Here is a 121,798-nt window from a genome sequence, read left to right on the forward strand (position 1 = left end):
GGAGAGGCTGAACAGGCTGGGGCTGTTTCCCCTGAGCATCGGAAGCTGAGGGGTGACCTTATACAGGTTTACAAAATTATGAGGGGCACGAATAAGATAAATAGACAAAGACTTTTCCCTGGGGTCGGGGAGCCCAGAACTAGAGGGCATAGATTTAGGATGAGAGGGGAAAGATATAAGAGGGACCTAAGGGGCAATTTTTTCACGCAGAGGGTGGTACATGTATGGAATGAGCTACCAGAGGACATGGTGGAGACTGGTACAATTGCAACATTTAAGAGGCAGTTGGATGGGTATATAAATAGGAAAGGTTTGGAGGAATATGGGCCGGAAGCTGGCAGGTGGAACTAGATTGGGTTGGGATATCTGGTCGGCATGGACGGGTTGGACCGAAGAGTCTGTTTCCATGCTGTACATCTCTATGACTCTATTTACTACTGATATATCACAATGATTTACTGCTCATCATTAGTAATATAGAGTACAAATGAAATCACATATTACTCTGATTCTTCCTGTTGTCATAATTCTAAATAATTCTCAAAAAACAAATGAAAAAAAGTAAACTGCTAAACTTCTAAGCAAGATGCCACCAGGATCCTGACGTTCATGTTGTAATCCAAGAACAACCAGAATGAATATAATTTGGAGTTGTTTGCATCCAATTCAGATCTGCACTTGTATTTAAAATCTGAAATTTACTTTTCTCAATGCTCTTTATGATTTACCCATCTCAATCTGGTGGACAAGACAAACAAAATCTATCATAGGCCAGATTTAGAAAAGTGCATTTGCAAAGTTCAACAATGCATCACATTCAACAATTCAAGAACTTACTCAGAAAACAATGTCTTAAAATCAATCCACTGCACTATTTGGATTTTATAGAAGTTTAACAAAATCCCAAGTTTATTACACTTGACATCATTACAATTTACAAATATTTATTGTTCTGTATTAGGATGCCAGTTTAGTCAAGACTTCAATGTTAATTCAAATATTAGTATCATTCCCTCTATTCACAGAGATAGAGAGAGAGCGCACGTGAGAGAGAGCGCGCAAGAGAGAGCTTCTACACTTCAACAGCATAGAGGAAACTACCATTAAGATCAAAGAGTTTATTTTTGATCATGATACAAAAAAAGTGCAAATTTACAAAACCAAAAATGCAGAAGTTTGCAATCAATGTGAAAATCCAAGTAGAACATAGAGGCACTCATCCCTTCATGTTAAAATTGGTTATTTACATTTTACTACTCGATGATAGATTCTACAGGTTGTAGAATGATTCAGAATTTTATCACATCACTTTATTACTCAATTATTCAGCATCTGTTGACCTGAAATGATCCTCATCCACTGTAGAATAGATGTGCCCTTCATTGCTCAGAAATTCTACTGCTTGCCTATATGGAAACAAAATTGTAATCGTAAGACTTTGAATATTTAATTTAACACACAATAGCCAGCTAAAAGTAACACTAACTTGATTGCAACGATGTTCATATTCTTCAATGTTTTCCTCATGTAGTCAATGCTCATGCCTTCCTGTTCTCGACAGTTGCGAATCAAATTCAATACCTGAAAGTAAGGCTTTGTTTTAGCTATCATAAACGAAAGTTAGTTATACTGACAAAGACAAGACATTTTGTTAAGTTTCAGCTAGCAATTCAAGAGGAAAACTACACTTTATAATGCATGATAAGAGAGGGCTGATTGTTTGGCAAATGAACTTGGAAACAATGCCATGTGGAACACACTGGTTAACAATGATTAGTGATTATCTGCCAGACTTAGTTTAAACTTCATAAAAGGGACTCCACACATTTGAAAGGATAGTCAAATTATCTCTCTTTTCTCAATGTCCTGGTTGAGAAATTAGCTACTGGGCTCTCTACCACTGTGTCACAAACTTAGCTTTGCCGGTTAGTATATACTTTGAGATTCCCAAGGTTCACCAACTTCGTAAATAGGAGGGCACAATATTTGTTCATTACATAAGCATTAAGTCGGGCACATCAAGGCCATGTTTCAGGATAGCACGAATGCCCTATTCAGAGAATGTCTTATTACATGACCACACAAACTCAAACAGCTCCAAGACAATCTCACATTTAGTCATGAAACATGCCCAGATTACTTGAGATTATTTTAGAAGCGGAAGGTATGTCACCCATGTGGACTACAGGTGAAACTAGCTGTTTCATTTAGTTGCTCAGTATCAACACAAATTATGCACACAACAAATGGAATGTTCAAGTAAAAATATATCCTGCTTATCATCCAGATGAGTAATCTGGTGTATGAATTTTAGTGCAGATGTGATGCCAGGTTTATCGAAGCCCCAAAGAGTGGTAGATCTTAAGAGACAACATGTGTCCTTGGTTACTGCAATAGGCAATGTACTGACTGTGTGCACCCAACCAGACTATACTAGTAGAACTTGAAACAATATCCATTATCAATTGGATAGTTATTTGCTTGATAATTTGTGTGTGTAAAGAATAATGCTGATAATTTAGCATCATTAGTTGGGTTCAGTGTCACTGGCTGAAAATGGTGTTGCTGGAAAAGCACAGCAGGTCAGGCAGCATCCAAGGAGCAGGAGAATCGACGTTTCAGGCACGAGCTCTTCTTCAGGAATCTCAGTGTCACGGAGTCAAGAATTTGGAACTCCTTCCATAACAGCATTGTGAGGATACCAACACAAATTAATCTCAGCAGTTACAAGGTGGCAGCTGACCACCACTTTGTCAAGGGTGGACAGGATGGGAAATACAGTTGGTCAGCTGGCAACTACCACAAACCGTTAAACCTTTTCTGAATGGACTTCAGTTTACCAGGATGCTGTCAGGAATGGAGGGCTTGAAATATAGAAATAGACTGTAAAGAATGGGACATTTTTTCACTGCAACATAGGAATTTAGCAATGACCTTATTGAGATTTATAAAATGAGGGACATAGATAAGGTGAATGTCAATGATCTTTTCCCTAGGGTGGGGGAGTTCAAAAATAGGGGGCTTTTAAAAATAAAATAAGGGGAGAAAAATTTAAAAAGAGATGAGGGGCAACCTTTTTGTTTTAGAAATGGTAGCTTGTGTGGACTGAATTGCCATTGAAAGTGGTGAATGCAGATATAGTTACAATGTTTAAAAGACATTTTAATAACTTCACGAATAGGAAAGGTTTGACATAATATGGGTAAAGTACAGGCAGGTGGGACTAGTTTAGTTTGGGAACATGGTTAGCATGGACTGGTTGGACCAAAGTGTCCGTCTGCATGATGTAGGACTATGATTCTAATAGCAAACAAAGAAATGCTGGCTTTTACATTTAAGAATACCAGTTTATGATTTGTCCTAAGTATAGGTGAATTATTTTCTTAAAATGTCTTCTCCCAACATTCCCATCCCCCACAATACTCATGTTCTGTATTACCAGACAATAAGTCGGCAGTTTCAATTTTCAAATGATAAAGTTTGCTTCTACCTTTTACAAAGCTTCCCATAAAACAAACTATTGCCCTTTTTTGCCCCCACAATATCGGGCACTTTTGTTTAAGATTTGATGCAATACAAGCTTTTCCATGTCACCTCCAATTGGGTCTTTGGGATTTAACAGCATTAAAAAATATAGTCAAGCTATGAAAGGAGGTTTAAGATTTGAATCATTTCAAAATAAGGAAGAGGGGCTTATGTGAAATCCCGGACTACACTGAAGATAAATGGTAAAGCACCCTCTCGTGACCATAATCACTACAACAATCACATTGACTGATCACACTGGATATTATTGTGACAATAGGTTCCTGCAGTAATGAGAATTCCCTTCCAACAATGGGGTCCACCACGAACTGGGTTGACATTGTCCACGGCTATCTGAATTAACATTTTTAATTCACTTAATCATAGACGTACACAGCACGAAAATAAGACCCTTCAGCCCAACTTGTCTGTGACAAATAAATTTTCTTAACTTCACTGGTCCCTTTTGCCAGCATTTGGCCCATATCCCTTTAAATCTTTCCTATCCATTTACCTGTTCAAATGTCTTTTAAGTGTCTTTTAAAATGTTCTAATTGTACCCACCTCTACCACTTCCTCCAGTAGCTCGTTACCATATACCCACCACACTGTACAGAAGTTGCCACTCAGTTATCTTTTGAATCTTTCCGCTCTCACCTTAAATCTATATCGTTTAGTTCTGCACTCTCCTACCCTGGGAAAAAGACCACAGCTATTTACCATATCCATACCCCTCAATTTTATAAACATCCATTATGATCACCCCTCAGCCGCATATGCTTCAGTGAGGAAAGTCCCAAGCCTCTGCTTATAACTCAAACCTTTCAGTTTCAGCAAAATCCTTGGAAATCTTTTTTACACCCTTCCAAATTTATTAATATCCCTCCTACAGCAGAGTGACTAGGATTGCATGCAGTACTCCAAATGTGACCGTACCAATGTTTTGTACAGCTGTAGCATGACATTCCAACTCCTATACGCAATGCTCTGATCAAATGAAGGCAAGCATGCCAAAAACTATCTTCTTTACCCTGGCTACCCAGAACACCACTTTCCGAACCTGCACTCTTACATCTCTATTTGAGAGCATTCCCAAGGTCCTTCCAATAACTCCAAGTTATGTCCTAGTTCACTTACCAAAATGTAATACCTCACATTTATCTGAATTAAATTCCACCTGCCATTCCTCGGCAGTGACAGAGCTGATCAAGATCCCATTGTACTCTTAGATAACCTCCTTCACTGTCCACTATACCACCAATTTTGGATTTGTTCACAAACTTACTAATCATACCTGATATTCTCAACCAAAATCATACGAATATGATCAGTAGTAAACCCCGCACCAATCCTTACAGCACACTGCTGGTTCCAGCTCTCCAATCTGAAAAATAAACCTCTTCCACCATCCTCTCTGACCATCAAGCCAATTTTGTATCCAGTTGGTTACCTCTTCTTAGATTCCATGTGACCTAACTTTATCCACTTGCAGAATGTAGGCATCATTGGCTGGGCTAGCATTTATTGCTCATCCTGTCTTGCCCTTGAGAAGGTGGTGAGCTGACCTCAAACTGCTGCAGATCGTGTGTTGTAGGTAGACCACAATGTCCTTAGGAAGGGAATTCAAGATTTTGACCCAGTGATTTAATTTTCAAAAGGTTCATAAGTGACTACCATTAATGACCATGTAGCACATTTGATCAAAGTCACAGATCTGAAACAATAACTCTTTCTCCATCTGTGGTTGCTGCCAAATCTGTTGAATATTCATGATATTTCAGCATTTTCAGTTTTATTTCAGATTTCCAGCATCTGCAGTACTTTATTTTTGTACAGTTGCTCTTTTTAATATCTGCTAATGGCCTGGATGAATTTTGGCAATAAATTTTAATGTTTGCAATTAACATGACGCAGAAATTTAGAAGACTGTGTAGGATGGTGACAAACTACATTTATCAAAGACCAGTGCGTGGAGATTCATTTTGATGAAATAAGGGTAGCAATATAAATAAGGATAGGGAAGCAGTTGTTTTGTATGCTTTCCTTTATTGGTCAAGCATTGAGTAAAGGAGTTGGGAGGTCATGTTGCAGTACAGGTCATTGGTAACACCACTTTTAGAATATTGCACACAATTGTGGTCCCCCTCCTACTGGAAGGATATTGTGAAACTTGAAAGAGTTCAGAAAAGATTCTCAAGGATGTTGCCAGGGTTGGAGGATGAGTTACAGGGAGAGGCTGAATAGACTGGGGCTGTTTTCCCTGGAAAGTCAGAGGCTGAGGGGTGACCTTGTAGAGGTTTATAAAATCATGGGGAGCACGGATAGGATAAATAGAGGTCTTTTTCCCTGGGTTTGGTGGGGGTGGGAGAAAAAAAAAGTCCAGAATTGGAAGCATAGAGGGGAAAAGATATAAAAAGGGACTTAAAGGGCAACTTGTTGACAGAGCATGGTGCATGTATGGAATGAGCTGCCAGAGGAAGAAGTGGTGGTGACTGGTACAATTACAGCATTTAAAAGGCATCTGGATGGGTATATGAATAGGAAGGGTTTAGATGGATATGGGCCGAGTGCTGGCAAATGGGATGAGATTAGTTAAGGATCTCTGTTCGGTATGGACATGTTAGACCAAAGTGTCCGTTTTTGTGCTATACATCTCTATGACTCAATGATTGAAAGAATGGGGATATATTTCCAAGTCTGGGTGGTGTGTGGCTTGGGTGGAACTTAAAGATGGTATCCTCATGTACCTGGTACTCCCATCTAGCCAGATGGTAGCAGTCTTGGAAAAAGTGCTAAGGATCTTTGGAGAAGGTTTGCAGTGCATCTTGCAGATAGCACACATGCTACTGAATGTCAGTGGTAGAGGAGTGGACGTTTGAAGGAGTGGTGCTAATCAAGTGGGCTGCTTTACCCTGGCAAATGAGACCAATGAAGTAGAGGAAACCTGGTTGGCATGGACAGGTTGGGCTGCAGGGCCTGATATCTGTGCTGTGTACCTCTATGACCTGGATGGTGTCAAGTTTCAAGTGTTGTTGGAGCTGCACTCACCAAGACAAGTGGGGAGTATTCCATTACACTCCTGACTTCTACTTTGTCAATGGTGTAAAAGCGGAGGATTCAGAGGAATTACTTGTAGCAACATTCTAGCCCCTGACTAGCTCTTGTAGCCTGGCAGTGCAGATTCTGGTCAATGGTATCCCCAAGTATTACTAGTGGTCAATTCAATGATGGTCACACCATTAAAAATCAAGGGTAGTTGTCAGATCTTCTCACTGGAATGATAATTGCCTAGTACTGGGTGGCACAAGTGTTACTTACCACTTTTCAGTCCAACCTATATATATTGCCCAAGTCCTGTTGCATTTCGACATGGACTGCCTCAGTATATGAGCAGTAGAATCACTAAACATCTCCACTTCTGACCTCATGATGGAAGGGAGTTCCTTGATAAAGCAGCTGATGGTTGGGTCAAGGACATTAGCTGGAGGAATTCCTACAGAGATGTCTTGGAGCTGAAATGACTGACCTCCAACAACCTCCATCTTCCCATATGCCAGATATGACTCCAACTATCAGAGAGCTCCCTCTCACCCCTAGGTCCACATTTATTCCAGTTTTGTTAAAGGTCTTGTTGTCACACTGTCATACGTAGCTTTGATAGCAAGGATTGTGACTCACTTTATTTTTTGAATTCAGCTCTTTTGCACCAAGGCAATAGTGAGGTCCTGGCAGAAACCAAATTTGGCATTATTTAACAGGTGTTGCTTGACAGCACTGCTGATGACACTTTCCATTACTGATGATCTCCAGTAAACTGATGGTTGGTGGTTGCCCAGGTTGGATTTACGCTACTTTGTGCATACAGGACATAGCTGGGTAATTTTCCATGTTGTTGGGTCAATTGTCGGTGTAGGTGTGTTGGAACAATTTGGTTCGAGGTGAACCAAGTTCTGAAGAAAAACTGTTGCGGGAAGAATGTAATCTTGGTCCAAAGCCTTTGCAGTATCCAGTGTCCTCAACCATTTCTTGATATCATGTGGAAAAAATCCAATTGGCTCAAGACTGACATCAATAATACGGAGGACCTTTGCTATAAGGATCATTAGCAAAATTTAAATTCAATTTGTATCAATTAACATATCATATTCCATCTCTCAAATCAAACCAGCACACTAAATAGAATTAGGTTCGAATGAAAAAGTGTCAAAAGTAGAATGCATTCTACTAACTTAACATTGCAATTAGAGAGAGATAAACTATTGCTTTTCTTTTAACCCCAATATAATAAACTTCAGATGAGACAATTGCACAATTCTTTCCCAGTGTGTTTTACCTGACTTTGTTGACTTGTTAGTCCATTCATCAATGCATCATTACCACCACCATATAATCCCATTGTACCTTCATTTCGCATTGGGGTGTGCAAAGCTAGAGATCCTCCAGGTACAAGCTGAGGAAGAAATTATAGAAGTGAAACTCCAGAATACAGAGGAACCTCAATTATCCGAACGAGATGGGTGGGCACTATTTCGTTCGGATAACTCATTATTCGATTAGATCGATTCAATGCCTCTCCTCTGGGACTCAGGGTTTTCTGTTAAGTCTGCTCCCCATTCAGGAGAGGAGACTGCATCACAACACGCAAGAGCCCCTGCCCAACAGTGGCCCCCACCTGCTCCCCAACCCCATCCAGCATGGCCCCCCCACCACACCCAAACCCATCCAGCACCGCCCTCGCGCCCAACCTCCAACCCATCCAGCACCCCCAGCCCTGGCAGCCACCTCCCCCTGTGGGGCAGCCGGTGTGGACACTAACAGTAAGACTGCTGCTGCCTTTGTGGGTTAAGTCTCCAAATAGCACGTGCACACACAGACAGACAACCTTTTGACAAGTTCCACCACTGCCCTGTTCAGGACAATGTTAGAGAATATCTGGGGAAGGGGATGTTAGGGCTCACCCCTATGTAGAACTCCTGGGAAAGTACGGGGAAGGAGTGGGCAGGAGGTCAGTCATTTGGAGATGGTGCCTGGACTCCCATCAATGTAGAGGACTGTTCTCGGCAGAATTTCACTGAGCCGAGATCATTTTTAATCATTGGAACCAAAAGATTCGATGAGGGTTGAAATATCTCTGATGTAATGTTTCTATCATGACCTCAAGATCTCCTTTGGACAATTGATATTCGGATAACCGAAGTTCCTCTGTACTGCTTCATTAGATTAATAACGACTTTTCCTAGGTAAGCGGTGTAAAGTTTTAATCTTGGTTGACATGAAAATTCCTTTAATTTTAACGATTGTGAAAATTATTCAGAAACAATGAAGCTCAGAGTGAGCAACTTATGACCAATTAGCTTTTGCTAATGTCCATGCCGCAGCTCTTCCATAGATTTCCACTTCACCCGCAGATACGGATTTTATTTGTCATTCACAGTTATTGGATGCTGCTAGCAAAGTGAGCACTTGTTGTCCATCCTAAATGGCCTTGGAGGGTTGTGAGCCATCTTCTTGAACTGCTGGGGGATGGGAAGGGGAAAAGAACAGAATGCAGAGTAGAAACAGGCCCTTTCGGCCCAACTAGTCCTCACCGACCCTCCAAAAGGAGTAACCCATCCAGTCCTATTCCCTTACCCAATATTTACCCCTGACTAATGCACTTAAGCTATACATCCCTGAACACTACGTGCAAATTAATACGGCCAATTCACCTAACCTGCACGGCTTTGGATTGTGGGAGGAAACCGGAGCAGCAGAGAAAACCCATACAGACACTGGGAGAATGTGCAAACTCCACACAGACAGTTACCAGAGGCTGGAATCAAACCCGGGTACCTGGTGCTATGAGGCAGCAGTGCTAACCATTCAGCCACTGTTGCACCCTAGGATAGATACATGCAGTGTTGTTCAGAAGGGTTTTGCAGCACTTTTGGACTAGCAACTTTGAAGGAATGGCAATATAGTCTCAAGTCAGGACAGTGAGAGACTTGGAAGGGAATCTTGCATATTGCAACACTTCCATGCTCCTACTGCCTTTGCCCTTCTATCTAGATGATGTTGTGCGTTTGGAAGGTGCTTTCATGGGAGCCTTGACAAGTTGCTAGTGCATCATTTAGATAGAGCACACTGCCACCACTGAGTGCCAGCATGGGAAGGAGTGAATGTTTACAACAATGAATTTAGTGCTAACCAAGGGGGCAGCTGTGACCTGGATGGTGCAGAGCTTGAATGCTCTTACAGCTGCACTCATCCAGGCAAGTGGTGAACATTCTATCACACTAATGATCCACTTTTGTCAGGAGCCCTGAGTCCACCACCCCTCCAGCATGACGACAAATATTCTCCCCTTTCAACATTCTTAACCGGCTGCTACATCGATGGCATTCTGCTTCTATCTCCAATTACTAATGAGCTGCCAGAGGAAGTGGTGAAGGCTGATACAATTGCAATATTTTAAAGGCATCTGGATGGATATATGAATAGGAAGGGTTTGGAGGGATATGGGACGGGTGCTGGCAAGTGGGACTAGATTAGATTTGGATATCTGGTCGGCATGGACGAGGTGGACCGAAAGATCTGTTTCCATGCTGTACATCTCTACCACTCGAATATTTTTAACAGTTGCTGTCCTTTTCTAGCTGGACTCTTGTACAGTTACGGGGCTGAAAATGTGTTGCTGGAAAAGCGCAGGTCAGGCAGCATCCAGGGAACAGGAGAATTGACGTTTCGGGCATAAGCCCTTCTTCAGCCATTCCTGAAGAAGGGCTTATGCCCGAAACGTCGATTCTCCTGTTCCCTGGATGCTGCCTGACCTGCTGCGCTTTTCCAGCAACACATTTTCAGCTCTTGTACAGTTATGCAATGCAGCACAATTTCTAATCTTGAAACACACATTAGCTGAATCCTATCAGAACATTGTTCCAAGTATTTAGCTTTATACTCACCTGTGGTTTGTTTAGCAGCAAGTGAGCCTGCACCACCTCCAACATGTGAGATGTTAACTCATTCATGTCTTCCAAAACCATGATTTTAAAAGCTACCAAACTCTTCTTGTTCTAACAATTTAAAGTAACAGTCAAGTTCAAGATTAGAATTGACTTTCATGCAGAATCAAAAATTACAAGTGAATCAGTAAATAAATTATTAGTGTAACAAAAAGCTGAAGAGTTACAGATAACATGTAATTGTTCTATTTTAATAGATACAAAAGACCGACAAGATTTGTTTTGCTTAAAACTTCAAAAGCAGAATCTGCCAAAAATCTATAAATGACTATTCCATTAATTTTTTAATTATCTACATACATTAGTTGTTCCCTCATCAGCTTAGTTCTTTTCTCTGGACATAGTGAATGCCCAATGTTCAGAAATAAGAAAATCAGGGACACGTTCAACTTAACAGTTCTATAAACTGCCACACTGGATAGTTCCTGATGGCATGGTATACACAAAGCAACTTAAAAAAAAAATAATTGATTAGCACTTATTTAAAAAAAGCACTAAATTGTTAATCAGGGAAAATATTTCAGATAGCATATTTTCCCTGCCAATTAGTTATATAAATAAACATGGCTTTATATTTTAACAGAATACCACTCCATTTAATTTGTGCATTAAACAAAAAACACTGGGGGAAATATAGCTTTTTATAAATAATACTAAATATGAAAATGCTAATTTGGTAAAATATAAGAAGCAATCAATAATGTGTATACCTGGAATGATCGGAGATGGCCAGCCACCTTTACATAGCTACCAGGGGGAACAACAATATTCTCACTTCCAGCTTCCTGTATTTAAAAAGGTTAACACTGGTCAGAAAATTAAAAGCAGAGTAAAGTGCTCAAACAGTCAAAGTAAAGTGCAAATCTGAAAGAAGTTAAAACAGACGTATGAAGTTAAAATTATGTCATAATATCTGGATAGAGAAAAATATTGACACTTAATCTTGAATGATTGGCACACTTAAAACAGATTTGTCCAGAACCAAATTCAGTTTATGCTGAATAAGTTATAAACACAGAAACAGGAAATAGTCAAGAACAGTCAGAACTGAAAAGGAGAGAGTTATCAAAAGCATACTCTCACCAGAGATACAACTTGTTCACTAAAGCAGACCCTAAAGTGCTTTGGCAGTGGTAGGACAAACAACAGTATCTGTTTGATAAATCTTTTAAATGTTTTTAAAAGAAAATACATTGAATTTGGTTTTTATTTACTAATGCTCCAGTGGTTTTATAACATTAAAAATTCCACATAAATCCAAATTTTCCTAGAGGTATTATGAAGATGTGGGTATACCTTTAAGAGAGTGAAGGACTTGGCAAGTACACCAAGTGCTGGAGAATTTACAAAGCAACATTTGATTCAGAACAAACAGTACTTGCTGAGTTGCTGTGAGACAAAAACACAAATTCAAATTTGGTCAGTTTAAATCATACCCCAAAAAATATCAAACTCCAATCCAATTTGAATTGAGTATATTGACAATCTTAAAAGCCAATGACACAACCCGATGCTTTGGGGGTATAAGACTGGAGAAAATTGAACAGTTGAGAGGAGAACTACCAAGCCCAGCATGTGAACCGACTGCTTTAAAAATCTCTCTCAAAAGTACCTTTTCGATCAGTAACCTGTGAAGTAGAAATTCCTAAGAACAAAAGCAGCACAGGAAGATCCAAATAGAAGCACAAAAGCTGCCTCGTTTTGAGATAAGAAGTGTGGTTTTGTAAATCTTAATTGGGAGTTGTAATCAGACTAGGATTATAGAAGGGGAGGTAAAAGCTAGGTTAGAGGAAGAAATTGTAAATAGTGGTTAGTTAATTATTCTCGTAATACTTTAAGAAACAAAGTTGTTAAATTTTTTACTTTAAATAGTTCTTGGCCACTCGGATTTTTACAGATTAATCTCCAGCATTGCAGGTAAGACTTACCAAGCAAAGCATTACTAAATACAAAAAAGTCAACTGAAAATCAAACTACATAAATAACAAATTGAAAGATTACGAACACAAGAACTAAATCAAAGTCATGCTGACAGATTTGTATTGGGAACAACGGAAGAGACTCAAGCATAAACAATAACATGGACTAGTTGAGTCAAATGGAAAGTGTGGAAATCAGCAGAAAAGTGTATTTTATGTTAAACGGCATTAAGCAGCACAGATAGTTTCAACGTTGAAGTCATTTTAAAAATGCTTAATCTTCTTATATTAGTTTTTGCAGCTCTAGACGTGGTGTTACAGAAGTCTTCAGGATTCAGAATTAAGGTATTTAGCAATAGGTGTTCGTTGAACTGAGTTTCATAAACTCAAATTTATGTTCATCACAAGAGACTCACAGGGTAATTTAGAAGGTAGTGGATATAATGTGGAGCTCTGTAGTGATCTACTAAAAAGTTACCTAATCATTTTAGAACAGAATTTAAAAATGTTATAGATGCAAGTGAAAATAATCAACATACTAAAGCAAAAACATAATTTTATGACTACAAATCAGATAAATCACACTGGGTTTTGCAAATTAAATGCAAGGCCTTTTCATTTGTCAAAATAAGAAAATGGCGGTCTTGATTAGAATGGCAAAAGAGTTGAAATTTGTAAAGTACAACTAATTAGATTCTCAATTTCAGACGAGTGAACACAGTCACTTGACAGGGTTGAATTAACTGTAGAAATAGATATAAATAAGTAATATCAATTGCACCAAACTAAATTATTCCCATTTACAAACATCAAATGCTCTTTCCAACAATGAATTTGATCTACACAAACTAACAAGCAGATTGAAACACATTTACATTCTGTCCAGAACTAGATATCTGCAAAACAATATTATAATTGAAAGGACAGACAGAACACAACATATGTTTACACAGAACATATACACTTACTAAATCCAAAATATAGCTAATTTTGGGTTCCAATGAGGGCTTCATTTCCTAATAGCTCCTGCAAGTCTTAATGTCCGCTTTGAATGGCAAAAGAAAACAGACAACACATGCTATTTTAAATATCTGGAAGACCCAGCCATCAGAAACATGCTGTGGGGTTGTGGAAGTCATGGACTGGCATGAAGACTAGACAACAAGACAGTATGAAAGATACAGGATATTAGCAAATCCTCTCTGGTTGCCCAGTAACAGGAAGGATGTTATTAAGCTGGAGAGATTTCAGAAGAGATTACCCAGGATGCTGCTGGATATGGAAGGCTTGAATTATAACAAAAGTCTGGATAGGCTACAGCCTTTTTCACTGGCGCACTGCAGGTGGAAAGGCCATCTTATAAAAGTTCCTAAAAGAATGAGGGATACAGATAGGGAAAATACATCTTCCATTAATTCTAGGATGGGAGATTTCAACATCTGGGGGACATTTTTAAGGTGAGAGGACAGATTTTAAAAATCTCTTTTTAAAAGAGGGTAGCTCGCAGTTGGAATGAAGTTCCTGATGAAGTGGTGGATGTGGATACAATTACAATGTTTAAAATACATTTGAATAAGTGAATGAATAGAAAAAGGTTTGAAGGGATATGGGACAGGAACAGGCAGGTGGGACTAGTTTAGTTTGGATGATGTTCAAAATGGACTGGTTGAACCAAAGGGTCTGTTTCTGTGCTGTATGACTTCGATTCTATAAGCCACTTTAATGAATCTAGTGGTCAGCTGCAGGGGAAAAAATAGTTTCATCCCAAAAAGGGTTCTGCTGCAACAGACCTCGAGCAGTCAGGGATCAGAAAATTCTGGGAGCCAGTAGGTACAGCTACTTATTGGAGTTACAGCTCAGAGCATTTTAGTAGCTGTTTAGAGTCCTGGGGGCTGGGGACTGGTGGTAATAATCACAGGGCTAGTAATTCAGAAGCCTAGACTAATGTTCTGAACATGAGTTTGATTGCCACCACAGATCTCAAAAGCTGAATGCAATTAAGAAGGCAATCCAGAACTAAAAACTAGCCTAATGGTTATAAAGTAACCACTGCTAATGGTCATGAAAAACCAATCGAATTCAACAGGAATAAAAATTTAACAACTTAACACTTGACCCCATACCTACATTGTGTATTTTGAAGTGCCTTTTGAAATACAAAGTCACACAACACCAGGTTACAGTCTAACTGGATCATTTGAAATCAGAAACTTTCAGAGCTCCATCAGGTGAAGTTCACTTGACAAAGGAGCAGTTCTCCACAAGTCTGCGAATTCAAATAAACCAGTTGGGACTGTAACCTGGTGTTGTGACTTCTCACTTTTGCCACCACAGTCCAATACTAGCAATTCCACATGGTCTTCTGAAATGGCCTAACAAGCCACTCAGTTATAGAACAATTAGGGATCAACAATAAATGCTGCATTAGCCAGCAATGTCCATATTCTACAAATAAGGAAAAAAAGCTAAAAAGCCAATAATAATTCAGTGCAGCATTGGATGCAGGTGAACGATATTTGCTGGTATAGCTGAAAAATATTGGGAGCTTGCAGGAACCTTTAGAGAATCTGTTGTAAAGCTAGAATTGTGCTCATGAGTGAGAATGTGCTAGTGTGTGGTCTAAGGTATCAAGGAGGGCAGTCCCAAGGAAAGGAGAGTGAACTGCCAGGACATGTGTTGAAATTGAGATAGGACAATGTTGCAATTTGAGGGAGCTCAAAAGCTAGATTTGTGCAATTTGAATGATTTGTTGAGTTTTAAATTAAATTTGGCAATTTTGTGTCACTAATGTCTGGGGTAGGTTGTTAAGAAATCTGCAGGATACTCACACATGCTATTTGATATACTGAAATGAGCTTAACTAATGTTTGCCTGTTATCCATATTTACCTCATCAATTCCGAAAACCAGAATGCACATTCTATACCTTGAAGGTTGTGTTACCATTCTAACTTTATATAGTAGAATGGATTTTTGTTTGTTCAAAATCAAGGAAACTCATGGCTTTATTCTTGAAGTATCTGAGATTTCAAACATTATCTACACTTAAAAAGTGTTCCTGGTTAATGATGAAATAAAAATTTGATGGCATCATCAGGGATGACAAGATACATGAAAAATTCATTTACTTACATCAGTATCTACCCACTGTCTTACATCCATAGGGGGTGCAGTCATGTCATCCAATTTGTACAAAATGTTTGTTGGTGCTTTTTCTGCATCTTTGATCATGCCAACCACAGTTACCTAAGAAAACGAAACATCTGTAAAGCTCAATGTTAGAAGAAATCTACTACAGAGGTAACAAAACAAAAGCTATATGTTGTTATTTATAATCAAGGCATGTTTTATATACTAAAATCTCAATCATGTTCTAAGCTCCCATACCACATGTCACAGAAATTTGAGGGTGCATATATGAGGATCAATGGTCAGCACAACATCGTGGGCTGAAGGGCCTGTTCTGTGCTGTACTGTTCTATATTCTAATAGGGGCATTAGGTTAACCACAAGCAAAAACAGAAGCTTCTGGGAAAGCTCAGCAGGTCTGGCAGCATCTGAAAAAAATCAGAGCTAATGTTTCAGGTCCATTGACCCTTCTTCAGAGCGAATGGCAGCTCGGAAAACTTTTTTTAAAGCTTGGATTTAGTCCCATTAACTAAAGAGATTCTAAATTGGTTTATATTTTATTTTGTCTTTTTCTCTTACAAGAAAAGAGCCCCAGAAACACAGCAACAAAGAAGAAAAATATAAGGCAATGTCTTCTACTCCGGAGAACTGATTTCTTCCACACAGTACACTGGCAATGGCCGGGCAGCTCGGAGTCAGTCCCCTGAACTGAGGAGATTCTAATCTCCTGGAGAAAATATACATTGTTTTTATTCCCCAGCAGCCATGTCGTGTGTGTGTGTAGGTGGAGGGCACAGTAAAGAATAATAAGTGCATAAATCTTTATTCATATTCCACCACCAGGAAGGAAACACCCAAGTGGCCAGTGACAAGCCGTGCCCTTCTCAACAAAAGGAAAGGCTGAGTGACCAAAAAAGTGAAAGGATGGGCAGGGATTCAATCAAAATACAAAGGGGGAAATTTTTAAAAAAAGGTGTTGGCTTATATGAAGATAGGTTTTGGGATGAGGTAAGGAGTAAACAATAGGTGGAAACAGAGCCCAAAGAAAGAGAGAGGCTGTTGACTAGACAGTTATTTACTGTCTGAACCAGATCATTATCTACTCCTTTGTCTATCCAATTGCTCTTCTTTTATTGGGCTCTATCCCCATCTATTGTTTACTCCTTACCTCATCTCCAACCCTACCTTCTGCATAAATACCAACATTTTCCTAGCTACCATCAGTTCTGAGGAAGGGTCACCAGACCAGAAATGTTAACAGATTTTTCCATCTTTTACTTATAAATGGTGTCCAACATATCCTCCCTCATTAACACCTGAAGGAGCTGATCTCCAAAAGCTTGTGTTTTCAAATAAACCTGTTGGGACTATAACCCAGTGTTGCCTGATTTTTGACTTTGTCCACTCCAGTCCAACACCAGCACCTCCACTTCACAGATGCTACCAGACCTGCTGAGATTTTCCAGCAACTTCTGTTTTTGGTTTCAGATTTACAGCATCTGCAATTCTTTCAATTTTTATAAAGTTAACTACAATCCCATTTCTCCTGCAATACACTTAATAAGTGTATTTTTAAAATACTTAACTACTTCACATTTAACAGCCATTAATGGTTCAGAGATAATCTTATTTTGGGCATTTCATATCCAAATTACCGCATACAAACCTTTCTAACCTCTCCCTTGCAACTGTACAATAAGAGCACTGCTGAGGAATAATAGTCAAAGCTTTTCATCTTGCACTCATCAGAACAGTTTGCAAAAGTACCAATATAAATGAAAAACATTTTATACTACAGCAAGCATTTTATGAACCAGCATCTATGGTACCAAGAGTGTTTTGGTTGATCAAAAAGGTCCACATAGTAAATGCGAAAGCACTCAAGTGTTAGAAGCCTAATGCTGGGGGTACACACCTATACTTCATTTACAGCATAAATCGAATAATACCACACCCTTGTCTTAAATGATACTGGCAGCGATCGTTTTCACCTTGCACTCAACTGACTGCTCAGACATCATGATAATAATCAAGGTATTTCAGGCATATAATGTTTGCCAGTTTATCAAGAGTGCCACTTCAAACAAAGTTTGCTGTTTATTAGCAGAGTACAGAGTACTTGGAGAATGGACTCTGATTGATAGAGGCATCGTTATGGAGATTATAGCAGTTAGACGAGTTTGGGCGGCACGGTGGCACAGTGGTTAGCACTGCTGCCTCACAGCACCAGATTCCCGCCTTAGGTGACTGACTGTGTGGAGTTTACACGTTCTCCCCCTGTCTGCGTGGGTTTCCTCCGGGTGCTCCGGTTTCCTCCCACAGTTCAAAGATGTGCAGGTCAGGTTATTTAGCCATGCTAAATTGCCCGTAGTGTTAGGTAAGGGGTAAATGTAGGGGTATGGGTGGGTTGCACTTCGGCGGGTGGGTGTGGACTTGTTGGGCCTGTTTCCACACAGTAATGTAATGTAATCTAATCTAATCTTTGTTTAAACTGTTCGAATGATGAAAACACTGCCCTAAGAAATGACTCAAAGAATGCCTCTCACTTGTTGAGTTGAAACAGATACAATGTGTGCACGTGTTCTTTTTGTCTGCAAAGAACCGGGTCTTGTGTATGAATAAATGGCTACCAGCATACACAAGTCTGCCACACTGCAAGATCAACTAAACTTTAAAATGCTTGTCAATGCAATCCTTCAAACACATGTTAATTTAGCAAATATTGTTCTCATGTTTTCAGGTTACACAAGCTTGTTGGTTGGGTACAGCAAGTACTTTGTTGCAAACAGTTCAAAGTGATATGCTGTTTGACAATTCACCAGTCTTTCAGACACATGGCCTATATAACTCACATCACACTAACAGGATGTGGATTTACTGTTGCCAAATTTGCATATAATACAAACATGGAAAAACAAGTTGAGAGAGGGATACAATTAGTTAGAGATATTCACAAGATAAGTAAATGAGCAAAAAGTTGGCAAATGGAGGAAAAAATGTGGAAAAATGTGAAATTGTTTATTTTGCAAAAGGGAACAAAATAACAGAATATTACTTAAATGGCAAAAAATTGCAAAACAAAAAGGGAGCACTGGTGAATTAAACAAAGCTAGCACACAGGTGCAGTAGGTAACCAGGAAGGCCAGTAGAATGTTGGCCCTTATTTCAAGGAAACTGAAGTATCAGAGTAGACAAAAAATACTGCAAGCATACAAGGTGCTAGTGAGACCACATCTGGAGTATGGTGAGCAGTTTGGTCCCCTTATTTATAGTCATACAGCACAGAAACAGACTCTTCAATCCAACCAGTCCATGCCAAATGTAATCCCAAACCAAACTAGTCCCACCTGCCTGCTCCTGCCCCATATTCCTTCAAACCTTTCCTATTTATATACAGTTCCAAATGTCTTTTAAATCATTGTAATTGTACCTGCATCCACCACTTCGTCAGGCAACTCTGTCGTTACGACCTCTCTTGGGAGACAAAAAAACCCAAGAACAAAATAACCTTTTTAAAAAGTGACCGCATTGTCGCACTGCTCTCATGTTAAAAATGTGCCCCCAAATTTTGAAATTCCCAATCTTAGAGAAAAGCCAACGACCAACAACTCTATCTGTATCTTTTATTATTTTATAAACTTCTATCAGGTCACCGTTCAATCTCCTACCCTCCTGTGAAAGATATCCCAGCCTTTCCTTATAACAAACCTTCCATACCTGACATGATGTCATTTCATTGAAGGTAGTTCAGAGGAGGCTCGCTAGGATGATACACTGAAGGTTGGTCTGAAGGTACAAGCTCTTAGGAAGGCAAATGGAATTTTGTCCTTCATTGCTGAAGGGGTTGAGTTTAAAAGCAGAGAGGTTACGCTGCAGTTGAACAAGGTGCTGGGGAGGCCAATCCTGGAATACTGTGCGCAATTTTGGTCTCCTTACTTGGGATAAGGATGCACTGGCACTGGAGGGGGTGAAGAAGAGGTTCACTGGATTGATTCCGGAGTTGAGGGGGTTGACTTGAGAGACTGAGAAGACTGGGATTAAATTCATTGGAATTCAGGAGATTTATATAAAAGTATGAAGGGAGTCAATAAGATAGAAGTGGAGAATATGTTCCCACTAGGCAGAAGTGGGTACTGGAGATGCTGGAGATTAGAGTCAAGATTAGAGTGGTGCTGGAAAAGCACAGCAGGTCAGGCAACATCCAAGGAGCAGGAATGAAGCCTGACCTGATGACGAACTTTTGCCTGAAACGTCAATTTTCCTGCTCCACAGATGCTGTCTGACCTACTGTGCTTTACGAGCATCACTCTAGTACGTTCCCACTGGCAGGAGAAGCTAGGACAAGACAGCAGAACATCAAGATTAGAGGTAGCAGACCTAGGACTGAATTGAGAATGAACTTCTTCACTCAGAGGATTGTTGATCTATGAAATTCTTTGCCCTGTGAAGTAGCTGACACTACTTCATAAATGTTTTTACAGCTAAGGTAGATTTTTTTTTTAACAATAAAGGAATTAAGGGATACGGTGAGAGCGCGGACAAGTGGATCTGAGTCCATGAAAAGATCAGCTATGATCTTATTGAATGGGGGAGCAGGCTCAAAGGGCTGGACTGCCTACTCCTGCTCCTCGTTTTTATGTTCTTAGGATCCCTGGTATGGACAGATTGTCGTGAGCAAAAGGTTAAACAGATGGAGTCTCTACTTATTGGAATTCAGAACGATGAGGTGATTTCATTGATACATACAGAATTCTTAAGGCATTTGATAAGGGAAATGCTGAAAGAATACTTCCCCTCATGGGAGGGTCTAGGATCAGAGGACATGGACTTTCAGAATGAAGGTTCATGTGGAGGGTTAGTAAGGTAAGATTTTTTTTATTTTTTTCAATCTCTCTTGGCAGGAGTTATAGGGCTTTTGCCCGAAACGTCGATTATACTGCTCCTCAGATGCTGGCTGAACTGCTGTGCTTTTCCAGCACTACTCTAATTTAGACACAGGAATTATAGGGAGGCCATCACACCGAAGTTACAGGATAAAGGTAGCTGTGTGACCATCAGGAAAGGGAAAGGGAATAGGCAGACAGTGCAGGGATCCCTTGTGATCATTCCCTTAGATATGGGGTGGTAATGGTGGAACCTACCAGGGGAAAGCCACAGCGGCCAGGTTTCTGAGCCAGGCTCAGTAGTGGGGGTGGGGGGATGAATAGGAGAGTGATAGTGATAGGAGATTAAATTGTGAGGGGAACAGACAGGAGACTCTGTAGTCATCAGCGAGACTCCCAAATGCTACATTGCCTCCCGTATGCCACGATGAGGAATGTCTCAGATAGAGAGTCTACAGGATTCTTAAGGGGGAGGGGGGGAAAAGAGAGAGCAGCCAGAAGTCATGGTACACATCAGTACCAATGACACAGGAAAAGGGATGAAGACCTGAAGAGAGAATATAGTGAGTTAGGTTGGAAACTATAAGTCAGGACAAGCACAGTAGTACTCTCAGGATTGCTACTGATGTCACAGGTTAATGAGGCTATGAACAGACCACGTGTAGATGAACATGTGGTTTCAGATATGGATCTTTGGGATACATTCTGGGGGAGGTGAGACCTGTACTCGGACAGGTTTCACCTGAACGGGAGGGGCACCAATATCCTGGGCAGGAGATTTGCTAGAGCTCTTCGGAAGGGTTTAAACTTGTTTGGCATGGGTGTAGGAACTGGAGCTACAGGTCTGAGGATGGAGTAGCAAGCTTGCAGAGAGTGAGAGAGGTGGGATAGACAGTTGATATGGCAAAGATGCAGTCAGTGTAATGGGTTGAAGTGTGTCTGTTTTAACACAAGTAGTATCAGGAATAAGGGTGACGAACTTAAGAGTCTGGATCAGTACTTGGAACTGTGATGTTGTAGCTATTACGGAGACATGGATATCACAGGAGCAGGAATGGTTGTTGAATGTTCTGGGGTTCAGACGTTTCAAAAGGAACGGGGGGCTTGGGTAAAGAGGTGGGGGAGTGGCATTGCTCATCAGGAATGGTATCACAGCTGCACGAAGGGAGGTTGTCAAGGAGGGTTTGACATATGGGTCATATGGGTGGAAGTCAGAAACAGGAAAGGAACAGTCACTTCATTGGGAGTTTTCTCCAGATCCCCCAATAGCAAAAGAGATACAGAGAAGCAGATTAGGAGACAGATTCTGGAAAGGTGCAGAAGTAACAGGGTTGTTGCCATGGGCGATTTCAACTTCCCTAAAATTGATTGGATTCTCCTTAGTTCAAGGAGTTTGGATGGAGCAGTTTTTGTCAGGTGCATCCAGAAAGGGTTCCTGATGCAATATGTAGATAGGCCGACTACAGGGGAGGCCATATTGGATTTGTCGCTTGGCAACAAACAAGATCAGGTGTCAGACCTATCTGTGGGAGAGCATTTCAGTAATAACGATCACAATTCTTATAGTCATGGAGAGGGGGATAGGAGCAGATGTAGAGAAAGTATTAACTGGGGGAGGAGGAATTACGCTGCTATTCGGCAGTTATGGGGTGCCTAAATTGAAACAGATGGTGTCAGGCAAATGCACGACAAACATTTCTCGTTGATTTTTGTGCTCCTGTCCATACAGGAGAAACAAAAAGTGACAGTGGCTCAGTGGTTAGCACTGTTGCCTCACAGCACTAGCCTTAGGTGACTGTCTGTGTGGAGTTTGCACATGCTCCCCGCGCCTGCGTGGGTTTCCTCCAATATTCCAAAAGATATGCAGGTCAGGTGAATTGGCCATGCTAAATTGCCCAGTGTTAGGAGCATTAGTCAGAGTAAATGGAGGGAAGTGAGTCTGGGTGGGTTAGTCTTCAGAGGGTCAGTGTGGACTTGTTGGGCCAAAGGACTGTTTCCACACTGTAGGGAATCTAAACAAAACGTGGAGACTACTTAGGGAGCACCTGCTGATAGTGCTCAATAGATCTGTCACACTGAGACAAGGAAGGGATGGTAGGGTGAAGGAACCCTGGGTGACAAAGGATGTGGAACACTGGTGAAGAGGAAGAAGGAAACTTACTGAAGGTTGAGGAGGCAAGGATCAGACAGGGCTCTAGAAGATTAAAGGTATCCAGAAAGGAACTGAAGCATACACTTAGGAGAGCTAGGAGGAATGATAAAGCTTTAGCTTATAAGATTAAGGAAAACCCAAGGCATTCTATGCTTGTAAGGAAAAAGACGATGGCTAGAATGAGGGGAGGCCTGATCAAGGGTAGTGGAGGGAACTTGTGCCTGGAATCAGAGAAGGTGGGGAGGTCCTTAATGAATAGTTTACTTCAATACTCACTACTGAGACAGACCTTGATGTTTCTGCTGAAGACAGCATGAAATAGGCTGATATGCATGAACAGATTGATGTTAAGAAGGAGGATGTGAAAATTTTAGGCCAGACAGGATATACCCAAGGTTACTACAGGAAGCAAGGGAAGAGATTGCTGCCCTTTGGCAATGATCTTTGCATCCTCACCTGTCCATTGGAGTAGTGCCAGGTGATTTGAGGGTGGCAAATGTTATTCCCTAGTTCAAGAAAGGGAACAAAGAGAATACTGGGACCTGCCATGATGAAGGCCTCCAAGCCCTCCATTTCTTCCTCTCATGCCATCCCAACCAGTACCCTTCCACTGACCCCCTCATCTGCCTGGTCGAACTGGTCCTCACCTTAACTTCTCATTCTAATCCTCCCACTTCCTCCAAACCAAAGGGGCACCCGCATGGGCTTCAGCTCTGCTTGCCTCCTTGTTGGGTACATGGAATAATTCGCAGCTACAAAGAAATCATCCCCCACCTTTTCCTCCGCTACATCGATGAGGAGGTTGAACAGTTTATCAACATCACCCTCACCCAGACCTCAAATTCACCTGGATCATCTTGGATACCTCCTTCCCACTCCTGGACCTCTCCATCTTCATCTTCATCTCCATCTCTGGCAATCAACTAACCACGTATATGTACTAAAAACCCCCGGATTCCCACAGCTAACTGGACTACACATCCTCCTACCGTGCTTCCTGTAAAAATGCCTTATTCCCAATTCCTCCACCTCACATATTCCAGGATGACCAATTCCATCATAGAAAATCCCAAATAGCCTCCTTCGTCAATTTCCCCTCCCAAGTGGTCGACAATGCACTTCAGTGCATCCCCTCCACTTCCTGCACCTCTGTCATTGAACCCCATCCCTCCCAACACAACAAGGACGGAACCCCTCTGGTTCTCAGCTTCCACCCCACCAACCTCTGTATATATTGCATCAACCTCCACCACCTACAAACAGACCCCACCACTAGGGATATATTTGTCTCCCCACCCCTATCAGCATTTCAGATAAACCATTCCCTCCGTAACTCTCGTCAGATCCATGCCCCCCACCAGCCCTCACCCCGCCCTGCAAAACCTGTACTCACACCTTCCCTCTCTCTTCCATCCAAGGCCCCAAGGGAGCCTTCCACATCAGACAGAAATTTACCTGTACCTCCACTGATATTATCTAATGTATCCGTTGCACCTGATGTGGTCTCCTCTACATCGAGAGACAGGGCCAACTTGCGGATCGTTTCAGAGAACATCTCCAAGAGACACGCACCAACCAACTCCACCGCCCATGGCTGAACACTTCAACTCCCCCTCCCACTCCCCAAAGGACATGCAGATCCTGGGCCTCCTCCATCGCCAAACTCTTACCACCTGAGGCTTGGAAGAAGAAAGCCTCATCTTCCACCTTGGGACTCTGCAACCAAACGAGATTAATGTGGATTTCACCAGTTTCCTCATTTTCCCTTCACCCCACGTTATCCCAGTCCCAAGCTTCCAACTTGGCACCGCCCTCATGACCTGTCTATCTGCGCCACCATCCTCTCCGACCTATCACCTTCCCACCCACTTTTTTTTTTTAAGATTAGATTACCTAGTGTGGAAACAGGCCCTTTGGCCCAACAAGTCCACACCGACCCTCCGAAGAGAAACCCACATCCCTATGTTTACCCCTGACTAATCCACCTAACACTACAGGCAATTTAGCATGGCCAATTCAGCTAACCTGCATATCTTTGGACTGTGGGAGGAAACTGGAGCACCCGGAGGAAACCCATGCAGACACAGGGAAAATGTGCAAACTCCCCGCAGACAGTTGCCCGAGGGAATTGAACCCAGGTTCCTGGCGCTGTTAGGCAGCAGGGCTAACCACTGAGCTGCCACTCATCTACTTATAGCATTCTCAGCTACCTTCCCCCTCACCCCACCCCCAATTTCGCTCAGTCCCCCGGTCCACAAGCCTCATTCTTGATGAAGGGCTTATGCCATAAAAATCGATTTGTCTGCTCCTTGGATGCCACCTGACCTGCTGTGCATTTCCAGAGCACAGTCACAACTCTGATCCTGGGAATTACAGACCGGTCAATCTTACGTCAGTGGTGGACAAAGTACTGAACAGAATTCCGAGACAGGATTTATGATTACTTGGAAAACCATAGTTTAATTAGAAATAATCAGCATGGCTTTGAGTGGGGCAGTTCATGCCTCACCAATCTTATTGGATTCTTTGAGGATGTGACAAAATACTGAAGATATAGCAGTGGATTTGGTACATATGGATTTTAGCAAGTTGTTTAATAGGCTTCCCTATGGTAGGCTAATTCAGAAAGTAAGGAGGCAGAGGATACAGGGAAATCTGGCTGTTTGGATACAGAATTGGCTGGTCCATAGAAGACAGAGGATTGTGGGAGATTAAATGTATTCAGCCTGGAGCTTGGTGACCAGTGGTGTTCCGCAGGGATCGGTTCTGGGATCTCTGCGCTTTATGATTTTTATAAATGACTGGGATGAGGAAGTAGAAAGGGGAGTTAAAAGTTTGCCAATAACACAAAGGTTGGAGGAGTTGTGAATAGTATGGAGGGCTGTTGTAGATTGACAAGAGGCATAGATAGACAGAAACCTTTTCCCCATGGCAGAAACATTTATCATGGGAGGGCATATTTTAAGGCAACTGGAGGACCGTTTAGGGAAGATGTTAGAGGTAGGTCCTTTACAGAGTGGTGGACACATGCCAGAAGTGGTAGTAGAGTCAGATACATTAGGGTCATTTAAGCAACTCTTGGATAGGCAGATTGAAGTTAGTACAATGAAGGGTATGTAGTTTTGTCTGACCTTACAGAAGGATAGAAGACCAGCACAACATCGAGGGCCGAAGGGCCTGTACTGTTGTATGTTCTACAGTTCTAGACAGATATTCCAAATTATTAAGCTCCCAAGTGCAGAGATGAACTGACCCCCCTACTTTATTCACCTGCCCCTTCTTTGGTTGCAACATTAATTTAGAAAACCACCCACGAGGATAGCAACCCCTCTTCCAGACTAAATGATTTCAAGTTTTAAAAAGGTCCAATTTAGCCAAGCAAACAAACTTATGAGTTTATTACTTATTAAATGAAATAAGTCAGCCTGAAAAATATATGGATCAATCTTTGTGGTTCAAAAGTCACAGCTTATAGCCACTGAAGGAAAAATAAACTGGTTTTATTTAGGATTAAAAATTGTTTTGTTTTTTGCAGAGAAAATAGCCCCTGAACTTGCACTGGTCTGATAGCTCCTGACTAGTTTGCTTACAGGACCAATCTGTACAGGTACCTAGGAATCAATCACAATTGCTCGCATGCAGATGGCTTTTGTCGATAATTGGTCACTAGTCCATGCCAGCTAATCTCCATTTGCACATAGTCCTTTGCTTCAGCTCACCGGCAAACTACACAACTACTGCCTCAACAGTCAGCTATATAAAACAGCACTTACAATGAATGTCAAGTTACTTGCTTTCCAAAATATGCAGCAATCCTTCAACAATCCCATTTCACTCCACAATCAAAACTACAGGAAAGACAAGTCAGAATTCTTGGCTTTTGCAGGTTGGTAGAAATCTTTGATGTACTTCATTGGCAGTATTCAAATTAAAAGCGCCTTTCCTATTCTGTTTCCTTCTGGCCAGCTTGCTAGCTATTTTACTTCAAGCAACGTTCTATTCATTTTACTAACAATGCAGGTGCAACTAATTATGGTTTATTGATTGCCAATTTTACAGCACCTCAAGCCAGACTGGTACCCATGATCACCTCTGCTCACGACCACTACCGCACCCAGACCAAGGGTTCAACTAGTTTATAATTCTTTTGTTCATTACTGGAAGGACATAAAATGTCTGGAAGAGATGGCTTTCCACTGAAGGGGTTGACTAAAGCTCCCCCTTTTTTACCGTTTTATGTTAGGTATCTCTATTCGAAGTGCCCATTTGTCTACAATTGCCGAAGTCAAGAGTGTAATAAAAATGCTTCCCACTTGCCTGAATGCATGCAGCTCCACCACTACTTCAGAAGCTTAACACCATCCAGGAGAAACAGCCTGATCGATTGGCCAAATATCCACTCCCTCCAGCACCAATGCTCTGCAGAAGCAATGTGTACTATCTACAAGATGCACTGCAAGAATTCATGAGATTCTTAGACAGCAACCGCCAAACACATGGCCACTTCTATCTAAAAGAGGAAAGGCATTACCTGCTAGTTCCTCTCCAAGCCACACTCCACCCTGAATTGGAAATATATCACTATTCCTTCACTGTTGCTGTGTAAAATTCCTGGAATTGCCTCCTTGAGAGCACTGTGTCTACCTTCAGCATAGGAACAATTGCAATTCAAAAATGGAAACTCACCACCACCTTCTCAAGGGCAACTTGGAAAGGCAATAAATGCAGGCCAGCCAGCAGTACCCACATCCCACAAATGATTAAAAAAAAACACCCTGTTCTCAATACAGTATAAGTGCTTTCTCTTGTACATTTCAGGACAATTTACAAGATGAAAAGTTTTGACAAAGTGTCATTTATCAGCAATACTAGAAATATTTATCAGATTAAACCTCAAGAATCATGAATACAGTCTTTCAAAATGGATTAGCAAGCAAAAAGCAGAGCAAATTTGGCAATTACACATTATAATGTTATATTCTCACTGAAGTAAAAATAAAACTAATTCACACTCAGCTAATGACTGCTTATCACGCCCGCCCCCGACACCAAACCCTTTAAAAAGGGAAGCAGGAAAGTGAGACTGTTTCAGGATTTCAAAAAATCTTTATGTCCCTAAATATATCTAAAATAGACATTTAGATATGTATCCCTTAATTTAAGTCATGAAAATAAATGGTATTCACTGATAAATCTGAAATCATTTAAAAATCATATTGCTGAATTTGGAATATTCATTAGTTAGAAGCTTTGCACACACCTGAGATAATTCCACCTCTCCAATCCTGAAAATCTCTTCTGTTTGAATAGCAGACATTAGCTGTGACACTGTACATGGAACTATTTGCTGGGCCCGTGACCTCTGATAGAAGAATGAACAACAATGTTAATTCAGCAGATCTCAAATATGTTTACAGAAACAGAGAACTGGTTCAATTACAAAAGTATAAAATTTATAGACTGTCTCTGCCCACAAAGTAATTATTCTAATGTTTTAAGATATTAAAACTGTATTTTAATTACTGTTTCATCTCTTGTTACAATAATGGATTGATCAGAAGGTGGTTCTAAGCTTTTAATTACAATATTACAGGGCTCAACAATAAATGGCAATGCAAAATGGAAACAGGAATGTGGCCATATCTTGTCCAAATTGCATTCATTTGCCACTTAATCATGTTTAAAGTTAAAATGTGTGATGCTGGAAAAGCACAGCTTGTCAGGCAACATAAGAGGATAGTTCACATTTTGAGCACAAGCTCTTCATCAGGATTTTCGATTCTGATCTCTAACATCTGCGGTCCTCATTTTCTCCTACTTAAATCATGATTAGCGAGCATTTTGATTGTGGAGTTGTATTACAGAATAATGTGTACTCTGAGGGCATGATAACTCTGATATTGCAACAGGTCAGAGTAGCCAAATGGTGCAAAATAAATTAACATTTTTACTGATTGGCTTCAGAAAATCCAATAAACAAACTTAAACTGTGACAATAATGCTGGTGTCACCCTATTTAGCTTTCAGAATGTTTCCATTTAAATAATTTTAAAGTTTAAATTTCAAAGTGTAAAAGTATATTGCACTTATCACTTTCACAAAGCCTCCTACACTTTCTGGACACAGCAGTTACTGTTCTTCAACAAAATCAAGGAAGCATTTACAAACTGGTAGAGATTTATAAATTTCTAGCATTTTTTGATCAGATGAACCAGCTCAAAACAGATTGTAAATATAGATATAAAAATACAGCGCACTGCAAATTTACCACTGGTAATTTAAACAAGACCAATACCAATTTTTATGTTCTAGGTAAAAGAATATGCACTTGACACCCAATTTTATATTGCATCCCACAAGCAGAACTATAGTGCTAAGTGGCACAGAAAATGAAGTTGTCCAATCTGAAACTCAGATCCTAAATAGAAACAAGGGAAACTACAAAGGTATGAGGGGTGAAGTAGCTACAACAGATTGAGTAGTTTTGAGTAAAAAGGCACAATTGTAATAGGCAATTGCTAATATGCAAGGAAAAATGTGTAAGTTATGTCAATCCTTTAGTGTAAAAGGACATAATAGGAAAGTCAGGCCAACCACAACCAACAAAATAAATTAAAGATAGCATTCGATTCAAAGAGGAGTCATAAAAAGTTGTTTGAGAAAGTAGCAAGCCTGAGGACTGAGAGCAGGCTAGAATTCAGCAAAGGAAAATCAAGAGGATAATCAAGTGGGGACAAATAGAGTACAAGAGTAAATGTTCAACTAACAAAAAAGCAGACTATGTTTTTATAAAGTAGGTTCTTTCAAAAAGATACATAGGCACCATACAGACAGAATAAAAAAGAAAATGGCAGAAAAAAAGAAAATGGCAAAACAAAAACAGAATTAATGTCGGTTGGATCTTCACAGAAGACAAGAAAAAAAAACTTTCCAGAGATGTTAGGGCTAGTGGGGAGGAAGAATTGTAAGAAACTACTATTGGCATAAAAAAAATTGGAATTAATTGAATTCAAAATTGATATCAGAGGGCCTGATAATGTACATCCCAGGGTACCAAATGAGGTGGCCATGGAAATAGCAGGTCTTCCAAAATTCAATAGATTCTGGAACAGTCCTAACAGATTGAAGAGTGGCAGATGTAGCCTCATTATTTTAAAAAGGAAGAAGGGCAAAACCAGGAATAACAGACAGGTTAGCCTATCAGTACTAGGGAAAATGCTGGCATCCATCATAAAGAATGAAGAATGAAAAATACCAACAAGATTACACTAAGTAATCTAATCTAATCTAAAAGGAGGGAGATCCAGTTGATGAGGTGGATTTGATTTTCAGATAACTTTTGAGAATGTCATGTGAGAAGTGATTCAGTCAACTGTTTCATTGGAGTTTTAAAATAAAAAAAAAGGGGCAGGGACATGGAAAGGAGCAGGAGTTAGTAGAGTCAAAGATGTACAGCATGGACACAGTCCCTTTGGTCCAACTCATCCATGCTTACCAGATATCTTAACTTAATCAAGTCCCATCTGGCAGCACTTGGCCCATACCCCTCTAAACCCTTCCTATTCACAGACCCATCCAGATGCCTTTTAAATGTTATAACTGTACCAACCTCCACCACTTCCTCTGGAAGGTCATTCCATAGACACACTACCCACTGCGTGAAAATGTTGCCCCTTAGGTCCTTTTTAAACTTTTCCCCCCTACCCTGAAACTGATGCCCTCTAGACCTGGACTCCCCCACCCCAGGGAAAAGATCTTGTCTATTTCCCCTACCCATGTCCCTGAGGATTTTATAAATCTCTATAATATCACCCTTCAGCTTCCAACATTCCAGAGAAAACAGTCGCAGTCTATTCAGCCTCTCTCTATAGCTCAAGTCCTCAATCCTGGAAACAAAATTCTGACTGGTCCAGACAGACTGAATGCAGAGATGTTGGTTCCCTAGATGGGGGTTTCGTAACAGGATATTACAGTCTCAGGATACAGGGTGACCATTTCCAACTGATATCAGGAGACATTTCTTCACCCAAGTGGCAGTGCCCTGCAGAATTCTCTCAGAAAGCTGTGGAGATTTGGTCACTGGAAGTATTTAAGAAATAAACAGATTTCTAGAGACTAAAAGGTGTTAAGGGGTATACAAAGAAAGCAAGAGTACTGGACTAAGGGTTTAGTCATGATCATTGAATGATAGACAGTACTCAACAGGTCAAATGGTCTACTCCTGCTCTCATTTTCTATCTTTTAAATACTGTACTTACCGTTTTTCTGTCACTTTGGCTGCCTCCAGCTGGTGAGCCAAACCCACCAGGTGACTGCAAATAGCCCCCACCTCCGGCACCAGTATCTCCAAAACCTCCATAACCTCCACTAAAAGTACCTAGAAAATAGTATTGGAGGTCAGTTCCAGCATCAAAACAAAGCTACATTTACAACTTCATAAACTACAGTTTTCATCCATTTCTAATGAGTATTTCAGAGAAAATGACGACTGTAGACGCTGGAGAGTCAGCGTTAATAACATAACACCAGGTTATAATCCAACAGGTTTAATTGGAAGCACTAGCTTTCAGAGCACCACTCCATCACAACCATCTGATGAAGGAGCAGCGCTCCGAAAGCCAGTGCTTCCAATTAAACCTGTTGGACTATAACCTGGTGTTGAGAGATTTTTAACTTTGTACACCCCAGTCCAACACCGGCATTTCCAAATCTTGATGACACATGGCATCAAAGAAGGGGTATGTCTGAAACGTCAACTCTCTTGCTTATCAGATGCTGTCTGACCTGATGTACTTTTTCCAGTGCCACATTTTAACAATTTTAAATAGTATTTCCCATTCTGCTCAGATGGTCCAAACACTCCCTGGCCTCCTCACACCATCTAATATCTCTGCTACCCTCAGATATCTGAACTCACCTAATTCTTGCCTCTTAAGTATTTGAATTACTCCCTCACTGATGGCTGACCTTTCAGCCACTGACTCTTAAGTGTTGAAATTTCCTCCCTTAAACTCTTGACCTCCTCCTTCTACCTTAAAGGTGTGGCCAATCTGGCAGCACTAGTGGAGCGAGAAAAGTTAACATTTCAGTGCCTTAGTCATTCATGAGAAGTCCATTCCCCAAACGCTGACATGAGACAGAAAATACCACAGGCAAAAAAATTCCGAACACACATTCAGTTACATAATATTTTACAATGTATTACATTTAAAATTACATCTTTATTTTTCCTAACAAAAGCACACGTCAGTTAAGGAATGAATATTACAGCTAGAGTATTTATAAACATAGCGAGGCCTCAAAACCCTATTCTACTCTCCCTGCCCATCTGTACACCCTGACACACTTGCTCCCCTCCGGCTTCATAAACTTTCTTCCTCCCCTCCCCAAAATGCACTTTCGGTTTATTTTAATCCGTTAAAACCGCGGAATAGAGTGGGGATTGGAAACGCGTGAGAACTGGAGAGCCAGAAGCTGCAGGCAAGCCTCCGCTCCATTCGTGGCGCATCCATCTTCCAAGAGCCCGATCTGCAGAACCGTTCTTGCAAGCCTCGGCTTTTCCCCGGCCACCTTCTGCACGGAAAAGTGAAGCCACCCTCTCACCCGGATTATTCCACATCGTCCCTTCCCGCGACCGTTTAACGGATGAAAGCACGCTCAGACCGGACAAAGCGCGCCAAACAGGTCGCGTGCAGCAGCCGACCACTCACAGGCCTCGATATTCAAATTCCTCGCCCAACCGTTGCCAGGGAGTCCGGCTCGTGTCGAGGGTTGTCCCACCCGGTTCTTCACCTGGCCCGTGATTGGTGTGTAATGGTGAAGCTCTGTTGGCCGCTGCCATTTTTGTTACTGGCACAGCTCTTGCTCAGTTCCTGCTTCTTTTCCATGAGTGTCGTCTGAAGTGTAAGTTCATACTTTATGGCACATATGGCGAAAGTGAGCACTGCAGATCAGAGTCGAGAGTGTGGCGCTGGAAAAGCACAGCATGTCAGGCAGCATCCGAGGAGCAGGGGAGCCAGCGCTTCAGGCCAAAGCCCTTCATCAGGATGCGCAGTGTGCTGAACAATTTAAAAATATAGCATTTGGTTGACACAAACAGCTGGTGCCCTGATGCAATGGTACAAAAACAAATTCGAATTCGGCCAATCAGTTTGAACTATGTCCCAGAGACAACTCCATTCCAATTTTAATTTTACTGTGTGGGAAGACATCAAACCAATGAAATGATCTGATGTTTTGGGGTATAAAACCAGACGTTTTGAACAGTTAGGGGGAGAACAGCAAAAAGCACCTACAAGTAAAGACTGCCAGCAGAATAGCTCTCTGAAAGGAACCTGTCCATAAGAAATTTGTGCAGCAGAAGACCAAAACTGAGCTAGAGAAACCTGCAGAGAAAGTATGACATCCGAAAATGATAACTAGGTTTGAAAGTGATTTGCTGTAAATTTAAGAGGGAATTTATCGGACCAGTATTGTACAGTAGAAGGTAAAAGATAGATTTAGGAGAAAGGAGTTGAAAATAATGGTTCAAATGTTCTCTGTTGGACTTAAAAAGTTGTTAGTTTCTTTAGTGAAATCTGAGATAGTTCTTTGCCTCTCGAAATTTAACAGATTACGGCGCTAGGTGAGATTCTCTGTGTGTCGGATTTAAATTAGCTGAAGGGTTTACCCTGTGTTGTAACACAGAGTACTGACAAAGTAATCATTAAAATTTTTTGTATACACAAACCAAAATCAAATACTGCTAGTTGAAAATCCAAATTTCAAAATAAATGACATTAAAAGATGTATTTTACACACTGTACATCACAACACGTGCACTGGGAGGCCAAGCTTCAAGCTAGCATTAATACATTAATAAAGGCGTATGAAAAATTGACCTTATTTGAAAGGGAAAAGATCCACTATCAATCTGCTCCCAATCCACAATATCACCTTTATTGACTATCACAATCCAAAGCAGTACTTGAAAGGTTAGGGCCTCTCAAATTGCCACAACTTCAATTTGGGTGGTCTTAGCCTCGGGATTCCCTTCAATCGGTGAGGATATTGTATTTCTCCAGGGAGGTTTGAGGTCGACCTTAAAGCATTTCCTCCTGGTATCATTTTCATGATAATGCTTGGAGTAGAGAGCTTGTTTTGGAACAGGTACCCAGATAATGTGGCAAAACAGACCTGTGGATGCTGGAGATCTGAATCAAAATCAGAAATTGCTAACAAATCTCAGCAGATCTGCCTTCATCTATGGGAAGAGAACAACGTTAACATCTAGGGCAGCAAGATAGCTCAGTGGTTGGAACTGCTGCCTCACAGTGCCAGAGACCCGGGTTCTATTCCTCCCTCAGATGAATGTCTGTGTACAGTTTGCAGATTCTCCCCAAGTCTGTGTGGGTGTGCTCCAGTTTCCTCCCACAGTCGAAAGATTGGTGGTTAGGTGGATTGGCCATGCTATTTGCTCATAGTGGCCAGGAATATGTAGGCTGTTTAGGTTGGCCATGGGAAATGCAGGGTTATAGGGTAGGAAGGTGGGTCTGGGTGGGCTGCCCTTCGCAGAGTCAGTGTGAACTTGATAGGCAAAATGGCCTGCTTTCACATTGTAGGGATTCTATGATTTGAGTCTGATGACTTTTCATCATAACTATAGCAGCTAAGGAAAAACTAGTAATCATGCAGAAAATGAGATTGAAGGTAGAGATGAAGGGAGATGTGAGCGGTTAGGTGGAGATGGAAGCCAGTGAGAGAGGGAGAAATACAAAGGGGTTGTAAATGAGGAGATTGTGGATGGCAGACCAGGACAGAAGAGAAGCTGAATGAGTGATGATGAGGTTTACGGGTAGCAGAAAATGGGTAGTCTGTGCTGAAAGCAAATTATGTAATGTGATAATAGACCTGCCAGTGTGTTGCCTGTGCTAAAAGCAACCCATGCAATAATAGGACTGGGTTTGGGAGTATGTCAACAACATAGATGGATGGAATCAGACTGTAAATTTATTGAGGAAGTGAGGACTGCAGATGCTGGAGATCAGAGCTGAAAAATGTGTTGCTGGAAAAGCGCAGCAGGTCAGGCAGCATCCAAGGAGCAGGAGAATCGACGTTTCGGGCATAAGCCCTTCTTCAGAAATGAGGAAGGTGTGCCAAGCTGGCTAAGATAAAGGGTAAGGAGGAGGGACTTGGGGGAGGGGCATTGTGAATGCGATAGGTGCAAGGAGGTTAAGGTGAGGGTGATAGGCCGGAGAGGGGGTGGGGGCGGAGAGGTCGGGAAGAAGATTGCAGGTCAAGAAGGCGGTGCTGAGTCCGAGGGTTGGGACTGAGATAAGATGGGGGAGGGGAAATGAGGAAACTGGAGAAATCTGCATTCATCCCTTGTGGTTGGAGGGTTCCTAGGCGGAAGATGAGGCGCTCTTCCTCCAGGCGTCATGTTGCCGTGGTCTGGCGATGGAGGAGGCCAAGGACCTGCATGTCCTTGGCGGAGTGGGAGGGGGAGTGAAAGTGTTCAGCCACAGGCGGTTTGGGTTGGTTGGTGCGGGTGTCCCAGAGGGGCGGTTGGGTTATGACATTGTGCGTCAGAGGCTGTAGGGTCCCCATACAGAAAATGCGATGCTCACTTTGAGCTTGTGCTAAGGCTCATCCACTCTCTTCCCTCCACAGCAGGGGTCCCCAGTCCTCAATTATCACCCCATCAGTCTCTGCATCCAAAAGCTTGTAATCCACCATTTCCATCAGCTCCAACAGGACGCCACAACCAGACACATCTTCCTCTTCCCTCCCCTTCTTTGTCAGCAATATGCAGGGGCCTTCCCTCCAGGTCACCTTGGTCCATTTCTTTTCCATTCCCAGCAACCCCCCCCATATCAACACAGCAATAGTAAAAGGTGAAACACCTCCCCTTCACTTGTCCATCCTCACCATCCAAGGCCTCAGATATACCTCCCAAGTGAAGCTGCGATTTACTTGTACTTAATTCAATCCAGTCTACTATATTCACTGTTCACAGTGTGGTTTCCTCTGTACTGTGTGACCGCTTTGCAGAACACCTGCATTCTGTCGGTAAAAATGACTCCAGTCACCTGCCACTTCACCACACTACCGTGTTCCCATACATCATTGCTGTACAGGCTTGTTTCACGTCTGTTTGTGACAGCCCTTTGGTTTTCCCCATCAATACCAGCTGTTTCAGTTTTGCCAGGAATGGATCTTTCTGTGTCCAAAGTCTGATATTGTCAACTGAAATTGGAAGTGTGTCCAGAAAATTCAAAGCATTATGGACTTTTCCAGGGGCAGTATCTCCAATGGTGCCAGTAGGAGGTGGCTAAATGCACTTGCATTCGCTATTTGGCCTCCCGGATGGTGTTCCAATTTGTAATTATACACAATTAGTTTTAGAGCCCATGACTAAATGTGGCCTGAAGCTATGGATGGCACTGCCTTGTCCTCTTTAAGTTGACATCGTAGTGATCTGTTATTATTGCAAATTTAGATCCATAAAGGTATTGATGGAACTTCCTGACTCCAAATATGACCGCCAAACCTTCCTTCTCCATCTGGGCGTATTTATGTTCTACGTTGGCCAAAGTCCTTAATACATACACTACCAGGCATTCCTCTTGATCTGGGCCATCTATGAAATAGTATGGGGAGGCATCGCATTTCACTACCGATCTCACTTGGGACCATAGTATGCCAACACCGGAGAGGATGATAGTTGTTTCTTCACTTTCCTGAAAGCTATGGCTTGCACTTCCCATAATAATGCACCAAGCCTAAGGAAAGACCTAAGTTCCGGTACAGACGTGGGAATCAGGACACATTTGCTTGCCCTCACTTTATTTCCAATCGGTGCAACTCAGTCTTGTTGACTTTGTAGCCCAAGTAGGTCACTTGAGGTGCCTTGAACATACTTTTTTCCCTTCTTAGGTGTATGTCCGCCTGGGAGAAACTCGAAGGACTATGTCTAAGTTTTCTAAGTACTCCTATTGGTCGTCTCTGTTATTAGCATGTCATCTAGATAAATGGCAACGTTGGATAGAGTTTGCAAAATGTTCTCCATCATCTGCTGAAAAATTGCACAGACTGATGATACCCCAAATGACAATTTCATATACAAACCTTTATGGGAATTAAATTTCCAGGGAGAGCTAACCATTTGATTACAAAATTGGCCTGAAGATAGGAGACAGAGTATGGTTATGGAAGGTGCCACAAGGATTGGTGCTGAGTCCACTGCTTTTTGTCATTTATATAAATGATTTGGATGTGAATACAGGAGGTATGGTTAATAAGTTTGCAGACGACACCAAAATTGATGGTGTATTGGACAGTGAAGAGGCTTATCCTAGAGTATGCAGGACCCATCAGATGGTCCAATGTGCTAAGCATTGCCAGATGGAGTTTAATTTAGATAAAAGAAGGGTGTTGCATTTTGGTAAGGCAAATCAGGGCACAACTTATACACTTAATGGTAGAGTTGTGGGGAGTATCGCTGAACAAAGAGACCTTGGGGTACAGGTTCATATTACCTTGAGAGTGCAGTTGTAGGTAGACAGGGTAGTGAAGAAAGTGTTTGGTATGCTTGCTTTTCTTTGTCAGTGCATTGAGTGTAGGCGTTGAGAGGTCATGTTGCAGCTATTCAGGACATTGGTTCTGCCACTTTTGGAATATTGTTTTCAATTCTGGTCTGCCTGTTATAGGAAAGATGTTGTTAAAATTGAAAGGATTCAGAAAAGATTTACATGGGTATTTATGGGGTTGGAGGATTTGAGCCATAGGGAGAGGCTGAATAGGCTGGGGCTCTTTTCCCTGGAGCACCAGAGGCTGAGGGGTTATAAAATCATGAGGTGCCTGGATAGTGTGAATAGCCCAAGGTCTTTTTACCAGGGTAAGGGAGTCGAAAACTGGAGGGCATAGGTTTAAGGTGAGAGGAGCAAGATTTAAATGGGACCTCAGGAGCAACTTTTTCACATAGGTGGTGGTGCATGTGCAAGATGAGCTACCAGAAGAAGTTGTAGAGGTGGATAAAATTGCAACATTTATAAGTCATCTGGATGGGTATATGGATAGGAAGGGCTCAGAGAGATATGGGCCAAATCTTGGCAAATGGCGCTAGATTAATTTAGGATATCCAGTCAGTATCGGCTGGTTGAACTGAAGGGTCTGTTTCTGTGCTGTACATCTCACTGACTGTATGAAAATGGATAAGAGTTTCAATCCATAATTTGAATTTTTGGAATAACTCAGTAATTTAACAAAGAATCTGCTGTGAATAAGATCTTTGAGAAAGAGAGATTGTGAAGGAAGGTTACTTTGACCTCTGCATCCAATGGGACAAAATGCATTGCCACTAAAGTACCTTTGTAAGAAATGCCGACTGTCTCTGTGCGTATTATATGCTGCAGTGCCCTGATGTATTGTTCCATGGAGCCTTATGGATTATGGGTACACATTCATGATTCCTTACATACAACAGATCTACATCTTAGTCTTAACATCAAGGGGAATTTTCAAAAGGAACTACATTAATTTAGGGTTTCTGGTCAGTATGGATGAGTTGAACTGAATCATCTGTTTCCATGCTGTACAACTCTATGACTCAAATTGATGCATACTTCTGGAAATCGTTATTTAATCGCAATTGCGAGTACACATGGCTCATGTCCAGCTTTGTGAAGGAGAGTGCCCCATTCCAGCTTTGCATTTGAATCCTCATTGTGAGGCATTGGGTATTTATTCAACTGTGAAAAGCAGTTTACCATTTGTTTAAAATCGCCGCAAAAGCAAACTGATCCATTGAACTTCACAATCGGTATGACCAGTGCTGCCCCTTCCACAAACTGGGCAAGTTTGATGATCCCTTTGCTTTCCACCATTCTCTTTTCCTTCTCTACTTCTGCCCATGAGGCAAATGGCACGGGATCATGCAGAATACTGGAATTGCTTCCTGGTCAACATACAAAGTGACCTTGACCCCTTTGATAGACGCTAGGCCTTCCTGAAAGATTTTCAGTTATTTAATTAGGACTTCACTCAGGCAGCCATTTTCTTATTGAAAAATGTTGAGCTAAACTAGGTGGAATTCTCTCAACCAATTTCACCCCCTCAGGCTTGGGCCCAAGCCTTTTACAGGCAGTCCCCAGATTACGAACGAGTTACATTTTTTTCCACTGTTCATAAGCCAAATTTGTGTGTAAGTTGGAACAGATACAGGCTAATCAGTCCACCATTCATTAGGACAAAACATTGTACATAACTCAGATTTTGAAAAATAATATTTAAAAATGAGAAACTGGAGGTAGGTTCTTAAATATGGATCGTTCATATGTCAGGCATTCATAACCCAGGGACTTCCTGTACTACAATTAGTGGTAACTGAACCAACTGCTTCTCATATAAGACAGAACTGAAGTTGTAGCCTTAATCTGTAAAGATTCCCTGGGATAGGTTCTCAGTTTAGCCAAGGTCTTGTGCCAACCTAAGGGTTGGAGTCCAGAGCTAGTTTTGTTAAAGACTGGTTCTACAATTACTGAAATGGCAGCATCAGTATTGACCTCCACTAAAACCAGATGACCATTTAACCAGACATTTATTTTGATTGGTTCTGATTGCGATGTTGCTAATGTTATGGATCAGGCCAGACCCCCTCAAAACATTTCAAGGAAGTAACCCGGACCTAACTTTGCCAATTGTTTTAAGCAGGTGTAACTTGGATATTCCAGGAGTGATGCAGCTGACCTGACCACTTAGTTTTAAACAAAACAGAATTTATTTGCAAGATTACCATTTGAAACACAACCAAAACAGATCAGAATACAGAATAACTTAACCCATCTGAAAACTCAACAGATTATCCCAACTTAATATTGCTGTTCCAAATGCTTGCAACAATGCCCATAAACACCCCTTGGCAATAAAGGTAAAATCAAACACAGGATCTTACAGGAGAGAAGTCAGAGAGAGGGAGGGTCAGCATGGACCTGCTTCTCTTGGATCTAGCAGCTTCACAACTGACTGACCTTTGTGAAGGTAGGTCGTGCCTCACAAACCTTATTGAGTTCTTTGAGAAGATGACCAAACAGGTAGATGAGAGTAAACCAGTTGATGTGGTGTATATGGATTTCAGCAAAGCGTTCGATAAGATTCCCCACAGTAGGCTATTGTACAAAATGCGGAAGAATGGGGTTGTTGCAGATATAGCAGTTTGGATCAGTAATCGACTTGCTGAAAGAAGACAGAGGGTGGTGGTTGATGGGAAATGTTCAGCCTGGTGTCCATTTACCAGTGGTGTACTGCAAGGATCAGTGTTGGGTCCACTGCTGTTCATCATTTTTATAAACGACCTGGATGAGAACGTAGAAAGGTAGGTTAGTAAATTTGCAGACGACACTAAGGTCGGTGGAGTTGTGGATAGTGAGGAAGGATGTTGTAGGTTACAGAGAAACGTAGATAAGCTGCAGAGCTGGGCTGAGAGATGGCAAATGGATTTTAATGTGGACAAGTGTGAGGTGATTCACTTTGGTCGGAATAACGGAATGCAAAGTACTGGGCTAATGGTAAGATTCTTGGTAGTGTAGATGAGCAGAGAGATCTCGATGTCCAGGTATACAGATCCTTGAAAGTTGCCACCCAGGTTGACAGGGTTGTTAAGGTGGCATACAGTGTTTTAGCTTTTATTAATAGAGGGATCGAGTTCCGGAACCATGAGATTATGCTACAGCTGTACAAAACTCTGGTGCGGCCGCACTTGGAGTATTGTGTACAGTTCTGGTCACTGCATTATAAGAAGGATGTGGAAGCTTTGGAAAGAGTGCAGAGGAGATTTACGAGGATGTTGCCTGGTATGGAGGGAAGATCTTACGAGGAAAGGCTGAGGGACTTGAGGCTGTTTTCGTTAGAGAGAGAAGGTTGAGAGGTGACTTAATAGAGACATATAAGATAATCAGAGGGTTAGATAGGGTGGACAGGGAGAGCTTTTTTCCAAGTATGGTGACGGTAAGCACGAGGGGGCATAGCTTTAAATTGAGGGGTGATAGATATAGGACAGATGTCAGAGGTAGTTTCTTTACTCAGAGAGTAGTAAGGGTAAGGAATGCTTTGCATGCAACGGTAGTAGATTCGCCAACTTTAAGTACATTTAAGTCATCATTGGACAAGCATATGGACGTACATGGAATAGTGTAGGTTAGATGGGCTTCAGATTGGTGTGACAGGTCGACGCAACATCGAGGGCCGAAGGGCCTATACTGCGCTGTAATGTTCTATGTTCTATATGACTGCTTTCAGTGAACAGCCAGACTGCTAAAAAAAACAAATTAAACCAGCGAAAAGCTGAGCTGGGAGAACTGGCCACTCCCCTTTCATTGCACAAGTGTTTTTTTAAACTTGAAAGCCTCTTTCTTGAGGCAGTATCTGTTAGCTATAATCAAATTGGCCCTAAAACCCATTCAAGCCAGACTTTTTGGAATCGCTGGTTTTCTGACCTCTCTGAAAATAAAAGCCAAAGACAGGATAACTTTGTTAAAGGAGCAACATCATCGCACTATGCAAGTTATCTCTTCAAAAACAGTATAGGTAGACTTTCCACAGTGTGGACTCTCTTCGATACTGGGCTATGAGTTCACTTACTCCATTTAGGTTTAGGAGGACTACTTTGTTGTCTTGAGTTCACACGCGGGCAGCAACTACAATGGCTTGCCAGACCAGATCCTGATGAAAATTTTAATTGTTTATCCGAGGTTTGGCTTTGTTTTCGGATTGTTTTGGGCCTGATCCAGAGTCCCTTTGTTCAGGATATGTCCTGAGTACGGCTATGCAATTGCGTTTCCTCAACTGGTGTGCCCATAGCTCAGTTAGATTGGCAAGGGTGTCCACTTCCATCAAAATATTCTGCAACTCATATGCTCTACTTACCGCACTTTCTAATGGTAAAGCCAGTTATAGCACCTATTTGAAGTCCATTCCGGCTTCAGCTAGTAGGCATTTCTGCATGCTTACATCATGAAACATGCATACCAAACAGTCTCTCAGTGTCTCATTAAGTGTTAAAAAAGTTACATGCCTTTGCTAGTCATCTTAACCTACTCAAATGAGCAGATATGGATTCCCCGATAGCGTCTCAAAATTTGAGGAGGCTAGGGGTCATAATGTTCCTTAACTAAATCCATCAATTCTTGAAAGGTTTTAGTATTTGGTGCCTTAGGGAAATATAGGCTCCTAATAACTTAAAAAGCTACAAGTCCATAAGCTGTCAGGAGAATTCGTTATTGCTTTTCATCGTCACCAATATCATTTGCCTGGAAAAATAAAACATTTTTTTCACATGCTAGGCAAAGTCTTTGACAGCAGAGTCAAATAAGTCAAGCTTCCCAAATAATGACACGATGCCAGAAATGCTTACTCCAAGTTTAAGATGTCTATTTGTAACCAAGTTTCTTCAGGAATGTGCTTTACTTTTATCACCAAAAGAGGTCTCAACAAAGACCTGTAGAAACTCAACATGGCATCCCAACTCCTGTACTCAATGTTTTGAGCAATGGAGACAATGTGCTAAATGCCTTCTTAACTACTCTGTCTACATGTGATGCAAACGTGAGAGAAGTAAATTCTTGAACCTCTAGGTCTCTGTGTTCAACAACACTACCCAAAGACCTACTTTTAATTGTTTAAGATTACAGAATTTTTGAAATCCCTACACGTGTGGAAACAAACTAGTTGGCCCAACAAGTCCACATCAACCCTCCGAAGAGTATCCCACCCAGACCCATTCCCCTACTCTATTACTCGCCATTTCCCATGATTAGTGCACCTAATCCCTGAACACTATAGGCAGTTTAGCATGGCCAATTCACCTAACCTGCCTACCTTTGGACTGTGGGAGGAAACCAGAGCACCCAAAAGGAAACCATACAGACACAGGGAGAACGTGCAAATTCCACACAGACAGTCACCTGAGATTGGAATTTAAACCAGGTCCCTGGTGCTGTGAGGCAGCAGTGCTAACCACTAAGCCACCATCCTGCTCTTCTTTGTTTAATCAAAATGCAATATGGTCGGTTCTGATATAACGCTATAGTTACGTTCTCGTGCAATCTCACTTTATAAGAAAATCATGCAGTAGCCACACCATTTAAACTAATGGGGCCAGAATTGCATTATAGCTAATACAGGAAAGGTAAGTTCATGTTCTACAAATAATAGTCGAAATTCTTCAAATGCGTTAAAGCCAATTCGCTTTGAAGAAACACATGTAAAATCGACTGTATCTCATATTTATCTAAGTTAAATCCATCTGCCACTCCTTAGCCCATTGGCCCAATTGATCAAGATGTCTTTGTAAACTTAGATAACCTTCTTCACTGTCAACTATACCATCAAGTTTGGTGTCATCTGCAAACTTACTAACCATTCCTCCGATATTCTTATCCAAATCATTTATATAAATGACAACAAAAGTGGACCCAATACTGATTCCTGTGGAACACCACTAATCACAGGTCTCCAGTCTGAAAAACAATCCTCCAGCACCACCCTCCATCTCCTACCATCAAGCCAATTTTTATCCAATTGGCAAGCTCACCTTGAATTTGATGTGATCTAACTTTATTAATTAGTCTCTCATGCAAAAACTTGTCAGAGGATTTATTAAATATAAACAACATCAACCGCTCTGCCTTCTTCATTTCTTTGGTTACTTCCTCAAAAAATTCAATCAAGATTGTATGACACAAGTTTATGGTCAATGGTAGTGTCAGATATTGTATTCAAGGTCCCTTTACTAACCCACTCACAAATGCTTTATATTTCCCATTCACAAGTCCTTAATGTTTATTCACTCATAACTACCTCCTGTAACACGGTTACATTCATTCATAAAGCCACAGTTCTGTAGTATATTTTACAACCATAAGATAGACCAAATTTTAAAAAACCCTTTCTAATCAAAATAACCCTTTCAAACCCATTACAGCATTTTCACAACTTATCAGTCCTTGCTACAAGCAGTGTTTACCTCTGAATAAGTGTAGCATACAGAACAATGCCAACCCTGCCATCATGTCTCCACAAAACATTTTATAGTATTAATCAGCCATTACCAACCATCTCCTGGACCTAAATAAATTACAGAAAACCAAACATTTTCTCCAATTAGTATGTACCTGTTAAATACCTTTTAACTGGCCATTATCCCTTTAAGGAGAAAGTGAGGACTGCAGATGCTGGAGATCAGAGCTGAAAATGTGTTGCTGGAAAAGCGCAGCAGGTCAGGCAGCATCCAAGGAACAGGAGAATCGACGTTTCGGGCATAAGCCTTCCTGAAGAAGGGCTTATGCCCGAAACGTCGATTCTCCTGTTCCTTGGATGCTGCCTGACCTGCTGCGCTTTTCCAGCAACACATTTTCAGCCCATTATCCCTTTAACAAACCAGCTGGCAAAACAGTGAGTACTTCCATGAAATTGCATGAATGAATGAAACTCACACCGGCAAATGGTAAACAAATCTCACAACCTTTATTCTTTTATTAAGTACAGGTACAATGTCTAACTTATTTAGAGCATATAGGCCTAGTAATTTTACTAACATTTACTAACCTAAAAAAAACAAAAAAGCACCAACACCTCTTAATTAAGTTAAAAATCACACAACACCAGGTTATAATCCAACAGGTTTATTTGTGATTTGGAGGTGCCGGTGTTGGACTGGAGTGTGCAAAGTTAAAAATCACAAAATACCAGGTTATAGTCCAACAGGTTTATTTGGAAGCACTAGTTTTCAGAGTGCTGCTCCTTCATCAGGTGGTTGTGGAGTATAGGATCATAAGACAGAATTTACAGCAAAAGATTACAGTGTGATGCAACTCAAATGATATATTGAAAAAGACCTGGCGTATTTGTTAAGTCTTTCATCTTTTAGAATGACCATGTTGGTTTCAGTTCTTTTATATGTAAATCGCAATAGGTGCCATGTCAGCTCAGATAATGCATTGAAGGTGTGAGGTTAAAGTCTGTCTGTCTGTGCCCCAAAGTTCAGACTGATTCTACTTCTAAAAAAGAGATTTACAGAATCTTATATGGATTCACACAGCTTTTGAGCAAAATAAAATGTAATTCTGCAAGTACACATTATATGTTTGTGTGTGTGCATGCACGCATGTTTGTGTGTGTATGTAGGTGTGTGTCGGGGGAGGGGTGTGAATGTCTGTGAGACAGTGTGAGTGTAAAGGGATATAAGTCTGTGAGAGAATGCGTATGTAGATGTGAGTGTGGGGGGTGTATGTGTGAGCGTATGAGAGAGGGTCTGCGAGAGTGTATGGGTTGTGGTTCTGTTCGCTGAGCTGGGAATTTGTGTTGCAGACGTTTCGTCCCCTGTCTAGGTGACATCCTCAGTGCTTGGGAGCCTCCTGTGAAGCACTTCTGTGATGTTTCCTCCGGCATTTATAGTGATTTGTATCTGCCGCTACCGGTTGTCAGTTCCAGCTGTCCGCTGCAGTGGCCGGTATATTGGGTTCAGGTCGATGTGCTTATTGATTGAATCTGTGGATGAATGCCATGCCTCTAGGAATTCCCTGGCTGTTCACTGTTTGGCTTGTCCTATAATAGTAGTGTTGTCCCAATCGAACTCATGTTGCTTGTCATCTGAGTGTGTAGCTAGTTGGTGTTCATGGATGCGGATCATTAGCTGTCTTCCTGTTTGTCCTATGTAGTGTTTTGTGCAGTCTTTGCATGGGATTTTGTACACTACATTGGTTTTGCTCATGTTGGGTATCGGGTCCTTCATCCTGGTGAGTTGTTGTCTTAGAGTGGCTGTTGGTTTGTGTGCTGTTATAAGTCCTCGTGGTCGAAGTAGTCTGGCTGTCAGTTCAGAAATGTTTTAGACGTATGGTAGTGTGGCTAGTCCTTTGGATTGTGGCATGTCCTCATTCCGTTGTCTTTCCCTTAGGCATCTGTTGATGAAATTGCGGGGGTATCCGTTTTTGGCGAATACATTGTATAGGTGTTCTTCTTCCTCTTTTTGCAGTTCTGCTGTGCTGCAGTGTGTTGTGGCCCTTTTGAACAGTGTCTTGATGCAACTTGTGCAAAGTCACAAAGATGTGCGGGTCAGGTGAATTATATTTACATGACATGGCACCTATTTACATATCAGGTGAATTGGCCATGCTAAATTGCCCGTAGTGTTAGGTTAAAGGGGTAAATGTAGGGGTATGGGTGGGTTGCGCTTCGGCGGGTCAGTGTGGACTTGTTGGGCCGAAGGGCCTGTTTCCACACTGTAAGTAATCTAATCTAAGTAATCTAATCTAATCTAAAACTTCTTTTGTGTGTGTTGGGGTGGTTGCTTTCATAGACACGACCAGCTATCCTTAGTAGCCACACACTCAGATGACAAGCAACATGAGTTCGACTGGGGCAACACTACTATTATAGGACAAGTCAAACAGAGAACAGCCAGGGAATTCCGAGAGGCATGGCATTCATCCAGAGATTCAATCAATAAGCACATTGACCTGGACCCAATATACTGGCCACTGCAGCGGACAGCTGGAACTGACAACCGGAAGCGGCAGATACAAATCACCATAAATGCTGGAGGAAACATCACAGAAGCACTTCACAGGAGGCTCCCAAGCACCAAGGATGTCAGCTAGACAGGGCATGAAACGTCTGCAACACAAATTCTCAGCTCGGTGAGCAGAACCACAACAATGAGCACCTAAGCTACAAATCTTCTCACAAACTTTGAAGAGTGTATGGGTCTGTAGGAGTGTGTGTGTGTATGTGTGTGCACACTTGTGTGCACGTGTGTGAGCATTGGGATCACCTGTAGTGTGACATGAACCCAAGGTCCCGTTTGAGTCCATCCTCATGGTCACCGAACTTGGCTATCAGCCTCTGCTCAGCCACTTTGCATTGTTGCCTGTCCCGAAGTCTGCCTTAGAGGATGGTCACCCGAAGGTCCGAGGCCGAATATCCCAGACCGCTGAAGTGTTCCCTGACTGGGAGGTAACACTCCTGGTTTATTTGGAAGCACTAGCTTTTGAAGTGCTGCTTCTTCATCAGGTGGTTGTGAAGCAGAAGACAGAATTTGTATATACACACACATATATACATGACACTGTAATCTTTTGCTGTAAATTCTGTGTCTTATGGGCCTGCTTCATAACCATCTGATGAAGGAGCAACACTCCGAAAGCTAGTGTTTCCAAATAAACCTGTTTGACAATAATCTGGTGTTATGTTATTTTTAACTTTGTCCACCCCAGTCCAATACCAGCTCCTCCAAATCATGACCTTTTAATTATGCAAGCAGACCAGACAGACACTCTTAATCTCATCAGAAGTAGCAGCAGGCACTTAGTACATATTTTGACCTGTTTTGAGTCTCCCTGGACAGAAGCCCTTCAAATCTTTGTATGCTATATATAAAACAGTGTAACACCATAGTAATCGAATTTTAATATATGTAAGAGATTGTGAGAAGATTTGTAGCTCGGGTGCTCGTTGCTGTGGTTCTGTTCGCCGAGCTGGAAGTTTTTGTTGCAAACGTTTTGTCCCCTGTCTAGGTGACATCCTCAGTGCTTGGGAGCCTCCTGTGAAGCGCTTCTGTGGTGTTTCCTCCGGCATTTATAGTGGCCTGTCCCTGCCGCTTCCGGTTGTCAATTTCAGCTGTCCACTGTAGTGGCCGGTATATTGGGTCCAGGTCGATGTGTTTGTTGATGGAGTTTGTGGATGAGTACCATGCTTCTAGGAATTCCCTGGCTGTTCTTTGTTTCGCTTGCCCTATAATGGTAGTGTTGTCCCAGTCAAATTCATGTTGCTTGTCGTCTACGTGTGTGGCTACTAGGGATAGCTGGTCATGTCGTTTCGTGGCTAGTTGATGTTCGTGGATGCAGATCGTTAGCTGTCTTCCTGTTTGTCCTATATAGTGTTTTGTGCAGTCCTTGCATGGAATTTTGTACACTACATTAGTTTTGCTCATGCTGGGTATCGGGTCCTTCATTCTGGTGAGTTGTTGTCTGAGTGTGGCTGTTGGTTTGTGTGCTGTTATAAGTCCTAGTGGTCGCAGTAGACTGGCTGTCATTTCAGAGATGTTCTTGATGTATGGTAGTGTGGCTAGTCCTTTGGGTTGCGGCATGTCCTCGTTCCGTTGTCTTTCCCTTAGGCATCTGTTGATGAAATTGCGAGGATATCCGTTTTTGGCGAATACCTTGTATAGGTGTTCCTCTTCCTCTTTTTGCAGTTCCGGTGTGCTGCAGTGTTGTGGCCCTTTTGAATAGTGTCTTGATGCAACTTCATTTGTGTGTATTGGGGTGGTTGCTTTCATAGTTCAGGACTTGGTCTGTGTGTGTGGCTTTCCTGTGTACCTTGGTGGTGAATTCTCCGTTTGGTGTTCTCTGTACCCTCACGTCTAGGAATGGGAGTTGATTGTCCTTTTCTTCCTCTCTCGTGAATCGGATTCCTGTGAGTGTGGAGTTGATGATCTGGTGTGTTTTCTCTATTTCCGTGTTTTTAATGATTACAAAGGTGTCATCAACGTATCTGACCCAGAGTTTGGGTTGAATTTGTGGTAAGACTGTTTGTTCTAACCTTTGCATTACTGCTTCTGCTATGAGTCCCGAGATCGGTGAGCCCATGGGTGTTCCGTTGATTTGTTCGTATATCTGGTTGTTGAATGTGAAGTGTGTTGTGAGGCACAAGTCCAGTAGTTTAAGTATGCCGTCTTTGTTGATGGGTTCAACGTTCTATACAATCAACACAGGAATTCTTGGACATCATCAGAAATGTACACATAGACAAGGAAGAAACCATGGTCTCATTCGACGTAACGGCACTGTTCACCTCTATTGACAAAGCCCTAGCCAGAGAAACAATAGCCAACCTGCTGAACAGACATAAAAGACAACAGGACGTTGAACCCATCAACAAAGATGGCATACTTAAACTACTGGACTTGTGCCTCACAACACACTTCACATTCAACAACCAGATATACGAACAAATCAACGGAACACCCATGGGCTCACCGATCTCGGGACTCATAGCAGAAGCAGTAATGCAAAGGTTAGAACAAACAGTCTTACTGCAAATTCAACCCAAACTCTGGGTCAGATACGTTGATGACACCTTTGTAACCATTAAAAACACGGAAATAGAGAATACACACCGGATCATCAACTCCACACTCACAGGAATCCGATTCACGAGAGAGGAAGAAAAGGACAACCAACTCCCATTCCTAGACGTGAGGGTACAGAGAACACCAAACGGAGAATTCACCACCAAGGTACACAGGAAAGCCACACACACAGACCAAGTCCTGAACTATGAAAGCAACCACCCCAATACACACAAACGAAGTTGCATCAGGACACTATTCAAAAGGGCCACAACACACTGCAGCACACCGGAACTGCAAAAAGAGAAAGAGGAACACCTATACAAGGTATTCGCCAAAAACTGATATCCTCGCAATTTCATCAACAGATGCCTAAGGGAAAGACAACGGAACGAGGACATGCTGCAACCCAAAGGACTAGCCACACTACCATACATCAAGAACATCTCTGAAATGACAGCCAGTCTACTGCGACCACTAGGACTTATAACAGCACACAAACCAACAGCCACACTCAGACAACAACTCACCAGAATGAAGGACCCGATACCCAGCATGAGCAAAACTAATGTAGTGTACAAAATCCCATGCAAGGACTGCACAAAACACTATATAGGACAAACAGGAAGACAGCTAACGATCCGCATCCACGAACATCAACTAGCCACGAAACGACACGACCAACTATCCCTAGTAGCCACACACGTAGACGACAAGCAACATGAATTTGACTGGGACAACACTACCATTATAGGGCAATGGAAACAAAGAACAGCCAGGGAATTCCTAGAAGCATGGCACTCATCCACAAACTCCATCAACAAACACATCGACCTGGACCCAATATACCGGCCACTACAGTGGACAGCTGAAACTGACAACCGGAAGCGGCAGGGACAGGCCACTATAATGCCGGAGGAAACACCATAGAAGCGCTTCACAGGAGGCTCCCAAGCACTGAGGATGTCACCTAGACAGGGGACGAAACGTTTGCAACAAAAACTTCCAGCTCGGCGAACAGAACCACAGCAATATATATAAGAACTGTGTATAAAAGAGCTCTTGTAAGAACTGTATTTAGGGATTCTATTGCTGCCTCAAACTTGTGCTGTTGCAGTTGCTGAATAAAGGAGACTATTTTCGCCACTCACTGATTTTGTTCGTTCTTTGATCACGATCCCACAGTAGCCACAAAGATGTTGGTAGTGCGGGAATCAATAATGGTAGCACCACTGAATATGAACAGACAGTGGTTAGATTGTCTCTTATTAGAGATGGTGCCTGGCATTTTTATAGCACAAATATTATTTGCACTTGTCAGTCCAAGCCTGGATATTGTCCAGATGTTATTGCATTTGAACATGGACTATTTCAGTATTTGAGAAGGTGCACATGGTGCTGAACATTGTGCAATCATTGGCATACATCCCCACTTCTGACCTGTTCCTGTCACCTTTTCCAGTTGAGCATTCCAGATTTCAGAACTCAAAGAGGGAATGTTTCCTTGTTTCCCCCTAGAAAGGGAGATTCTTTTCTATAAACTCAAAACCTCTTGAAAATCTCCAATGGTCCGAGAAAAATAGATACAACTTTTCAAATAATTCCTCAGAACTGACATCCCTCTTCCCTGATTGCTGTTTATTTTTTTCACAATAGTTTAATTTTTTTCCAGAAGTGTGTTGCATAGAATTATGCAGAATGTACCTCCGGTTCCTCTCTCCTTGACCAAGCTCTCTCCAAGAGCTATAATCTCCTTTCGTGGCTCAGTATCATATTTCATTTCACAATCTTTGAGACACCTTGGGACATTTAGTTACATTATAGAGTGCTAAATTAGTATATGTTTCTGTTGTTGTTTTCTAAATTTCAACCACTATCTCTTTGCTTTTACAAAATACATCTCAATTTTAAAACTTGAATAAGTGACATTTTCAATATTTGTGTTCAAAGACATCAAGGTCTTTGCGGAGCAATATTTCACAGAACTGTTCTACTTGTAGTGGACTTTCCATCGCAACTGGTTAGGTAAGAAATACGGCAAGGTGAAATGACCTGATAATCTCTGTCCGTGACATTGTTGAAGATTAGATTTGATCAGGGCACGAGGGATAAGTCCCATGCTTCACTTCAAAATTATTCCATGGGGTATTTTAGACCCATCCTAGCACACAGATGGAATTTTGATTTAACACCTCACCTGAACTATGGCACTTCTGTCAGTACTACATGGAGCATCACCCTTTGTGCTTAACTGTCAGGGCTGGGATTTGAACTTATAACTTTCTTTTAAAGAATCAAATCTGTGACCACCGAGCTACAGTTGTGCTCTAGCAGTAAAGCTTTGAGTGGCAGTGCAGCATGTAATCAGTGGGAAACAACCTGGGTGACAAGCTAGATTAATTTCTGCTGGCACAAGGAGATATGTGAAGGGAAATGAGTTGCAGATGTTTTATCTTGAGGTTTAACAAGGTAGATGTGACTTTTGGAACAGGAGTTTGGTTGTTATTCAAAGTTCTTTCATTTAGGCCATAATAAAACTTTAAACTCTGGAACTTTGGCCATTAATTCAATTGAGTGATCAGTAACAGTGCACACACTGCTCCAGTAACAATGATACTTCTGGGCTTTCTTCTCTTTGTTACTAACTGTGGGATCATTTTCAGCCAAGGAGGTAAGGTCTGATTAGTTTTATATTACTTAATTCAATTGGAGATGAAAATGTCATGTGCGTGGTTAACTACTGAACTGTCTGTTTGATCATGGTAAATGATCAGCCTCTGTTTAAACTTCATGAATGATGTTGTATGAAACTAAGTTGCTATTGTGACTGAGGCCAGAACAGTGAGCAATATATATTTACCATTATGTTTTTGCTTTTACGTTAAATGCCTTGATTTATAATTGCAAGTATACCCACATACATACGCACATAATTGAGTTACCGTATTGCAAGTTCAAAGGTCATCATTATTCACATTTGAGCAAATCAGCTACTGCCAGAGAGCTTTAATGTTGTGTTAAGTCCTGTCCTGGGTGGAATTTTGGATTATTTCAAAAGGCAGGTAATCTCTGAAACACATTTCGTAGCTTGACAGACAGGTTTCCTAAAGCAAGATTAGCTACTCAAAATTTGGAAGGTGGTGACAGAAGCAACTCACTGAAACTTAATAAACGGCCACTTAAGGCCATTAACAAGCTTGTTGTCATCTCATTCAAGAGCTCGATTAGGATTTTCATTTCAAGTGTCACCTTTGATGTACCTTCAGGGTCACACATAGAGGTGAAGGTACTGACATACCAGGGAACTATCTGCCAACAGCAGGACAGAGGTAAAGTGCAACATTGTGGTACATGGATGACAAAACTTGAGTCTGGTATTTATGGGGAGAAGGATGCTACTACCATTCCTCTTTCCTTGACTGATTCTGAGAGCCTATTCAGTTTACAATACTGGAGAGATAACTATGTGTGAGTCTGTGGTGTTTGGAACCAGGTGGATCTCATTGACTACGAGATCCTTGATTGACGTTATTAACCTGGGTCAATCAGGATGCCCTGGCCAACCAATATAAGCAGGGGATACGTTAGAGCCCGGGTGTCCTTGGAGAAGGAGCACGCGGTGTCGACCAACACCCTGGAGTTGTTCAGGGAGAGGTGGGTGCCGCAGGGAGTGGAGTGCATTATTTCTCCCTCCAACTCTATTTTGATTTAGTCCCTCCCCTCCCCTTCACTGTTTTGATCACACAGCACTGCCCTTTGATGTGAAGGGCAGTGCTTGTCACTGGCCACTCGGGTGTTTTCCTATCTTCCTGGTGGTGGAAATTGAATAACGATTTGTGCACCTTGTGTCTCTCACTGTGTCTCACACCTACACACATACACCATGGGTAAAAAAATATATAAGCAGGGGATTTAGAATCTCCTCCATTGAGGGTACTGACTCTGAGCTGGCTGGCTACAGTCAGCATACTATGCCCAAGTAAATAAAGGCTGACTTTGTGACAGGATATCTGCCTCTGTGCAGTTATCTCAGAGTCCTAACAAGAAGTGGTTCTTATTTTAACACTTGCAGTTTATTGATTTCAATTAGGTACAAGTTACATTTGCTAGCTAGACATTGTTGCTAAGACTATTGGGAGACAGGTGACACTTTTATCCCCTTTCATGCCCAAAGCTATTATCTCCATTTTCCCACCCCAGACTATCATATCATCATATTGGGTGGAGTCTAACGCAGTCTCCCACATTAATTTTTTCAGAACCTTACCTAATACAACCATTAGCATACAGGTACAGCAAGTGATCAGGAGGAGAAATAGTTGGTGTTTATTGCAAGGAAATTGGAATATAATAGGGAAGTCTTACTGCAGCAGTATAAGATCTTAGTCAGATCCCATCTGGAGGATATTTTGTATAGTTTTGGTCTCCTTATTTGTAAAATTATGTAATTATGAGAGAAGGTTCACTCAACTCCTTCCTGGAATGAGGGGCTTATTTTATGAAGAAAGGTGAACTGTTTGTGCCTGTATTCATTGGCGATTAGAAGAAAGAGAGATGATCTTACTAAAACATAAAAGATCCTAAAGGGACTCAATAGAGTGGATAGCAGGAGAATGTTTCCTCTTCTGGGGGATATTAGACTGAAGGTTAAAGTTAAAACTAAGAGGGCTCCCTTTTAAGACAAGCATGAACAAGGCCGGACTTGTCCCTACTGCCCTGCCTCCTATAGAATCTGACCCCTATCCCCCAGCCCTCCCAAAACTCTCAACAACCCACCACCCACTGCCACAACTGACTCAACTGATCTGAGAGATTGCACCCCACTAGCCAGGTCAGTCCGGACCCGGCCCCACTCTGCATGAGGTTGCCACTCCTCAGAAAGTCCCATGGATCAGTAATTGAAAAGGATTTGGATAAAAGAACTTCTCCGCCTTTAAAAGATGACATTAGTTTCACTTTAATTGGAAAATGTTTAAATATGCAAACTGTGACAAAATGTGTAGATTAGGTCTGTTTTGTAGCTGCTGCAGTTTAGATAGACCATGGGATGAGAAAGCATAAAGTGCATTTTAATCTGGTGGAATTGTTTGTCTTTGGGTCTTAAGGCACGGTGGTGGTATTCCAACGTCTGGTGCAGATGGTGTGGGATAGTACCACCTGCCTTAGATTGGTGTCATAACATGTCTGAACAGGTTAATTAAAAATATCTAAATGTTTATTTTTGCCAGGTCACTTTTGGCACATCACAGATCTTCACTGGGACCCTGATTATAAAGTGACAATGAACCCAAACACTGTGTGTCCTTCATCTTCGAAACCTGTACTAAACCCAGGGAAGTGGGGCAGCTACCTATGTGACTCCAATTGGGACCTCATCAATCTGACACTTCATAAAATGAAAACCTTTCACCCTAAGCCAGACTTCATTCTTTGGACTGGGTAAATGTTTGGAACTTGCAGTGAAAATCAAAAGATAGCAAATAGATTGCAAAATAAATCAATTAAGATTGTCCTAATAGGGACCAAAGGTTGCTGTTTTGTATAGGGAGAAGAGTAGTTTAAGTTTCTATCATGATAATGCCAGCTATAGGTCACATGATCAGTAATAAACATAGTCATACAGCACGGAAACAGATCCTTCGGTCCAACTATTCCATGCTGAACATATTCCCGAACTGAACTAGTCCCACCTACCTGTTCCTGGCCCATATTCCTCCAAACCTTTCCTATTCATATATCTATTCAAATGTCTTAAACATTGCAATTGTACCCATATCCACCATTTTCTCAGGAAATTCATTCCACAGAATCACAGATAATATGGAGAGAGAGAGAGAGAGATCACATCTGTACATGGACTGAGACAGAGAGAGCGAGCTTCAGATGCACAGTCACAGAGATCACAGATACATTCAAGGACTGAAAGACAGAGAGAATCATAGATGTATAGAGAGATAGAGAATCACAGATTCACAGTCATAAAGGAGAGACATGAAAGGGACAGACAATACCCATAGTAAAAAACAGTTAACTAGACTATTAGACTTTGATAAACAATTAACATTCATGTTAGCTCTTTGATTGTTTCAGAAGACATGGTTAGGGTTTCTTTAACCCATGATATATTTTCCCAGCAAATAAAGATCATCAGAATTGGGGCAGATGTAAACCATTCAGCACCATCTGTCTCATCTTCTCCTTGAGTTCCCACATTACCTCTTAATCCATCTTCAGCACTCCCAATGACTGAGTGTCTATAGCTCCCTAGTTTAAAGGTTTACCATCCTCTGAAATTTCTCTTCACCTCTATCCTACAGCTGTCCCCTTATTCAGAGATAATGGCCCTTGGTTCGAGACTCCTGAACTGGGTAAATATCCCTCTCTTCTATCATGAAGGGACTGTAGTTGATGGATCAAATGTTTATAACATTGCTGAAAAAATTCTTGTATTACTTTCTTATTAATGGTTTTGTGTAAAACATGCCACACATTTTTCCAGGCCAGGGTAGGCTACACATTACAAGGTACTTGCAAGGTCAAAGCACCAAAGAAGGTCGATTACGTCGAGTTTAAAGGATTTCATCCTGACCTCTCAAATTATTGATGTACTAACTAAGATCACTTAAAACTCAAGTCCTGAAGAAATGAGATTCTCGGTAATTCACTTGCTACTGTGTTTAAGGAGACCTGCAGTGAATCACTGAGCTCAGTTTGCTCACTCCCTTACCAGCTGGACTACTTCACTTTAATCACTGCCACATCTCAGCGAGGAAGTTGGGGCTGGATGGGAATGCTTCGGTTGAGCAATAACAGGCTTGAAAGAGCTTAAATTGGTAAAAACATTCCAAATAGCTCAATGAGCTTATCCAGGTAGTAGCTGAGGCCATAAGACATAGGAGCAGAAATTCAGCCCATCAAGTCTGCTCCACCATTTAATCATGGCTGATACGGTTCGAATCCCCATTCTCCTGTTTTCTCCCTGTAACCCTTGAACTGATATAATGTTGTCAGTTAAAAGGAGTTATTTTATTATATAATTTATTTTGAAAATTTCTTTCACTAAAACATTTTTTACAATGAAAATGTTTTTAAAATGTTTGTGTTGGTAATCTTTCTCTATCCCATTCCAATGTCTTTAGTAAATAATATTATGATCAAGAACATCAAATTAATTGTACTGAAATATTTTATTGAAATAGAAGGTTTTTCATAGACCATGAACAAGATATCTCAAATCCCAAGACTGTGTTGCAACTACAACTTTGTGTATTTTTCTGGTGTTGTTTAATGTAATGAAATGTTCCAATGTGCTTCACATCAATTTTTTGAAGCAGAATCTGACACCATGCCACAGGAGACACTGTTAGGACAGACTGCCCAACTCTTAGTCAAAGAGGTAGGTTTCATGAAGCATCTCAAAGGAGGAAAGGGAGGGGAGAGATGCAAAGAAGGAATTGTAGATTTTCAGACCAAGGTAACTGAAGATGTGGACAACATGGTCATCCATCAGCCTTATTGGAAAAGCCTCAAAGGGTTAAATTTGGGTAGGCTGATGCTTCCATAATTGAATAGGTTTTGGAAACACTCACTGTCAATGTACATGATAAATAACTGTGTAAAGAAGGTAGTGAAGGATGCCTTGGAAGTATCCTACACCATAAGTAGATAAGATAAGGCCTTTTTTTCATGTATTCAATCTCTTTAGAGCAGAAGGGATGGAAGCTTGGGCAGTAGCATTCTCCTCTTGCAGGATGTGGGAGGTAAGAGTCACCACTGTGTTCCTGCTGACTTCACCTGGGAGAAGTGCGCCTAAATCCAGCTCCTCACAGACTGCATTAGAGAACTGGCGCTAGAGCTGGATGAACTTTGGATCATTCGGGAGGCTGAGGGGGTGATAGAGAGGAGTTAAAGAGAGGTAGTCACATCTAATTTATGGGATAAAGGTAGCTGGGTGACCGTCAGGAGAGGGAAAGGAAAAGGAAATATGCAGAAGTGCAGGGACTCCTAGGGCTGTTTCCCTCAATAATAAGTACAGAGTGACGGCCGTATCAACGGAATCGATTTCCGCAGTTTCACTTACCTGCGGTTTACCACAGCCCAAGCATATTACACGGAACATTCCAGAAACATGGACCGGGGGCTACCGGGAAGGTAAATTTCCCATTTAAATGAATGGGTTAGCTTCTATCCGCAGTTTTTGACTTCCGCAGTAGGTCCTGGAATGTATCCCCTGTGGTTAAGAGGCAATTACTGTATACCATTTTGAGTATTGTTGGGCGAGCAGCCTACCAGGGGAAAGCCACAGCAGCCAGGTTTTGGCATTGAGCCTGTCTTTGTGGCTCAGAAGGAAAGAGGGGAGAATAGGAGAGTGCTAGTAATAGGACATTCAATTATGTGAGGAACAGACAGACGATTCTGTGGCCATGAGTGAGACTCCCAGATGGTATGTTGCTTCCTGGGTGTCAGGGTCAGGTATGTCTCAGACTGAGTTCACAGGATTCATAAGGGATGGCACTGCAGCCAAAAGTCATGGTGCACATTGATACCAGTGACATAGGTAAGGAAAGGGAGGAGGACCTGAAAAGAGAATATAGAGAGTTAGGTTGGAATCTAGAAGTCAGGACGAGCGGAGTAGTAATCTCAGGATTGGTGCCGGTGCCGGAGGCTAGTGCCGCTAGGAATAGAGAGCGAGTGCAGATGAACACGTGACTGCAGGGCTGGGGTAGGAGGGAGGGCTTCAGATATGTGGATCCTTGGAATACCTTCTGGGGAAGGTGGGACCTGTACAAGAAGGATGGGTTGCACCTGAACGGGAGGGGCACCAATATCCTGGGCGGGAGGCTTGCGAGAGCTCTTAAGGAGGGTTTAAACGAGATTGACAGGGGGTGGGAACCTGAGTTACAGATCTGAATAGGTAGTGAACAGCCCGATACAGCATGCAGAGAGTCTGTCAGGATGGATAGGCACTTACAAAGGTGCAGTCAGTATGATAAGTAGAAGTGTGTCTATTTTCACACAAGAAGTATCAGGAATAAGGGTGACGAACTCAAGAGCATGTATCAGTACTTAGAACTATGATGCTGTAGCCATTATGGAGACATGGATATCACAGGGGCATGAATGGTTGTTGGATGTTCCAGGGTTCAGATGTTTCAAAAGTAATGTAGGGGGAGGTAAAAAAGGTAGAGGAATGGCATTACTAATCGGAATACTATCACACCTGCAGAAAGGGAGGTCATCGATGAGGATTTATGTACAGAGTCAGTGTGGGGGAAGTCAGAAACAGGAAAGGAGCAGTCACTTTATAGGGAGTTATGCACAGCACCCACTGCCCCATACCTCCCGCCCCCCCCTCCCCGCCCCGGAGGAACAGATTCGGAGGCAGATTTTGGAAAGGTGCGGAAGTAACAGGACTGCTGTAATGGGTAACTTTATCTTCCCTAATATTGATTAGAACTTAGTTCAAATAGTTAGGATGGAGCAGTTTTTGTCAGGTGTTTCTGACTCAATATGTGGATAGGCTAACTACAGGGGAGGCCATATTGGATTTGGTCCTTGACAACGAACCATGCCAGATGTCAGATCTCTTGGTGGGAGAGCATTTCAGTGGTACTGATCACAACTCTCTGATCTCTACTATACTCATGGAGAGGGATAGGGGCAGATGGTATGAGAAAGTATTTAATTGGTGGTGGGGGAATTACAATGCAATTAGGCAGGAACTGGGGCACCTAAATTGGGAACAGGTTTTCTCAGGGAAATGCATGACAGAAATGTGGAGGTTGTTTCAGAAGCACTTGCTGATAGTGCTGGACAGATTTGTCCCACTGAGGCAAAGAAGAGATCATAGGTTGAGAGAACTTTGGGTGACAAGGGATGTGGAACATCTAGTGAAGAGGAAGAAGGAAGCTTACTTAAGGTTGAGGAGGTAAGGATCAGGCAGGGCTTTAGAGGGTTACAAGGTAGCCAGAAAGGAAATGAAGAATGGACCTAGGAGAGCTAGAAGGGGGCATGAAAAAGTTTTAGTGGGTAGGATTAAGAAAAACCCTAAGGTATTTTACACTTAGGTGAGCACGTCATATCCACGTTGGGACTCTCCAACCACACAGACCCAGTGTCACTTTCACCAGTTTCCTCAGCTTCCCTTCTCCTACCTTATGCCAAATCCAACTCAGCACCACCCCCTTGAACTTTCCTACCTGTCCATCTTGCTTCCTACCTATCTGCTCCAACCTCACTCCGATCTATCACCATCACCCTCTACCTTCATCCACCTATCGCATTACTAGCTACCTTCTCCACAGCCCCATCCCCTTCCATTTATCTCTCAGCCCCCTTCCCCACACACCCCTGATGAAGAGCTTATGCTTGAAATGTTGACAGACCTGCTCCTCGGATGCTGCCTGACTGGCTCTGCTTTTCCCACGCTGCAACGTTTGACTCTGATCTCCAGCATCTGCAATCCTCACTTTCTCCCAGATGGGATATACCCTCGATTACTGCAGGAAGCAAGGGGAGAGATGCTGCGCCTTTGCACCCTCACTATCCTCTGGTGTAATGCCAGGTGATTGGAGGGTGGCAAATGTTATTCCTTTGTTCAAGAAAGGGAATAGGGATAATCCTGGGAATTACAGACCAGTCAGTCTTAAGTCAGTGGTGGGCAAAGTATTGGAGAGTATTCTGAGAAACAGGATTTATGATGACTTGGAAAACCATAGTTTGATTAGAGATAGTCAGCATGGCTTTGAGCAGGGCAGATCATGCCTCACAGACCTTACTGAATTCTTTGAGGATGTCACAAAACACGTTGGTGAAGGTAGAGCAGATGATGTGATGTACATGGATTTTAGCAAGGCATTTGGTAAGGTTTCTCATGATAGGTTCATTCAGAAAGTAAGGAGGCATGGGATACAGGGAAATCTGACTATCTGGATACAGAATTGGCTGGCTCATAGAAGACAGAGGATGGTAGTAGATGGAAAGTATTCAACCTGGAGCTCAGTGACCAGTGGTGTTCTGCAGGGATTGGTTCTGGGACCTCTGCTCTTTGTAATTTTTATACATGACTTGGATGAGGAAGTGGAAAGGTGGGTTAGTAAATTTGCCGATGACACAAACGTTGGTGGAGTTATGGATAGTGTGGAGAGCTGTTGTAGGTTGCAACGGGACATTGACTGGATGCAGAACTGGGCTGAGAAGTGGCAGATGGAATTTAACCTGGAAAAGTGTGAAGTGATTCACTTTGGAAGGTGGAATTTGAATGCAGAATACAGGGTTAAAATCAGGATTCTTGGCATTGTGGAGAAACAGAGGGATCTTGGGGTCCATGTCCATAGATCCCTCAAAGTTGCCAATCAAGTTGATAGGGTTGTTAAGAAGACAAATGATGTGTTGGCTTTCATTAGCAGGGTTTTGAGTTTAAGAGCTGCTAGGTTATGCTGCAGCTCTGTAAAGCCCTGGTTAGAACCCACTTGGAATATTGTGTTCAGTTCTGGTCACCTCATTATAAGAAAGATATGGAAGCTTTAGAGAGGGTGCAGAAGAGATTTACCAGGATTCTGCCTGGACTGGAGGGCATGTCTTATGAAGAAAGGTTGAGGGAGCTAGGACTTTTCTCACTGGAGCGATGAAGGATGAGAGGTGACTTAATAGAGGTGTACACATTGTTGAGAGGCATAGATAGAGTGGATTGACAGAGACTTTTTCCCATGACGGAAATATCTATCATGAGGGGGCATAATTTTAAGGTGATTGGAGGAAGATTTAGGGGAAATGTCAGACGTAGGTTCTTTACACAGAGAGTGGTGGGTGCGTGTAATGCACTGCCAGAGTGGTAATAGTATCAGATACATAGGGACATTTAAGTGACTCTTGGATAGGCACAGTTGATGTGATGTACATGGATTTTAGCAAGGCATTTGGAAGATAGTACAATGAAGGGTATGTAGGTTAGTCTGATCTTACAGTAGGATAGAAGGCCAGAACAACATTGAGGGTTGAAGGGCCTGTACTGTGCTGTACTGTTCGATGTTCTATCTTCTAGATGAGTGGGTGATCGAAACTTTCGTGGAAAAGCTTTCTGCACTTATAACGAGTGCCTTTCTGTAAAGTGTATTGTAACTGTGGAAATTATTATATCTCCAATTGTCTGCCAGGACTTTCTTTAAACAGCTGATGCGGCTAATGACATGAGGATGGTTAGATACAATATTAATGCATAGGTTTTTGAACATGGGTGGCAAAAGTAGGGTGAAATTTAGTTGAGGGGACCGTTAACCAGATGCTGCTGGATCCACTGCTGCAGAAACCATGTGGTCCCACAGACAAGCCGTCAGGAGGAAATATGAATTGTACCTCTCCTGGTTTTCTCCACCTCAAAAATTGAATGTTATGCTTCATTGATCTCTGTACCCAAGCAAGACAATGAGGATATATCAGGAGGCCACTGATCACTTCAGATTTCTGTATTTCCTGGTAGATGTTGTTTAATAAGAAATGATTATGCAAATGTTAGTATGAACAATCTAACAGGGGAACTCAGTGGGACTATGTCAACATTTGCAGGAAGACTTTGCTCAGGAGTGTATTAATAGTACTTGAATGGAGTGCATGAACGTGAAAAGTCTTGCCTCAACACTCAGAATGTAATGTTTTAAAGGCTCCTGTCACCTGTTGGAAAGCTTTTTTTTTAAGTGTTTATTTAACCTGTTTATTCCTTTTTATATTGTTGTGCCCAATAATCTGTTCTTTTGTTGGGCTGTATCATGTTCTGAATGCAGAATCTATTCATCTATCAATTACCTTAGATTCATCTAATACACTCTGTTCCACTAATCAACTGGAGTTTAAAGTGATGGCTCCAATAATCAATAAAGCACAAAATATTTTTCTGATAGCTCTTGTGGTCATCAATACATGACAGAATTCCTATTTCATTGGGCTGTTTTACAGAGTCATGCATCCCTTTTAGATTGTAGCTGTGGTGGGAATTACATTATCTACAGTAGAAAAGCATATTTACATCATAATTTTCCCTGCTCCAGTCAAACCACCTCTGCTCTCTCCATCTCATTCTATCAGCATATCCGTCAAAATTATTTCACAATTGTATGCTCATAGCTTCTCCTAAAATGTTTGATATTCGAGTCTTCAACCACCCTCAGCAGTTGTGAGTTGGAAATACAAAAATACTTGCATTTCTATTTCCAGTTCTCTTGAAATATCACAGACTTGAAATGTTAGTTTTGTTTTGCTTCAGATGCTACAGGCTTTCATTATTTTTTTTAAACATATTTTTGATCTTCTTTATCAAACCACTTTATGATTTTAATCACTTGTGATAAGACTATAAGACATACAAGCACAAGCAGGCCATTCAGCCCATTGAGTCTGCTCCACCATTCAATGAGATCATGGCTGATCTGATAATCTTCAACTTTACTGTATTTTCCCCATAACCCTTGATTCCTTTACTGATTAAAAATCTCCATCTCAGCCTTGAATATACCTAATATTCTGGCTCAACACTGAAGAATTCCACCCTATACAGCTGTAAGTATAATCTTATCTCTTGTTTATTGCATCCTCTCCACTATCTTTATATTCTTTTTAATAACATGAATAATATTTAATTATGTAATATATAATAATAATAATAATATGAATGACGCAGACTACTTTGTCTAATCGAGTTCAATGTACACGTTGTTGCTTTCCAGTTCTGTTCAGGCTTATTTTGCAAGGAGTCATGAGTGCCTTACGATAGTGCCTGTGATTTCTTAGAATTTTGTGAAGGGACTATTGTAGCAAATTTCTACCTCTTCCACTTTCAATCTTAGAGTACATCATGAGCTTGCTCAAAATTTCCTCCGGCAATGTTGTTGAGCAGTAGGAGATTAAGCTCACCTGTTGTTGTAATTATAATTCCTTGCACAAATCAAAGAAATGTGTGGTTGCAGTTCAAGAAATTCATTCCTTTGCTCTTCATATAACATACAGTGATGACACTCCTCATGTTGCTGATGAGAAACTTGGTGAGGATGTAGTCCTGCGGATAATAAGCAAGTTAACCAAGTTGATTCAAGTGGTCTTTCCAGGTATGTGGCAACTATAAATTCATATTAGCAGAGTGAACACTAATTATAAATGTCTGAAATACACGAACCTGAAAAATACTAAATCACCAATCAGAATAATTACTCACCTGTGGCGGCAGCGAGAGCGGGCTCTGAGGGCCTGCAGCAGCAGCAGGAACAATTTCCAAAAACTTGTGGTGGCACTCAGACTTGAAGCTTTGGGGAGGGAGGCCCACTTACCATACAGAGATAAGGTTACCTCATAGAAATGAGACTTTTAGATTTGGAACGCTTTCCTTTTCTTCTTGCTTCTGTTTGTTTTTCGTATTTATGCGTTTTTTAAAAAATTTCTGGTTTTTGTATCTGAGATGATTGTTTTTTGTGAGTGGTGACTTTGTGCACTTTTTACTGTGCTCCTGTATTTCTGTACTTGAGTATACATGACAATAAAGCCCACTTCTAATTTTAATTCACCAATGTGATGACCTATCATGTGTTTTTCTCTGGAAGGCTTGCATTGTTTAAATATGCCATTTAAAAGCAACTTGCCTTCATTAGAGACAAAATTTTGACAAAACGTTTGATACAGGATGACTGAAGGACCACCACTTTGGAAACAGTAATGTTGTACATAAATTTAACAACAAGGACGTTGAAGTGATTGATGTTATTTTAATTGGATACTTACGAAGTTTCACTTTTTAATGATACCTTGAAGGAAATCATAGAGTTTGATACACCTGTGGTTCTTTAAGCAGTTCAATGTCATTGAATCACAGAATTCTTATAATATAAATCACCATTTGGTCTGTTGTGTCCATGACAGCTTTCTAAGAGCAATTCTGCCCCATATCAACTGGCAATACTGGATTTAGTGTAGTGTAATGAGGCAGGCTTGATAAGGGAGCTTAAAGTGTAGCAACTCTTAGGAGGGCAGTGATCATAATTTGACTGAATTTACTCTAGTTTGAGAAGTAGAAAACAGAATCAGAGGTAACGCTATTACAGCTAAATAAAGGCAACTACAGAGACATGAGGGAAGAGCTAGGTAGAATTGATTGGGAGAGGAGTCTAGCAGGAAAGACAATAGAACAGCAATGGCAGGAGTTTCTGGGAGTAGTTCAGGAGATCCAGCAGAGATTCATCCCGAGGAAAGAGAAGCATGGTACAGCGAGGATCAGGCAACCATGGCTGACTGGGGAAGTAAAGGATAACATGAAAGCAAAAGAGAAAGCATATAATGTGGCAAAGGACAGGGGGAAACCAAAGGATTGGGAAGATTACAAAGACCAACAGAAGGCAACAAAAAAAGAAACAAGGAGGGAGAAGATTAAATATCAGGGTAAGCTAGCCAGTAATATAAAAGAAGACTATAAGAGTTTCTTTAGATATATAAAATGCAAAAGAGAGGCAAATGTCATTGGGCAGCTGGAAAAAGACGCAAGAGAGATAATTATGGGGAACAAGAAAATGGCTCAGGAACTGAATAATTACTTCACCTCAGTCTTCACGATGGAAGACACAAGTAAGATCCCAAAGATTTAACAGATTGAGGGGGAAGAGCTGAGTATGGTGGCCATCACCAAGGAGAAAGTGCTAGAAAAAATGAATGGCCTGAAGGTGGATAAATCACCTTGACCAGATGGGCTAAACCCCAGAGTTCAAAAGGAGATAGCTGAAGAGATAGTGGAGGCCTTAGTGGTGATCTTTCAGGAATTGCTAGAATCAGGAAGGGTCTCAGATGACTGCAAAATTGCTAACATGACACCCCTGTTTAACAAGGGACTAAGGCAAAGGGAAAATTACAGATCAATTAGCCTAACCTTGGTCATGGGTAAGATCCTGGAATCCATTGTAAAGGATGAGATTTCTAAATATTTGGGGAAGTGTATGGTAAAATAAGGCTAAGTCAGCATGGTTTCATCAAAGGGAGGTCATGACTGACAAATCTTCTAGAATTCTTTGAGGAAGTGATGAGCAGGTTAGACCAAGGATAGCCTGTTATCAACCTGGACTTTGACAAGGTGCCACACAGGAGGCTACTGAGTAAAATAAGAGCCCATGGCGTTAGAGGCTAGCATGGAAAGAAGCTGGCTCTCTGGCAGAAAACAGAGAGTGGGGATAAAAGGCTCCTCCTCAGGATAGCAGCCGGTGACAAGTGGTCTTCTGCAAAGCTCAGTGTTGGGACCACAACTTTTCACTTTACATGTTAACAATCTAGATGAAGGAACTGCGGGCATACTGGCTAAGTTTGCAGATGATACAAAGATAGGTAGAGGGACAGGTAGATTTGAGGAGGCGGGGAGGTAGCAGATAGATTTCGACAGCTTAGGAGAGTGGACAAGGAAGTGGCAGATGGATTACATGGGAAAGTGAGGTCATGCACTTTGGTAGGAAGAGTAGTGGGATGGACTATTTTCCAAATGGGAAGAAAATTCAGAAGTCTGAAGTGCAAAGAGACTTGGGAGTTCTAGTCCAGGATTCTGTCAAGGTAAACTTGCAGGATGAGTCAGTTAGAAAGGAAGGCAAATGCAATGATGGCATTTATTTTGAGAGGACTTGAATAGAAAAGCAGAGATGTACTTCTGAGGCTCTACAATGCTCTGGTCAGACCACATTTAGAATATTGTGTGCAGTTTTGGGCCCCATATCTTAAGAAGGAGGGACTGACCTGCGATCATGTTCAGAGGAGGTTAACAAGAATGGTCGCAGGATTTATAAGCTTAACATATGAGGAACGTTTGAGGACTCTGGTACTATACTCAATGGAATTGGGGGGGGGGGGGGGGTTCTAATTGAAACATACAGAATACTGAATGGCCTGGACAGAACAGATGTTGGGATGATGCTTCCGTTGGTAGAAGAGCCTAGGACCCAGGGGCACAGACTTAGAGTAAAGGGAAGACCTTTAGAACAGAAATAAGGAGAAACTTCTTCAGTCAGAGAGTGGCGAACCTATGGAGTTCATTGCCACAGAAGGCAGCAGATGTTCGGTCATTGAATATATTTAAGACTTGGATAGATGGGTTCTTGCATATCGAGGGTTACAGGGAGGAAGTGGGAGAATGGTGTTGAGAAACGTATCAGCCATGATTGAATGGCGGAACAGACTTCTTGGACTGAATGGCCTAATTTCTGCTCCAATGTCTTATGGTCTTATGGTCTACATCTTTCCCACTTTCATTTCAGGTCACTACGCAGTTGCATCCCTACAAGGGCAACCAGATGGTACAATTACAACACTTAAAAGGCATCTGGATTGGCACATGAATAGGAATAGTTTAGAGGGATACAGGCCAAATGCTGGCAAAGGGGAGTAGATCAGATTGGAACATCTGGTTGGCACGGAGGAGTTGGACCAAAGCGTCTGTTTCCATGCTCTATGACTGAATAATTCTGTAACTATAACTCTGAGGAAGAATAATTTGACCCATTTTAAAAAAAGAATTCCTTAGTTGATCGCAACAAATATTTTTATTTCATTCAGTCCACAATTATGTCAAATATCAATTAAAAATTTGGATAACTAAATCAAAATGAAGAAGCTAATTGCAAAGTTTTCTTTAAAAAAGAGAGGAATTTTATTACCTACTAACCTGAGGAGTGTTGGAGAGGGAATTGGAGATGCAAGCATGACATTGGTGATAAGTTTTATAAAGGAGTACAGACGGGAAGCATAAAGAGACAACAATAAACCAAAGAACCCATTACTGCACAGAAAGAGACCATTCAATTCATTATGTCTGCACCAGGTGGAAGAATAATCTAGCTGCCCATTCTAATCCCATCTCCCAGCACGTGATCAATGGCCTTGCAAGTTCCAATGCTTCAGGTACAGATCCAGGTACCTTTTTGAAATGCGTAGAGAGTTTCTGCCTCTGCCACCAAACTGGGTAGTAAATTCCCAAGCAGCTGCTTCCCTCTGGATGAAATGATTTTCCTCATGTGTCCTCTATTCCTTTTACCAATCACCTTTAATTTATACCCTTTGATAACCCTAATGTCTCCTGTAATGTAACTGAGTCTTTCTTGATTATTCTCTATCTAGGCCTCCCATTATTTTTATGCCTCAATTAAGTTGCTCCTCAGCCTTCTCTGTTCTAAGAAAACCAATCCTTGCTTATCCAATCTTTCCTTATAGCTGCAATTTTCAAGCCGTAGCAACATTCTTGTAAAAGTCCTCTATACTTTCATTAGAACAATTATATCTTCCTGTAAAGTAATGACCAGAACTGTACACAAAATTCTAACTGTGGAATCTTATACAGTTTCAACATTATATTACCTTTGAATTATATACTTTATTCAACAAAGGAAAACACTCCATATACTTTCTTTACCACATTCTCTCCCTGTCCTGTCACCTTCACCTATAGCCACACATGCTAAGGTCTCTCATTTCCTCTATCCCTCTCAATATCCTCACATTTATTGATATTCCCATGTTTTGTTTGTCTTCCCAAATTCATTACCTCATTTTCTCCAGGTTGAATTCCATTTGCCATTTTTCCATCCACTCAACCAAAGCATTGATTTTGTTCTGGAGTTGATAGCTATCTTCCTCATTAGCAACTGTACTTACGTTTTTTGTCATCTGCAAATTTCCCAAGCATGTCTCTCACATTTATGTCTAAATCACTAATATTTACCACAAACAGCAAGGGACTCAGCATTAAGTACCATTGGACACTACTTTCTGTTTGGAAAAAAAATATTAATCATCTCCCTTTGTTTGCTGTCACTAAGCCAATTTTAGTCCAACGTGCCAGATTCCTTTATGGGACATTGGGATTTTACTTTTCTGACCAGTTTGCCATGTAGAATCTTATTAAATCCCTTACTAAAATCCATGCAGATAGCATCAACTATGCTTCCCTCACCAACCATTACTTCATCAAACTGGGTAAGACATGAAACTATGCTGACTATCCCTGATTAATTTTTCAAATAACAATTAGATTAGATTAGATTACTTACAGTGTGGAAACAGGCCCTTCGGCCCAACAAGTCCACACTGACCCTCCGAAGAGCAACCCACCCAGACCCATTCCCCTACATTTACCCCTTCACCTAACACTATGGGCAATTTAGCATGGCCAATTCACCTAACCTGCACATTTTTTTTGGACTGTGGGAGGAAACCGGAACACCCGGAAGAAACCCACGCAGACACGGGGAGAATGTGCAATTAATTTTATCTCTTAGAATCGATTCTAATAATTTGCCCACCACCAAATTCTGATTGTCCCATAATTATTTGGCCTATCCATTACACCATTTTACAATAATGGTGTACTGTTCACAGGCCTCCAATATTCTGGTAGCTCCCCTCTAGTCAGGATTGAAAAATGATTCTCAGAGCATGCGTTAGTTTCTTCTTGACTCCCCTTATAGGTAGGATAAAATAATCTGGCCCTTGTAATTTAAGCACCTTCAAGAATATCAGACCAGCCAGTAATTCCTTTTCATACATTAACCTTTTGTAACTAATATTTCACACTTCTTCTTGATTTAGAATGTCTGTATTATCCCACTCCTTTGTGAAGATAGAAATAAAGTACTCATTAAGAACCCTGCCCACGTGCAAGTTACTTTGTACAATGCTGTTGGCCCAACCCTTTAGTTATCTTCTTGTTCTTGTTGTACTCTTAAAAGAACTTTGGGATTTCCTTGGGATTTTTATCTGCTATCATTTTTTACTTATTCTGTCTTTACTTTTATAATTTCAGTTTTTACTTCTGCCCCCTTACTTTCTATATGCCTCTAGGTTTTCTTTTGACTGTCGTAAGCTTACTTGAGCTTATTCTTGCTCTGGATAGCCAGGGGGCTCTAGGTTTGCAAGTACCACTCTATTTCATTTGTGGTGACATGTCTGTACTGGCTGTGGAATTTTATGTTGGAGTGGTTCTCACTGTTTCATAGTTGATATATATCCTCAGCAGTGGTGAAGTTTGTAAATATCTTTTGAGTTGTCAGTGAATGGATGCTTCCCAGTTTTCACTGGGTGCTGTCTTCTGAGATGAGACACACAAGTAGAGTGAATCTCAGTCTTTGAGAAACATGTTTTGGTCCTGAAATGTCTTGATTGTAAAAATTAGATAGTGGACAGTAAATTAAATAGTCCATATTGACCTTGTCATGACAACTCTCAAACATTGCATTTCAGATCTTAAAAGATTCCCTTAGGAGAGGGAGAGAAAAATTAATTGCAGTAGATCAATTTTACCATGTTGTGCCAGATCCTTGTGAAATAGTTTAGAAAATCTGCACATTGCTCCTTAGTTCCTCACTGAAACCTTACTAGTACCATGTCTATAGCCAGTACTGAGGCTTTCTTAAATTAATGGGGAAATCTATTCTTATTACTTAGGCAAGTTAAACAATCATGCCAAAACAGCTGGAATTCACATTATAGCATGTGAACTGTGACTGCAGATTCTTAGCATTCAGATATAATATCAATATATCTTAAAACACTTGAACAAATTGACTTTCTGTCCCTAACCTTTACTTCCAGTTGTCACAGTTTTTGATCATGTGTTATGGTTAACCTTTACTATTGTCGTTGCTGTACTAATACTTCCCTTCTTATTTTTCTACATCAGCTGTTTTGTTATCAGCACAAGACCCAAGCTATTAGTCACCCTGTAGAGCTGTTTTCTAAGGTCCTTATTACAACTCTATTGCTATCTTATATCTACAAAATGCTTATTTATCACCTGAGAATAAACAATGACATTTGACAGTTGAAAGTTAAATGTTGGAAAATGCCACCTCGTTCACTAATGTCCTTTTGGCAAGGAAATCTCCCATACTTGCCTGGTCGGGGCTACATGCAACTCTAGACTTACAGCAATGTAGCTGACTCTTAACTGCCCTCTGAAATGGCTTAGCAGGCCTCTCAGTATCAGAGAAATCAGAGATGCCATGTCAGTGATGTCCACATTTCATGAATGCATAAGATGAAAGTAATGTGGAATCATTAAGCTCAGAAAGAGACCTTCTAAAAGAGCTATCCAATTAGTCAAACTCCAAAGTGGCAAAATTCTGTTGATGCTGGCTATTTTAAGTAAATGCGCAATGTTGGAAGAAATTAAGCTTTGCATCTGTCGAGAAAGAATTAAAATCAACATTGAGTCCATTATGACTCTTCGGTACTCGATCCACTCACCTGCTCTTTTTCCTGCAAATTTTTCCTGAAAGTATTTACCAAGTTTCCTTTTGGAAGGTATTATTCAATCTGCTTTGGCTACTCTTTAAGAATGCCCTACATTTTAAGGAAATAAATTATGCTCAACTTCTCATTGGTTCCTTTACCAACATTGAAACTCTTTTATCATGGTACTTGATTGAGCATCTATTTGCCTCAAGTCTGATATGACAGGTAGTAAATAAGGTTGTCCTAAAGCGAAATTAGATACCAAGCCACACAAGATAATATGAGCAGGGGACCCAAAACTTGACTTCAAACAGTATTTTAAGGGAAGGTAGCAAACCTTCAAATTATCTGGGCTTCTCCAACTCTGGCCTCTTAAACATCTCAAACTTTAATGGACTGAGCTGTCACTATGATTTAACTGCCATTGCTGATGCCATAGATTGTGATCTATAGTTCTGCTCTCTGTTTTTCATTCTGGAGGCTCCTTTAGCCTTGGCTAGACTAGCCCCATTGAGTCCAGTGCATCTCTATCTTTGCCATATCAAAGGATGACTATAGCCTGAATCTTAGGCATTCCAATAAACTTTTTATTTACATATTGATATATAGAACACTAAGTACAGCTCTTTTCTTTTTTCTGACTTCAGATTCTTGATATCATGTCCCTGTGTCATGTCAAATGTGCTATTTTCCCAGTTGGCCACATCTGGCACCTTGTGGCATTTGCCACCTCTACCAGTATGTGGTATTGGGTAAGGCTTGTTTGAACGTAGTCATTGCCACCAATCCTTCTTTAGCTTTACTTTGGCTTGGGTCAAGATAGTGACTAGCAATGAGGGCTACCCCACCATAGAGTCTGTACACCAGAAGTGCAATTCTTAGATAATAAAAAGGTTTATTGTATGATGCAAGTGAGTGAAGCTATATTTTAGTCAGTCATAATTGCTAGGATATTCAGTTGCAGATTCAATTGTATCTGTTCCTTCTAAACCTGAGATAAGACTTGCTATCTCCATCTACAGACTATGAAATCAGAAAAATGGGTAGAGTCGTAGAGTGATATGGCATGGAAACAGACCCTTTAGTCCAACCTGTCTGTGCCAACCAGACATCCCAATCTGACCTAGTACCATTTGCCAGCATTTGGCCCATATCCCTCTCAACCCTTCCTATTCATATGTTATCCAGGTGCCTTTTAAATGTTGTTATTATACCCACCTCCACCACTTCCTCTGGCAGCTCGTTCCATACACATACTATCCTACGGGTGGAGAAGTTACCCTCCAGGTTCTTTATAAACCTTTCCCCTCTATACTTAATCCCATACCTTCTAGTTTTGGACTTGCTCCACCCCAGGAAAAAGACTTTGGCTATTCACCCATGCCTGTCATGATTTTATAAACCTCTACAAGGTCACCTCTCAGCCTCCAACATCTCAGGGGAAAAAAGCCCCAGCCTTCTAAAATGGCTTCATCAATGTTTGGTACAGTCGCAACATGATGTCCCAGCTCCTATACTCAATGTTCTGATCAATGAAGGCAAGCCTGCCAAATATCTTCGCCACCCTGTCTACCTGTAACTTCACTTTCAAGGAACTATGCACCTGCACGCCTAGGTCTCTTTGTTTGGCATCATTAACAAGGATCTTACCATTAAGTGTATAAATCCTGCCCAGGTTTGCCTTACCAAAGTGCAACACCTCCCCTTTATCAAAATTAAACTCCATCTGCCACTCTTTGGCCCATTGACCCATTTGATCAAGACCCAATTTACTCTGAGATAATCTTCTTCACTGTCCACTACAGCATTTATTTTGGTGTTATCTCCAAACATACTAACCATGCCTTTTATATTCACATGCAAATCGTTTATGTGAATGATGAAAAATACTGGACCACCACCGATCCTTGTGGCACACCACTAGTCATAGCTTCCAGTCCATAAAGCAACCCTCTACCACCAGCCTCTGTCTCCTACCTTCAAGCCAGTTTTGCATCTAATTGGTTAGCTCCTCCTGGATCCCATGTGATCTAATCTTACTAACCACTCTACCATGTGGAACCTTGCCAAATGTTTTGCTGAAGTCCATAATTATCAACTTCTTCAAAGCCATTACCTTAAATAACATTAGAGTTATATCTTCATTAATCTATATTCGTTTAAATGTTTAATTGCTCCACCATTAGCAACTGTGGCTTCGGCTGCCTGCATTGGATCTAAACTCCAGAATTCCATCTCTAATCTCATCCCGTGAATTTACAGTTGGATGTGGATGATCCACCTTTTGTGTGAAATCTCGTCCTATGTCTTTGACATAACATCCTGTGCTTTTTCAGAGTTCTAGATAATGAAACAATCTTTTTTTTGATTGGGAGGTGATGGTGTTGGACTGGGGTGGACAAAGTCAGAAGTCACACAACAACACTTCATCTGATGAAGGAGCAGCACTCCAAAAGTTTGTGATTTCAAATAAATCAGTTGGACTATAACTTGGTGTCATGTGACTTTAATCTTTTTTTCTTTTAGACATGGTTAAAATGCACATTTAGATTTTTCAATTAGTTTGTTTTTGCAAAGATGTTAATTATTATATTATCAGCCCTTTTGCATTTAAATAAATTTGTTTCTATACGAAATTAATATATCTCAATAGGCACGAAAGTCTACTCTGCAATGGGAAATCACGACTTCCATCCAAAAAATCAGCTTCCTGGTAACTATCACAAGATTTACAACAGAACTGCTGAATTATGGGCACCGTGGATGGACCATCAATCTATCGCTATCTTTAATCAAGGTCTGGCTAAAAGACAAACAGTCCTTTTTTTCACTGACACACAATCTAAATTCAAATTGTAGTTTTCTATTTTGCCTGTAGGGTTCCTGTTCACAGTTTTCTTCACTCTCCCATGAATGAAAACTCATGTTAGATCAATGGTTAATTTTAAATCTGAGATTTATTGACTTTCTGTTAACCAAAGGTATGAAGGGAAATGGGGCAGATAAGTGGTGACACCTCAGCCATGATTGAATTGAATGGCACAGCAGACTTGAAGGGCTAACGTCCTCCTATATTACAGCCTTACAGTTTAAATTATCAACCTTCAAGAGTTGTCTAGACATATTGGCAGGCTATTTGATAAGAGTGGCCATCAGAGCTGAGCCCAGATCTGTTCCCATCCTGAAGACATTAGCAGATAATGACAGGAGTCAAAAAGAACTCCTGCTGTTTGGATGTGACATGAAATTAGTATCTGGTCTGCTCTCTCAAGTGTAGTAAATGATCCTGTTACATCAACTTCAATAAGAGCTGAGGAATTTTTCACTTATTCTGGCCAATATTTATTACTCAACAAACACAACTAAAATTGACTTAATTGATATTTTTGCGACATCATTATGCATAAATGGCAAGTATAGTGATCAAGGACATCCTGAGGTTGAACACCACTTTATATTTATATTACACTTTAACACAGTAAAATATTGCAAAGCATCTCAGAAGCATTATTAAGTAAAATGTGACACACATTTACATAATAATATGTTAGGGTAGGTGATTAGAACCTTGGAAAACATGATAGGTTTTTGAGGAGGGTAGGGAGATTGAGAGGTTTCAGGAGGGATGTCTCGAACTTGGGTCTCATGCAGATTGGGAATAACCATCAATATTGGAACAATCAAGATTGGATGTGCAAGACACTAAATGTGGAGGATTGCAGAGATCTCAGGGCAATGGAAGTTCGAGATGTGAAGTGAGGCCATGGTGCTTATTTCTTTAGATAATTATCTCATTCAAGTTACAAGGTATTTCATATTAAAATTCTACTAGCATCCAGTTTATAACAGACCAATGTGGAAATAGAATACCTTGTCTCAACTGAGTTCAGTCTGGAGTAGTGTTTGACAGTACTTTGACTGTGCACTTGGTTTTCTGATTTTTTTTATTCCACTAAAGGGGTAATAATTTTAATGAACAAATCCCCAAAAACACAATTGACAATTTGCCTACCATTCTTGACTGTCTCCATGATTTGGAGACACCAGTGTTGGACTGGGGTGTACAAAGTTAAAAATCACACAACACCAGGTTATAGTCCAACAGGTTTAATTGGAAGCACACTAGCTTTCGGAGCGACGCTCCTTCATCAGGTGGTACCACCTGATGAAGGAGCGTCGCTCCGAAAGCTAGTGTGCTTCCAATTAAACCTGTTGGACTATAACCTGGTGTTGTGTGATTTTTAACTTTGACTGTCTCTGGCATTTTGCTCTATTGGAATCCACTAACTACACTAGGCTGCTGATCAAAAACAGACAATGGAAATACAAGGCTAGTATGATGAAAAATTTGTAGTTTACATATAAATGCCATTTTTGGAAGTTGGTTTTAAAAATAAAGGTAGATGTGTATTCATTACTTCTGTGAAGAGCTTATTTAAACAAACAAGGTCAGAATCCTTCTGGAATAGTGACTAAATCCAACATTTTGCTGGAAACTAAGTAACTGCAGAGTTCTCTGACATTGATGAAAACAATGTTTGTACTGTTGGATTTACGCCAAGTCAGGCAAGTAGTTTACATAATTGGCTTTGGTTTTCAGTTCAGAAGACCAACAGGTTGAATTTGGAAGCCAATATATTTTCTCAGATAGAAGGAGTTGGGGAACAAATCACTTCAGAATAGTTTACTTTGTCAAAAAATCTGAAGGTTATTAGAACTAAGAGATCTTAGGTTCTCAGATTTGTTAAAAGATTCATTTGGGCCAATTTTGTAAAGTACTGATTGAATTGTCCCACAGTCCAATAAACAGTTAGGTAGAAACATAAGAGTTGAGATGGGGTAAATTCTCTGGATGTGACTCTCTGAAGTAAATAATGTAAGGAAATGGGTTCAGACTTTGTTTTATTGTGTATTAATATCATACACATCTTTGATGTTTAAATAGCCTGGTTGATTGTTTTTGTTCTTTGATGTCAGAAACTTCTGTTTTAAAGAAAATCTGCAGTCTCACGAGAATATGATTGCAGCTAACTACCACATTAGAAAAGAAGATAATTGAACCAGATTTCATTCTGAGATATTACTTGTCCAGTAGTGCCATAGCTGGGACCATAACACTTTTACAATCTTGGACCTTCCCATTAAGCTTGAGGGACTTGACCGTTTTGGTGCAAGAAGCTTGTTTCCCCTTGCAGGAGAGTTTAGGACCAAAGTTCTAAGGAATCACGGTTTAAAGGGGTCACCATTTTAAGACAAGAGATGAGGAGGAATTACTCTCTCAGAAGATGGTGCAGTTGTGAAATTCTTTACTTTGGAGGGGTGTTAAGGTTAGCTGCTAAATATATTCAAAGCTGAGATAGACATAATTTTAATCAGTGAAGGAAACAAGGGTTATGAGAAAAGGCAGGAAAGTGGAGTTAAGGATTAGCCATGATCTCACTGAATGATGGAGCAGACTCAATTAAACTGCATTGGTTTTGATAATAGGGAGAAGTTGGTCATTGGCTTCCAAAAGAAATGTTCGTCCACTACCCCAACATTTTCCATCCTGACCTCAAATTCTCCTGGATCATCTCTGACAACTCACTCCATTTCCTGGACCTCTCCATCTTAATCTCTGGCAACCGACTCAACACTGACATCTACTTCAAAGCCACTGACTCCCACAGCTACCTTGACTACACCTCCTCCCACTCCCATCCTGTAAAAATACAATCCCTTACTCCCAATTCCTCCACCTCCACCGTATCTGCTCCCAAAATGAGCAATTCCACTCCAGAACATCCCAAATGTCCTCTTACTTTGAGGACCATAATTTCCATTCTGGGCCTCCTCCTCCACCACCTAAACAAGGCACCCATAAACTGGAGGAAGAACACCTCATCTTCCACCTCAGGAGCCTACAACCACATGGGCTCAACATTGAATGCACCAGTTTCCAAATCTCCTCTAACCCCACCCCATCCTAGGTCCAACCCTCTAACTCGGCACTGCCCTCTTGAACTGACCAATCTGTCCATCTTCCTTTCCACCTATCCGCTCCACACTTCCTACCAACCTACCGCAATCACCTCCTACCTGCACCCACGGATCGCCATCCCACCTACCTTTCTCACAGCCCCAATCCCCCCATTTATTTCTCAGTCCCCTTCCTCCCCAGTCCTGATGAAGGGTCATAGCCGAAATGTCGACTCTCTTGCTCCGTGGATGGTCCCTGACCTGCTGTGGTTTTTTTTCCAGTGCCACACTTTATTGACTGACTCTCCATCATCCGCAGTCTTCACAACTTCCTAGTTCCAACGAAAAAGGCAATATGAGGAAAAAATTAGAAAAACTAGGATTGATAGGAATTTGTAAAGGAATGAGGGAGAATTGCTCATGGTTAAAATAACCATCTTACTGAATCTTGATTGGCTTTAGGTGCTTTCTACACTGAGAAGCTGCTGGGTAGGACTGACCAGAGAATCATTGTTTTGAACACAAATCTGTACTACAGCAGCAATAAGTATAATGTTGGGATTAATGACCCTGCTGGCCAGTTTCAATGGCTTGAAGAAATTCTTTCAAATGCAATGACAGCAAAAGAAAAAGTAAGTGGCAACTTGAAATATATATACATGTTACGGATTTATTTGAAAAACTGAAGTTGGTGAGGTCTTTTACACCATTGAAAAGAAAGTGTGGAATAAAACAAAGTTTATTGTTCCTACCTCTGAGCCAGGGTGTTCAGGTTTAAGTCCCACATGCTCCAGAGATGGTGATTGAAAATATCTATAGTTATGGTGTGAAAAAATATAAACCAAGTTTGTTTAAAAGACCTTTTTTTAGTAATTCCACTGCCATATAGGGAATTTGTAGAGAATGGTTTAGCTATTTATAAGGTAGGGAAATTAAACCTGGAACAAATGTACTCAGATATACTAACACAACAGATGGAGAAGGCACACTTTTTTGTTGAATGAAGCAAGAACTAAAACAGAACTTTTCCTTGATTGTAGATGTTTTTAATTAACCTGTTGTTGCCAAAGAACCTTATTCTTTGGCATCACCATATCACCAATATGAATCATAACCATTTGAACAATGGTGCCATCATACAAGTGCATACACACCACGCCACTGTCTTCAGGGAAATTTTACTGAATAATCATCAAGAGAATAAACATTGGCATTTCTCCCTCTCTCAAGATGTAGCAGCTGTTTATCACATGCCCAACATTATTACTGCTCAGATCAGCTAATTTAAAATATCAAGGATGCTTTAATATTATCAATAGGAAGCAACTCCCTGTTAAACAATTAGTCAAGTGATAATTGTATTGATTGGTTTATGGACTAACTGTGTATTCTATAATTTATAGGTTTACATCATTGGGCATGTGCCACCTGGTTTTTTTGAAAAGAAAAGATGGACATCTTGGTTTGTAGAACATTTCAATAACAGATATGTTGAAATTATCCAAAAGTATCACAGCGTGATAGCTGGTCAATTCTTTGGACACCACCATACAGACAGCTTCAGGATGTTCTATAATCATTCAGGTAATTAATGCATATTTTACAATTTTCACCCTTACAATCCCATTGACATGGTTCCTGCGTTAGTGTGAAGATCTGCAGAATGACCTACATTTACACACTCACTGCATGAGCATTTGATTAATTAGTCAACTGTTAGTTGGTTACTCAGTTAGTCAGCTGAGTGTTGGAATAACAGCTGAGTCTGTTCCAAGTATCTGCAAACAACCATTTCCCACTCAATACCTGGTTAGTGATCAGGAGCATAAACGCTAACTGATGTTTCTTCCTTCCTGGTTGAAGATGCCCCCTACTGTTATCATAGAGCAATCGTGTGATTTTAAACTGAACCTTTTAAGTCTGAATCAATAGATGTGGGACTGGAAAAGCACAGCAGGTCAGATAGCATGCGAGGAGCAGGAAAGTTGACGTTTCAGGTCAAAACCCTTCGTCGGGATTGGGGAGGGGGAGGGGAGCCCAGAAGTAAAGAGGAGGGGGGTGGGGCTGGGGGAAGGGTATGTGGAATAGGTGATAGGTGGATGCAGGTAGGTGGTTATTGTGATTGATCAGTGGGAAGGGTGGAATGGATAAGTGAGTAGGAAAATAGACGGGCAAGGTCAGTTCAGGGAGTCAAGGAGGAGTGGTGGGGTGGACATGGGAAAAGGCTGGGGGTGGAAGGAATTTGAAGCTGCTGAAGTCAATATTGAGGCCATTGGGCTGTAAGCACCCTAGGCAAAATATCAGTTTATGTTTGGCCTCACTCTGACAGTGGAGAAGGTCAAGGATGGAAATGGCGCCAGTGGAGTGGGAGGGGGAATTAAAATGGAAGACAACGAAAGTCAGTTTGGTTAGACCATGTAGAGCACAGATCTCCAAGTCTGTGTTTAGTCTTCCTAATGTTCAGGAGACCACATCGGGAGCAACAGATATGATTGAATGAAGTGCAGGTGAATTCTATCAAATCTGCAAGGATTGTTTAGGGTCTTGGACGGAGGTGAGAAGGGAGGTGTAGGGGTGGATGTTGCACCCATTGCGGTTGCAGGGAAAGGTATCGAGTGTAGTAGAGAAGTTGGTGGGGAGTGTAGAGTTGACGAGGGAATTGTGGAGTGAATGGTCCCTGTGGAAAGTGGATAAGGATGGGGAAGGAAATATCTTTTTGGTGGTGGTGTCAAATTGTCGGTGGTGGAAATGTTGGAGGAGGATGTATTGGATTTGGAGGCTGGTGGGGTGGTACATGAGGACTAAGGGGACTCTATCCTTATTGTTGTTGGGGAGAGGGGCTTGAAAGCAGAAGTTCTGAAGCCAAATGAAGGAGATGTGGTTTAGGGCATCCTCAATTGCTGAAGAGGTGAAACTACAGTCCCTAAAGTAGGAGGATATCTGGTATGTTCTGGAGTAGAACACCTCATCCTGGGAGCTGATGTGGCTGAGGTGGAGAAATTGAGAGTAAGGAATAGCATTAGCTAGTTTTGAGAAGGTTTGTAGCTCAGGTTGAGATTCTGGATGTAGGTTTGCTCACTGAGTTGGAAGGTTCATTTTCAGACATTTTGTCACCATACTAGGTAACATCTTCAGTGAGCCTCCGGATGAAGCACTGGTGGTATATCTTGCTTTCTATTTATGTGTTTGGGTTTCCTTGGGTTAGTGATGGCATTTCCTGTGGTCTGACCTGCTGTGCTGTTCCAGCAATAAAGTTTCAGCTTTGATCTCCAGCGTCTGCAGACCTCACTTTCTCCTTTAACTCTAACTACCCTGGAGAGAATAGTGGGGAGCCACCTTCTTAAATATTGCAGTCCATGCAATGCCCATAGTGCTGGTGTTAGTTAGGGAGTTCCAGGATTTCTACCCTGTGACAGTGGAGGAACGGTGATATAGTTACAAGTCAGAATGGTATATGACTTGGAGGGAACGTACAGATGATGGTGTTCCCAGCATCTGCTACTTTTGCCCTTCGAGATGGCCAAAGTCATGGGTTTTAAAGATGACGTCAAAATTGAAGCAATTAGCACAGATGCATTTAAGGAAAAGGTAGATAGCGTGTGATTGAGAAAGGACTAAAAGGATACGCATCAGGAAGAGTGATGTTGGGAGACTCATATGAGGTGGCACAGTGGCTCAGTGGTTAGCACTGCTGCTTCACAGTGCCAAGGACACCGGTTTGATTCCAGCCTTGGGAGACTTTCTGTGTGGAGTTTGCACATTCTCGCTGTGTTTGCGTGGGTTTCCTCTGGAATCGAACCCGTGTTCCACTTACTGCTCACTTTAAACTTGTGCCCTTTGGTCTTATGCATGTCTGCTAAAGGAGAAAGAATCCACATGATCTACTCTATCTATGCCTAATCTCAATCGCAGTTCCACCCTCAGCCTCCTTTACTCCAAGGAAAATGAACCCAGCCTATTCAGTTTCTCTTTATATCTGAATTTTTAAAATCCCAAACAATGTGTGTATCTCCTCAGCACCTCTTCAGTGCAATGATAGCTTTCCAGTAGTGTGGTGACAAATTAACGGTTTCCAAAAATGGCAAATTTAAGCAGATCACGCAACCAAGGCCCTGATGAGGGTACAAAGTGGGAAAGTTCAAGGGAACATATTTAAAATCATTCATAACTCTATCCCACAATATTAACAAATTAGAAAAATTCAAAATCAAGGCAGAACTGGTTGCTCTCATGATGACAGAACTGTGCAAGTGGCAAAACAATTTTTTTCATATACTTACACAATAGAATCACACTGTTTACAACAATTACTGGAGTGTCAGTGAACAGTGTTAATACTTTGAATTCTATTGTGGGTTATTATCTGTCCTCATTCCTCTGACATTGGGGATTACCAAATATTTTCCCACTGTGACTCAGTTTTGAAAATTGCTGTGATCCCAGAGAATGGACACGTGGATGGGAGAAATTGTGTGAGCAGAGTGATTTGAGAAAGTTTTGGAGGGATAGAGTTAGGAGTGGAGTGGCCTCCTGTAATTTGCAGAAGTTATTTTTATGTCTGTCATGTGTATTTTAAACACTTATTTTCAAGCATTTAAATTACAGGAGGCCACTCCTGTATATCAACAACCTGAAAGAGGCTTTATGGATCAGCAAACAATTACATTACTGAGTGAAATGCTGAAAATGTTGGAACACCATCACTTGAGGCAACGTTTCTTTGCAGAGACCTCCTTTAATGGCTCTGGATGGTTAGCAATTCTAAAATTATCTTCCACACTTATAATATGCTATTTTCAGGCTTGGTTGAATTTAGTAGCATCCAAATATAGAGTTTCAAGTTTCTACAAGGAATAATTCAGGTTTCTTCAGATCCCAAAATTGATAAAGTCGGGAGTCATCTGCTTGGGCAAGTCTGACTCTGATTCTGAAGCAAAAGATGCAATTGAAAACTTTTTAGTAACTATTTATACTTGCAGTGATTGCAATGAGGTCAGCCAAGTAGACCTCAGAATAAAAGCTCCCTGACTGGGATTGTTAATCTGATCCAATCAGGGATCCCTGGCTAACCGATATAAACAGGAGTATCACTGTTTGATCACACAGCATTGCCCTTTGATGTGAAGGGCATCGCTAGTCACTGGCCACTCGGGTGTTTCCTTTCTTCCTGGTGGTGGAAACTGAATAAAGATTTGTGCTCCTTGTGTCTTTCACTGTGTCTCACACCTGCACACACACAACATGGGTGCTGGGGAAAAAATAAGCACTACCGTAGTTAGGCCATAGTGTGGGGGTTTAAAAAAAAGAAAAAAAGAAAAGAAATAAAAAGAAAAATAAACAGGAGTATCAGATGTTCTATTCACTCTGAAAGCCGGCTCTGAGGGAGCTGGATCAGTGTCAAAAAAAAATAAACAGGAAGGTCAGGGGTTCTGTTCATTCTGAGTGCTGGCTCTGAGGGAGCTGGACCAGTGTTGAGGAGTGAAGGACACTGCATTTTAAAGAGAAGAGGGAAAAAAAACAGCAGTATCAGAAGTTCTATTCACTCTGAGAGCCGGCTCTGAGGGAGCGAGATTAGTGTCAAGGACTCTCCAAATGCAAATAAAGGATGACTTGGTGACTGGATACTAGCCTCGGTGGAGTTAGTTTAATACTTGCATAGGATTTCCAAATGTAGCTTTGGTACTCACTAAATTATCGCTTAGAAATAACATTTCCATTCTTGATCATCGTAATCTTATATTGTCATTTTAGTAGGTTTCAGGATTTTGAGCCGATAAGGGTTAATGTGCCTTTGATCTTTTCAGCATCATTTTTTTCCTTTAAATACTAGATATATGTTTGTGTGCACGCATTGGAACCAGTTTTTAAACACTTGTTTGGATGCGTTATGGCACAAACCTCCATGGCAGGTGGGACTTGAAGCTGGATCTTCTGACCTAGGGGCAGGGATACTACCACAACACCACATGTATTTATCCATGGCCCATAACCTTTCAACTGGCCCATGGCACTTTACAGGAAGTAGCAAGAATGAATATTAGGCTATGAGTAAAGATTAGGACAGGTAAATGAGGACTACATCACAGAAATGGGTTTTGAGAAGGTTTTTAAAAGGATAAAGTAGAAGTACAGCAGAGTATAAAAAGAATGTCCCAAAGGGTGGAGCTGAAGTGACTAAATTATTAGCAATGTTGGGGCAAAGGAATTTGGGGTATGGATGGGGGTTAGGAAGATTATAGAGGATGTATGGAGAACCATAGGAAGAATTAGGAAACATAAGCTTGTTGAAAAGATTACAAGGTGGGGAGAGGTGGGGTTTTGAAGAGATTTTCGTATGAGCGTCCGAACAAAGAAATGAAGGACAGTAGGTTACTTGACCCTTCAATCCTGCTCCCCCATTCATTAAGGAAGGGGGGTGGCAGGACATGAAACCATAGGCCGATTATCTTGACCTTTGTTGTTGGTAAGATTTTACAGTCCGTTATTAAGGATGCAATTGCTGGATATTTGAAAGTGGATGGTAAAACAGAGTTGAGTCAGCATAGCTTCAACATGGGGAGGTCATGCCTAACAAATCTGTTAGAATTCCTTTTACCTCATGAGGAGGTAATGAGCAAGTTATACAAAGAAGAGGCAGTGAATGTGATCTATTTAGATTTCCAGAAGGCCTTTGACAAGGTGCTATACAGAGGCTGCTAAGTAAGGTAAGAACACATTGTGTTAGGAGTAAAGGACTGCCATGTATAGAGAATTGGCTGACTGGCGGAAAGAGGAGTGGGGAATAAAGAGATCTTTCCCAGGATGGTACTGGTGACTGGTGAGATTCTGCAGGGGTCAGTTTTGGACCACAACTATTTACTTTATAGATTAACAATCAAGATGAAGGAACTGAGGGGCGCTTTTGCTAAGTTTGCAGATGGCACAAAGAAAGGTAGAGGGGCAGGTCGGGTTGAAGAAGTGGAGAGGCTGCAGAAGGACTTTAACAGATAGGATAGTGGGCAAAGAAATGCCAGATGGAATACAATGGCAGATAGAAAAGTATGAGGTTAACCATTTTGGTGGGAAGAATAGAGGCATACACTGTTTTCTAAGTATGGAATAGCTTCAGAAATATGAAGCACAAAGGGGCCCTCATTCAGGGCTCTTTTAAAGTTAATATGCAGGTTCAGTTAGCAGTTAGGAGGCAAATTCAATGTTATTATTCACTTTAAGAAGACTAGAACACAAGAGCCGAGATATACTGCTGAATGTAGGTTTGCTCGCTGAGCTGGAAGGTTCATTTCCAGACGTTTTATCACCCTACTAGGCAACATCTTCAGTGGGCCTCTGGATGAAGCACTACTGATAATTCCTGCTTTCTTATTTATATGTTTTGGTTTCTTTGGGTTGGTGATATCATTTCCTGTGGTGATGGCATTTCCTGTTCTTTTTCTCGGGGGTGGTAAATGGGATCTAAGTCAATGTGTCTGTTGATAGAGTTCCAGTTGGAATGCCATGCTTCTAGGAATTCTCATGCATGTCTCTGTTTGGCTTGTCGTAGAATGGATCTGTTGTCCCAGTCGAAATGGTGTCCTTCCTGTATGTAAGGATACTAATGAAGAGGGTCATGTCGTTTTGTGGCCAGTTGATGTTCATGTATCCTGGTGGCTAGTTTTCTGCCTGTTTGATCAATGTAGTGTTTGTTACAATTCTTGCATGGTATTTTGCAAATGACATTAGCTTTGCTTGTTGTCTGTATAGGGTCTCAAGTTCATTAGCTGCTGTTTTAGTGTGTTGGTGGGTTTGTGGGCTACCATAATGCCAAGGGGTCTGAGTAGTCTGGCAGTCATTTCCAAGATGTCTTTGATGTAGGGGAGAGTGGCTAGGGTTTTTGGATGTGTTTTGTCTGCTTGTTTGGGTTTGTTGCTGAGAAATCGGTGGACTGTGTTCATTGGGTTCTGGATCAATGGTACTGGAAGAGCACAGCAGTTCAGGCAGCATCCGAGGAGCTTCAGCAAAATCGACATTTTGGGCCTGGGTACCCATTCTTTTTGAATACACAGCATAGGTGATTTTTCTCTGCTCTTCGTAGTTCCTCTGTGCTGCAGTGTGTGTGGGGGCTCATTGAAATAATGTTCTGATGAAGCTTCGTTTGTGGTTGTTGGGATGATTGCTTCTGTAGTTCAGAATATGGTTTGTATGTTTTGTTTTCCTGTAGACGCTGGTTTGAAGTTCCCCATTGGCTGTTCGCTCTACTGTAGCAACTAGGAATGGCAGTTTGTTGTTGTTTTCCTCTTCTTTAGTGAATTTTTATGTCAGTAAGAGTATTATTGATGGTTTTGAAGGTTTCGTCTAATTTGTTTCATTTAGTGATGACAAAGATTCATCCACATAGTAGACCCAGAGTTTTGGTTGGATGTTGGCAGAGATGTTTGCTCAAGTCTGTGCATTACTGTCTCTGCGAAGAAACCTGATGTCGGAGATCCCTTGGGTGTTCCGTTGGTTTGTCTGTAGGTTTTGTTCTTGAAGGTGAAGTGTATGGTAAAGTATAGGTCCACTAGTTTGACGATACTGTCCTTGCTGATGAAGTTAGTGGTGTTTGACTAATGTCATTTACAAAATAAGGAGGACAAGAATCTGTGTAGACCATCAAGGACAGGGTTTATGGTCACCAAGACTTTGAGACAGACAGGGTGCCAGAAGAATTTTTAGAGTAGCTTCATTTTTGAATACCATGGCAGAATATTGTGACCACGGACCATGAATATCTCAACCGGAAAACAAAAAGCAAGAGTCAAATAGATATCTTCTAATGTTTCTACCAGGTTCTCCCGTAGGAGTTATGTTTATTACACCTGGCATTACTCCATGGAAAACAACACTGCCTGGTGTGGAGAATGGAGCTAATAACCCAGCGATTCGGGTATTTGAGTATGACACAAATACATTGGAAGTCCAGGTAAGTTTGCCCTGTGATTTAAAATCTCAGCACTTCATAATTTTGTTGATACACTTTAAATGCTTCGTCTGTTATTGTTTTCTAGCAAGTAAAAATGCCATACTTTTAGCTATCATGTATTTCAGAGCAATAGGCCCCAAATGTTGTTCCTTGTCTATAGGGAGTTAACTGAAACACTAGTTGAAATGTTACAGTATGCCTCAGTTAGGGAGAAGGAAAAAATTAAATTGAAGTGTCAGCTCCGAATGTTGTCAAGTGGTTGTTTGGTTACAGAAAGGATGTGCATGTTGAATGTGATGCATTCCATTGAGGAGTAGCACAATATATACCCACATGAAGAAAGGTCTCTTATGCAAAGTACATGTCACCACATCTGAAATTATTCAACAGACAGTGCCTCAATGAGAGTGGGATAAATGGCATACTTCATTTATACACCAGGAATTCAAAAATTGAGCAATGCATGCCCAGATCTACACAGCCTTGCCTTTACTTTTCGGTAAAATTTTTCTAACTTTGCCTGTGACCAGTGAAACTCTTGTTGGCCAATTCAATGCTGACACATCACAACTCCAGAGTTCCTAACATGATTTAGGGTGGCACAGTGGTTAGCACTGCTGCCTCACAGCGCCAGAGACCCATTTTCAATTCCTGCCTCAGGCAACTATCTGTGTGGAGTTTGCACATTCTCCCTGTGTCTGCGTGGGTTTCCTCCGGGCGCTCCGGTTTCCTCCCACTGTCCAAAAATGTGCAGGTTAGGTGAATTGGCCATGCTAAATTGCCCGTAGTGTTAGGTGAAGGGGTAAATGTAGGGGAATAGGTCTGGGTGGGTTGCTCTTCGGAGGGTCAGTGTGGACTTGTTGGGCCGAAGGGCCTGTTTTCACAATGTAAGTAATCTAAAAAAATCTAATCTTAAAAAAAAGACTGAACTGAATGCTTAGGAATAATATTGAATGAATCTGTTTTTGTCTCTATCTAGGTAATAATGAAAATAGGTCATCACTTAGTCATTGCCTGGATTTCGGGTTGAGAAGAGAATTGATAGAAGTGTCAGATTTGAAAGGTCTAAACAGAGTAGATCAAGAGAAGCTGTTCCTATTAGTGGAAGCAACAGATGCAATGATTTAGGTGATTAACAAAAGAAGCAATGGTCATATAAAGAAAAGCATTTTTATGCAGCAAGTGAGTAGAGCACTCTGCCTGAGCGTTTGGTGAAGACAGATTTTAATTGATGCTTTCAAAGGAAACTAGATAATTGACTGAAGAGAAAAAAAAATTGCAGTGCTCAGGGAAACATTTGGAAGTGTTTACAGCCGGTACTGACATGACCTGCTGAGTGGCCTCCCTTCTGTACTACAAGTATTTCACAACTCTATAATTTTTGTTTGCACTAAATCCAAAATTGCAATCCAATTCAGAAGGGCAATGACTATTCACTGTCAAAACACTGTCAATCCCACATCATCAACTTTTTAATTATTTATGATCTTTAGCCACTTGCTGTAATTGATTTATGATGATTGTCATTAATTCATGGTATGTTTACCACAACTATAATAACTATTGATTTTTCTTTAGGATGTAGTGACATATTTCTTCAATTTAAGCTATGCGAATGCAATAGCTCCACTGTGGCAATTGGAATATCGTTTAACAGAGGCATTTAAGGTTCCAGATGGTACAGTTAAGTCAATGCAAACAGTACTGGATAAGTTATACCATGAAAACGACTATCTACAAAAATATTATAAACTTAATTCAGTAAATTATGATTTAGCTAAATGTGACATGAACTGCAGAATTGATCAGATTTGTGCAATCAAGGAAGTTGACTTTGCTAAATATGAAGAATGTGTGAAAAGAGAGAGCTCGTCTTCGGCTCTTACTGCACAAGTGCCTATTATTTCTTTTCTGTTGCTTTCCATTGTGCTCCTCCAATTCTAGCATATACCAGGTCTGTAGAAATGTGGCAAAGTATGAAAATCATAGACATTGTTCAACAGATAATCACTGACTGACTATAATTATGCTGCATGTATGATTGATCTGGATTGGGTCTTTGTTAAACTCAACCAATCCTTTTACTCCTTTCATTTTGTGCACAATTATGCAGCTAAAGGTAATCGAGAAGAGAAGAAATGCAACTAACCTGCATCTACGCAGCCATTCCATGCTGAAAATAATCTCCATGCATACATGTAAAAACAACCAATTTCATGGCATTAATTGTGATCTAGAGAGGGGTGTTCTGTGGTGCAGTGATAGTGCTACCCCTACACCTGGTGGGCCTTGGTTCAAGTCCCACCTGCTCCAGAAGTGTTTAATAACATCTCTAGACAGGTTGATTAGAAAAACAAATTTAAAAACAAAGTGTGAGCCTGGGATGACTCTTGTGGGCCAGTGGAAGTGTCCTTCTAAACCAGGAGGTCTGAATTTAAATCTTACCAGCTCCAGAGATGTTTAATAATATTTCTGAACCAATTTGATTAGAAAATATCTATTTTTGATCTAGTGACTCTAATGGTGTAGTGGCAGTGTTCCTACCTTTGAAACAGGAGGTCTGGGTTCCAGTCCGATCTGATCCACAAATGTGTAATAATATCTAAACAGGTTGATTAGAAAATATGTAAATGGAGTCCGAATCATTCATCTCTTTAAAAGCATGTTGGCTGTCTACAGAGAAATTCAGTCACTCTCATTCCCTGTTCTATCCTGGTAACCCTGCAGGCCTATTTCCCTCAAGTCCACAAATATCTTTTCAAAAGTAATTGGCTCCATTCCTATTTTTCTCATAGCCAGTATGTTTTTTGCATTTGGTCTTGTCCTGTTTCGACCATGGGTTCAGTAGGATGATACTAATTAACAAGTTCATTAGTGGTTTTATAAATAATATATATTAAGCAGTGATGAATATATTAGAAACACATGCTATCTAATGAGTGCTGAAACGACTTCAGACATGCTGAACAATGAGGCTCATTGCTCCCTGCCTACTTTATGATGGCTGGCCTGGAGAACTCAAGGTTCTTGGCGCCATTCACAATCTTGGTCCATGATGAATCTCCTGAATAGGGCAAAGTCCCTAATGTGAACACTATTGTGAATCTACGATTACATTTTGTATCATCATCCCATGGTACTTTCAGGACTTTTCCAGAATTCTATTATGTTGAAACAACATGTCCAGGTAGCCCTGTTTAACAGATCTTCAAGACAGTTCCCACTGACAAGTTTGTACCACATAACTATTCTTCAGTCAAAACAGGCTGTGATCACATTGGAAGAAAGTGAAGACTGCAGATGCTGGAGATCAGAGTCGACAGTGTGGTGCTGGAAAAGCACAAGAGGTCAGGCAGCATCTGAGGAGCAGGAGAATCGACGTTTCAGGCATAAGCCCTTCATCAGGAATGATTATGAAGGGCTTATGCCCGAAACGTCGATACTCCTGTGATCACATTGGACCTGTTTTCCAGTATTTTCTCATTTTATTTCAGTTGCTCATTGTCATGTCCAATTAACCCTTAACAATTCCTTGATGGTGTGTTAAAAACATAATTTTTAAGCCTACCAATACGGTTCTGTAACAAACAAAAATTCAAAAGTTATTCCTCACAAACAACTGTAGCTCTCTAAAATCTAAAAGCAGTGTCCTCTAGTAACTACTGGCAACAACCTTTCTTTGTAAACTTGTCATAATCTGGAACATTTCTAACAGATCAGTCTACAATCTTCATTGTCCGAAGAAGACAATCTGAACTTTTCCAATCTAATCTTGCAGCTAAAATCTCTCATTTATGGAACCATTCTGGTAAATTGCCTATGCAATTTCTCAGTTACTCCACAAACTGCCTAAAAATCTCCAAACATCTGTAATGACTTCAGGTTCAGAATAGATTTTGCTGGAGTAAATGTAAAGAACTTGAATGTTAATCAATGCCTTGAAACTTATGTTCGAGTTACACATCGCTGCTGTACATTGTCAGTTTGTGACTGGAATGTTACCAATGCTGGTGGTTAAACTCATCACATGGATGCTGAGTCAACCTATTCAAGGCAATAGAGAATCTACTTTACGGTAAAGTAAGGGTATGATGAGTGAAGCAAAGAAGTACAAAATAGGAACAAAAACAGAAATTTCTAGAAAACTCAGTAGGTTTGGCAGCATCTGTGGAGAGAAAGCAGAGTCAACATTTTGGGTCCAGTAACTCTTCTTCAGAACAGTTCACAACTACTTCCAATACTGCTGAGTTTTCTAGCAATTTCTGTTTTTGTTTCTGATTTCCAGCATCCTCAATTATTTGGTTTTTATTAAGTAGCAACTAGGCATTAGATGAATGGATTTCTGCTAAAGAGATGCCAAATCATCAAATGACCAGGTCAAAAGTGACAATATCATCCGATCGAAAGGTAGCAAACAGGATTAAATCTAAGTTATGAAATCCTAATCTCGGTCTTGATTCCACATTCCCTCCCTATCCATATACATCCATCAATTTTATCCTGCATGCATTAAGAGCAAAGCATCCAAAGCACTTTCGAATTAAGAATTTCAAAGATTCTCAATTTTCTCTGAGGGAAGTGATTTCTCTTCTTCTCAGTCTTAAGTAGTTGACGACACATCGAGATGATGCCCCTCATTCCAGACTGAGATCAGATTTAAACATGAGCAGCTCAGATTTATTTTTCCCTTTTTTTTCATGAGATGTCACTGGCCAAATAAGTGTCCACTGTTCATCTCTTGCTGCTCTTGGACTCGTAAATATGCCATTTTGAACACACTGGCTCCAGTGTTTGAGTTCTAAATATCCAGGAGGTGCATAGCGATTGGTTTTTATTTAGATATACAGCACAGAAGCAGAGCATTCCTTCCAACTCGTCCATGCTGACCAAATATTCTAAATAAACCTCATCACATTTTCCAGCATTTGGCCCATATCCCTCCAAACCCTTCCTATTCATATACTCATTCAGAAGCCTTTTAAATGTTGTAATTGTACCAGCCTCCTCTGGCAGCTCATTCCATACATGCACCACCACCCTTTGCATGAAAAAGTTGCCCCGTAGGTCCCTTTTAAATTTTCTCCCCTCACCTTAAACCTATGCCCTCTAGTTTTGGACTCCTGCATCCCAAGGAAAAGACCTTGTCTATTTATCCTATCCATGCCTTTTATGATTTTATAAACTTCTATAACCTCAGCCTCTGACAATTCAGGGAAAGTAGCCAGAGTCTATTCAGCCTCTCCCTATAACTCAAACCCTCCAACCCTAGCAATATCCTTGTAAATCTTTTCTGAACACTTTCAAGTTCCACAACACCCTTCCAAAGCAGGGAGACCAGAATTTCATTCATTATTGCAGTTAAGGCCTAAACAATGTCCGATACAGCCACAACATGACCTCCCAACTCCTGTACTCAATGCACTGATCAATAAAGGTACACATACCAAACACCTTCTTCACTATCCTGTCTACGTGCGACTCCATTTTCAAGGAACTATGAACCTGCACTTCAAGGTCTCTTTGTTCAGAAACACTCCTCAAGACCTTACCATTAAGTGTATAGGTTCTGCCTTGATTTGCCTTTCCAAAATGCAGCACCTCTTGTTTATCTAAATTAAACTCCACTTATCGCTCCTTGGCCCACTGGTATATCTGATCAAGATCCCATTGTACTCTGGAGTAACCTTTTCTGCTATCCACTACACTTCCAATTTTGGTGTCATGTGCAAACTTACTGACCATACCTCCTTTGTTTACATCGAAATCAGTTACATAAATGATGAAAAACAGTGAACTCAGCATCGATCCTTGTGGCATTCCACTGTTACAGGCCTCCAGGTTTGAAAAGCAACCCTACACCACCACCCTCTATCTTCTACCTTCGATTATTTTGGAGAAATCATCAACTGCCTGAATTACTATTCATCTACAGATGAAATTGCTAAAAAGGCAGATTCAATAACCTGACCCCTTAAAAACATTACCCTGTAAACATTCTGGAGGATAATATTGACCCCACACTAAATTAGACCAGTGAAATAAATTCTGCAGAAAATAACTTGTCTTCTGTCCATCATCAGCAAGGCACAAGTCATTAGCGGAATGGAAGACTCTTCACTTAATTGGATGGATGTAGTTTCAACAATACTCCTGAAGCTCTACACAATCCAGGATAAAGCAGCCCATTTGATTGGCACCCCAGCTACAAACTTCAACACTCACTCTCTCCACTGATGCAAAGTAGCAGCAGTATATTGCCATAGAACATAGAACAATACAGCACAGAACAGGCCCTTTGGCCCAGGATGTTGTGCCGAACATTTATCCTAGCTTAAGCACCTATCCATGTACCTATCCAATTGCCACTTAAAGGTCGCCAATGATTCTGACTCTGCCAATCCCACAGGCAGCGCTTTCCATGCCCCCACCACTCTCTGGGTAAAGAACCTACCCCTGACATCCCCCCCTATACCTTCCACCCTTCACCTTAAATTTATGCCCCCTTATAACACTCTGTTGTACCCGGGGAAATGGTTTCTGTCTACTCTATCTATTCCCCTGATCATCTTATAAACCGCTATCAAGTCACCCCTCATCCTTCGCTGTTCCAATGAGAAAAGGCCTAGCACTCTCAACCTATCCTCGTACGACCTATTCTCCATTCCAGGCAACATCCTGGTAAATCTTCTCTGCACCCTCTCCAAAGCTTCCACATCTTTCCTAAAGTGAGGTGACCAGAACTGCACACAGTACTCCAAATGTGGCCTAACCAAGGTAACATCAGCTGCAACATCACTTCACGACTCTTGAATTCAATCCCTCTGCTAATGAACGCTAATACACCATAGGCCTTCTTACAAGCTCTATCCACCTGAGTGGCAACTTTCAAAGATCTATGAACATAGACCCCAAGATCCCTCTGCTCCTCCATCTTACTAAGAACCCTACCGTTAACCATGTATTCCGCATTCTTATTTGTCCTTCCAAAATGGACAACCTCACACTTGACAGGGTTGAACTCCATCTGCCACTCCTCAGCCCAGCTCTGCATCATATCTAAGTCCCTTTGCAGCTGACAACAGCCCTCCTCACTATCCACAACTCCACCAATCTTCGTAACGTCTGCAAATTTACTGACCCACCCTTCGACTCCCTCTTCCAAGTCATTAATAAAAATTACAAACAGCAGAGGACCCAGAACTGATCCCTGCGGAACTCCACGTGTAACTGGGCTCCAGGCTGAATATTTACCATCTACCACCACTCTCTGACTTCGACCGGTTAGCCAGTTTTCTATCCAACTGGCCAAATTTCCCTCTATCCCATGCCTCCTGACTTTCCGCATAAGCCTACCATGGGGAACCTTATCAAATGCCTTACTAAAATCCATGTACACTACATCCACTGCTCTACCCTCATCCACATGCTTGGCCATCTACAAGATGCACTGCACTAACTCACCAAGGCTCCTTTAGCAACAGCTGCCAAATCTGCAACTTCTACGACCTAGTAGGACAAGAGTAGCAGAAGCATGGGAACACTACCACCTGCAAGCAGTCCACTAAATCACACATCATCCTGACTTGAAATTACGTTAGTGTTCCTTCACCATTTCTTAAAATCCTAGAACTCCCTCTCTAGCAGATGCCCTTACATGCCAGGGACTGCTGCAATTCAACTAAGTAGTTCACTGTACCTTCTGAAGGCAATTAGGGATAGGCAATAAATGCCTAGCCAACGTGCCCAAATTCTGTGAATAAGAGAAAGTAGCAGCATGGTGAAATATCCAGATTGTATCCTATTCACATTGCCCAGATAAACCTCTTGGTCACAGATCACCCGAAATGTTGATGATGAAAAACACAGGTATTGAAAGTTAGAGGTTGTGTCTTGTGTTATTCATATGTCCAATACCTAATTGTTAACCTAAATCTCAAAGTTATTGTCTTATCATAGGCTGACATTAGTTGCTTTCTCACTGAGATTGTGAATGGAACTCAACACAGCAATAATTGGCAAACAGAGTCACCCCTAAAAAAACCCTAATCTCTCATGTGTTTAATTTTTACTCAACCAACCCCACCCTATTATCAGTAGTATTATAGAAGTGAGGAAATCTGGTGACATACATACAAATGTCCTGAGGAGAGGCAAGAGTAGATACTGGGACGAAGAAATAGTTTTCAATTAAATGCGGCATCATACAGTTTTGCCAGCCAAATTTGGAATGTTGGATCTGTATCTGACTAAGGGTCACAGAATGGCCTTTGCAAGCATTATGATATGACGATACATTCAGAAACAAAAATGTTCAAAATGAAGTTTATCTGAAAAGTTTTGATAACATGCTGTTTACAAGATGGATACACTGCATATAACATATACAATTAATTGAAAATATAGAAAAATCTTTGAAAAATGTTTTGTCAAAAAAGCTTTAAAATCACCTGTGCTTCAAAATGGACACGTACTTCTTTAACTACAGATTTCATTTGTTAACATGACACTTGCCAAAATGGAAATATATTTTTCTGTTGGAACATGAGCACATTTACATCCATTCATGATACAAAAGAAAGACAGATTTTCTCCAATAACCTTTAATTTTTGGGCCCTAACTTTTTACTGTTATTGATAATAAAATAACATCAAGGCTTTGCACCCCCTCAACAAATATTCTAAAGGCAATCAAAATGAATTTAAAAGATCCTTAAATAGAAGTCAAATTCCCAATATTGTTTTAGCCACTGAAAACAGTTCCAGTAACATAATGCATGGTTCATATAAATAAATTATTCCAACAAAAGTTTTAAAAATAGGTCACCTATCAAGACAAAAAGAAATCAATTGCTGAGCCCTTGAGGAGACCCACATTTTCTGAAGAGTAAAAACCCAATTTCCCTTCAGCCTACATCAGTGATAAACTAAATCAGCAAATACTGGTGTAAAACAAAACTGGAAATTCATGGGCTGGATTGAGGCCAAGATTGGAGGTGGGTGAGAGTGAGAATTATTCTCGCTGACCAGAGTCCCTTTCAGCTATTTTTGCAGAAGTAGGGTAATGGGATAAGCCAGCAGGTCTGACTTCCCAATGACCTCCCATGAAGGCTGACACAATTTGGTGAGAGCCACCTGTGACCAATAAAGAGAAACAGAGTGTTGGACATTTTAGCTGCCTGAAGATAAACTCCTGGCAGCCCAATTGGGGAAACCACCAATCCTGGCAGGGTTAAAGGGCCCTGAGTGCGATAGTAAACCACCCTGAAGAGGGACTCCGGTTCCCCCACACCTAAATCCACACTTGTAGGCTGACCACCAGATCCATTTTCTAATTTGAAATATAAAATAGTTGGCGGGAGAACACCCTCTCTCACTTAGCATCACAGCCTAAGACACCTCTCAAAAAATGTTATGATCCTATGTATTGACTATACTTCCGCCTTCAACACCATAATTTAAAACAAACTAATCTCTAAACTCTGATACCTAGGTCACAGCTTCCCCCTTCTATAAGTGGATGGATGTAAGTTTGCTCACTAAGCTGGAAGGTTTGTTTTCGGATGTTTCATTACCATACTAAGTAACATCTTCAGTGAGCCTCCAAATGAAGCACTGGTTGTGTAGCCCATTTTCTATTTATATGTTTGAGTTTCCTTGGTTGGTGACATCATTTCCTGTGGTAACATCATTTCGTATGGTGATGTCATTTCCTCCTCTTTTTCTCAGGAGGTGGCGACTATGAACAAACACATTGACATCCCATTTACCACCCCCAAGAAAAAGAACATGGAAGGTTATTTTGGCTCTAACTTTTAGTTAGTTTGATTTGACATTCCCAGACGCTAAATGGAAAACTTGCAGGTTTAACATTGAGATACTAATTAGATGCAATTTTCACAGAGAAGTATATGACAGCTTGTTATATCCATTTTCAGTAAATAAACAAAAATTCTGATGTTCTGCATCCACAGTATTTTCTTTCTAGTTTAGTGAGATCAACCAGCGTCAGAGCAAGAATCTGACGTGGACTGAGGGAAGAAACACTAGAGGGTGCCACTGAAAAATATTATATTACAAGTTTTGTTCCCTCTTGCCTGATTTCATTTCCTCCCCATATTTGTTTGTTTTTAATAAATTACACTACAGTGTCAGGAATTAAAAATCCTTTGAAACTTCAGTAAAATGAAACAGTATGCCTTGCTGAAGATGAGGATTGAGTCGACAGCAGCAACAACCCAAAGCGGAACCAAAAGTTTCGAAGTTCCAAGTAAGCGATCAGTTCTAAAGTAAACGACCGAGTCCTCGACTCTTTTGTTGCATCGATGGGCTCGGGCGATGAGCTCCGTTTCTCGCTGCACGATCTGATCTTCATCTGCCTCGGGCTGGCCACTTTTCTCTTCGATCTGGGGACTGATGTCTGGGTGGTGGCCTCTTTCTTCGAGGCAGGAGATTATTTCTGGGCTGGTGCCGTGTTACTTGTGGTGCTGTTTTGCTCAGTGGTCGTTCAGATGTTCAGCTGGTGCTGGTTTGCCGGGGATCGAGAGCAGTTGAAGAGCCTTTCCAATTCGGGACTCCTTCCGCCCTTCAAGACCACGGTCGGGGATGGTGCCCTGCGGCTATTACACGGACTGCAGCTGGGATTCCTGGTCAGGTCAGTAGTGGATAGGACGGAGAAACCTCATGACAGAGCAGATATGGTTGCTACTTAGAGCAGCAGTAAAATGTTGCAAAAAAGATGAAGGAGAAAGAAAGAAAAAAAAAGCTGAACAACGGTGAAATACGAACAGGACAGGGAGAAAACGAGATATGGTGAAAGACAGGATTTGATAAGCAGAAAGAGGGGAGCAAGTGGCTGGGGTGGATGGAAGATTTGAGACCCACTGAAGGACATCCGGCTGTCCCGCTCAGGAGGACCGAGAAGAATTGGGTGGCCACAAATTTGTTCTAGTCCCTGGCGAGTTCCCTGCTCTGGCAAGCTGTAACCAATAGTCTTTGTAAGATTTCCATTATCTTTGATGCAGCAGCAGCTGGAGGGCACTTCTGTCAGCTCCCCATGGGGCTGGAATACTGAGACACTGTTTCAGCCACAGTGAATGTGACATCCCTGGATGTTTACACCTGAGGAGTCCTGTGGTATACCTGGCAGCCACAAGAGGTGTGTCATGGTGTATCTGAACAAGTTCCTTAAAATAATCCTAATTGCCATTTTGGGGGTCTCTTGCAGGGTAATGCAGTGCTACTCTGTCAGAACTCCTGGGTGCAAGTCTTACCTGCTGCAAAGGTGTGTCATAGCAACTGTGTCCATATGACATAGGAGCAGAATTAGGCCATTTGGCCCATTGTGTCTGCTCTGCTATTCAATCATGGTCGATATGTTTCTCAACCCTATTCTCCTGATTCTCCCTATAACCCCTGACTCCTTAATAATCACAAACCAATCTATCTCTTTCTTAAATACACCAGAAAACTTGGTCTCCACAGATTCACCACTGTCTGGCTGAAGAAATTCCTTCATTATGAGGAGGTGGCTCAAGTCCTTGTCTGTCCTACTGGTGTTAACATCTTCTCCACGTATACTCTATCCAGGCCTCTCAGTGTTTTGTAAGTTTCAGTGAGATCCTCCCCTCATCCTCCTAAACTCATCAAGTTCATACCCAGAGTCCTCAACCACTCTTCATGACAAAGCCATTATTCCCAAGGTCATTCTTGTAAACTTCCTTGGAACCCTTTCCAAGGCCCTATTCTTCCTTAGATATGGGACCCAATATTCTAAATTCAGTCTGACCAGAGCCTGATACAGTTTCAATTGCATCTTTTATTCTCGCCCTCTCAAAATGAATTCTAACACTGCATTTGCTTCCCAACTGCCAACTGAACCTGCATGTTAGCCTGAAGAGAATCCTGAACTTGGACTCCTAAGTCCCTTTGTCCTTCAGATTTCCAATGTCTTTCCCCATTTAGAAAATAGTTTATGCCTCTATTCTTCCCGCCAAAGTGCATAACCTCACATTTTCCCACATTGTATTCCATCTGCCGCTGCTTTGCCCATTCTCCTTTCTTGGCCAACTCCTTCTGCAGCCTTTTTGCTTAATCAACAAGACCTGTTCTTCCACCTATTTTTGTGTCATCTGCAAACGTAGCAACAAGGCCCTGAGTTCCTTCATCCGGATGATTAATATATAATGTGAACAGTTCTGGACCCAATACTGACCTTGAATAGTCATCAGCTGCCATCCTGAAAAGACCCCTTTATATCCACTCTCAGTCTTCAGCCAGTCAGCCAATCCTCTACCCATTCCCTAACATCATGGGCTCTTATCTTATTTAGCAGTCTCCTGTCAAAGGCATTCTGGAATTCCAAATAGATCACATCCACATGCATTATCTAACTTGCTCGTTACCTTGTCAAATAAGTCTAACTGATTTGTCAGGTGTGACTTTGATTTGATTTGATTTATTGTAGTCACATGTACCTAAGTACAGTGAAAAGTTTTGTTTTGTGAGCAGTGCAGGCAGATCATAGCAAACAAGGACATACAGATCATAGTGTACTTAGACAGAGTGAAGCATACAAGGTTACACTGCACAGGAGCTGTGCCAAGCAAGATCAACATTAACAAGGTCTACATTATGTGAAGTTAGGGAGGTCCATTCATTAGTCTAATAACAGCAAGAAGCTGTTCATGAATCAGTAGGTGTGTATGTTCAAGCTTCTGTATCTTCTGCCTGACAGAAGAAGTTGGAAGAGAGCATTGCTAGGATGGGAGGTGTTTTTGATGATAGTGGCAGCCTTTCCGCGGCAACAAGAAGTGTAAATAGAACATAAAACATGACAACGCAGTACAGGCCCTTCGATATTGCGCTGACCTGTGAAATCAATCTGAAGTCATAGAACTTAGAAAAGTACAGCACTGAACAGGCCCTTTGGCCCACGAAGTTGTGCCGAGCATTAATCCTAATGTAAAATAAAATGACTTATCCTACACACCCCTCAATTCACTGTTATCCATGTGCATGTCCAGCAGTCGCTTAAATGTCCCTAATGACTCTGCTTCTACCACCACCGCTGGCAACGCATTCCGTGCATTCAGAACTTTCTGCGTAATGAACCTTCCTCTGACATCCCCTCGATACCTTTCACCTAACATCTTAAAACTATGACCCCTCATGCCAGTCAATCCTGCCCTGGGGATAAGTCTTTGGCTACTGACTCTATCCATGCCTCTCATTACTTTGTATACCTCGATCAGGTCACTTCTCTTCCTCCTTCTCTCCAAAGAGAAAAGTCCCAGTTTAGTCAATGTCTCTTCATAAGACAAGCCCTCCAGTCCAGGAAGCATTCTGGTAAACCTTCTTTGCATCCTTTCCAAAGCCTCTGTATCTTTCCTATAGTAGGGCGACCAGAACTGGACACAAAATTCCAAGTGTGGCCTCACCAGGGACTTGTAGAGCTGTAGCAAAACTGCACGGCTCTGAAACTCAATCCCCCTGTTAATGAAAGCCAAAACACCATATGCTTTCTTAACATACCTATCCGCTTGGGTGGCAACTTTGAGGGATCTGTGTACTTGAACACCAAAATCCCTCTGTTTCTCCACACTGCCAAGAATCTTGTCTTTAATCCTGTATTCAGCATTCGAGTTCGACCTTCCAAAATGCATCACTTTGCATTTATCTAGGTTGAACTCCATTTGCCATTTCTCAGCCCGGCTCTGCATCCTGTCTATGTTGTGCTGCAGCCTGCAATATCCCTCGATACTATCAATGGCATCTCCAATATTTGTGTCATCTGCAAATTTACTAACCCACCCCTCAACCTCCTCATCCAAGTCATTTATAAAAACTACAAAGCAGAGCCCAAGAACAGAGCCCTGTGGGACCCCACTCAACACTGACATCCAAGCAGAATACTTTCCGTCTACAACCACTCTGCCTTCTGTCAGCCAACCAATTCTGAATCCAGATAGACAAATCTCCCTGTATCCTATACTTCCTGACTTTATGAATGAGCCTACCATGGGGAACCTTATCAAATCTGAAACTTTATTGCTGGAACAGCACAGCAGGTCAGGCAGCATCTAGGGAACAGAAGATTCGACGTTTCGGGCACATGCCCTTCTTGCTGAAGTTCATATACACCACATCCACTGCTTGACCTTCGTCGACCTGTCTTGTCACTTCTCGAAGAAGTCAATAAGATTTGTAAGGCATGACCTGCTGCCCACAAAGCCATGCTGACTGCCTTTAATCACGCTATGCTTTTCCAAATAGTCATAAATCCTATCCCTCAGAATTCTTTCTAAAACTTTGCTGACCATAGTCCATCTAACCTACACTATTCCATTTTCATCCATATGTTTATCCAATGACCATTTCAATGCCCTGAAAGTTGGCGAGTCTACTATTGTCACAGGCAGGCTGTTCCATGCCCATACTACTGTCTGAGTAAAGAAACTACCTCTGACATCTGTCCTATATCTATCACCCCTCAATTTAAAGCTATGTCCCATTGTGCTAGCCATTACATCCGAGGAAAAAAGCTCCCACTGTCCACCCTATCGAACCCTCTGATTATCTTAAATGTCTCAATTAAACACCTCTCAAAGCTTATCAATGTTCCTCTGTAACCTACAGCATTCTTCAGCACTATCCACAACTCTACTGACCTTAGTGTCATCTGCAAATTTACTAATCCATCCTTATACTCCCTCATCCAGGTCATTTATAAAGATGATAAACAGCAGTGGCCCCAAAACAGATCCTTGCGGTACACCACTAGTAACTGAACTCCAGGATGAACATTTCCCATCAACCACCACTCTTTGTCTTCTTTCAGCTAGTCAATTTCTTAACCAAACTGTTAAATTACCCTCAATCCTATGCCTCCGTATTTTGTGCAGTAGCTACCGGGGGGATCCTTATCAAACGCCTTACTGAAATCCATATATACCACATCAACTGCTTTACCCTCATCCACCTGTTTGGTCATCTTCTCAAAGAAGTGAAGTCCTTGGATGGGAGTTGGCTTCCCTGATGGTCTAAGTTGTGCATACAACTTTCTGTGGTTTCTTACAGTCCTGGGCAGAGCAGTTGCTGTGCCAAGCTGTTATGCATCCAGATAGAATGCTTTCCATGGTGCATTTGTAAAAGTAAAAGACCTCCCCTTGATGAAACCAATCTGATTCAGCTCTGTTTTACCACGCACTTCCAAGTACTCCACAATCTCATCCTTAATAATTGACTCTCAAATCTTGCCGACGACTGAGGTCAGTCTAATTGGTGTATGATTTTTCCATTTTCTGCCTCCCACCCTTCTTAAGAGGTCTTACAATAGCCGTTTTCCAGTCCTCTGAGAACCTGTCTGCCTCCAGTGGTTCCTGAAAAATTATCACCAATGTCTCTCTAATTTCTTCAGCTGTCTCCTTCAGAATGCTGGGGTGTAGTCCACCTAGTCTAGGTGATTTATCCAGCTTCAAACCGTTAAGCTTTCCCAGTACCTTCTCCTTAGTGATGGTCATGACACTCACCTCTGTCCAGACTCTGTTGAAATTCTAGTATGCTAGTGATGTTTTCCACTGTAAAGTCTGTTGCAAAGTACCCATTCAGTTTCTCTGCCATTTCTTTGTGTCTCATTACTACTTCTCCAGCAGTCCAATGCCCACTCTTGCCTCTTTCTTATCTTTTATATTATATGCTTTTTCTTTTGCTTTTATGCCATCCCTGACTTCCCTTTTCAACTATGGTTGCCTCTTCCTCCCCTTAGTACATTTCTTCTTTCTGAGATGAATTTCTGCTGTGTCTCCTGAATTACCTCCCGAAACTCCTGCCTTTGCTGCTCCACCGTCTTCCCTCTAGGTTCTTCTTCCAATCAATTCTAGCCAGCTCCTCATTCATGACTTTATAGTTACCTTTACTCAACTGTAAAACCGTTACATCTGATCCCAGTTTCTCCCTCTCAAACTGCAGGGTGAATTCTATTATATTATGGTTCCTAGAGGCTCCTTCAACTTAATTTCTTTGATCAAGTCTGCCTCATTCCATGTCACCAAATCCAGAATTGCCTGTTTCTTAGTCGGCTGTATCACAAGCTGCTCCAAGAAAACATTTGCAGACATTCCACAAATTCCTTTTCTAGGCATCCACTTGTGATCTCATTTTGCCAGTCCACCTGCATATTGAAGTCAACTATGATTATTGTATTAGTAAATTTCTTTTGCACCTTTTCTACCTTGTGATTTATTTTCTTCCCCACATCATGACTATTGCTAGAGGGTCTGGGCAAAAAATCATATCAAGCTCTTTTTCATTGCAGTTCCTCAACACTACCGACAGAGATTCAATTACTTCTGACCCAACACTTGCTTCTGTCTGTCAATTTAATTTAATTTCTTACTAACAAGGCAACCCTCCCACCTTTACCTATCCTTTTGATTGGATGCGTATACTCAGATATTTTGTTCCCTACCCTGATCCGCTTGAAGCCATGTCTCTGTAATACCCGAACATGGTACCTGCCAACTTTAATCTATGCTATAAACTCATTTACCTTATTTCATATACTGCATGCATTTAAATACAACACCCTCATTCTTGCATTCAGTGCACCCCTTCTCATAGTTGTCCACTCATCTGCCGTGTCAGAAGTTAGCCTCCTGACCCTTTCTGTACTTTATGTCCTGTTACTTGTTCTGGAAATTTTAATAATCTGTCTTGAGCCCTCACCTCCTTTCAACTCATTTACAACTTTGTGACCACCTTATTTAGCCTTTCTACTGGAATCCTGGTCCAGATGCAACCTGTCCATTGTTGTCCTAATACTATTGCCAGTGCCCCATGAACTGGAACCCCTCTTTCCCACTCCACTCCAATCTTTTTTTAATTGTGTTCTTAATTCCTGATGTTCCCCAAACAGGACCCCTTGCCTACTCTTGCTTATGTTGTTAGTGCCAACATGAACTGCAACAACTGGATCCTGCCCCTTCCACACATATATCCCTTCAAGCCAACTCACAATATCCCTTACCTTGGCCCAAGGTAGGCAACGCACCATGTGAAACTCTCAATCCTGCTTATAAAGGATGCTATCTGCACCTCTAATTATAGAATTCCCTGCCATTACTACTGTTCTTTTTGCAACCCCATGCTTGCATGGCCTCCTGTACCATAGGGCAGTGGTCAGTTAGCCTATCTGCCCTACAGTCCTTTGCCTCATCCACACAGTGAACAAGTACTTCATACCTGTTGGACAAGATCAAGAACTGAGGCTCCTCCAATGCTAAATTCAGGATCCCTCTATCTGCCTCATTTATAGTTGCACCCTCACTCACATCTCTGACCACTGGTCAAATTTGTAGTACTTAACCTACAGGGTGTGACTGCCTCCTGAAACACAGTGCCCAATTATCTCTTCCCCTGCCTGATATGTCACAGGTCGAAGCTCAGACTCATGCACATCAGTGCTAAGCTGGACTTACCAAGCAACCAACACTTGCTAAATGTGTGATCACTATGAACTACGATAGATCCACCATGCAAGTACTTACCAACCAATCGGTGTCAGCATCCCAGTCGTGGCATGTACTTCCGCTTCTGGAAGTTGTGCCTTGCATGGGTCTTGGAGGCTTGAGTAGCAGAAAAGAAAATTAAGAAGGATTACTGTTTGAAACCTTCCACTTTGAGCCAACTTTTGGTCATCTTATCTAATACCTTCTTGTGTAGCTCAGTGTTATACTTTGGTTTAGTATGTTCCTGCAAAGTTGTTGTGAAATGTTACACATTTATAAGACACCTTTAATGTATTAAGTTATTGTTCTTGTTAAGTAGTTTTCGTACAAAATATGGTCAGTACCTGGGACAGATTTATTGGTACAGGTGAATGTACAGAAATCATATACAAAATAGTTTAATGCTGTGATAAGGAAATGTAGGCTTTGAGATCGATGCCTCATGATGGGCAGAATTGCTTTTGTCATCCATAGCAGTCTTCAAGTGTACAAAACAGAAGGTACAAGATCCACCATAGTGTTACTTTATGAATTACACTTTGTTCCATCAGGTATATAACAGCACTGGAGGTGGGGTTCCGAATGCACAAAGAAAGGGACACTGTGGGTCTGCAATATATTATTTACCTGATCAATGATATCAGCATGCTACGACTCTTCGAGAGTATTTTTGAAAGTGCTCCTCAACTCACACTGATGCTGTATATCATGATGTTGAAGAACCAAATGAAGCTTCACCAGTGTAAGTGTTAACTACTGTCGTAAGTAGGTCACAATGTCATCCAATCACAGTATCATGAAACAAAGTTATAAAAAGAAGGCAAATGTGTATGAACAAGAACAACAGACAGTCCGACGCCCCTCCCCCAAGTCCCTCCTCCCTACCTTTTATCTTAGCCTGCTGGACAAACTTTCCCCATTCCTGAAGAAGGGCTTATGCCCGAAACGTCGATTCTCCTGTTCCCTGGATGCTGCCTGACCTGCTGCGCTTTTCCAGCAACACATTTCCAGCTCTGATCTCCAGCATCTGCAGACCTCACTTTCTCCCCAGTGTAATCATATGCAAAACAAAGATCACATCAACAACATGATGTTATGCAAATAAATTTAAGGTTATAAATTATTCTAAAAAGCAGCTTAGTATAAATGCACCTTTTAATACTAGTTTGATTCAGCAAGTTTCATCCACTCAGGTATTCAAGAAAGCCAGCAGAGGAAATAGAGCTGATAGAAAGCTTTAATAAACCATTTTGTTCAACGAGGAACTCCATTCTAATGTCAAGGCAGTTGTATACATTATAAAGCAAAAACTATAAAAGCAGCTTTAGCTGAGAAGGAAACTAATATCTCTTTACCATGAATTTGGAGCTGAGGAGGGCGATAAACTTCTGTTTGAGACGTGCATATATCATCTTGTGTTTCACAATATATAATGTGTTTTTATACACAAGAAGAAAGATGTTAGTGAGGGCACAAATGGAAAAATCTCACTGACTTATTTATTAATTATTGGTTATTAATTGCACAGTTGGCAAATAATCAAGTTTTCTTTATTTTCCAATGACTTCTCAATATCAAGTTTAGAGACATAGAGCTATTCAGTATAGTTACAGACTCTTCGGTCCAACTTGTCCATGCCAATCAAGTATCCTAAAAAATCTAATCCCATTTGCCAGCATTTGGCCAGGATCCCTCTAAATCCTTCCTATCTGTATACCCATCCAGATGCCTTTTAATTGATTTAATTGTACCAGCCTTCACCACTTCCTCTGGCAGCGCATTCCATACACGCATTAGCCTTTGTGTGAAAAAGTTGCTCCTTAGGTCCCTTTTAAAACATTCTTCTCTTCCTTTAAACCTATGCCTTCTGGTTTTGAACTCTCTACCCTGGCGAGAGGACCTTGGCTATTCACGCTTTCTATGCCCCTAATGATTTTACAAACTTCTATAAGATCCCCACAGCCTCCGACACTCCAGGGAAAATAGTCACAGCCGATTCAGCTTCTCCCAAACCCTCGACCCTTTGCAACATGCTTGTAAATCATTTCTGAACCCTTTCAAGTTTCATAACATTCTTTCTATAGGAGAAAGACTAGAATTGCATACAATAAAGTGACCTTTCCAATATCCTGTACAGCCACAGCATGACCTCGTAACTCCTGTATTCAATGCACAGACAATAAAGACAAACATACCAAATGCCTTCTTCACTATCCTCTCTACCCATGACTACTTTGAAGGAATAATGAATCTGCATTCCATGGTCTCTTTGTTCAGCAATACTCCCCAGGACCTTACCATTAAGTTTATAAGTCTTGCCCTGATTTGCCTTTCCAAAATACAGCACCTCATATTTATCTAAACTAAACTCCATCTGCCAATCCTCGGCCCTCTGGCCCATCTGATCAAGATCCCGTTGTATTCCGAGATAACCTTCTTCACTGTCCACTACACCTCCAATTTTGATGTTATCTTACTCTCTATACCTCTTATTTTCTCATCCAAATCATTTATATAAATGACAAAAAGCAGTGGACCCAGCACCGATCCTTGTGGCAGAATGCTGTCACAGGCCTCCAGTCTGAAAAGCAACTCTCCACCACTACCCATTGTCTCCTACCTTCAAGCCAGTTTTGTATCCAAATGACTAGTTCTTCCTGTATTCTGTGATCTAACCTTACTAACCAGTCTATCATGTGGAACCTTGCTGAAAGCCGTACTGAAGTCCTTGTAGATCATGTCCATTGCTCTACCTTCATCAATCCTCTTTGTTATTTCTCCAAAAATCTCAATCAAGTTAGTGAAACAAGATCTTCCATTCACAAAACCATGTTGACTGTCTCTAGTTAGTCCTTGCCTTTCCAAATACATGTAAATCTTGTCCCTCAGGATCTCTTCGAACAGTTGCCCACAACTGATGTCAGGCTCACTAGTCAATAGTTCCCTGGCTTTCTTTATCACCTTTCTTTTTTAAAGTTGAAACAATAGAAGCAGCCTGAAAGGGTGGGGTCAAACTCCCACAAAACCAGGAATTTTTGTTTTAGCTTTCAGCAATTGCAGGGGTATGGAAGCTGTTATTCCTCTCTCCATTATAGGTAAAAGCTGGGGTTCTCGTCGTGCTGCTAGAATTGCATGTGAAAATATTTATTTTACTGAATTTGCCTTTGCCCAGGATATGTTTATGTGACCTTACTGTATTCGAACAGTTAATTAGTAGTAGTTAATATTATATATATTATTATATCATATATATTATTTTGTTAAGCATTTCAGTAGCTACAGTTAAGCTAATTCTTTTATTTTTATTTTGTCTTTTTTTTAACTATAGTGTAAAAATAAATTATATTTTGCTTAAAGTGAAATAGCTTGACCAACTGAATTGCATCTGGAATGCAACACCTTACACTTTAAAATAAGAACAGGTTAGGATCTAGGCTATCTTAATGTATTTTTAGCGGGTGGACGCTAGGAAATTGTTTCCGTTAGGCGAGGATACTAGGACCCGTGGACACAGCCTTAGAATTAGAGGGGGTAAATTCAGAACAGAAATGTGGAGACATTTCTTCAGCCAGAGAGTGGTGGGCCTGTGGAATTCATTGCCACAGAGTGCAGTGGAGGCTGGGACGCTAAATGTCTTCAAGGCAGAAATTGATAAATTCCTGATGTCACAAGGAATTAAGGGCTACGGGGAGAATGCGGGTAAGTGGAGTTGAAATGCCCATCAGCCATGATTGAATGGTGGAGTGGACTCGATGGGCCGAATGGCCTTACTTCTACTCCTATGTCTTATGGTCTTATGGTATTATGGGTTTGATCTGCTCCATAACACCAGCAATTTCTGTTTTGTTTCTCATTAGGCCAGAGGCAAGCACATTGCAGTAGATCTGCAGTCATATGTAGAACAGTGGATTTCCTGCCCCTGGTGAACCAAATGTATTTTTACAATAATGGTCATATGGTTGCCATTGGATTACATTGTATTCAACCTTCACCATGGTGAGATTTGAACCCTTGTTCCCACAACATTAACCTAGACTTGGAGGTTATTAGGCCACCACCTCCCCATTAGGGAGTAGTTGTGGGATTTGAATTCATGTCTCCAGAATAGTAGTCCAGGAACATGGATTCTAATCCAGTAACATAACTATGTTACCATTTCTGCTTTGATCAGATTTCCAATTAGCCACTTACTATGGCTGACGACAGTACAACAGTTGGGAAGATTTCAAGATTCCACAGTTAAATAGAAATTTTGTCGTGCAGTGGTAGTATCCCTACCTGTAAAACTAGGAAGTCTAGGTTCAAGACCCACCTGTTCTAGAGGTGTATGACACAATCTCTGAGCAGAAAATGTGTTGCTGGAAAAGCGCAGCAGGTCAGGCAGCATCCAAGGAGCAGGAGAATCGACGTTTCGGGCGTTCCTGAAGAAGGGCTCATGCCCGAAATGTCAATTCTCCTGCTCCTTGGATGCTGCCTGACCTGCTGCGCTTTTCCAGCAACACATTTTCAGCTCTGATCTCCAGCATCTGCTGTCCTCACTTTCTCCTACAATCTCTGAGCAGGTTGTTTAGAAACTATCTTAAATAGAGATATTACTCTTTATATATTTTATTTCATGATACTGACTGTGTAAGTGGAGGAATCACATTCCATTTGAAGGAGGTCAGCTAACTAAATTATATGATAACTCTAAATTTTCAAATGCCCCTTGCATAAAAATACATACTTCTGACAGCAGCTGTTCAACACAGATTTGTTTTGATAAACAAAATACAGACAAAGCTATTTAAAAATAGCTATAAGTTAGTTTTTCTAGAGAACAGCACCACGAGTGCATTCCCACAGTTTTCATAACTATTTCATAAAGTGTCTCTTTCCCTCGTTTTACCACTTCACACAATTATCGATGTTACTGTTCCAGGAGCTTGGTTTTTGTTACAAGTGATGATCCTTCAGACAGAATCCAGAATTAGTTTAGACAGGGTGATATTTTAACTCACTGGTAACGCATTGACTTAAACAGTTAAAATTGGGTCCAATGTTTCAAGACGCTATTTGAGTATGGAGTATCATCCCATCGCTGTTTAACTTCCAAAGTTGGACAGCTATTGCAGGTTGCATTAAGAAACAGTCATTTTCTTTGCAAAAAAATACATCAGTCCTCATTTTGTTAATGATTCTTGGACTGAATGTTAAGATTTTGTTGTCCTGCAGCTGCATTTATTTAATTAAATGATACACAAAGCTTTCCAAGAAAAGTCACTGGGTCATGGTTCCCTGGCTAATTTCACCTCTTCACCTCCACCTTTCAGCATCAAGAAACAAATTATTAGGTTAAAAATAAGTGATAATTTTGGCCTTGTATAATTTTGCTCTTGCTCGATTTGAAATGAAGATGCTTTCTGTATCTTTGTGATATTTGTAACTTCAGTAAATATACAGCATTTTAAGGGCCAGTAAAATAGTATTTGGAAATGGCAACTTACAGTGAAACTGCACAATAGTAGTTTAATTGGACATAGTATTTTGTTGTAATTGCCAAATATTTTATAAATTACTGTCTTGTTAAATGAGCCTAATCCCCTTAAAGGTGTTATTGTGTGAATCAACGTATGGCAGGTTTTCCTGACATAATGACACAAAGATGAATTTCTGCTACTCAATAAATTGCTTAAGCAACCAATAATGTGGTACAAAGTTAAAAATCACACAACATCAGGTTAAAGTCCAACAGGTTTAATTGGAAGCACACTAGCTTTCAGAGTGTCGCTCCTTCATCAGGTGGTAGTCCTGAAGGAGCGATGCTCCGAAAGCTAGTGTGCTTCCAATTAAACCTGTTGGACATTAACCTGGTGTTGTGTGATTTTTAACTTTGTACACCCCAGTCCAACACCGGCATCTCCAAATAATGTGGTAAACCTTCTTATCATTGTCCTCACACTGTTCCAATTTCCACAGGTTTCTCCATTGTGGCGTCTTTCCTTTCCATTGCCTGGGCCATCCTGGACTTTCACAAATCCCTGCGCAGCTCGCTCTCTGACAAAATGCATCTTAAATTCAAGTCTGCGCTGATTTATTTTATCTTTAACCTGCTACTCATCTGTCCTAGGATTTGTAGCATCGCCCTGTTTGCAACCATATTCAAACACTATGTCCTCTTGCACTTTGCTCTTATATGCCTGCCAATGTTTATTTGGACTTGCCAGCAAGGCACGGACTTTATGAACAACATTCCTGAAGAAGTTTTCTACAGGGGTGCAGTAGCTGTGATCTTGTATTTCACCTGGCTTAACGTTGCTGCGGGAAAAACGATCATCAGACAGATTATTTATCACTCGTTCTTGGCTGTGGATTGTGGGATTTTAGTTGGATTTTGGTGGATCTATAGAGATCCAGTTTTAACTGCCTCCTACACACTCCCACTCCTTATTGCAATATCATCATCATATTTTCTTGGAGTGATTGTAAAGTGCACTTATTACAAGTATCTTCATCCTACACTCACAGCAGACTTGCTAACAACTGATGAAACAGACATTCAACAAGAGGTTGGATTCCGATCCATTTGTGAGAGCAGACCTTTGATAAACAAGAGAATGCAAATTCTATCCAAATGTTTTTACTTTTCTAAACCTGAGGGAAATAGACGCCGCTCAAATATGGAGGAAACTAAAGTCTAAGGGTCCAGTATTCTGTTGAATGTCAATTTATGTAAAAGTTTTTTTCTCCGCCATTAAATTTCATGTCTCATATATTTCAGGTCAAAATGCACTAAGGAGAATGCGCACAATAAGAGCAGGTCATTCTTCAAATAATTTTTGTTCCAACTTTCTCCCCTCTTGCCAATCTCAGGTTACGTAATGGGTGTTATTAAACTAATGTGCTTAAACTCAGCATCTCGGAATGGAGATGCCAACCATGAGTCAATGAAGGGGAGTATCTCTATGATTACTCAAGGTGGTGTTAATTCTTCCTCATCTATTGAGTTATGTAGAAATTATAATGGAATTAGGTCATTGGGCCAAATTGTATGAGCAATAAGTTAAAACCGATGTTTTTGTCCTGTTCCCATGTCTGTTTCCTTTTGTTCAACCATAATCTGCCTGAAGTGTTGACATTATGTAATTGCTGCTTTTCAAATGTCTACCTACTGACCGGATTACCAATCACAACAGCTTATCAATAACGTTGGGCAGGTTCTTTTTTTACTCAAAATTATTCACTATACCTATTTTACTATCATTGACAAATTTGGACACTACTTGCACTAGCATTATGTATATAATATTGATACAGAAACTAACAGAAATAACTCTGGAACAGAAATCTTTGGGGCATAGTTATCTGCTGTCACTCCCTCAAAGAAATAAAACAGCTTTGAACTTCTAATTTATTTTCTGCTTCCAACTATTTTACAATGCAAGAAGTTATAGTTCCCCTAATTCTGTGCCCCTTAATCATGTCCAGTATTATCTAGTTTGTTAAATTTTCAAAGACTTTCTGGATGTCTTAAACTTACATTTGTCCTGCAATCCTGTTCAGTTACTTCTTTGTTGTTCCCAGGTTAGATTTTTGAGTTAGCTGAGCTCAGCTGGAGCAGTAGTGAGAACATCCAAATTGGCCTCAGGAGTTCTGGCTGAATTTTCCCACAATATATGTCATTTATTGTAAGCTTGTATAACAGAAAGAAAATTAGATTGAATTTTACTGCCTTCACCTACTCAAAATGAATAAAATACAGTCAAAAACAAACAAGTTTCAAAACTTCTTTATGTATATCATGGTGCAGCAGAGAAATTTACATAATTTATCATTACAAATACAGAGATTGAATTGTATAATCAATCACAAAGTTAGGCAACTGAAATGGAAGATATTAAGGCTTCTCGGGATGGATCCGAATGAAAGCCATGAGAGTGGGAAAATTCAAGGCTTAATGCCCTGCTTATGTCAGCTCAGTTGATTGTTGCCAGGGACTAATGAGCAGCACAATAACTGGCTGTGACACTATAGGTTTAGAGATGAAAAATTGGTGCAAGGAGGGAGTTGTTTTCATTGATTGCTACAGTTCTCTGCCTGTTGAGGTTAGGGGAACCAATTTAGGCTATGATGTTACAATAGTCATGATCGAGGTTCACACAAGAAATACAGCAACTTGAGTGAGGTACAGACAGTGCTTATAGCAGAATACAGCATTTAATGAATGCCGAACAGAGGAGATTGAACAGGAAAAGATTATGAGCTCTTTGTGCAAGTTGTTGTTATTGTATATCTTATCTGGAGAATGCAACAAATATTTGGTATGACTGAAAACGTTATCAGCCAGTTTACATATGACAAGTGAAGCATTAATATATAACCAAATGTATTATGTGCAAATAGAGATAAAGTGTGAGGATGGGAATATTTCCTTTGGGCAAATGATATATGGCAAACAATACACTTCTAAAGAATGCATTTATGACTATACTGTATACCTAAATGCAGATGAAATCCCATCCTCCCAAAAAGGCCACTTATAGTGGTTATATGCAGTTAGATATTTGACAACGTGTATGTGCCAGCTCAAATGCAGAGATTGAAATGTTTTAGAGTTACATTAGTTTAAAACTTTATCAATTTCTCAGGGTAAATGTAAGTATTAAAATTAACAGTAATTCTGATTTAGTTAGTTTGAACTGCTTATAATTCATTATTTGTGAAAGAAATGCAAAGTATTGAGTGTTTAATCTGGATTGACTGTAAATATATCAGCTGTCCCTGAAGGCTGCATCTTCATTTGTACTTGGTACCTCAACAGGTCAGCTGTTCTTATTTTCACGTATGTATTTGCATATGAGACTGAATAGAAACAACAGTTTTTAACTTATCTGCTGGAACTGTAGATAACGCTTTCTTCATTATTATGCTCCTAACTTAGTTTCCTTCCAATGCTATACTGTACCTGATGCAACTTAAATTCCTTTTTTTTTTAATTAAAAACTTGTTTCCACTGACTGAATCCTAACAATCCAGTCTGGGATTAATAATGACTTGATATTCAACAAAAATGTTATCATTTTAAATTCCTCTCCTTTGAACACTGCTTACTACATGTTAACTACATTGAAAGACTTCTCAGCACTTTGGAACTTGATACTTGCTTCATTCTCAAATGAGTTCCCAGCACAGACTGAAAGCTAGAACAAACCCTCTTAGATTCTCTGAATAGTTCTCTATGAACTCTGGGTGACTTCCTATTACTTGAAATATTGTAGTTTTATTTATTTTAAAAAGCTAATTGTTCACTCCAAACACACAGACAAACCCAAACTTGCAATAAATGATACTAAAATGCATATAGATTATATATAAATCACACAGTTTCATCACACCTTTCCCAAAGAAGAATTAAAATAAATCCAAAAGAGGTATCAAAGTGTTCTGACCACTAATTCTATAACATTCCAACAATAAGATGTTGGAATTAAATATACAATGAGTCGGACAGTAATCATTTTTATACATTACACAAACTTTGTTATGTGCGCTCGCAATAACTCATGACATTCCCCTTTCTGAGAAGGTCAAAGGATTGTGGTCTGTATAAATGGAAGTTTCTTCCATATTGTTACCAATGTAAACTTTAAGATAATGTAGAACTAATGTAAAACCTAATGTCTCTTTATCCACAGTCAAATATTTCTGTTCATTTGTGTTCAGTTTGTTTTTGAAAATAACTGACAGGTCGTTCAATTCTCACTGCATCATCTTACAGCGAAACAGCTCCTTATCAATATTACTGGCATCAATAGCTAGTTTAATTTGTTTTGCATAATTTGGCACAGCTGACACTGATGCTGTTGTAAGTAGAGCTTTCAACTTCGTAAAGACAATTTGAACTGTTACATTCATTCAAATATTTTGCTTTTTTTTGACAAGTTTATTTAAAGGTGCACCATCAACAATAATGTTCAGAACAAATATGCAATACAATCCACTCATGCTATACAATTTAAAATATAATGTTTGGTCTTAGGAAAAATAGCCTGTACTTTTACTTCTTTTAGTGATATTTGCCCCACAATATGGCCCCAATAAGTTACCTGAGACTTGGCTTTTGCATTCTGACCCAAATTTATAACCAACTTGGCTTATAGCACTTGATTGAACAATTACGTCAAATGATATACAGAACAACCTCGATTATTGGAACATCATGGGCAGGTAGTATTTTGTTCAGATAATCAAATGTTCGGATAACTGATCTGATAGCCATGAGGTGTGGGTGTGAGACCAGGTTGCAGTTCCCCCGGTGGCCAGTGGTGTCATGCGTTCCCCTTGCTACAGGCACACCACGGCCCCAAATACGGCTTCTCTCGCTTGGTAAGTTCTCTTATTTAAGCTTTTATTTAATATGTAGCTATTATTTTACAACAGAGGATCTTGTTTCAAATAGAGTATCATACTTCAAGTAAGACTTCAATGTAAGATGGAGCAGGAGATTTTTACGCCCTCAGGTCTCAGCCGTTGTTGTTGTCACAGTTTACCCAAGCATCGGGACCTTGAGATCTTGTTCAGATAATCCGAAATTTGGATAATCAAGGTTCGGATAACCAAGGTTGCTCTGTAAATGCTTTTCTCTGGTTTGTTTATAAATTTGGGTCAGAATGCAAAACCAAATTGTTGATATAAACAGTACAGTTAAATCCTTTAATTACTTTATTGGTCAAGTATTGAAACATTGTTGGTGCACTTTTCATTCCAAATGGCATGTTTTTGCACTAACAAAGTCCATCCGATGTCACGAAAGCCAATATTTCTTTAGATTGATCCGTTAATAAATTTGTCAATTTGACTTTAGAAAGTCAACTTCTTTGACCAGCTGTGCATGTCCATTCTGTTTATACAATCCTCCAGTCTTGATATAGGACATGAGCCCATTTTCATTGCCATGTTGACTTTATGATAATACAATACCTTTGTAACCCATCCAACTTTGGTTTCATTATGAGTTCTAGCTACTTTGACTCCATTCTATAATGTCTTATCCCACCTGAGCAAATCTCCTCACACCGAGACTATATTGGTGTTGCTTTATAGGTAACGTATCCTCCACATTAAAGAATGAATCAATCTTCCTTGATTGATTGATTTATATTTCTGTACGGAACTTTGTTAGTCACTTTAATAATTTTCTGGAAGATAAGTCATTATAATCTCCACCCTTTTAAGCATCTCTGGGTTTTTCATTCTTATTGTTGGAGTGTTAACTTTTGAAATTTCCCTTTAAGATTTAATTCTCCGATTGTTCTGGTATTTCTATTTCATTTCTTACTTCCTTCACTAATGTAAGTACACTTTTCTCCTGACCATCATCCCTATCATAATATCTTTTCAGCACGTTAACATGACACATTTGTTGGCTCTTTCTTCTGTTTTGTGCGCTCACTACATAATTTACATTCAAGAGTGTGGTGCTGGAAAAGCACAGCAAGTCAGACAGCATCCAAGGTGCAGGAGATTTGACATTCTGGGCAAAAGGCTTTCATCAGAATTCTCCAGCACCACACTCTCAACTCTGCAGCATCTGCAGTCCTCATTTTCGCCTACATAATTTACATTATTGAGTTCCTTCTCAATTTGTTAAGGTCCAGTGAACCTTGCTTTTAATGATTTCCCAGAGTCTGGCAACAATAATAATACCTTACCTTCTGCAACAAAAGTTATAATTTTGGACTTTTTGTCTGCTTTAGTTTTCATTATTTGTTGGGTTCTTTCACATGTCTTCTAGTCAACTTGCAAACATTCATCAATTTCTCTTTAAGACTTAGATTGAAAGAGTTAGATTTTTCTGAATTTTGTTTATTAATTTTATTTAATGGGCCTCTTACCTCATGTCCATATGTCAAAAGGACTAAATCCTGTGAACTCATTAGGAACATCCCTAATAGCACATTTTAACAAAGGAATTCTTTCCTCTCAATCATTCAAATGTAAACACAAGTTTCAAAATCTGATACCATCTTTTCAAAGTTAAAAATTACACATCAGGTTATAACCTGGTGTTATGTGATTTTTAAGTTCGTCCATACCAGTCCAACACCAGTTCCAGCATCATGACCATCTTTTGGTACAGCTTGAGATTGTAGGTAATAAGCAGATGATATAAGTTGTTTGATTCCAAAACTAGTTATTAATTCTTCAAACTGAGACATAAAATTTTAACCCAGGTCAGATTGTATTTCTATGGATAATCTGCATTTCAATAAATAAAAAAAAAGTTTTCCACTACAGCTTTTACAGTATTTCTTACTAAATGCTTTGCTTCAGGAAATCGAGGAAACATTGACTCATTAGAGTTATGAAATGACAATGGTTCTCATTCCTGATTTTAGGTTGAGTTTTATACAACCTATTTAGACCCTGCTAAATGGTTCTTCAAAAGCTGGTACTGGATTTGGAAGAATGCAAGTTAAACCAACTTTCATGTACATGGGTTTCCTCAAACTTTCCAGAACTTTCTCCTGGTCTCTGGAACTGCCCAGACACCATTAGCCACGCGGCTGCTCCTTCCATGACTGCCGGGGCGAATGATGACGTCACTTCCGCCCCTGCTGCATGGCCTGCAGCCACTGCCGACCACACCACCTCCGCGATCGCTGTCCACTCAACGAACTCCACAACTGCCAGGAAGATTGCTGCTACCCCGACCGCTAGATTCATCCCCCTGCCCCAGCACAGACATGATACCTACCTTGCATGTCACTTCCAACCCCAGTTGCTGCTGCAGCAGCCACTTTCGCCCCTAAAGACATCACTCACCTAGACATGAAAGGCTCTATCACCGACATCACTTCAGCCACCAGTGATGTCACCCGCCAAGAACCAAACCAAAATGTTGCCCGCTTCACTCGTGACGTCACTTCCTCCCCTGTGGACGCCGCTATTAGCCTGTCTGCCCCCTTTGTGAGCATCACTTCCATTGATGATGTCACTCCTGACCCTATAATCACACCCACTCAAGGAATTGTCTCCGTCTCCAGCTCCAATCCAGGTCCTAGCTGCCAGCCCTGTCGTGTGTTCACCATTCCCCCAGACCTCCCCTTCACTGAGAATGAACGTTTAGTCCTCAGTAAAGGCCTCACCCTTCATTTCAAACTGCCACTGTGACATCGACCTCCTCAACCTGTCCACCCCCTTCACCCACTCCAACCTCATGCCCTCAGAATGCGCAGCCCTCCACTCCAACCCCAACCTCACCATCAAACCCGCAAACAAGGGGGGGGGGGCGCAGTAGTAGTGTGGCGCACTGACCTCTACACTGCTGAAGCCAGGCGCCAACTCGCAGACACCTCCTCCTACTGCCCCCTTGATCATGACTTCACCTCCCATCACCAAACCATCATCTTCCAGACAAGCTCATCACCACTAGGGATCTCCCATCCACAGCCTCCAACTTCATTGTCCGTGAACCCCACACTGCCCAATTCGACCTCCTTCCTAAGATTCACAAACCTGACTGCCCTGGTCGACTCACCGAACTCATCTCTTTCTACCTTGACATCATTCTATCCCACTTAGTCCAGGAACTGCCCACCTATGTTTGTGACACCACCCACGCCCTTCACCTCCTCCAAGATTTTCACTTCCCTGGCCCTCAATGCCTCATCTTTACTGTGGATATCTAGTCCCTGTACACATCAATCTGTCACGATGAAGGTGTCCAAGCCCTCCGTTTCTTCCTCTCATGCCATCCCAACCAGTACCTTTCCACTGACACCCTCATCTGCCTGGCTGAACTGGTCCTCACCCTCAACAACCTCTCCTTCCAATCCTCCCACTTCCTCCAAATCAAAGAGGTAGCCATGGGCACCCGCATGGGACCCAGCTATGCCTTCCTATTTGTCGGGTATGTGGAACAGTCCATCTTCTGTAGTTACACTGGCACCATCCCCGACCTGTTCCTCCGCTACATCGATGCTGTATCGGCACCGCCTTGTGCTCTCATGAGGAGGTTGAACAGTTCATAAACTTTACCAAACCCTTCCACCTCAACCTCAAATTCACCTGGACCATCTCGGACAGCTCCCTCCCCCTTCCTGGACCTCTCCAGCTCCATCTCCGGCGACCGACTAACCACAGACATCTACTACAAGTCCACCGACTCCCACAGCTACCTAGAGTACACCTCCTCCCACCCTACCTCTGTAAAAATGTACCTCTTATTCCCAATTCCTCTACTTCCGCCACACCTGTTCCAGGATGACCAATTCAACCCGAGACCATACCAAATGGCCTCCTTCCAAGATTGCAACTTACTTTCCCACGTGGATGACGATGCCCTCCAATGCATCTCCTCCACTTCGTGCACCACTGCCCTTGAACCCCACTCCTCCATACACAAAGACAGAATCCCCCCCCCCCGACCTCACCTTCCACCCCACCAACATCCACATACATCGCATCGTCTTCCACCATTTCTGCCACCTCCAAATGGACCCCACCACCAAAGATATATTTCCCTCCCCACTCCTTTCAGCATTCTGGACAGACCACTCCCTCTGTGACTCTCTTGTCAGGTCCATGCACCTCCACCAGTCCACACTCCACTCCTGGCACTTTTCCCTGCCACCACAGGAGTTGCAAAACCTGTGCCCATATTACTCCCCTCACCTCTGTCTAAGGCCCCAAGGGATCCTTCCACATCCATCAGAAATTACCTGTACCTCCACTATTGTCATCTACTGCATACGTTGCATCTGGTGTGGTCTCCTCTAGATCGGGAAGACAGGACACCTTGCAGATCGTTTCAGAGAACATTTCTGGGACATCCGCACCCACCAACCCCACCGCCCCATGGCTGAACATTTCAACTCCCCCTCCCACTCCATTAAGGACATGTAGGTCCTGGTCCACCTCCACTGCCAAACAGTTACCACCCAACACCTGAAGAAGGAACGCCTCATATTCCCCCCCTCCCATTTATCTCTCAGCACCCAGCCCACAAGCCTCATTCCTGATGAAGGGCTTATGCCCGAAATGTCAATTCTCCTGCTTTGCGGATGCTGCCCATCCTGCTGTGCTTTCCCAGCAACGCACTCTCGACTCTGATCTCTAGCATCTGCCATCCTCACTTTTTCCAGGTTTAATTGAAAGTTTGGGTTTCGGTATGACACAACACATAAATTGCCTTGCTTTTTGCCAGACATGCTATGTAATCCTGATCAATAAAAATGTCTTAATATTTTAGCCTGTTTTCTTAATCTGCAAATTACCTGCCATTGAAATTTCATGAGTCACTTGTAAAATCACATTACAATACTCAGATGGAAGTATTACTTGATGGACCACAACCCCAAAGGATCCTTCCACATCCATCAGAAATTTACCTGCATCCCCACCAATGTACTGCATCCATTGCACCCTATTTGGTCTCCTCTACAGATGTGCTGGTCAGGTGGACTGTTCCACAAATCCGCCATACTGTACTCTTTCTCCCTTTTTGTATATTCTCAGAAAGCATGTTCTGTTTCTACCCCTTCTACTATTTTAGTACCTATTATCTCATTTTCCAAAGTCCTCAGACTGTTTCTCCAGTTGGTCTACCATTTAACTTCCAGCAATTTGATTTGGTATGTCCACGCTTATTACAATGAAGCGTGTCCATTTATGGATGTAGGTTTGCTTGCTGAGCTGGAAGGTTCATTTTCAGACATTTTGTCACCATACTAGGCAATATCGTCAGTGAGCCTCCGAATGAAGCACTGGTAGTGTAGCCTGCTTTCTGTTTATATGTTTGGGTTTCCTTGGGCTGGTGATGTTATTTCCTATGGTGATGTCATTTCCTGTACTTTTTCTCAGGGGGTGGTAAATGGGATCCAAGTCAATGTGTTTGTTGATAGAGTTCCGGTTGGAATGCCATGCTTCTAGGAATTCTCGTGCTACAAATCTTCTCAAAACCCGCTAACAGCTATGGGCGAAATGTCTGAAAATGAACCTTCCAGCTCAGTGAACAAACCTACAACCAGAAATGGACATGGTTCATTGTAATAAGAGTGGAGATACCAAATCAAATTGCTGTTATTGATGATAAAAGCCTTGTGTCTGCCAACAGTGTGATTGGTTCTCAGATAACTGAGCAGCTTGGGACTGAGGACAAGACAGAAATGCTTTTATCTCCACCAACACAAAAACTGTCTCTGTTCTCTGCGGTCAAAACCCACTTTAAAGTTGAAGTAAACAGTTCCTCTTTTCTTCAGCAGTTGTTGTAAGCTGTGACTTTTAACTCCTAAGTCAGAGACTTTTAATAAGTAAATCAGTCACCTGGTGTCTCCTACAAACTGGTGAAAGCATTGGAAGTCAGACAACTGAAAAGCATTGACCAGCATTAAAAGCATTTCAGCATTACAGTTGTGCTGAGGGAGGATATTCCCGGAAATACATCCGGGGAAGTTATTTGGGTGGAACTGAGAAATAAGAAAGGGATGATAACCTTATTGGGATTGTATTATAGACCCCCTAATAATCAGAGGGAAATTGAGAAACAAATTTGTAAGGAGATCTCAACTATCTGTAAGAAAAATAGGGTGTTTATGGTAGAGGATTTTAACTTTCCAAACATAGATTAGGACTGCCATAGTGTTAAGGGTTTAGATGGAGAGGAATTTCATAAGTGTGTACAAGACAATTTTCTGATTCAGTATGTGGATGTACCTGCCAGAGAAGGTGCAAAACTTGACCTACCCTTGGGAAATAAGGCAGGGCAGGTGACTGAGGTGTCAGTGGGGGAGCACGTTGGGGGTCAGCGATCATAATTCGATTAGATTTAAAATAATGATGGAAAACGATAGACCAGATCTAAAAGTTGAAGTTTTAAATTGGAGAAAGGCCAATTTTGACGGTATTAGACAAGAACTTTTGAAAGCTGATTGGGGGCAGATGTTCGCAGGTAAAAGGACAGCTGGAAAATGGGGAGCCTTCAGAAACGAGATAATGAGAATCCAGATAAAGTATATTCCTGTTAGGGTGAAAGGAAAGGCTGGTAGGTATAGGGAATGCTGGATGACTAAAGAAATTGAGGGTTTGGTTAAGAAAAAGAAGGAAGCATATGTAAGGTATAGATAGGATAGATCGAGTGAATCCTTAGAAGAGTATAAAGGCATTAGGAGTATACATAAGAGGGAAATCAGGACGGCAAAAAGGGGACATGAGATAGCTTCGGCAAATAGAATTAAGGAGAATCCAAAGAGTTTTTACAAATTCATTAAGGACAAAAGGGTAACGAGGGAGAGAATAGGGCCCCTCAAAGATCAGCAAGGCGGCCATTGTGTGGAGCTGCAGAAAATGGGGGAGATACGAAATGAATATTTTGCATCAGTATTTACTGTGGAAAAGGATATGCAAAATATAGACTGTAGGGATTACATCTTGCAAAATGTCCATATTACAGAGGAGGAAGTGCTAGATGTCTTGAAACGCATAAAAGTGGATAAATCCCCAGGACCTGATCAGTTGTACCCGAGACCTCTGTGGGAAGCTAGAGAAGTGATTGCTGGGCTTCTTGCTGAGATATTTGTATCATCGATAGTCACAGGTGAGGTGCCAGAAGACTGAAGGTTGGCTAATGTGGTGCCACTGTGTAAGGGTGGTAAGGACAAGCCAGGGAACTATAGATCAGTGAGCCTGACATTGGTGGTGGGCAAGTTGTTGGAGGGAATCCTGAGGGACAGGATGTACAGGTATTTGGAAAGGCAAGGACTGATTCGGGATAGTCAACATGGTTTTGTGCGTGGGAAATTATGTCTCACAAACTTGATTGAGTTTTTTGAGGAAGTAACAAAGATTGATGAGGACAGAGCGGTAGATGTGATCTATATGGACTTCAGCAAGGCATTCGACAAGGTTCCCCCTGGGAGACTGATTAGCAAGGTTAGATCTCATCGAATACAGGGAGAACTAGCCATTTGGATACAGAACTAGCTCAAAGGTAGAAGACAGAGGGTGGAGGTGGAAGGTTGTTTTACAGACTGGAGGCCTGTGATCAGTGGAGTGCCACAAGGATCAGTGCTGGGTCCTCTACTTTTTGCCATTTACATAAATGATTTGGATGTGAAAACAAGAGGTACAGTTAGTAAGTTTGCAGATGACACCAAAATTGGAGGTGTAGTGGACAGCAAAGAGGGTTACCTCAGATTACAACAGGATTTTGACCAGATGGGCCAATGGGCTGAGAAGTGGCAGATGGAGTTTAATTCTGATAAATGCGAGGTGCTGCATTTTGGGAAAGCTGGACTTATACACTTAATGGTAAGGTCCTAGGGAGTGCTGCTGAACAAAGAGACCTTGGAGTAAGTTCATAGCTCCTTGAAAGTGAAGTCATAAGTGGTTGTGATAGTGAAGAAGGCGTTTGGTATGTCTTCCTTTATTGGTCAGAGTATGGAGTACAGGAGTTGGGAGGTCATGTTTCGGCTGTACAGGACATTGGTTAGGCCACTGTTGGAAAACAGCGTGCAATTCTGGTCTCCTTCCTATCGGAAAGATGTTGTGAAACTTGAAAGTTCTTTGAAAGATTTTGAAAGATTTACGAGGATGTTGCCAGGGTTGGAGGATTTGAGCTATAGGGAGAGGCTGAACAGGCTAGGGCTGTTTTCCCTGGAGCGTCGGAGGCTGAGGGATGACCTTATAGAGGTTTACAAAATTGTGAGGGACATGGATAGGGTAAATAGGCAAAGTCTTTTTCCTGGGGGGGGGGGGGGGGGGAGTCCAGAACTAGAGGGCATAGGTTTAGGATCAGAGGAGAAAGATATAAAAGAGATCTATGGGGCAACGGTTTCATGCACAGGGTGGTACGTGTATGGAATGAGCTGCCAGAGGAAGTGGTGGAGGTTGGTACAATTGCAACATTTAAGAGGCATTTGGATGGGTATATGAATAGGAAGGATTTGGAGGGATATGGGCCAGGTGCTGGCAGGTGGGACTAGATTGATTTGGGATATCTGGTCGGCATGGACAGGTTGGACTGATGAGTCTGTTTCCATGCTGTACATCTCTATGACTAACCCATGAGCAGAAGCCACTGAACTGCCTCCCAGTTTCAGTCTACCCATAATTCACCATTGGTTTGTCCACGTGGGTCAGGAGTTTTTAATAGGATTAAAGTTTTAATTTGTGCTATTGTATGCTAACAGTTTATAACTGTTTACTTGTTGGTAGTCCAATTGTAATAAATAATGAGTTTTATTAAATACAGAATCCTGGTTTGCATTTTCTGGCAACCTGGATCTGAAAATCAGGTAAATGAGAGAACTTGTAAATTTTAAAATCTTCAACTTTTATGACAACTGCAAAAAAATTGCAAGGCTTGATTTCCAATGCACTGCCCTAATGAATCATGACAAGTTGAAGTATTTAATTCTTGTGATATTCTGCTGTTACTTCAACCTTTCATTTATCTACTAAATCCCTCATCTTAATCTT

General features: G+C 41.2%; 3 protein-coding genes and 1 long non-coding RNA gene across 6 annotated transcripts; 2 read left to right on the forward strand and 2 right to left on the reverse strand.

Moving 5' to 3' along the window:
* Positions 1-1,103: 1,103 nt before the first annotated feature.
* rpa2 (replication protein A2) lies at positions 1,104-32,334 on the reverse strand. The gene is made up of 9 exons (XM_087976740.1): positions 32,212-32,334; positions 30,867-30,985; positions 27,869-27,970; positions 15,577-15,690; positions 11,237-11,311; positions 10,467-10,577; positions 7,859-7,975; positions 1,487-1,581; positions 1,104-1,406 (listed from the first exon to the last, which is right to left on the reverse strand). Exons 1-9 carry the CDS (start codon positions 32,225-32,227, stop codon positions 1,322-1,324), a joined length of 834 nt encoding a protein of 277 aa, XP_087832866.1. The 5' UTR covers positions 32,228-32,334; the 3' UTR covers positions 1,104-1,321.
* Positions 32,335-51,193: 18,859 nt separating this feature from the next.
* On the forward strand, positions 51,194-93,440 carry LOC122563518 (acid sphingomyelinase-like phosphodiesterase 3b). 2 transcript variants are annotated; one of them, XM_087976739.1, is made up of 9 exons: positions 51,194-51,377; positions 53,935-54,145; positions 62,705-62,802; positions 72,594-72,737; positions 76,361-76,530; positions 77,302-77,482; positions 84,703-84,836; positions 86,415-86,519; positions 86,950-93,440. In XM_087976739.1, exons 1-9 carry the CDS (start codon positions 51,317-51,319, stop codon positions 87,298-87,300), a joined length of 1,455 nt encoding a protein of 484 aa, XP_087832865.1. In that variant the 5' UTR covers positions 51,194-51,316; the 3' UTR covers positions 87,301-93,440. The 2 variants fall into 2 exon arrangements, with proteins under 2 accessions (XP_087832865.1, XP_043573277.2); XM_043717342.2 differs by having other exon boundaries at positions 86,415-87,092.
* Positions 62,616-103,327, reverse strand: LOC122563523 (uncharacterized). 2 transcript variants are annotated; one of them, XR_015752123.1, is made up of 3 exons: positions 103,226-103,327; positions 102,380-102,457; positions 62,616-62,753 (listed from the first exon to the last, which is right to left on the reverse strand). It is a non-coding gene; the product is annotated as an uncharacterized LOC122563523 (long non-coding RNA). The 2 variants fall into 2 exon arrangements; XR_006315624.2 differs by lacking the exon at positions 62,616-62,753 and adding an exon at positions 95,408-95,513.
* On the forward strand, positions 95,159-115,966 carry LOC122563519 (XK-related protein 8-like). The gene is made up of 3 exons (XM_043717344.2): positions 95,159-95,487; positions 102,892-103,082; positions 108,299-115,966. Exons 1-3 carry the CDS (start codon positions 95,159-95,161, stop codon positions 109,018-109,020), a joined length of 1,242 nt encoding a protein of 413 aa, XP_043573279.1. The 3' UTR covers positions 109,021-115,966.
* Positions 115,967-121,798: the final 5,832 nt, after the last annotated feature.

The sequence above is a fragment of the Chiloscyllium plagiosum genome, unplaced genomic scaffold (assembly GCF_037043375.1).
Source record: "Chiloscyllium plagiosum isolate Xiang-an unplaced genomic scaffold, Cpla_swu_hap1 HiC_scaffold_30, whole genome shotgun sequence".
Lineage (NCBI taxonomy): Eukaryota > Metazoa > Chordata > Chondrichthyes > Orectolobiformes > Hemiscylliidae > Chiloscyllium > Chiloscyllium plagiosum.

Bases quoted from the DNA above. Each gene is read 5' to 3' on its own strand.
- rpa2 (XM_087976740.1), bottom strand. The intron at 27,971-30,866 runs GTAAGTACAGTA...TTCTTCTATCAG, and splicing joins GCCAAAGTGACAGAAAAACG to AGGTCACGGGCCCAGCAAAT. The intron at 1,407-1,486 runs GTTAGTGTTACT...GTTTCCATATAG, and splicing joins ATGAACATCGTTGCAATCAA to GCAAGCAGTAGAATTTCTGA.
- LOC122563518 (XM_087976739.1), top strand. From the start codon at position 51,317: ATGATACTTCTGGGCTTTCTTCTCTTTGTTACTAACTGTGGGATCATT. The intron at 72,738-76,360 runs GTCTGGCTAAAA...GATTGGCTTTAG, and splicing joins TATCGCTATCTTTAATCAAG to GTGCTTTCTACACTGAGAAG. The intron at 86,520-86,949 runs GTTAAGTCAATG...ACAATTATGCAG, and splicing joins TTAAGGTTCCAGATGGTACA to CTAAAGGTAATCGAGAAGAG.
- LOC122563519 (XM_043717344.2), top strand. From the start codon at position 95,159: ATGGGCTCGGGCGATGAGCTCCGTTTCTCGCTGCACGATCTGATCTTC. The intron at 95,488-102,891 runs GTCAGTAGTGGA...TTGTTCCATCAG, and splicing joins CAGCTGGGATTCCTGGTCAG to GTATATAACAGCACTGGAGG. The intron at 103,083-108,298 runs GTAAGTGTTAAC...CAATTTCCACAG, and splicing joins CCAAATGAAGCTTCACCAGT to GTTTCTCCATTGTGGCGTCT.